The following is a 144,179-nucleotide window of genomic DNA, read 5'->3' on the forward strand; positions in this document are numbered from 1 at the left end:
GTGGTCTCAGTCCTCCAAAGAATCTCTAGTTGGTATTCTCAACACAGTTTAGTTCTCAGTTCTTAATTTTATAATTTATGTTTTGGAATTCTATAACTGTTTTCTCAATTTCTTGTTATTTTACCCATTGAAGTTATCAGGACCATTCACTGAGATTACTTGAAAATATTCACACTAGTCCTCCTAATTCTAGTAGACTTTATATAATTACTTCCAGGCCTTTCTCTAGTCTGTTGGTAGAGATTATTTCTTAAAAAGCAACAACAACAACAACAACAACAACAAAACACCTGTCAATTCCATTTCCTTAATGAAAATCCTGAAATAACCTGTGAATTGTTTTGGAATAAATTTTAAAATTTATAATTTTCTAATAGAATTTTCATTATTTAAGAGACCCAAATGAAAATAAACTATATACAAAAGGAATCTGTTACTCTAGCTGTTCAGAGGGCTAAGGGAGGAGAGGTATGGGATGCATGTTGAAATAAGGGTGGAGGGAGGTCAACACTGGTGGTGGGAATTGCCCTAATTCAGTGTCAATATGTACCTTAATTATAACTGTGAGAGACTTGTAATTCAAAGAAAGAAAAGAAAAGAAAGAAAGAAAGAAAGAAAGAAAGGAAGGAAGGAAGGAAGGAAGGAAGGAAGGAAGGAAGGAAGGAAGGAAGGAAGGAAGGAAGGAAGGAAGGAAGGAAGGAAGGAAGGAAGGAAGGAAGGAAGGAAGGAAGGAAGGAAGTGAAGGAAGAAAGAAAGGAAGGAAGGAAGTGAAGGAAGGAAGGAAGGAAGTGAAGGAAGTAAGAAAGGAAGTGAAGGAAGAAAGTGAAGGAAGGAAGTGAAGAAAGGAAGGAAGTAAAGGAAGGAAGAAGAAGGAAAGAGAAAAGAAAGAAAGAAAGAGAGAGAGAAAGAAAGAAAGAAAGAAAGAAAGAAAGAAAGAAAGAAAGAAAGAAAGAAAGGAAGAAAGAAAGAAAGAAAGAAAGAGAAAGAAAGAAAGAAAGAAAGAAAGAAAGAAAGAAAGAAAGAAAGAAAGAAAGAAAGAAAGAAAGAAAGAAAGAAAGAAGAAAGAAAGAAAGAAAGAAAGAAAGAAAGAAAGAAAGAAAGAAAGAAAGAAAGAAAGAAAGAAAGAAAGAAAGAAAGAAAGAAAGAAAGAAAGAAAGAAAGAAAGAAAGAAAAAAGAAAAAGGAAAGAGAAAGAAAGAGGAAAGAAGAAAGGAAAGAAAGAAAGAGGAAGGAAGGAAAGAAAGAAAGAAAGAAAGAAAGAAAGAAAGAAAGAAAGAAAGAAAGAAAGAAAGAAAGAAAGAAAGAAAGAAAGAAAGAAAGAAAGAAAGAAGGAAGGAAGGAAGAAAAAAGAAAGAAAGAAAAAGAAGGAAGGAAGGAAATTATAAAAAAGAATAATTTCCATGATTTGGCACCTTCTTTCATTGTAGATAGTGAGGGAAGAAGGCCCTGGCACAGTGAATTAAAAAAAAAAATCACTGTCTTCAAATAGAATAGCCCCAAGGTATGAAGGCAACTTGAGGTGCAGAAATCTATTTGAGAAGGTCATAGATACTAGAAAATCAACTGAATACCCCAAGAGGAAAGTCTTCTGCAGGAATAAAGATTACAATAAAAATATGAATATCAAAAATTCCCAACTCTTTTCTGTGAATACATCTTTGTAACAGATTATTTCTTCATAGAAAGCCCTATATAGGGGAACTTAGGAAAAACCTACAAAATAAACTTTACAAAGTCATGCAGTTTGCATTTATAATTTTGGAGGGTCATAATTTGGTGGGCTCATTCCCTCTCTTGAGAATTCACCAACATCATTGTTTCTCTATTTGAGATGTATATGTTCTCATTTACCTTTGAAAATGTTTCTTATTTTTTCCTCTCAGATTGCCTAAGTAAATATATTTTATTTTATTGTTCCTCTCCTTTTTTGAAATTCTTTTCTGAGTATCTAGATGATGATTTAGTAACCTGGGAATCTGGACAAATGCAAGGACAGACAATCTCTTTTGGCAGAGAACAATTTCTTACCCCAGGCTGAGGTTCTGCCTCCTCAAGATCTCAGGTTATAGAGATTAGTTTCTGTGCCATGAATTTCAGGTAGGAATCAGACACAGCCTGACAGCTGCCTAGATTTGTAGAGGGGATGGAAATATCCTTGAAGAATGTCTTTACCAGTCTCAACTCTTCTGGGCATTTTCTTTTGTGGCCACATGGATGGAGTAGGAGATAACTAGTACTTCCTCTCAAAAGGTTAATTAATTTTCAATAGCCACTTCATCTAGATCACTGATAACTATTAAGCACGGCTTAGAGGACTCAGGTCATTTGTAATATTTTACAAGCTAGTTAAGTCCTAATTCTTTAGAAAGACCTCTTTCCTGAACTGCAATATTCTCTTCACAGCCATTCTGTCTCCTACTTACTAATTTCTTTGCTCTACCTCACTCTAAGTGATAGTAGAATTTATTTGAATTGTCATTCCTTCTCTGAGCTCTAGACTTTTGCATACACTGGTTCCTTTCCAAGAATATTTGAGTTCCATCTTCTACCCCTATAACTTTCCTCATCCTAATCACTCTTTTTCTTACTTTACCAAACCTGTCTCTCAGAAGGTACTCAATAACAACATAAGTATATATTTTATACTTTTTCTTGTGTACTCAGATTTTACCTCTATAGAGCACTTACACAGTATACTCCATCTCACAAATTATGTGCTTATCTCATTAGATTGAGATATGTATATGCAGGTAAAATCACTATAATGTAATAGTACCTATCTCATTAGATTGAGATATGTATATACAGGTTATGTCACAATGATGTAAGAGTCTAAATACATAAATATTCAGTAGATAAAAAAACAAACCCAGAAAGCCAGATGTAGAGAAATTGAATTAAGAGTTTTTGGAGTATATTCCCAGAATAATGGAAACATATCTCTTCACTTGAAAGCTATTATGAAAATATATTTCCAAAATGGTTGTCTTTACATTACAATAAAGAAGCATTTATAATCCATATCTAACAATTGAAATCCTTTTGATATTTGTACTTGTAACCTCCACAACCTGCAAATTCGCATTAGCACAATAATTTTTTTTTCTGACTTCAAGTTAGCACATTTTTTGAAGTTTCATTTTTGTGCTTTGTCTCAAAATGTGAAGGTGACATCTAGAGGTTAGTTCTATAGTTCTATACCAAATCCTTCATATCTTACTTCATGATGTACAACAGCTCTCACTGGACTGCCCAACATTTTTGACAGATTCTTCATCTTCCCCCACTGCCCTGACTTTATAGAAATAGAGTACAAACTGCATGTTTTTCTCCTTAAAAACTCACCATCAAACTTTTCAGGCCATTAATGTGTGAGCTGTCAGAGAATATTGGTACTTTCTTGCAAGTTTCCTTTTCCTAGAAAAATGTAAGTGTCAGATTATGATAATTTCCATCAAATGCCCATAATATACAGAAAAATTAAGGGAAGATAAAAGTTTGCAAGTAGGTACGAATAAAAGAGAAAATTGCAAGCTGTTAAATTCTCTAAGACTTTCCTAACTGCTAGCATTTTGATAATGTACTTCTTGCAGACCATTAGACTCAGTTTATGTTAACTGACAAATCTCAGGTTTCTGCTGCTCTTAAAGCTAAGTGAAGTGCCTGCATGAAGAATAAAACAGTTGTCTGAGAGCCCTTGTGTTTCACAACCATAGAATTAGGGTAAGATTTCTCTACATAGTTTCAAACACAGAAGAGCATCATACTTGTGTTTATGTGTGAAGGGTATGAGGAAGAAGATAAAACAAGTTCCTAAATTTCATTCTCAGTCTGACACACTGGATTGCATTTTACCCATTTTGTTAATATTTTGTTAAAGTAATTTTTTTGGAGAGTTGCCATTCCCGGTAGCCTTTGGGTCTTATTCTTGACTCTGCTCTCAAGGATCACTCCCAATAGGACTTGATGGAACACATGGGTTGTCGGTGATGGAACCTGGGTCAGACATGTGCAAGACAAGAACCAGTGATATCTCTGCAGGTACCACAAAGAAATTTCTGTACACCAAAATGCACAGATCTCTGTATTTCTCCTTGTTGATTAATTATGAATTAGCTTTTTATTTTTAGATAGATGATTAGGTATACCTTTGAAACGATTTCTTAAAATAAATATAATTTAATGACTATATGTATCAAGTTAAAAGTCTATTTAAACTTAATGTCCTATTATTAAATCATTATATTATTAAAATAAAATAAACTGTGATATTATTAAATACAATTATACAATTATTTAATATTTAAACTTAAGAAATCTAAAATGCTAGAGTCTGATAACAGCATGATTCTTTTTCTATGCAATTGTGAATATTTATTTCAAACCTATATAAACATTTATCACAAACAACTTTTCAATATTTGCATTAAAGTATAGTGTCTAAGACCAGTGGTTAGGATTTCTCCCTCGCTCTTGGCCAACTTGTGTTTGACCTCTAGCACCCTCTATGGTCCTTTGAGTCTCACCAGGAGTGATTCTGAGTAAAGAGCCAGGAACAGCCCAACCTCATCTCTCTGGCCCTATAAATACACCAAAGTGGGCTTTTTTATGTTTTAGGAATACAATATTATTATACCATGCCTAACTCCACAGTGCTAATAATCTTTCACCCCAACCCCCACTGACTTTTGTCTGCTTTCCCTCGGTGCCCTCAGTACTGTGGTCAGAGAATATGAGTTTATTTTAATTAGATTCTATTCTTTATTATCTTGGGTTTGTGTGTGTGTGTGTGTGTGTGTGTGTGTTTTACGAGAGTAAGATTATCCCGGATCTTATTCCTCCTGTCTAATTGTATTTAGCATGATGCCCTTCAGTTCCATTTTTATTGATGAAATAAGAAAAGTTTCATCTAAATCATATTTCACTGTGTACATATGCCACATCTTATTTATCCACTCATTTGTTAGCTGACAGTTGGATTATGTTCTAGGAGCTATTATAAATAGTGCAACAGTGAACATAGAAATGTGTATGTTTTTCAGATTCATGTTGTGTTCTTCAGAAACATACCTAGTAGTTTAAGTGGTAGACCATATGTTCGTTCTATTTAAAAGTTTTGAACAATATGTTTGCTGTTTTTCAAAGATGTATACCAATTTATTTTGCCACTAAAAATAGCAAGGGTTTCGTTTTCTTCCCATATTCACCAACAATTTTAGTTTTAAGGTCATTTTATATAGGCTGTTTTATAAATATGTGGTAATACTAAATTGTACCAAATTGTACTTTGATGAAAGATAAAAATACTTTTTAGGTGCCTACTGGTCATCTGTATGTCTTATTTTGAGAAGTGATTGTTCAGTTTAAGTATGATTTCTTTTTTTTTTTTTTTTTGGGCCATACCCGGTAACGCTCAGGGGTTACTCCTGGCTATACGCTCAGAAGTCGCTCCTGGCTTGGGGGATCATATGGGACGCCGGGGGATCGAACCACGGTCCGTCTCCTAGGCTAGCGCAGGTAAGGCAGGCACCTTACCTCCAGCGCCACCGCCCGGCCCCAAGTATGATTTCTTTTTAATGTAATGTTTCTTTTATTGTTACTTGTTTTTTGTGTTTAGGCCACCTCTGGTAGAACTTAGGGAAAACATGCCAGAAATTGAATATGGGTCTCCTATATGCAAGTTATTTGAGCCATCTACCTGGTCCTGCTATATCGATAATTTTTTTTCCCTATACATAAGATTTTAAGTTTGGAATTATTGTACTTGTTTATTTTGTTTTTGTTTTCCATTTCCAGAGAGTCAAGTTCTAGGGCTGGAGCTATAGCACAGCAGTAGAGCATATGCCTTGCACACAGCTGACCTAGGATAGCCCTAGGTTCAAACCCCCAGCATCCCAGATGGTCTTCCAAGCTAGGAGCTATTTCTGAGTGCATAGCCTGAATGAGGCCCAAAATTAAAAAAAAAAAAAAAAAGTAAAGTCCCTGAGCATATTTACAAAGCAAATATTTTGGACTGTTTTCTCATGTTTTCTCAAATGTGTTACTTGGTTTGAGGTTTCACAGACATCTTTATTTTATAATGAGTTATGTTTTACTCAACATAACATCACCATTTAAGCAGATTTTTCTTTTTCTATTGTATGATGATGGTTCCTTTATTATAAGTTACATATATATGAGAATCTATTTTTGACTATCAATTTCATTCACTTATAAGCCTTTTCCTATCAAAACACCACACTGTTTTGATTACTACCACTTTATAATATCATTTATATTGGATCAGGTGAGGTGTTATCCATTCTCCAGTCAAATACACAGCACAATTTGGAATGTATTGTTGCTTCTCTCTATATCTCTTTCCTCATATCTGATATTCACTAAATAAAATTACTCATTTAAAATATAAAAGATGCATGATATAAAAGGCATGGTTCATTAAAGACATTAAGAAAAAATCCTGAATATTTTTATTTCTACTTTGGTGCTTTCAATTCAAACATAAGAATTGAGTTCCTGAATCATCATTTCCCTTTAAACCTAAAGAGATACTTCAGTATTTATTGTAGTGCATCTTTGTTGGAGGCATATCATTAGCTTCTATTTATTTTTAGTAAGCTTGAATTTATATATAATAGTTCAAAAATAATAGCAAAATGTTATTTTATATATTTAATTTTCCTACACCACAATTATTGTTGTACGTTTCTTTTTAATAGATATTATTTTAATACTAGAATACTGAATCTGAATTTTCTTTCAACACTGTAAGATTTTGACTAACTTCTGGTCATAGTTTTCTTTTTAGGTGTTAAATCAAATATTATTTCCCTGTATATACCACCCACACACACACATATTTTCCATAATTTAGGCTGTGCTCAAGATTTCTTCATTCTTTTAATTTCCATAATTTTCCATAATTTAGGCTGTGCTGAAGATTTCTTCATTCTTTGAATTTTGGTGGTGTGGACACACCTCTTCCTACTCAAGGCTTACTTCTGACTCTGAGTTCAGAAGTCATTTATATTAGAGCTCTGAGATATTGGGATAGAACCTGAAATAGCCACATGTAAGGCAAACATCTACCTACTCTCCCAAGTTTTTTTGTTTTTTTGTTTGTTTGTTTTTGTGCCACACCCTGTGATGCTAAGGAGTTACTCCTGGCTATGTGCTCAGAAATCACCCCTGGCTTGGGGAACTATATGGGATGCCAGGGAATAGAACTGCAGTGTGTCCTAGGATAGCGCCGGCAAGGCAGACGCCTTACCGCTTGAGTCACCATTCTGGCCCCTACTGTACCAAGCTTTATAAATTTTTTTCTTCACATGATTGTGATGTATACATTTAAGTTATTTGTTTGTGTATGAAGTCTACTATATAGTCTCTGAAACATATTTTTAAAAGTCTTATAGATTATGGATATTTACACATATTTAAATTTTTAGGCAGTTACGTTTTTAATATATCCTTTCATATTTTCTTTCATCTCTCTTTTGGAGTTCAAAGTATATGTGCATTAGAGAACTTAATATTCTTTCAAATATCTCTAAATTTCTGTTACTTTGTCTTTCATATTCTTTTGTGTCCTTCATAATGTTTAATTATTGTTATGTTTTAAAACTGAACTATTTTTTTGTTTTGTTTTTGGGCCACACCCATTGACATCCAAGGGTTACTCCTGGCTCTGTGCTCAGAAATCACTCCTGGCTTGGGGGACCATATGGAACACAGGCGGATCAAACTGTAGTCAGTCCTGGGTCAGTTGCATGCAAGGCAAACATCCTACTGCTGCACCACCACTCCAGCCCCCAAACTTAACTGTTTCTTATGCCTTTTTCTTTCTACTCATAGGTCTCTTTCTCAGTTAACATTTTGATTTTAATCTCTAGAATGGACTGCATTATGCACTGTTTGTGATTCTGTGTTTAAATTCTCTACATAGTTAATAAATATAAACATTGCCTTTTTCTGTACTTTGACATATTTTCGAAAAGTTTTAAATATGTGTGATAATCCAATATTGAATCTATGGATCTGAGGCTCTATTATTATCGAATGTTTTCTTTCTATTTATCCAGTTTCATAATTGTATTTTTCAGACGTAATGATCTTTATTATATTCTAGTCATACTGGATGACATATTGAGGGGATTCTCCATTCTATATTGTTCTGAGAGTACTATTGATTTTTTTCTCTAGCATTTAGTTACATTATTGGCTGTTCACCTTGATATTTGAAGACACATTATCACAGTTTATGCAGGCCTAATTTTATATTTTTCATATGTCAGGGAAAATATGATAAAATTTTTTGGGATATAGTTTTTTACTTTAAAAATATGATGTTTTAATGAAAATGAATTTATTAAGTCCTTGTTATTCATTATGACCCTAATGTCAAATGTTTGCCTTTCCTGTGTAACTAAATTCTCCATTGAGCCTTTTAAACTTCCAAATGTTCTCTCCTCTAAGAGTCTTAGATCCATCCTTAGATTTGTATTACCACCAAGGATTTGAAGAAAGTCTATTATTCAGTTATAGAGTTCCCTTCTGAGTCTCTTTACTTAATGGAGACTAATTCTTTGTTACTTAAGCAGATCCCAATTTAGTCTCTAGAAAAATTAAACCAAAAGTGTTGTAATTCTCCACTTAATATCTTGATGTGCTAAGTAACACAAAGTAACATTAAAGGGCAAAAGAAGTTACTTATATAAAGAGTCGAATTTCAGGGCCTGGAAGATGGTTCATAAGTTTGCATGCAGGAGTCCCAGGTTTGATCCTCACTTTTCCATATGGTCTCTTATATAGTACACATGTAGCAGATAAAGTGCTACATTTGGGAAGAACGCAGTGAGCCCATTCTCCCCCCAAAAGAGTTCAATCTCATTTTGGGTTATTTTTCAGTGGCTTCATTATCTTTCTTGTTTTGTTTTACTTTTGGGCCACATCCGGTGGCACTCGGAAGTTACTTCTGGTTCTGTGCTCAGTAATTACACCTGGCAAGCTCAGGGGACCATATGGGATACCAAGAATCGAACCCTGGGTAAGCCATATTCAAGACAAAATCCCTTCTTGCTTTGCTATTGTTCCAAGGGTTTCCCATTATCTTTATTTCTTTTTCATTTTTGTTTTTGTTTTGTTTTACTTTTGGTTTTGTTGTTTTGGGGGCCACACATGGTGGTACTTTGGGTTTATTCCTGACTCGGTTCAGAAATTTCTCCTGGCAGTGTTTTGGGGACAATGTGGGTTTCCAGGGCATGAATCCTAGAGGGTACCCTGCAAAGTAAATAACTTATTTGCTGAATTATCTCTCTAGCCTATTAGTTTATACTTTTTAAGCTTCGACAATTTGCAACTAAGGTTGATGAAATATTTAAAAAAACTTATTGTGGAAGTAGGGCCGGAGTGGTGGTGTGTTGTCTTAATAAAATTAAAGAGTCCTAGTGTTGGTGTGGGGAGATGGTGAGGCCTTACTGGACTCAACCCAGCTCCCGCAGCCCCTAAGGCCTGGTGGGTCTGAAGGTTGCAGGGTAAGGGCAGAGAGATTCACAAAGCAGTCTGATGAAGTTCCAGGAGTCAGCCAGCTTTATTTCACAATCACTTCTGCCATGCACACCTCCTCATGGCCTCTATACTGAGCCTTTTCCTAACAGCTACCTCTCCACTCCTACTGGGCTCTCTCGGCCTCTGTCTCCCTTTCAGCTGCTTTTACTAGACTTTCTATCTGGCTTCCAGGCTATTTGGTGATGTTACTACTGCTGCTGCTTCGATGATGCTGAATTGCTGATGCTAAATCTGATGCTGTATCTCTGGCGATGATGTCTCTCTCTCTCTCCGGATGCCTCTCAATGTGGGTATCCCTTCCTCTAACTCATCTATCCCACCTGAATTCAGAACTGCCCACACCTGGAATGGGCCGGTAGAGAAGTCTGCAGAGGAGAGAGAGAGCGGATAAGAAGGAGAGATAGAGAGAGAAGTGAAGAAGAGGTATCAGAAGAGAGAGCCATCATCATCAGAGATACACCATCGGATTCAGCATCAGCAACTCGGTATCATCAGGGAAGCAGCAGGAGGAATATCACCAGAGGGAGTTGGTCAGCCTGGAAGCCAGTTCAGAAGCCTAGAAAAAGCAGCTGAAAGAGAGACAGAGGCCGAGAGAGCCCAGTAGGAGTGGAAAAGTCACTACTAGGAAAAGGCTTAGTATGGAGGCCATGTGAGGAGGTGTACATGGCGGTAGGGACTGAAATAAAGCTGACTGACTCCTGGAACTTCATCTTGTTGAATCAAATAATTAATGATGGGGGGGCCGGCGAGGTGGCGCTGGAGGTAGGGTGTCTGCCTTGCAAGCGCTAGCCAAGGAAAGGACCACGGTTCGATCCCCCGGTGTCCCATATGGTCCCCCCAAGCCAGGGGCAATTTCTGAGCGTGTAGCCAGGAGTAACCCCTGAGCATCTAATGGGTGTGGCCCAAAAAACCAAAAAAAAAAAAAAAAAAAAAAAAAAAAATAATTAATGATGGGGCTGGATGGAGGTGGATGGCATCCCAGGCCACGTGGCTCCGCAACCCCCATCCAGCCGGCGGGTCCCAGGCCCAGGTGAATGGCGGAATTAGACTCATCCAGAGACAGGCATCAGGAAGCATCAGCTTTATTCATGCCCTATTCACCACATGTGTGGCCAATATCATAACCAATTAAGCATTCAGCCATTCTAGGCTACCCAGCATCTTAATTCCTTTCAGCCATCTTCCCTTTGACCTCCATCCTGGTCCAAGACCAAAAGAGGCAGAGACCCAAAAGCCAGCGAGAACACCACAGGGCAGACCCCCTAATCCCCTGGCTCAAGGGTTTATCTACCTATTCCAAGACCCCTCCCAGGAATGGGCGGGGTCTTGCAGGTAAGATCACACCTAATATTCAGTTGCCAAGACCCCTCCCAGAAATGGGTGTGTCTCAGATAGGTACACCTAAATCCAGGGTGGAGTTACATTTTCCCCCTTTCTGAATTATAAAGACCCTTTTGTAATTCTGACTCCACCTTTAGCCAAAGGTGGGTTAATATTTTCATGCAGCAATGTAATAAAGTGAAAATTAATATACCAGCCCTTTTCAAAAACATAACATTTCTGCAAAATATACTATACACCTGTAACAAAATTTTCTTAATGCTTTTTTTACAAAGCACTATTTCGGAACTTTCATGTTCCTATACTTTTAAACTATATTGGGGGAACTTTCTGTTCCTATTAACCTTCCCTACACACAAGTACTACAGCATAAATGCATAACATACATTTTAAAAACAGGCTAAGTACATTAAAATACACACAGTAAAACATTTTGCAATTGAAAATATTAACTAGAAAACAAAACACATTTAAATTATAAAGAAAATGACTTTTTTTTTTCAACTTTTCATACACTTTTATTTTCTCCCTTCTACCATAATAATATGATAACCAAATTTAGTCTTAACTGGAGGGTCTGTAAAGACAGGTTTATCTAGACCACTCACAGGCAAGGCAAATGCTGCTTCTTGAAATGGTCCTACCATAGAGCCTCTGGTCATCCAACCCAAGTCACCCCCTTGCCTGGCTTTATCTTCACTATACTGTGTGGCCACTTCATTGAATCGCATTCCAGACTTTAACTTTTCCATGGCTTCCATGATTCTTCCATGTTTTTCGCACAGAATGTGCCTGACCTTTACTGCATTGCCACCACCTTTGGGACCCTGAGCCTTCTTGTCAGCACTGTCACTCCCAGAAGCTCCTCCCCCTTTCCCCGCTTTCCCGGAGCAGCTTTTCCCTTTGGGGGGCATCTCCAAACCTCGCTGATGTATATTTCAATTGCTTAGTAGGCTTACTAAGAAAATGACTTAATGAAGACAAAGATGCAGGCGGTTAGAAATCAGATCTTTTAGTTGGGCTAAGCTGTATTACCTCCCTTTTTCTTTTTTTTAAACCACTAACTAACTAAAACTTATTCCATCACCAACTATGAATAAAATATATGACTACCCGCTTAGTTCCTACACCTAAAGTCCAGATGCTAGTTTGTCCCACGCTGATCTCACCACGTGGCTTCTGTAAACTTTCTGCAGGCCGGTTCGCTAGCGCCATTTCACCTTTGTGATTTGGAGGGTGGATTCCAGGCTTGCCGCTTTTCCAGAGCAGAGCAGAGCCGAGCCGCACTTCTGGGCTGATTTTTTCGCCGCCTTTTAGCTGCTGTACGGGCTTCACCGCTGCCTTTTCTCCCCTCAGGGCGGCATCTTGGAAGCTGCCGCAACACAACTTGTTTGCAGCTTTTTTCCGCAGGGCATGTGTGGATGTTGAGTTCAAACTAAAAGTTCAGTCTGAAATTTCCAAAGTCGAAATGCAAATTGAAGCCGAAGGTTATTCTCAGAAAATCAGTCCACTTTCAATACAATCATTTTTCTCCTCTGTTTCCAATTTAGACTTTTAATCAGTTTTTGAGGAGGCCGAGGTTTTTGTTTATTGTAACAAAGTTTTAGTTCTGGGCCTGGGCCTGGGCTGGAGGTGATGCAAGCTTCCACCTCCCTTGTTTCAGTTGCCCTTCTGCCCCCATAAGGGGTGTCAGCCATATTTGAAAATGGCTTCACGTGGTAGCCCAAGGTTTTGGGCTCACTGCTATTGAAAAAAGCCAAAATGAAACACATCTGACTGCTTTGTGAATCTCTCAATATCTTTTTTTGTTTGTTTCTTTGGGCCACACCCAGAGGCACTCAGGGGTTACTCTGGCTCTTTGCTCAGAAATTGCTCCTGGCAGGCTCGGAATACCGTATGGAATGCTGGGAATCGAACCAAGGTCCATTCTGAGTTGGCTGAGTGCAAGGTAAATGTCCTACCACTATGCTATCTCTCTGGCACCATTATCAATATCTTTCTTTTTTTTTTTTTTTTTTTTTTTGTGGTTTTTGGGTCACACCCGGCAGTGCTCAGGGATTATTCCTGGATCCAGGCTCAGAAATTGTTCCTGGCAGGCACAGGGGACCATATGGGACGCCGGGATTCGAACCGATGACCTCCTGCACGAAAGGCAAATGCCTTACCTCCATGCTATCTCTCCGGCCCCTATCTTTCTAACAAAATTAAAATTAAGATTTTAAAATGTATATGATTTTTAAATTTAGAATATCATTTTATAATCTGTGATTAAACTTTGTTCCTTCCTGAGGATGCATTAGATAAAGTGTCCTGACAGTGAATTATAAGATGTATAAAACTATATGTAGCAGTATCTTTGCAACAGTAAAGCCAATCATGAAATTTCCTTCCATTTTAAAATTGTGCTTGCAAAGAGGCAATAGAAAATTCTCAATTACTCAATTTTCTAAATTACTCATACCTTTTGTTTATTGTTGTTTTCCATGTTCTCCAGATATTCTCACTCTATAACTCTTAAATACTGCATTTCACCACTTCTTCAAGGTTTAACATTTTTAAATTTATTCCTCTGACTCCAGGTGCCTTCCCTAAGAATTCCATTTAGGTAAAAAATATACTTAAAGCATATTCATTACACATTACTACACATTATTATTGTAGAACAAACAGGCATTAAAATACTATTTTGTTGGAAAGAATCATCATCACATGACTTCATCTTTCGCCAACTTTGGTGGTGGGAATTCCCCTGATCCAATATCAATATGTACCTAAAATATTACTGTGAAAGATATGTAATCCACTTTGGTAAAAATAAAAGTTATTATTAAAGAAAAAAAGAATGTAATAGTAGATAAAGATTTCTATTAACCCATAATTTAGAAAACTAGTATTACAGAATTCTATCAAGACAGAGCCATTGAGTCTCTTATTTTCCTGATTAAAAAATAACAATGAGTCTAATGCTGTTGGCCATCAATGCATCTTCTTTGAGAAGTGTCTAGTGTCGTTGGTCTCATCTTGAGCTTCTTCATGCTCAGAGCTTAATCCCGACTCAGTAGTATCTTAGTGCTTATAGTTCTTTGATCACATATAGTGCTTTAGATGGAACTTGGATTGGGTGCATGCTAGGTAACTCCTTAAAATATATTTTTTAGGGGGAATTCACTTATCAGTGCTCAAAGATTACTCTTGACTGTGCTCAGTGGTTACTTCTGGAGGTTCTTAGAGGACCATACATGGTGCCTGGCATTGATCCTAATCCATCCACGTAAAAGGCAAGCTCTTTAGCACCTATAAAATCTCTCCAGTTAAGTGGGCAAAATACCTGATAAAAATGCATTTGATAATATTTCCAGCCACATAATTTAAATGTAAGTAAAAGTTTAAGACTCGAGTCATGAAATTACAAAGTCATAAAATTTTGAGATTTAACTGACATCATCGAGTTAAGAACACTGACACTTGCTAGCAATGAAGTTACCATTTCCTGTGCTTCATTTTCACTAAATAAACCTATTAGACACACAGGGATCTATATCCTGTGCCTGCCAATATGTTATCTCTAATGAAGTGTTGATTTCTTTATGACTCCAGTGAAGATTAAATTAATTAACATGTAAAAGCAGCACTATGCCTTGTCATAAGAGCACAGTAGCAGATAGCTGAAAAGCTGAGAACTGGGGTCATCATTAAGAATGGTTGCTTTTGGTTGTGGGGGAGGAGTGAGGAGGGGGAAAAAAAAAGAATGGTTGCTTTTGCAAATTTGTTTTTCTTTTTTTTTATAATTTTTATTTTAATTGTAGTGGCTTACATATAGTTGACAATAATATTTTAGGTACATATTAACATAAAATCAGGGGAATTTCTATCACCAAATTGTCCTCCCTCCACCTCTGTACCCTTTCTTCTTCTCATATCCTCTTCCCATACCCCTGGGGCTGTTAGAATAAGTGGTCCCCTTTGTGCCTAGCTTACTACTTAGTAGTCTTCCACCTATTAGGTCTTGGTACCTCCCTATCCACCCCCACCAATTGGGAGGCGTGACTAGATAGTTCAAGTGATGCGGTTTTGTTTGAAGAAGAGAAAAGTAATAACCTGGAGAAAAAAAAGAAAGAAGAATCAGATACTCCGGAAATGGGCGGAGTCCTTCTAGAGGCTTTCATCTTTGGTTTGAGAGACTAAGGGGAAAAAGAAGGTGAAACACCACAACAGTACATAAAGAACTGTCAAATAAAACATCCAGTGAGCATTCCAAAAAACAAACAAACAAAACAAAACAAAACAAAACAAAACAAAACAACAAGGGTAAGCACCATATAAAAGCCATGGTATTGAGATAAAAAAATGTGGCAGAGCACATAAGAAAAGAAAATAAATAAATAAATATAAATGGAGACATCCACTTAAATAGCCAAACCACAACAATGAAATCAACAAAAAATAGATAAGTAAATAATAATAAAAAATTGTCTTGTGCTTTTTTTTCCCCTCCTGCAGATGCACAGTAAATATTGGGGTCATTCAAGATAATACCTTAATTTAGGACTTGAAGCACGTGATCACCCAGACCACCGAAGCAGCAACTGTGGCCTATAGACTTATACTACAGGCCCTACTCATCTAACACATTCAAACAAATTAGCATTCCCTCGCTCATTTGTCTACTCTTCTCACTACTGTTTTTTTCTTTTTCTTTTTTCTTTTTCTCTCCTTTTCTTTTTAATTTATTTTCTCTTTTCTTTCCTGCCCCTTCCATATACTTTCCCCCTTTTTTTTAATATAATTTTTATTTTGATCATAGTGGCTTACATATTGTTGACAATAATATTTTAGGTACATATTTACATAAAATCAGGGGGGATTCCCATCTCCAAATTGTCCTCCCTACCCATCCGTTTTTGTCCTACCTCCCATTTCCTCTTCCCTCACCCCCAGGGCGGCTAGAATATGTGGTCCCCTCTGTATCTAACCTACTACTTAGTAGTCTTGCATCAGTTTGGTCTTGATGCCTCCCTTGTTTCCCCCTCTAAGTGGGGGCAGGGCTAGCTAGTTCAAGTTGTGTGGTTTTGTCTGAAAAAGAGAAAATAAATAAACTGGTGTAAGAGTCTAATACCCCGAAAATGGGCAGAATCCTTCTAGAGGTTCTCATCATCGATTTGGGAAATGAATGAGAAAAAGAAGGTGAAACACTCCACCAGTACCAAAAGAAGTGTCAAATATCCAGTGAGGACTCCGGCTATATCGATAAGCACCACAAATAACAGATTAAAAAACAAAACAAACAAAAACAAACAAACAAACAAAACACGCCGTGGTCTTGAAATAAGAAACATGGCGTAGCACAAAACGAAAGAAGAGAAAGGAAGAGAGAAAAAAAAAAGAAAATAAATAAGAATAATTGGGGACAACAATTTCAATAATCACATCCAAACAGAGAAATCGACCAAAATAGCTAGGTAAATGAAAATAATAATAACAATAATAAATGAAGGTAAGATATATATATATAAATATCCAAGGTTTTGTGATTTTTGTATTTTTGTTTTTTTCCCTCCTGCCCTGGCACAGTAAATATTGGGGTCATTCGAAAAGGAATTCACTTGCCCTATGCAATATGGGGTTTCTCCGTCCTTGGAGTATAATGTCATGGGATCAGCTCTAGTCTTTGCTCAGGATCATTACTCTCCCGGTGGTGTTTTTTTTTTTTTTGTTGTTGTTGTTGTTTTGTTTTGTTTTGGTGTGTGGAAGACTTCTGCTCTGTCCAGGGTGATACAATCAGAGCTCTGTGTTTAGAGGTCTCAGTATCTGTACAGATCCTGAGGTGGGACTTATGGTGAAGTCAGTCTTTGTGAATCTAGAGGTTCTGTTACCTCAGTGCCATTTTAATCCATCTTCTGTGGTTGGTGATCTTGGTCTTTGCATTGAACCTAGGATGGCATCCAGGATAGCGTCTTTCTTTGTGCTTCCAGAAGCCCCTTTCTGTTACAATTGTCTCTGCCAGACCTTTGGACCTGGGGATTATGCTTATTGTGGAGGTCTTAGCTCAAACCCTAGACTAGGGCTTTTTTATTGGTCCCAAGATGTATACAGTCTGGTCGTGGTTCTAGCAGCCAGTCATCTGTAAATCACGATCTTGGCTTTTGGACCTACCAAAGGGTGCCATGTCTTCTGGTTTTGTCTTGTCGTTAGCTGGTAAGGTAGGCTAAACTGCTCTAAGGTCAAGTTGTTCACATTTTCCTCATTGTCGGGATATCATGTTAGAGCTGGCCCTTATTGTTGACCCTGCAGTATTAAGGCTGTCCCAGATGGAGTTTGTTTCTTGCAGCTGTTGTGAAGAGCTGTGCCGTTTCTATGTCTGGGATTCAGGGTTCAAGGCTGGATGAATGGTATCTAATCACCTGAGGTCTAAGTTGATTCCACATGACATATTTTCAAGGTAGGAGATATCCCTGTATTGTAAACATCTATGAGTTCCTATCTCTAGTAGATAAGAGCTCTTTTTTTTTTTGTATATAAGATTTCCCCTTTATTTAGTGTGCCTTTGCATGGGGAAGTGGTGCTCCATTATATTGTCGGTGTATTTGGGGTGGACAGAGTGGGTAACAGAAATAGGTCGCATACCCAAAAACGATTAAAAAAAAAAAGGAAATAAAAGTGTATGTGCCCACAAATGTATATGTAGGACAAACATTTAAAAAAATAAATTAATTAAAAAAAAAAGAAATAAAATGAGTTAGCGAAGTTTTTAAAGGACCAAATTGGTGCAAAAGACTACTTTACATTTGGGGGAGAACAGGTAAAGAGGTGGTGTATTACAGGTCTTATGCCTATGTTGGAAGTACAGTTTTTCCCGTTGTCTTTTGGATTTTTCTTGTGGTGTGTGGGTTCCCAGGCATCTTCCAATCACACCCCCTTTTACCCCTTTGAAAATTCAACTATCCCTTCACCCCGCAATCCTTTTACCCCTTTGAAAATTCAACTATCCCTTCACCCCGCAATCCCATCCAGATTCCCCACATTAAAACTCTTCAACCTCAGTTCCTATTCCATTAGGCTTCAAGAATGACCTCCTACCCCAGCGAACCCGTACCCAGCACCAAAGCCAAGGGACAACCAGTCAAACCCACACCTCACCCCCTACAAGAAAAGGCAACCAACTCCCCTGCTGACTCATGCTGCGAGGTCCTCCTTACCAAGCCTTCCTGACGTGGACTGTTACTTGAAACCGGACTTAGCTCTACAAGTATCCCCCAAGGCATGAACTCTTCTCAAGTCCTCCCTGCTACAAATCTTTTGCCAATCTCAAGGTCAGATTGGGAGATGAAAAGGCGACCAGCGGGGGCCGGGCGGTGGCGCTGGAGGTAAGGTGCCTGCCTTGCCTGCGCTAGCCTAGGACGGACCGCGGTTCGATCCAGGAGCGACTTCTGAGCGCATAACCAGGAGTAACCCCTGAGCGTCACCGGGTGTGGCCCAAAAACCAAAAAAAAAAAAAAAAGAAAAGGCGACCAGGAACCCACACACCACAAGAAAATCTCAAAAGACAATGGGGAAACCTATACTACCATCATAAGTATAAGAACTGTATTACACATTACACTACCTCTTTACCTGCTTTTCCCCCAAATGCAAGATACTTTCTTGCATCACCTTGTTCCTTTAATTAATTTTTACTTCATTTCTTAAAAATCTTTCTTCTTGTCATATATATATATATATATATATATATGTCATAAAAATATGACATATTTTTTATTTCTTTATTTTTTGGGGTGTGTGACCTGTTTTTGATTTCTTCTCTCTCCACCCTCAAATGCACCAGCAAAATAATGTAGCACCATTTCTCCCTGTAAAGGCACACTAAAAAAAGGGGAAATCTTACGTATGAAAATGAGCTCTTATTTATTAGGGATAAGAACTCATACTTATTTACAATACAGGGGTATCTCCCACTTTGAAAATATGCCACGTGGACCCAACTTAGACCCCAGGTGATTATACACCAACTGTCCAGCCTTGAACCTTGGACCACAGACATAGAATTGACACAGTTCTTTACAACAGCCACAGGAAACAAATCCCAACCAGGACATCCTTAATCGTGCTCGGACACCAACAAGTGCCTGCCCTAACATGATACCCTGACAACGAGGAAAATGGGAACAACTTGACCTAACAGCAAGTTATCCTACCTCACCAGCTAATGATAAGACAAAATCAGAAGACTTGTCACCCTTTGGTCTATCCAAATGCCAAGATCGTGATTTATAGATGACTGGCTGACAGAACCATGGCCAGATTTATGTATCTTGGGACCAATAAAAAGCCCTAGTCTAGGGTGTGAGCTACGACCTGCATAACAACTATGATCCCTAGATCCAGAGGTCTGTCTGAGACTATTGCAATGGAAGAGGACCTCTAAAAACATAAAGGAAGACGCTATCCCAGGCCCCTTCCTAGAATCAGCGCAAAGACCAGGATCGCCAAACACAGAAGACGGATTAAAATGACACTGAGGGAACAGAACTTCTAGATCCACAAAGAAAGACATATCATAATTTCAACTCCTTGACTCGTGCAGATACCGAGACCTCTAGATACAGAGGTCTGATGTTATCACCAGGATGGAGCAGAAGTCTTCCATACACCACAAAAGCACCAAGGGGAGAGTAAATGAACCTGAAAGGAGTCTATAGTTAACCCCATGACAATATACTTCAAGGGTGGAAAAACCCTGTATCTCTTAGGCAAATTTGTTTTTCATATAGAATTATAGAAATTTGGAGGTGGAGAGTTACTTATAAAATATTGTCTAAGGTGTTATAAGTTTAGGCTTTTCTTCTTAAAATATTGCTATTCAGGTTCTTCCATTTCAAGTTTCTGTACTCATACTCTCTGCCTCATCAAAATAAAGTAATGCTATATTTATGGGTATCTTGTCTGCATTCCTGGTTCCATAAAGAAGGAAGAAAAGCATAAAGGTTTGAATCAGGTTCTAGTGAAACTGATCTCTTCTTATCAGTAAAGGAAACCACTCAGACAATAAGTTCATCACTTCTGACCCAGAAATTTATCATATTATTATTATTACCTGGTGGAATGTGATCAGAGGAAAGAGATGATATGTGTCAGTGATAATAAAAATTATTTTTAAACAGGATACTTAGAAGTAACTTTATGCTGCACATTCTTATTAAAATTTCTAATATTTTTAGGACCAGTGAGAGAACACAGAAGTTAAGGTGCTTCTTTGTATGTGGATGATGCTGATTTTTGTCTCCAAATATGTATGTATGGGACTGAGGAGCATTAGTAGTCACCCCTGAGCATGGAGTAATAATTTCTGAGTATTCCCAGGTGATCATTTCCACCCCCTCTACAAAAAAGAAAAAAAAAACACAATCCCCCCAAACACACATAACTCATAACTTTAAACAAAAATTATTCCAAATTAGTTAAAACTAAAAGTTTGGCTCATGCGTGGCACACATCTAAGGGCCTAAAACAGCAAAGCAGGTTGGCCAAGAGTTGGCAGAAGTTTTGGGCCCCCTTGAACACTGTTTGGGAGTTCCCCAAATAAATGTTTACATTTTTCGTACATTCCTCTATTATAGTACCATCCTATACATTTATGTACATATATAGATTTATCCCTACAGAAAAAGCAAAATGAAGAAAGCCTATTAATTGTGGCTGGTATTTCAAAATTATCTGGAACCTGAACATACTGATGTATTTCTCTAATTTTGGTGGGGAGTTTGGTTTTTTGGGCAACACACACACCAGGAGTTACTCCTGGTTCTGCTCCCGGAAATCGCACCTGGCAGACTCAGACTCAGTGGACCATATGGGATGCTAGGGATCAAACCTGAGTCGGTCCCAGGTTTGCTGTGTGCAAGGCAAATGCTCTACCCTCTGTGTTATCACATCAGCCCCAGACTCTGATATATTTCAGTCTTTTTTTTTTTTTGTGATAAAGTAGGAGGGTTATTTTTTTTATTTGTGTGATGAAAAAAAAATCTATGGAGACCATTCTTTTGCACCGCATGTGAATATTTCTTTTTTATAATAAATATTGGAAAATAAGGTAACATTTGTACATACTCTCAATTGATTTTTTTTTTTTTTTACTGACTTTCCTTCTGTCCTAGATACCCAATTCAAGGACAAAGGCCTGAGGAATTTTACAGCTGAACACTGAGTAAGTGTTAGAAAAGATTATACAATGCAGTCTCTTACACTGAATTTTAATGACTTGTTAAAAACAAATAATTTCTTTCTAAAGAAAGATTAAAAAGTAGACAATTACACACTGAAGACAACTAGATCTTTAAAATAAACAAACTAAAGGGAGGAGATATGTCTCCTCAATAATTTAATGAAATATTAGGCAATGCTGGGTGGTAACCATTCTTAACATATTAGTGAATCAACTAAGCACATTGTATATGTTATTTTATATAATATCAGATATAAATAGTATAATAATACAGAAGAGTTTAATTTAATTTGGTAGGGTGGGCACACATGGTGGAATTCTGGAGCTTTGAACTTTGTACTAAGGAGTGATTCTCTGTGGTGCTCAAGTGACCATGTGTGCTCAAGGATTTTAAATAAGAGCATGATTGCAGGTACATGAAAGACAAGTGCCTTTTTTTTAATTAAATAATATCTTTATTTAAGCACCATGATTACAAACATGATTGTAGTTAGGTTTCTGTAATAAAGAGAACAACCTCCTTCACCAGTGCAGCTTTCTCATCACCAATGTCCCCCATCTCCCTCCATCATCCCCTCTGACTGTATTCGAGATAGGCATTCTACTTCTCATTGACATTTTTATGATAGTTGTCAATGTAGTTATTTCTTTAACTGCACTCACCACTCTTTGTGGTGAACTTCAGATTGTGAGCTGGTCCTTCCGGCCCTTCCAACCTTTAACTCTATTGTCTCTGGGCCTTATTACAGTAATGTCTTTATTTTTCTTAAAACCCATAGATAAGTGAGACTATTCTGTGCGTCTTTTTCTCCCTTTGACTTGTTTCACTCAGCATAATAGTTTTCGTGTCCATCCATGTATAGGAAAATTATATGACTTCATCTCTCCTGATGGCTGCATAATATTTCATTGTGTAGATGTACTACAGTTTCTTTAGCCATTCATCGGTTGAAGGGTATCTAGGTTATTTACAGAGACAATTGCTTTATTTCTTGTACTATCTCTTCAATCCTAATAAAACTGGGTTTTTTAAAAAATTTAAACACTAAGGCTATTTTCAGCTCTTGAGAAGCTCAGGCTTTTTTTTAGATATGTATCTTTTTCTCTTTGTCTCTCCTCATATTTTTCTAAATTTCTTTCTAAGAAAAATATTTTACTTTGCACAGAATATATAAGTATGTAAAAATATATGTAATATATAATATACATGTATATATATAAAATGTATAACAACTAAAGGGTAACTACCAAACTAGACACAACTTCTGCTTATTTGAAATAAAAATCTAAATTAAACAGGCAAATGCCCAGATGTCACACGACGTGAATTCTTATGTTTCTACAGAAGATAGTCATTTAAAGTACTTCAAAAGATATTCTATATAGTTATTTAATAACTTAAAAAAATCACATAAGATGGTAAACTAATTATAATGGATCAAGTGAGAAATTAATGCCCAAACTAGTCAATGTAATATTTTAATTTGGCTGACTTTTATAAGTTAGAGAAAACTTCTAACCTATTGGAAATTTCCATTCTTGTTCAGAATTTCACACATAGCAAGCAAGTTTCACAGTTTCTTTCTTGATAATCATAGTAGATTATAAATTACTATTGTTATGGAGAATATGTTCATGTATATGTTAAATTAATGAGCAGACAACTCTCCTAAATATGCAGCAAAATTCACTGACTAGCAAAAACTTCAGAAGAGTCAGAAACTATGGAATTAAAACAAAGGTCCCTAAACTCATTTAAATTCATTGCTGGTTTTCAACTTTTAGACAAATACTGGTCTCTCTTAAATAGACACTCTTTATAAAGGAATATTTATTGTTGTTCAGGTTAAAACAGGACAGGAACAAGGACAATTTGGCCTAGATATCATGCAAGATTAATCTCATAAAACTTGACTTGTGATATTTTTACTTGGATTTATTTGAGATCAAAGAATTTACTTTCTAAATAAAGAGATATGGATAGTGGCAGCATTATATAAAACCGAAACTAGTTAGTATTCTGAATTCTCCCACATACTAGACCCAATATTATGTTTCTTATATAAAATAACATTTTTAAGTTGTTGAAGTATCTGTAATATGTGCAATATTCTTTAGTATTTACAAGCCCAAATAAATTCAACTTTCCTTTTAGAAAGCAATTTTAAGTAAATTTCTGATGAAGAAATAAACAAGCCCATACTAATCTACATTTAAAAAGTAAAATAAATTTTTAATACTTCAGAGAAGATGGGGCATAAATGACTGCACTGCAAGTAGGCATTTGCCTTGCATGTAGTGAATCCTGGTTCATTCCCCTCTCAAGTTCAATACCTGGCACCCATATGGTTCTCCAAGTCTGCTAGGAATGATTTTTAGTACAGATCTATAAGCAACTCCTGAGTGCCACTGGGTGGGAGCCTCCTCCCTCCTAAAAAAAAAAACAACAAAAAAAACAAACAAACAAACAAAAAAAAACCTTCAGAAAAGATCTATTTAAAATGATGTTTTCATTTGCTTACACATAATGGATAAAGTATTATGATGAGTGAAATTAATCAGAGGGATAGACAGAGTGATAGCACTTACTTTTGGGATATATTAAAAAAATAGTATGGTAATAATACCCAAAGACAATAGAGAGGATTTATAGGAAGCTTGTCACAAAGTGTGTGTTGTGTGGGGGTAGGGTTGGGGTTGTAGTATGAGGAGAGCCACTCCACTATGACAATGAGTAGTTGTAAATTGTAGTTGTAAACTATCACTCTGTCTGAGGATTGAGTGATGAAAAGATTTGCATGGCACCCATTCATTAACAGTACTGCAAATTACATTGCCTAACAGGTTAAAAAAGAAAGAAGAAGGAGGGAGGTGTCATGGAACTGGAGACATTGGTGGTGGGAAATAAAGTGCACTGGTGAAGGGATGGATGTTCAAACACTGTATTACTGAAACGCAGTCATGAACAACGTCGTACTGTGTGTCTCATGGTGATTCAATTACGTTTATTAAAAAATGTTTTCAGGGCCCGGAGAGATAGCAGAGCGGCGTTTGCCTTGCAAGCAGCCGATCCAGGACCAAAGGTGGTTGGTTCGAATCCCGGTGTCCCATATGGTCCCCCGTGCCTGCCAGGAGCTGTTTCTGAGCAGAGAGCCATGAGTAACCCCTGAGCACTGCCGGGTGTGGCCCAAAAACCAAAAAAAAAAAAATGTTTTCAGCATATGAAACCAAAAATTACTAAAGTGAACACAATGGGATATATCAATTGATTCAACTTTATGCGTTATGTTTTAGTGGCTATGGTAAGAGGAATTGAATTTCCTTCATTCCTTAAAATATAAATGCTATTTATATTTATATAAATATATATTTATATATATGCAGGATATATATTTATATATTTATTTATATATATATTATTTATTTATTATTATTTATTTATTTATAGATATATATTTATATATATGCAGGATTTGGAGCTGTTGAAAGCTGTAAAATTTATAATTGAAAAAAATGGTCCAATTCAAAAATGAAAAAAAAAACAATAACAGGCTACTATCAAAACTTCTAATATCAAACATAAACTTCTATTCATTAAAAAGTCCTATTATAATTAACATATAAACAAGGACCTAAGATATATTTCCACTTAATGTAAAGTCTATAAAAATGTAGTGACTTCTTTTAAATTTGAACTTAAAATCAGCAATAGTTTTCTCAAATTATGCATACATTAGACTAGAATCAAAATGCCCATCTCCAATGATTTAAACTATTTAATTATATCTTTAAATGGAATTTAAGCATAATAAAAAATGACAACACATATTGCATTCTATTTTACTAACTAGGTATTATATTATGGCCAAAGAATTAATAATAAAAGAGGTTCTTAACTTTTCATCATTCATCCTAAAAATATCTGACTACATATTGAAAGAATGGTTTGTGTAGTAAATCATAGTTACCTTTCTTCATTTTCCATCTAACCCTAGACTGTAGCAACATGGGAAGATTATTTTTTTTATCTAAACAACTTTATTACATACATGATTGTGTTTGGGTTACAGTCATGTAAAGAAAACCACCCATCACCAGTGCAAAATTCCCGTCACCCAATGTCCCAAATCTCCCTCCTCCCCACCCAACCCCTGCCTGTACTCTAGACAGGCTTTCTATTTCCCTCGTACATTCTCATTATTAGGATAGTTCAAAACGTAGTTATTTCTCTAACTAAACTCATCCCTGTTTGTGTTGAGCTTCATGAGGTGAGCTGTAACATCCAGCTCTTTTCCTTTCGTGTCTGAAAGTTGCAAGAATGTCTTTCATTTTTTCTTAAAACCCATAGATGAGTGAGACCATCTGCGTCTTTCTCTCTTTCTCTCTGACTTTTTTCACTCAGCATAATAGATTCCATGTACATCCATGTATAGGAAAATTTCATGATTTCATCTCTCCTGACAGCTGCATAATATTCCATTGTGTTTATGTACCACAGTTTCTTTAGCCCTTCATCTGTTGAAGGGTATCTTGGCTGTATCCAGAGTCTTGCTATAGTAATTAGTGCTGCAATGAATATAGGTGTAAGGAAGGGAATTTTGTATTGTATTTTTGTGTTCCTCAGGTATATTCCTAGGAGTGGTATAGCTGGGTCGTATGGGAGCTCGATTTCCAGTTTTTGGAGGAATCTCCATATCGCTTTCCAAAAAGGTTGAACTAGACGGCATTCCCAGCAGCAGTAAATAAGAGTTCCTTTCTCTCCACATACCCGCCAACACTGCTTGTTCTCATTTTTTGGGATGTGTGCCAATCTCTAGGGTGTGAGGTGGTACCTCATAGTTGTTTTTGATTTGCATCTCCCTGATGATTAGTGATGTGGAGCATTTTTTCATGTGTCTTTTGGACATTTGTATTTCTTCTTTGTCAAAGTGTCTGTCCATTTCTTCTCCACATTTTCTGATGTAAAGTACATTTTTTTCTTCTAAATTTCTGTCAGTGCTTTGTATATTTTGGAGATTAGCCCCTCTTCTGATAGGTATTGGGTGAATAGTTTCTCCCACTCAGTGGGGGGCTCTTGTATCCTGGGCGCTATTTCTTTTGAGGTGCAGAAGCTTCTCAGCTTAATATATTCCCATCTGTTTATCTCTGCTTTCACTTGCTTGGAGAGTGCAGTTTCCTTTTTGAAGATGCCTTTAGTTTCAATGTCCTGGAGTGTTTTACCTACGTGTTGTTCTATGTATCTTATGGTTTTGGGTCTGATATCGAGGTCTTTCATCCATTTGTATTTAACCTTTGTACATGATGTTAGCTGGGGGTCTAAGTTCAATTATTTGCAAGTGGCTAGCCAGTTGTGCCAACACCACTTGTTGAAGAGGCTTTCTTTGCTCCATTTAGGATTTCTTGCTCCTTTATCAAAAATTAGGTGATTGTATGTCTGGGGAACATTCTCTGAGTATTCAAACCTGAATACTGATCTGAGGGCCTGTCTTTATTCCAATACCATGCTATTTTGATAACTATTGCTTTGTAGTACAGTTTAAAGATGGGGAAAGTAATTTCTCCCATATTCTTTTTCCCAATGATTGCTTTAGCTATTCTAGGGTGTTTATAGTTCCATATGAATTTCAAAAGTGCCTGATGCACTTCTTTGAAGAATGTCATAGGTATCTTTAACAGGGATCCACAAACTTTTTCAACAGGGGACCAGTTCACTGTCCCTCAACCATTGGAGGGTCTGACTATAGTAAAAACAAAACTTATGAATGAACTCTTATGCACACTGCATATGCCTTATTTTGCAATGAAGAAACAAAACAGATACAAATACAATATGTGGCCCGTGGGCCATAGTTTGAGGAACACTGCTTTAGAGGGATGACATTAAATATGTACAATGCTTTGGGGAGTATTGCCATTTTAATGATGTTAATCCTGCCAATCCACGAGCAGGGTATGTGCTTCCATTTCCACATGTCCTCTTATTTCTTGGAGCAGTGTTTTATAGTTTTCTTTGTATAGGTCCTTCACATTTTTAGTCAAGTTGATTCCAAGATATTTGAGTTTGTGTGGCACTATTTGGAATGGGGTTATTTTCTTAATGTCCATTTCTTCCTTATTACTATTGGTGTATAGAAAGGCCATTGATTTTTGTGTGTTAATTTTGTAGTCTGCCACCTTGCTAAATGAGTCTATTGTTTCTAGAAGCTTTTTGGTAGAGTCTTTAGGGTTTTCTAAGTAGAGTATCATGTCATCTGTAAACAGTGAGAGCTTGACTTCTTCCTTTCCTATCTGGATTCCCTTGATATCTTTTTCTTGCCTAATCGCTATAGCAAGTACTTCCAGTGCTATGTTGAATAGGAGTGGTGAGAGAGGACAGCCTTGTCTTGTGCCAGAATTTAGAGGGAAGGCTTTTAGTTTTTCTCCATTGAGGATAATATTTGCCACTGGCTTGTGGTAGATGGCCTTAACTATATTGAGAAAGGTTCCTTCCATTCCCATCTTGCTGAGAGTTTTGATCAAGAATAGGTGTTGGACCTTATCAAATGCTTTCTCTGCATCTATTGATATGATCATGTGGTTTTTATTTTTCTTGTTATTGATGTTGTGTATTATGTTGATAGATTTACGGATGTTAAACCAGCCTTGCATTCCTGGGATGAAACCTACTTGATCATAGTGGATGATCTTCTTAATGAGGCATTGAATCCTATTTGCCAGGATTTTGTTGAGGATCTTTGCATCTGTATTTATCAGTGATATTGGTCTGTAATTTTCTTTTTTGGTAGCATCTCTGTCTGGTTTAGGTATCAAGATGATGTTGGCTTCATGAAAGCTATTTGAAAGTGTTCCTGTTTTTTCAATTTCATGAAAGAGTCTTGACAGGATTGGTAGAAGTTCCTCTTGAAAAGTTTGAAAGAATTCATTAGTAAATCCATCTGGGCCTGGACTTTAGTTTTTGGCCAGACATTTGATTACTGTCTTAATTTCCTCAATAGTGATGGGTGTGTTTAGATATGCTACATCCTCTTCATTCAATCATGGAAGATTATAAGAGTCCAAAAATTTATCCATTTCTTCCAGGTTTTCATTTTTAGTGGTATAGACTTTCTCAAATTAGTTTCTGATTACCCTTTGGATCTCTACCATATCAGTAGTGATCTCTCCTTTTTCATTCCTAATACAAGTTATCAAGTTTCTCTCTCTCTCTCTTTCTTTGTTAGATTTGCCAGTGGTCTATCAATCTTGTTTATTTTTTCAAAGAACCAACTTCTGCTTTCGTTAATCTTTTGGATTGTTTTTCGGGTTTCCACTTCATTAGTTTCTGCTTCCAGGTTTGTTATTTCCTTCTGTCTCCCTATTTTTGGGTCCTTTTGTTGAGTACTTTCTAATTCTATGAGCTGCATCATTAAGCTATTCAGGTATGCCCCTTCTTCTTTCCCGATGTGTGCTTGCAAAGCTATAAATTTTCCTCTCAGTACTGCTTTTGCTGTGTCCCATTGGTTCTGATAGTTTGTGTCTTCATTGTCCTTTGTTTTTAGGATGGTTTTGATTTCCTCTTTGATTTCATCTCAGACCCACTGGTTATTCAGTATTAGGCTGTTTAACTTCCAGGTATTGAAGTGGGTTTTGTGTGTGTGTGTGTGTGTGTGTGTGTGTGTGTGTGTGTGTGTCCGTCCCTTTGTAGTTTACATATAATTTATAATTTCAGGGCCTTGTGCTCAGCGAAGGTAGCCTGAAAAATTTTTATCCTCTTGTTATTATGGAGGTATGTTTTATGTGCTAGCATGTAGTCTAACCTGGGAATGTCCCATGTACATTAGAGAAGAATGTGTATCCAGGCTTCTGTGGGTGGAGTGTCCTGTATATATCTACTAGGCCTCTTTCTTCCATTTCTCTTTTCAGGTCTAGTATATTCTTGTTGGGTTTCAGTCTGTTGACCTGTCAATTGTTAACAATGCCGTGTTTAGGTTTCCCACAATTATTGTGTTGTTATTGATATTATTTTTCAGATTTGTCAACAATTTTATTAAATATTTTGCTGGCCCCTCATTTGGTGCATATATGTTTAGGAGAGTGATTTCTTCCTGCTGTACATATCCCTTGATTAATACAAAATGTCCATCTTTGTCCCTTACAACTTTCCTAAGTATAAACTTTGCATCATCTGATATTAGTATGGCCACTCCAGCTTTTTTATGAGTATTGTTTGCTTGGATGATTTTACTCTGGCCTTTGATTTTGAGTCTAAGTTTGTTCTGACTATTCTGCTGCGTTTCTTGTAGGCAGCAGAAGGTTGGATTGAGTTTTTTGATCTATTTAGCCACTCTGTGTCTCTTAACTTGTGCATTTAGTCCATTGACTTTGAGAGAAAGAATTGTCCTGGGAGTTAGTGCCACATTTATATCGAGGTTTGGTGTGCCTGTTGGTCAGTCTTGTCTTAAAGTAGGCCGTTCAGTTTTTCTTTTAAGAATGGTTTTGAATCTGTAAAGTTTCTGAGCTGTTATTTGTCTGTGAAACCATGTATTGTTCCTTCAAACCTGAAAGTGAGTTTTGCTGGGTGCAGTATTCTAGGCGAAGCATTTATTTCATTGAGTTTTGTCACTATGTTCCACCACTGCCTTCTGGCCTTGAGTGTTTCTGGTGATAGGTCTGCAGTAAATCTCAAGTAAATCTCTCATGTTCCCTTGAATGTAATTTCTCTTTTCGATCTTGTTGCTTTCAGAATTTTGTCTCTATCTGTGGGATTCCATCATTGTGACTAGGATGTGTCTTGGGGTGTTTTTTCTGGGGTCTCTTTTAGTTGGTACTCTTTGTGCTTGCAGGATTTGATTGCATTTATTCTTTAGCTCTGGTAATTTCTCTTTAATGATGTTTTTGACCCTTGATTCTTTCTAGAGATTTTCTTCCTGGGTCTCTGGGACTCCAATGATTCTTAAGTTGTTTCTGTTGAGCTTATAGACTTCTATTTTCATCTGTTCCCATTCTTTGAGTAATTTTTCCATTGTTTGATCATTTGCTTTAAGGCTTTTTTCCAATTTCTTCTGCTGTATGGAATTGTTATTCATCTCATCTTCCAGTGTACTAATTCTATCCTCAGCTGCTATTAACCCATGGGAAAGCTCAACCATGTTTTTCTTCAATTCATCTACTGAGGTTTTCAGACCTGATATTTGACCTGAAATTTCAGTTTGGAGTTTTCTGATTTCTATCTTCATATTCTCTTGATTCTTATTAGTGTTCTCTTCTATACTTTCTTTGAGTTCTTTGAACATCTTCCATATTGCGACTCTAAATTCCTTATCTGAGAGATTGACTAGTTGGTTGGTCATGTTCAAGTCATCAGAGTTGCCATCGTCATTCTCTATGTCTGGCGTTGGCCTGCGTTGTTTCCCCATTGTCACATTAGTATTGTGGGTTTTTCTACATGCTGTGGTTGTATTCATTGGGTAAATGATGTGCACGGCTGGGAAGTGGAGTGGCCGTGCTCCTCTGGCTCCACCCTTTCTGGGCTTGTAAGCTCACTTCCAGGGAAGGTTCCAGGGAAGTCGAGCCATCCGCAGATGAGCCACACACAGGATGAAATCAGGCCGAAAATGGAGTACAGCACAGAAGACAGGCAGATAGGGGTGCTGGCATCTGAGTTTCAGCAGAGTTCATGGGAAGATTATTAAATTAAAAAAAATAAAATAGACACCCACATCCAAACTATTAATATTCTGGTTTTACCTGGAATTTTGGCATGAACATACTTTTTTTAGAGAGTAATCTATATTCACTTTTGATTTTCTAGCTCATATCATAATACTCTGATCAGCACCAAGGCACAATAAAGTTTGCTTGTTGAATAAATGCTTAGATAGTGCAATGGGATTAGACTTCTAATGTTCTTTTGTCCCATAACAATAAAATTAAGAATCATCTTAAACATTCTTTAGAAACAAAATCTTTGAAGAGTACATGATTTGGGAGATTAGTAACTTAATCAGCATTCTAGACATTATGTTTGCTCCCACTTTTCTAAACAGAATATTTTGGCATAAATGTTCTCAATTTCTCATAGTTCATAAAACAAACAAAAACTGCCAGAATAATTAATAGTTTTTTTCATTTTTGATCCATGTCATTAAATCATTTTAGAAAAAGTTAAACTCTAAACAATATAGGAAATAATTTTTAAATTTTAAGTCTGGGGTAAATTCAAGCACAAGGACAAAAGAGCATAATTTTTTCCACTTATATTGAAGTACCTCTTTTACAGTTTCTCATGACCCTCTAGCTTAGAGTTAGCCCTACTCTAATTTATTAGTCTCTTTACCAATTTAAATCAGACTACTAACCACACAGATGGAATCTGATTTGTGAGATCTTTCTACAAGTAGAAAAAATTAAATCTATTATTACTTCAAGGTTGGAGAAGGATATAAGAAAATACAGGCAGATCAATATTGCCAAACTGGATTCTAGAGAAGTAATCATAAACTATATTCTAGCATGTTATTATTTGTCATCCATAATTTTCCATATAAGATATCATCTACTTTCTAAATAAAATGCCAGGAATTTAAAAAGTATTAATGATCACATTTTGTTTGCCTGAGCAAGTGTTCAAGCCACTACAATTGAAATTAATAGTGAAAACAAAAATCTCTTAGATGAGGAAGCTCAGTAATTAATTTTCCTCTTTCTGGGATAACCAAAATCCAGACAATTTATCTCTAGACAATCTAGAAATTGTCTGCAAGTTTCTCTTTTGGAAACAAATCAAATGTCAAAGAGGTATTCTCATTTCAGAATTGGAAAGGAATCCAATGTGGGAACTGTGAAAGGTCAGCAATATTTATAGACTAATGATAATATTTTTGGTTTCTACTGCTTTTCTCTGTTGGATTTATTTTGTTTACACAAATAGTGTAACTATTTAGTTTTCCATAATTTTTCCCACTTTCTATCAAGACTACTCATTATTAAATTAAATATATATACACAAATATATGTGTATATATATATATACAGATAGAAACTCTACTTATGGTCAGTCATTCAATAACTATATATAAGTGTCTAAAGGAAAAATTGAAACTGAGATTTACTAAATCAAAGATATGTGGAAATTGGGAGAGATTAATTTTTGGGATTGCACACCCAGCAAGGGTTTCTCTTTATTGTGCTCAGGATAGCATCTGTGATGCCTAACCAAACAAGAGCTGGCTCCATAGAAGGTAAGAACCTTAACTCTTTTTAACTCTTTTTAATGCGAAGGAGGGTTTTTAAGAGAATGTCTGGCTTATAGGTTTTCAATCTGAATATCATAACTAGTAGAAGAAAATTTGAAAGGAGAAATGAGTAACGTGGTGTTATTAAACTATCAATATTTCAAGAAGCTTAAAAGAGTATACAATAGTCATAAGATATGAGCAGATTTCTTGTTTTGTTTAGAGGTAGATTCATTAATTTTGACAGCACTTTTTAAACTCTAGTTATATTCATCAGACCCAAAGCTCTTCAAAATAAATGAAATAAATGAGTGACATATTCTTACTTAAAGGTGAAATTTCAGTTATAACCTTTTCATGTTTGAAAACAGATATCTGTTGCATATCTAAGTCCAAAGAAGTGAAGAAACTTCCTTGGAATAAATGTACTATTTTAAAAGCATTTGATACCAGACCTCTTACTTTATTCCCAAAATATTAGGCATGAGATAGAAAAGCACCCCCAGTTCTACAGACCTTCAAGACAAGGAAGGGCAGGCACCCTTGTTTCTGGAACTCTCAATGTACCTCTATCTCACATCTGTATTTCAAACCTTGCACGATCCTCTTATTAGTTTCTAATGGCTCTTAAGATTTTATACAAAACTGGATAATGCATTTTATCATTATTCTTTGTTTACATCTCTACTATAAAGTCAGGTACAAAAAGGTCAGATAGTCTATTCCAAAGTAAATCCTACCAAATATTATGAAAAAGAACTTATCCTATGCTTCTAAAAAATAATGATTAGTGAATTGCTTATTAAATATGGAAATTTTCTGAGTAGTAGTTATATCCAGTTTCATTCACATGTTAATTTTGTGACTCAAGTAAAAAAAAAACTTGAGACTTTTATGTCTGTTTTGAAAAAACCTCCATAAAAATAAAAAGTGACTTTTTATTTTTAATTCTACTACAGTTCCAGAGTTGTTTTCAGATTAGTAAAATAAATAAAAACACATTTGGTCACTCCTTCTCAGTGCTTGCATTCTATTTTCGAATCTTTCCTTTAGTCAATATCTATCAATCTCACACATGATTGATATTTATTGTAGTTACTTTAATTTCTTAGACCTTTCACAGAATGAGATTTTGAAAAACTAGGATTTGAGTTATAAATTAAGCCTGATAATCATATTCTGAGAGGATTTTTGGTCAGTTAGTCAGGGATAGTCACCCTAATCCTTTCCCACTTTGGAAATGGCTTCACTAGATTGGATCTAAAATAATCAGCTGTGTATAGCTTTTTCTTTGTACAACTTGGATGTTTTAGATTTAGCGAAGCAAAAGGACAATTCAATTTCTTTCTGTTTTTAAGAATACAGCAACAAAGATGATCAAAATCTGTTACCAAAAAATATCTATTCTATTTTTCTGTGTCAAATTCTAATACTTCTACATATAAACTGATGTTAATTATATATTCATAATAACACAAAGATTTTCTTCCAGACAGAATTTAACTCTACAAAGCCCTAGGCCTTAACCCACAAAACTGAAGGTTTTCCAAGTGATGTTCAACATCTCAGTAGTTCTTGGTAGAGAAATTTTTCTGGTAGAAAGTCAATATTACAACTATAGATATCAATGTTACTTAATATAAATGACATAAAATTTACCTTTACTCAATATTGAGATAAACCACCTGTTTCTTCTAACTATAAGATCAAATAACTTGTTCTTTAGTAAGAGCAACTGTAAGTTCGCATTTTTTTTTTATATAAAACTAGTTTTTATTCAAAATGTATCAGTCCTTTATGGGGCTGGAGCAGTGGTGCAGCAGTAGGGCATTTGCCTTGCTCTATTTCTAAAGGTTTATGTTCCATGGTTGCCTTTTATTGTAAGTCATCCTAAGTCCATTTTGTATTTAAAATATTCTGAATACAACATGCAGATAAATGAATTGGTTTTAACCTAATTTAATATTCTACTGATTATATTATACACTATTTAAACATTAATTACTATTCAGAAATATTTGTTAATTTTACCAAAATTAATGGGTAAGTTTATAATTCTAGTCTAACAGAAAACATACATAGGATTTCTAATTCAACCAAATGAAACTGCAAATGTGACTAGCTACCCTAAGCTATGGTTTTATCTAGCTCCACAAGTTATAATTTTTTATTATAAAATATTTCCTGTTACTAAACACTTGGGAAAAAGTTATTTTATATGTTGTTAAACCCAGCAAGAGATTTTAATTTTTAGAAGACTTTGCTCAATAATGGAGGACAAAACTGAATATGAAGATGTTTGCTTTTTATTTTATTTTTTTCTTTTTGGGCCACACCTGGTGACAATCAGGGGTTAATTCTGGCTATATGCTCATAAATTGCTCCTGGCTTGAGAGACCATATGAGACAATGGGGAATCAAACTGTGGGTCCATCCTGGGTCAGCCTCATGCAAGGCAAATGTCCTACTGCTTGTGCCACTGCTCCGGCTCCAGATGTCTGGCTTTTAATTTGAGATTTAATATTTAAAGAAAGCAAAAAATTACATCAAAAATGTATATTTTGAAACTTTGGAACTGTATAAGAAACATTGTGTTTTCTTTTTAAACTATAACATCTTAAGGGCTACTTCACTAATAGGTAACAACTTAAAAGTATTCCATATATATGTTCCATCTATACACATAATCAAATCAAAATTTGTAAACATTGAAAATGCCTTTCTTGGTGGTTCTAGGTTAAATTGCTAGGTAAATTCTAATAGAATATCCTGCCAAGGGAAGTTAAAGCAGAGAAAATAAAAGCAAGTTCATCTCCCCTACTGAAACCCTTACTCCATAGACAATATCAATGTGACATTGTGACTTAATTTTAAGGAAACAAAGACATTCATTAAGATGTTACTATAATCTAAAAATAGAAATCTGAACAGTTCATGTCTTGCCAAATGGCACATCTGAAGGATGAATCCCATATATGTTGATGGATAACCCTTATCACTGTAATTGATACCTAACACTTGCAACTCATCAAATGCAGCCCTGAATGGAAGGGGATCATTTATCTCCATGAAAGATGATCATCACTTTGAAATCCTAAGTGATCTTGAATTTTCTAAGCTTAACATCATAGCACTGCAGAGAGAAATAGTACATAGTGCTACTGATTCATTTCCCTATTGTTGAAATATATGTCCTCACATACCTGAGCACACTGGTAGCTAAGTGAGTTGGATATTATTTCCAAGAACTAGGAAAAGAAATAGCGTAATGCCCAGATTTTATTACTTGGCTACCTCTTCATTTCTCCTGGAATAAGAGACTTTGACACTATCGAGAGATCCTAGATGGGAGGTGGCGAGGTTATGTGAGCAGAGACACATTTTCAACGCTTTCAGTTCACCTAAAATGATGTTCCAAGAGTGTGATTTATTGTCGCCTCCAGACAACCTGGATTTCCCAATAATAGAAAAATTCACACGGTGTAACAGAAGGCATTTCTTCTTTATTGCTTTAATAGTTTTTCACAATTTCTTTAAAGCATAAAAGAATATTTCAACAAACTCATAAGGGAAGAGTCCTAATCTGTATGAGAAAATCTGGACAGGACTCCAAAATTGTGGACACTTGAAAACCTCCAGAAAATACAGTGAAAGAGGTCCCAGAGAGACCAGATTTATGAAAAAAAGTTAACATCAAAATACAGGCTAAATAATCATGTAAGAAATAATTGTAAGCTAATAAACTCAAAATAGTATTACATAGGTACAGTATTATAAAAATTTCAGAAGTGGGATAAAAATGAGACTTTAAATCAAAATTACTACAAATAGAAAATGAAATTATCAGGCCCAGAGATATAGCATAGTGGCGTTTGCCTTGCAAGCAGCCTATTTAGGACCAAAGGTGGTTGGTTCGAATCCCGGTGCCCCATATGGTCCCCCGTGCCTGCCAGGAGCTATTTCTGAGCAGACAGCCAGGAGTAACCCCTGAGCACCGCTGGGTGTGGCCCAAAAACCAAAAACTTAAAAAAAAAAATGAAATAATCAAAGAATTCTCTGCTAAAATTTTTCTCATACTGAACAATTATAAACAAGTTGCATCATTGTGTACTAAAATTTTAAATAAGGTGACAAAATTAAATTGTATCAATGTATTTATTTCATAACACACTATTAAAATTATATATATATCTTCACACAGTTTTAGTGAAAAGTGTTGAAAATAATATTGTTAAAAGTAGTTTACCTCTGGAATACATGTTAAGAGCAAGCATTTGCTCAGTTTTACTACATTTTTTGGTTCAAAATAATTTGTTAAATGTTGCTTCAAATTTTTACAAATACAATTTCTAAAAATTTTTTCCTGAATAAAAATTTGAACTGAGTAGTCAAAATTCAAAATGTTTGAAATATTTAGAGGAATCTAGTTTATCCCCCTATAAACATGATGGAGAATTTCAAGAAAGTCCAAGAGAACTGACTAGATTGAGAGCACAAATAATGACGCACTCATGCTTTGACTTTGCAAATAGGAAGGCAGAGGCAGTTGTGAAGAAATGCATAGAAAAATGATGTTGGCTAGTTCTTAGGACTTGTAATTATGCATGACACAGAATTCACACTGTTTTAAATGCAGGGCAGTCAGTGCCTTATTGTATACTGTCTGGAGCCTGAGGTATGCTTTTTGGGTAGATAGGGTTGTACTCGATTTCTTCCATCCACATCAAGTTTTCTACATCCATTCAGGATCAACTCCTGCTGTATAATTTGATTATGGGTAAAAAGAAACAATATACAGCATCTTGCCAAGGGAAGCAGAGTTAATGGAAGGGGGCAGAGAGTTTGCAGTGTTTTCATTGTTGTACCTACATAAAAGAATAATGAGCTAAAACAGATGTTTTTATAAGACATGCATTCCCTTCCTTCTATGCTACACTGTAAAAGTTACAAAGGACAATCTTGTAGTGTTTAAAATAATGGATTATTTCAGAGATGAGAAGCTGAGAAAGTGGCTGTACACAAAACTAATTTCTAAAATTTATGCAAGTTTAAATATCACTTGAAAATTCTGCTTACATTGACACTAACAGTTCAGGGAACTATACTAAAGGGAATTACCATCTTGTTGCTGCCATAATAGACATTCCTCATTAGGATAAGGTGCATATAGCGTCATGGATAAAAACTAAGTGTACTTGTTTAACAAAAAGCTAAAAAACAAAACTAATGCCAATGTACAGATTTATAGGAACAAACTATCACTGGAAAAATTTCACATGGTCTTTATTAACTTGAAGACAGCACATGTTGCTAAGGTGGAACTGCTGCCTATAATACTCTGCCCTAAACTCTGGAGAACGTCCTAAAGAGAACTGGATCTCTGACTAGCATACTGCAGATACTGAAATTATACAGGTGTGGGATTCTTAACATTTCTCTGAAAATACTTTGAAGATTTTACAGCTTCTTCTCCTGTCTCCATTACAGCATTAGTATCTTTCCCTGTCTAAAAGTGGGGCAGATGGACAAGTATCTGGAAAGTGCTGCTGGGTGTAGCTCTCAAACAAAAAAACAAAATTTACATTTCATTGGGTGTGGGGTGGGTAGAAAGATCATACAGTGAATAGAGTGCTTGCCTTGCATGTGCCACTGGGTTTGATCCTCAGCATCCCATATGATCCCCCAGAACCACCATGAGTCATTTCTAAGTAGAGAGCCGGGAATAAAACCTGAGACTGGCCAGGTGACCATTCCCCCTCCAAAACCCAACAAAATAAAATAAATCAGATAACTTTTTAAAATTTATCATTCACTCATTTTGTCAACCATTTCAAGGAATATATTTTAGTAGATAATCTTGACAAAAAGACAGCAAAACAAAATGCCGTATATCAACAATCAAAAGCTGAGAAATTTGGGGCTGGAACAATAGTACAGCCTTAGGCCATTTGCCTTGCATGTAGCGAACATAGGACAGAGCCTGGTTCAATTCCCTGCATCCCATATGGTTCCCTGAGCCAGAAGTAAACATTGAGCGACACCAGGTCTGAGCCCCCCACCCCAAAAAAGCTGAGAAATTTAAGCTAAGGGAATTTTATACCCCAAAACACATGCTCACATCATCATCATTTTTTAGTTGCTCCTGCAAAAAAACAAACAAACAAACAAACAAAAAAAAAACAGTTCCGTAAAGAAGCTCAACAAAGGTTAGTGAATGGCAGAGAAATCAAAGACTGATCACTGAACAAGCAATATAAAAGCCATTTTCAATTACAGAGTAACAAAAATGTTTTGCAGTTAGGAATACACAGAACAAATAAATAAAAAAAAAGCAACCTAGTTTTTTTTTTTTCTATCTATAGAAGTCAAGATAGTAGTTTAAGCAAAATTAACAATTTTTATTACTATGGTTTGTTTTGAGAGCCACACCCAGCAATGCTTACAACTTAGTCCTGGCTTTATGCTCAGGAATTTGTCCTAGAGGTGCTGAGGTATGATCGATCATACAGGGTATAGGAGATCAAACCTAGGTCAGTTACTTACAAGGTAAGTGTTTACCTGCTATACCAGCACTCAAGAAAAAAAACTAAGACGGTGTATATTTTCAAAAATATATAAACAGGGGCTGGAGCAGTAGCACAGGAGTAAGGCATTTTTATTTGCCTTGCACGAGGCTGACCCAGGACAGACAACGCCCATATGGTCCCCTAAACCAGGAGCAATTTCTGAGTGCAGAGCCAGGCGTAACCCCTGAAGGTCAGTCAACAGGTGTGGCCCTAAAACCAAAACAACAAGAACAACAACAACAAACATTAAGAATATGAAGCTCACCACAAAAAGTATAGAGAGCAGTTAGGGAAAGGGAAATAACTACACTAACAACTATCATGATTATCTTAATGAGTGAGAGAAGTAAAATGCCTGTCTTGAAAACAGGCAGGGATTGGGAAGGAGGGAGGGAGCCACTGGTGGTGGGAATGTTACACTGGTAAAGGGGGGTATTCTTTTTATGACTGAAATCCAATTACAATCATGTTTGTAATCATGGTACTTAAATATTTTATATAAAAAGAATTAAAACAAAACCTCAAATTGTGGTATTTACAATTCTGTTCATCTTATCATGCATACACCATTCTACTATCATAGCCATCACCAGACAGCCCACTTGCCTCCATCAGAGTCTCAAGGACCCTTCCTAGTCATCTCTCTTCCAATATGAGCTTAGTTCTATAGACAAAAATCTCTATTACCAATGACTTTGGCCACTTGTTGTTCCATTGCTATTTCTTTATATACAACATATGAGAGATATTAAAAATATTATTGTATATGAAATAAATTTGTGCCTTTATAGGGGCAGGCTGGATGGTGGGTGAAAATGAAAAATTGGCAAGGAGGGTAATTCACTTTGGGTGGGATTCATGTTGGAACATTTAATGCCTGTAACAACTATACTATGAACAACTTGGTAAGTCAAAGTGTTATAATAAAAATAATAAATTAAAAAAAGATCAAAGTAAATTAAGTAATGAAGTTGTAGGATGTAAATGAGGCCAAATCCATATTGTATATCAATTGTGTAATAAATTTATTGTTTCCTAAAACTACAGTGACTTATATATACAAAGCTGAATGACAATAAGTATTAAATAACATCATCTGCAATTGTAGTGTCAAAAATCTGATAGCAAATTTGCTGTTCGGTTCCACTTGTGACGTTATATGACTTGATGAAACACTCTAACCATGGATATCCATCTATAAATCAAAGAGAAAATCTTATTTAGTCATTAAATTAAAGCGAATAACTGAAATATGCACTTTAAGCATAGGTTAGAATGATAAAATAACAATATATATTGAAATATACATAAAACCATTTAGTAAACTTAATGTATATGTTTACAATACACAATTGGCTTCTCTTCTTTTTCAGCAAGTCTGACATTTTACATTCCTACCATCTTCGGCTGCAAAGAAATACAACCTGAAATTTAAATTAGTTCAACTGTCAAACTAGAGGTACAAACTATGATGTTAGTAAAATCAACAGCTGTAAATATTTCTAAACTTAGGTTAAGGCAATGCTTCTGAAATTGTGGGGTGCACCCCTTAAGGGGGGCATGAGGCTCCGTGAAGGGGGATGTGTTGACCTCGGCAAACACGATCTTAACAAGCTAAGCCCCGTGTTTATGTCTCTGTATGTTTTTGTAGCTGAGAGTTGCTGTGTCCTGCTTCAAACCCTGCTTTGAAAAGCTATGCATTGCAAAACATGCTCATTGTAGCCATTAATCCAGACATCACCTCTGATTAAAAAATCAGCTCAAATTATTTTATATATTTTTGTTTTGCAGGTTAAAGTTTTTTTTTTTAATTAAGATACTATTTACATCATGCGGGGAACACAAAAAATGTTTTCTTCTTCCTAGGGGGGCATGACAGAAAATTATTTTCCAGTTTGGAAAACAATATAGTATTACAAAATTGTATATAGTATTCTATACTAACACAGATAGGGATTTTTTACATAGCTGGTAGAACTATAAGTAAAATATTCCCCCCCCCCAATTTTTTTCATGGTTTAATACCAGGAGGTTAGAGAGCTAGTACAGGAGTTAAGGTTCTTGCTATTCAGGCAGGATATCCCAGTTTGATCCCCGGCACTGCATATAAACCATCGTAACAACTAGACATGATACTTTCTGGAGTAAGCTTTGAACATTTTTGAGTGTGGACCGAAACCACAAAAATTCTACCAGGTCTCTCCTTTTTTGATATTGCCATTTTATTTCCAGAAATCTATCCAAGACAATGCAAACAACTTACAAAATGAAAACTCCTAACATGTAAAAGCTCAAAAGTAAAACTTTGCAGATGTACAAAACCTATCATTTTGGAATTGCTATATAGACCTTAATTACCAAGAGAAAATAAAGCTTGACTAAAAATAACCTATGAAGCAGCTTAGTCTGCAACTGATAAAATCTGCTCTAGGTATAAAAAAAGCTGCTAGAAAAGTCAACTTTTGGGGAGTGGAAGGAGTAGTGGAGTTGGTGGTGGCATGGATATAATTACAAGTCCTAAGAACTGGCCAACATCTCTTTACTGTCCATTTGTTCACACGGCATAAGAGAAGGCATTTCTTCTTTCTTGCATTAATATTTTTTCACAATTTCTTTAAAGCATGAAAGAATATTTCAACAAAGTCTATTAGGGTGAATGGGATAAAATCCAGGTTGGGCTGCATGGGAGGAAAGCAACTTACCCCACTATCTTTCCTGCTCTAAATAAATTTATTTTTAAAGGTTTTACATCTGTAAGATTGAACATGAACAAAAATAATGGTCACAAAATAAAAAGCCAGTGGAAGAAGTGTACTCCACATACTCTGACCTGCAGATCTGATTGAGGAATGAGATGCTATAGAGAACCAGAAAGATGGGGCTGGAGCTATATACAGTAGATCAGGTGAATGCTTTATATGTTATCAACCCAATGATCCTTGGAGTTTCACCAGGAACGATCCCTGAGCAGAGTTAGGACTAAGCCCTAAGGACAGCTGGAAATGAGCCACAAATAAAACATAAAGGCATCCCAGTTGGAAAAATTTCAATTAAAACTTTTAAGTGCACAAATACAGGATCAAATATTTTAATTAAACTTTCTTTTTATTATACAACTAAAATATTTTTACTTCAAAAATTATAATTTATTCCTTTTTTTGCCTTCATTCATTACTTAATCATTTATTTGAATTCAGAATTCAATTAGATGTATGCTATTTTAAGAAAAAGAATGAATGGGATTATTTAATTGGATTACATACCAATTTTTCTTCCTGGGGGACAAAACATATCCATGATCATATCCATACTTTGCTGAAGGTCATCACTGGTTAGAATTTCTGAGGCTGGAATCTGGAAGAACTTCTCCTTAAAAGCATATTGGAAAGAGTAATATTACCAATTATTTTTAAAGCTATGTCAAATATAAGTGCATTTTATCACTTAATTAAAATAAATTGTTTCATTCTACCAAGACTATATATATTGAAAAAACAGTGGGATGTATGGGTTTTTCTTTTGTTTGTTTGTTTGTTTTGTTTTTGGGTCATTCCTGGCAGTGCCCAGGGGTTACTCCTGGCTCTATGCTAAGAAATCGCTCCTGGCAGACTCGGGGGACCATATGGATGCCAGGAATCAAACCACTGTCCTTCTGCATGCAAGGCAAATGCCTTACCTCCATGCTATTTCTCCGGCCCCATGATGAATGTTTTATGTCTAAAATTGTAGAATCTGTGATGTGGTGGTGGACCACATGCTTTGCATATATAAGGCCCTGGGTTGGATTTTCATCATGGGACAAAGCAAATGAATAAAAAATATCAAAAAAACTTATATTTATCTAAAAACTGCTTTACAAACTTAATTTAAAATGATAAGAACTGAATATATTCTTATATAGACTAACTCCAGAGTTGGCAATCTTTATGTCTCCTCTAAAAATTAACTTAATAGCCTGATATTGACTGGAAATCTTATTTAGAACATAAACACTAATTAATACCTGTTTAAGGTATTACATATATACAATCTGTTACATATGGTGAAAGTATAATAAAATATGTAGAGAAAGTAATATTTTATATATAAAGTAATCTTTTAAAATAAAATCAGAGAAGAGAACTTGTTATTAAGAATAAGATTAAAAAAAACAAAAAAAATGGGACGGGGCGGTGGCGCTGGAGGTAAGGTGCCTGCCTTGCCTGCGCTAGCCTAGGACGGACCGCGGTTCGATCCCCCGGCGTCCCATATGGTCCCCCAAGAAGCCAGGAGCAACTTCTGAGCGCATAGCCAGGAGTAACCCCTGAGCGTCACAGGGTGTGGCCCCAAAAAAAAAAAACAAAACAAAAACAAAAAAAAAACAAAAAAATAATAAGATAAAAATGCATCAACAGTACTATTTTCTACCTATACAATGTAATTTGTCACCCTTTTACAACAAAAGTTATAAAATAAAACATATTTGTAAAACAAAATATAATATTTATATATGTATATATTATATGCACACATGCTTACCAAAAATAAAATAAAGTAGAATTTTTTGACTTAATAATGAAACCAATAAATAGAAAATAGTAAGGCCTACTATTTTCTGTATACAGGAAAGAATATGGTTAAGGTTAGAAGAGAACATGTAACATATATTTACTTCATTTTTCTCCTTTTCTAGATCATATGTAATTGGACAAAGGGATTTTTCCTGATAAATCATTTCTGTATCCTCAAAATAGAAAATACGTGACACACAGCAGATAATACTCAATATTTAATAAATTGGTAAATGCAATTTTCAAGCAGGAGAAATTCTTTCCTCTCAATCTTTCCCCCAGATTCGTTTCTAAAATATATAGTAAAAATTAATTTTTCTTCAGAGAAGTTGGATTCTGGAGGTAATCTCCAAAGCATATAATGTCCTGCCTGTTAGAAGCACATTCTCCCTTGTTTGTTTTACTAGACAGTCTAAAGAAAATGTTTTTGTGGTGAATGCTTGGGCCACAGAGTATTAGCTGTAGATCAAATTTAGCCACATGGGTTAATAATCTTGACTATATGACAGAAGCCCCAAATAAACTCTGGGCATAAAATAGGTTTCACTGCACTTTCCTGGTTGGCAACACTCCATTTCACTGCCTGAAAAATAAATCTGTCTATTCTAACAGAGGAAGTAGACAACTGGAAGCTCCATATGGAAAGTTTGAAAATTTTCTGGATTTTGCCCTCTGAACCTCCTCTGGATGTTTGCGTTAAATATTCTTAAATTAAAAAAAAATTCTTAAATGACAATAAAAATTAGCAGTGAGTAGAGAAACTTTCAACAAGATCCATGAGTTTTTCTAGTGAGTAATCGAAACTATGGATAGTTTAAAGAATTTAAAGAACTTCTGAGTTTTTGGCCACTATAAAAGAATCCCTAAATATGATATTGGCAGACATGGGAACAATTTGTGAATAGATACCAGGTTTCATAGAATTACCTCCTTACTAAGATAATTTAGTCATGCTAAAGTTAAAGCTTGGTGAACTGCTGATAATATTTAAGTGATATTATTATTTAAAGCATAAAAAGGTTTTTTTCCGGGGGCCGGGCGGTGGCGTTAAAGGTAAGGTGCCTGCCTTGCCTGCGCTGGCCTTGGACGGACCGCGGTTCGATCCCCCGGTGTCCCATATGGTCCCCCAAGCCAGGAGCAACTTCTGAGCACATAGCCAGGAGTAACCCCTGAGCGTTACCGGGTGTGGCCCAAAAACAAAAAAAAAAAAAAAAAAAAAAAAAGGTTTTTTTTCTCAAATTCTTATTCCTTACATTTCACTACTTGGATATTAAGATTTACAATGTTATAGCATAGATTATTTAAGTTTATGCACTTATATTTTATTTATTCCAATTTATATTAAATCTTCTTAGTAATAAGGTTGATCTGAAAAAAATTAAAAAAAAATTAAATGTATTTTAGTTAAAAATATCTTTATCACTTTTTGTTACTTACAGAATCCATGAGATGTGCTTCTAGTACTCCAGTCCCATCATCAAGAGTAAATGTCAACACAAACACATATTGGAGGGGTATAATACCCAGTACTAATGAAGAAAGAAAGAAATCAAATCCTATCTATCTTCTATTCTTTAGTATCAAATTAAAGTTTGTTATATGCAAGTATATACCTATCAAATCAGTTCAGTAATACAACTCAATATATTAAAAAATATTTTTTTCTCTCTATTACTAAGTTCACTTAGCAAGGTTCATTTTGAAATATTACATAAAGCCTATACAAAGAACACAGACTAAGGAGCAAATACTTTTACAGAGTCAATAATACTCTATCTTTAAGTTGATACCTAGACAGAATCTATGAAAAATAATTTATGAAATAAGAACTCAAAATATGCTAAGCTCATAAAAGACAAATTTTCAAACTGATGTGTAAGGGAGATAACTCAAAGAGTTAGTCAGAGTGCATGCACTATATGAGGGATTGGCACCCAGAATTGCATAGTCCCCTGAGAACTATCACCAAGAGATCCCTAAGGAGCAGGTTTATTGAAGTCTCTGAATACTGCAGTATATGTTCTCTAAACCAAAAATACAAAATATTAACAACAAAATACCTATTGTGTTCTAAAAATTATAGAATGCAGTTCAATGTATGATTTTATATATATTATATTTCATATATACCACAACATTTGAACATGTATGTAATTTCTATGTGTATATATGTGTTTTGGAAGGGTGGATTGAAGTCACAAATGGTAAACTTCAGGGTTTACATCTTGCTCTGTAGGATCCTGTGTAGTGCTTGCACAAACATAGATGATGCTGGGGATAAAACTGGTACTAGCCGTAAGAGTTTAAGTTTGCCAGACCTTTCAGGCCCCCAAATCTATGATTCTCTTGCTCCTCTTTGTATAAGAGGAGTAACTTATATGTTATAACTTATAACTTATATAAGTTATAATTTATATTTTAAGAGATACATCTGGTTGAATAAAACAAAATATTAGAATCAGATTTTATAATTAGGTAAGGCCAGAAATTACATAATACTAAATCATGAATACTTCTAGGTTAAAATAAACTTGAGCTGTATTTAGAAAAGAAAGGCAATCCATATGTTTATAAAATGGAATAATATTATCCATCTTTGAAATTCATATTTAAGGAAGATTGATTTTTAAGAGGACAGAAAAGAATAAATTACATTTTATAAAATTTCTAAGTAAATTTTATATGTAATTTAAGTTTTATATGCTGATATTTTATTTATGTGAAAATCATATTTAAGGACTAATTTTTAAGATGATAGAAAAAAGAATAAATTATAACAGCATATATAAATTGTTAATTTAGGGGAACTATTTTTTGGGGATTTAAATGATATCAGTGGGCAATAACAGTGAACTAAATCTAAAAAAGTGCTTGCATAAATCAGGGCTAGAGCGGTGGCACAAGTGGTACGGCGTCTACCCTGTATGTGCTAGCCTAGGATGACTGTGGTTTGATCCCTGATGTCCCATATGGTCCCCCAAACCAGGAGCAATTTCTGACTGCATAGCCAGGAGTAACCCCTGAGTGTCACTAGGTGTGACCCTAAAACCAAAACCAAAACCAAAAAAAAAAAAACAAAACATTTTTGCATAAATCATACTAAGAACACAAACAATAAAATAATTTCATCAGTAAGTGGTAAGAGAGACCAAGTTTGATAAGCAAGAAACAATGATAAAAGTAACCAGGATTCACCAGAGCACAGAAAAAAAAAAAAAGAAGATAACATTAAAGGTATGTTGGATGAAATGAGAAAATAAATAAAACCAAATATATAAATAAACAAGACGATGAAATGTCAGGGCAATTTTGGAAAATGAAGGTTCTCTATAAATTCTAAACTGCTTAGACTACAAATAAAGCACTATTCCCAAGGATGAGTGCCAATTTTTTTTTCGTTTTTTTTTTTAATTTATTTTTTGAATGCCAATTTTTTAAGAAGAATATTGAAAAGTGGAATATTTACTAAGGAGGAGAAACAAAGCTGTAAAGTTGTGGGGAAGTACCAAAGTAAGGGGGTGAGGATTAGGGCATGGGGAAAAAAAGGTTCAGTAAAAGCTCCAATGGTTTTCCAAAGTACAAGGTCTACCTCTTTACTGTTCAGTATTGCCTATAAATGAAAAGGATAGAAAGCCTCACAATATGATGAACGCTCTTTCACTAAAAAAAGATTCCTCTAAAACTCTTTATAATCCCAAAATACTATAAAATTACAAGAAATTATAGAACCTGAATTTATGATTAACCTCAAAACAAATTTTCTATGTTTTGATTAAGATATTGCCATATACATGAAAGTAAGTTCTGATTGATTTAACACTTATCTTTGTATTTCTATTACAATCACTGAATAATTTTGTGAAAGAAAATTCAAACATTAACTAAGTAGAACTCTGGTTCTACTATATCCATATTTACTTAAATATAACTGGTATAATAACATTTTTATAGAGGTAAAATGCAAAAAAAATTACTTAACCTTCTGCTACAGAAGAAGGAATCCAAGACATTTTATCAACAATGGAATTTAGATTCTGTATAGGCCTCAAATTGGAACACTGTTTGCACCTGAAAGTAGCAAAAATGGTGTTACAATTTTGATAATTCATTATCATAAATCATTTCTTTTATTTTTGCTACTCATACAACACAACCATATTAAATAAAATATATCTGTAATATAATATATACATTACAAATGTAATTATAAAAATGTTTTTGAGAATAGCATAAATATAACAAGAATAACATTATTTATCATATTTGCTTGTTTGTCATTTTGGGCCATACCCAGAAGTATTCATGGGTTACTTCTAGTTCTACTTTTAGAGATCACTACAGGTGCAGCTGAGGGTAGTGGGAACATATGTAGTGCCAGGATCAAACCTAGGCTGTACCGATTTCAAGGTAAGTATCTTACCAACTGTACTACCTGCCTGGCTTTTTTTTTTTTTTTAAGTATTTTTTTTTTTCTTTTTTTGGATTTTGGGTCACACCCAGCAGTGCTCAGGGGATACTCCTGGCTCTACACTCAGAAATCACTCCTTGCAGGCTCAGGGGACCATATGGGATGCCGGGATTTGAACCATCGACCTTCTGCATGCAAGGCAAATGCCTTACCTCCATGCTAACTCTGCGGCCCCAAGTATTTTTTTTTTCAAATAACTCGAAATTGAAAATAAGAATTGCTTCAAGGTTCAGGTTAATTTATTTATTTTTATTTAAGAAGAAAAGGAAGGAAGGAGGCAATAAAGAGAAAGAAAGAGAGAAAGAAAGAAAGAAAGAGAAAGAAAGAAGAAAGAAAGAAAGAAAGAAAGAAAGAAAGAAAGAAAGAAAGAAAGAAAGAAAGAAAGAAAGAAAGAAAGAAAGAAAGAAAGAAAGAAAAAAGAAAAAGAAGAAAGAAAAGAAAACAGAAAGTTAAAAACAATAATTACTTAAGAACTCTTGGCTTTTAGAAAAATAATAATCAAAGACTAAATTTCATAAGACCCTTATAAAAACATTTTTCTTTTTAAAGAAATTAGTACTAACAGGTTTGGGCTAATAAAAACTAATAATTTTTGAGTAAATATACATTCAGTAAGCACATATTTAGACTTTCCAATATAATTATTCACTGTAGCATAAACTGATTTAAAACTACACAATATAATTAAATTGCATATTATTTATTGTAAGTATTTATTTTAGGTACAGCAGATATAACAAGTAATTCAGTTTTATTTTACATAATTATATGTTTAGGAGGTATTATTAATAAAATATATCACAGAAAAATATAAAGACACTTAGAAGGCTCATGTGGTCTTCTATTTTACTCACATCTGGGGAATAATAGGCTACCTATATTAAGTGTTATACTCTTTCACCTCCAAATCCATTGAAGAAAACTATTTTTAAATAGAATGAGATAATTAAGTGAAGATTTTAATAGTCTAGGCTGATATTAATTTTATATATTAATAAAGGAGTATATAGACTAAAGGTGATGAATAAAAACTAAGTAGATTTATTTCTTTCAAAGTAATTCAGGCAGTAAAAAGGGAAAATTAAGAATGGTTTAATAAATCAATCTAAAATAGACTAGAGAAAAATATGGTATATAGTTCAGTGAAAAGTAATACATGGCAAACATAGAAATAAAAATAAAGTTGGGGCCTGAGCGATAGCACAATGTTAGGGCATTTGCCTGACACACGACTGATCTAGGAAGGACCTGGTTTGATCCCCAGCATCTCATATTGTCCCACTAGCCAGTAGCAATTTCTGAGTGCATAGCCAGGAGTAACTCCTGGGTGTCACCGGGTATGCCTCCCCCAAAAGAAATAAAAATAAAGTGCATCATGATCAGTACTTTAAATTGATCTTTTACAAAAACAATAAAAACCTATTTATAAACATTTAATTATATCTATTAAATGTGAATATAAAAGAAACATGAAAAGATTGGAAATTATATATTAAGATACCAAGCTGTTATCAACTAAGCAAAAATTTTTTCTGTGTAATAGATGTAAAACCCTGGTGTAGTATAGCAATTATAATACTAAAAGAGGAAAAAAAACATTAAAGAAAAAAATATAAATTTACTTTGTAAGGATGAACAGAACATGAAATATGGAAGATTAAATACTGAACTTAAATAAACAAGAAAAAAAGCTCTGAGATATATAAAGCAAACAGAATGAAAGGTCACAAGTACACATTTATAGAGGGTATCAGTCACACTATGAAATGAGCAAAAATGATTAAATTTTTGGTTACAACAAATTTGTCTAGGACATAACTAGATAGTGTTAAGACTATTATGTCCTGAACAAATTTATCTAAAACAAACAGAAATAAAACGACAAATAAAACTCCACAATAATGCAATGAACAATCTGAATAAATATAAAAATTCAGAAAACAAAACTACACAAATCTCTAAGAATCATTACAAGACACATCATGATGTTGGGCTGTACAGTGATCTAAGTAAAATATAAACAAAGATGAACACCTAAACTGTGAGTGGATTTTTAAATATGCAGCTAAATAATTTATTAGCCAAAGGAAAAATAATGGAAATTATAAAATGTTTAGAAATAAAGAAAAAATACTACACATCAAATCTTACATTAAAGGATATAAGGATGTAATTATCTTGGGGAAACAAAAGATTCACATTACTATTAAAGAGAATTTTCCTTAAAAAGGAAAGTTTAAAAATGTAAGAGAAAAAAAACTAAGAAAAGAAAAATAGTAAAGTATCAGGGAAACAGCTCTAAGGGCTGGATAGCATGCATGGTTTTATTTGGGGAACTGTTTGTACCCCAAACACTAATGGGAGTAGTCCTGGTGACACCAGCACTGCATGGCCTGAGGAATGAACCCACTGGTCCTTACACAATGCCTGAAGGCTTGGATAAGCCCCAATTCCCTTGGAGTATTGCTTGGGAGACTGGCATGCCTCTCTCTCAAAGAAAAGAAATACTTTCCTTAGAAATTTTCAGTATTGAAATAATCCAAAGCTGTAACTCCAGTAATCAAATTTGTAAAAATCTTGTTCCAAAAATCATTTTGGGAGAAAACAGATGAGAGGATACTTGTTTTGCATTGAGCCAATACAGGTTCAGTCTCTGTTGCTAAACCCAGATGGTCTCCATTGTGCACTCAGCATCACAAGGCATTGCTCACAAAGACACCACCATTTTTAATAATTATGTACTAATATTAAAAAATCTACTAACATAAATACAGCAATTAAAATGTATAGTACAGACTAGAGTCCTATAATGTATGTAAATTGATAAAAGATTTATATTTAATATAGAAAATTTATAATATGTCAGAAAACACACGTGTGTGCAGAAACACACAAAACCAGAGACTCATTTTCTAAAATATGGTAAAATATGTGAATTTTTTAGCATAGAAAACGAAATAGTCAAAATCATTCTGGTGCTTTATATTTACTAATCATCTATTCCCATAACTGGAGTAACAATGTTTAGAATTAGAAATTAAATATTTTAAACACTATGGATAGTACATAAAATATAGCAAACACTAGAAAATATCAATATTCCAATATTCCAATACAATACTTTTTCTCCAAAGCAGAAAGCTTGTACAATGTACAATAGGAATTCAGCAGGACAAACCAGTCTTGTGTGGCCAGAATAGATAACCTAAGGCATTGGCTAGCCCCTGAGCCCAAAGAAATATCAGTTTCCTATCAGGCATACATTCCAGGAAGCTTGTAACATCCTTGAAACTTCACTAACCCTGAGGTGTTCCTGTGCTTCTTATGTAAAGATGGCATGTAAAGCTTACCTCTGTAATGCAGGCTGTTCCATCCTGCTCTCTCTCGACCCCCTGTAAAATCATGCTTAAAAAGAGCCTGTACCTATCAATAAACCGGAGCCCTGACAAACCTCGTTTTGATTGGCCCCCTTCTTTCTCCCCATTCTCTATACAGGACAATACATTGCAGTAGTTATTTTCAAATTTCTTTGCATGATAATTCACAGTAAGAAATAAACTTAATATCATCATCCAATATATATATAGAAATACTGAAATAAACTTATATCATGATCCAGTATATCCAGTATATCATGCACAACTGAAATATTTAGGTAAGAACACTAACTTATCGATGTAAAACTATTTTTTAAACATTTTGTTTTAAACCACTTTACATCAGACCATATGGGACGCCGGGGGATCGAACCGCGGGCAATCTTTCCTTGGCTAGCACTTGCAAGGCAGATATCTTACCTCTAGCGCCACCTTGCAGGCCCCCACCTCTACTTTCTAATGTATTCTGATAACCTTCCAAATTCTCAGTAAAAACTAAACTATTTTTGCAGTGTAAAATTCTATAATTCAGTTACTAACTTTTATTATGATGAAGTTCTAGAATAGTTCTAAAATTATTCTGACATGGTATTTTACTCCAAAAATTGCAAGAGGTGGAAACATACCCATAGTGATGTATTTTCCCTTGTATAAGAAACGGTGCTGAAAGGTTGAGAACTTCTAGATCTTTATTGCCAGATGTCACTGGAATTACACTATGAAAATTATTTGAGAGTCTGCAGATTTCACTAAATGTGCCACCTGGTAACAGAAAAGCAATAAACCAAATTTTATGCAGCACATATAGAATACAGGTAAAATGAAGCATCCTTTATAATCAATTTAATACATTATATCAGAGAGATTATTCTGAAGAATAATAATCTAAATTTAGAATCCCACACTACAAGTAAAGAAAATCTAATGTGCTAAAATGCTGACCAGCAAAATAAAAGATTTGTGGAAATTGGAGATAGTTCAGTGGGCATAGAAATCATGTTTAATCTCTGGCATTATAGAAGGTTCCCTGAGCTTTGCTAGGAATGTTCCCATAGTATGGAGTAAGACACAAGATCTGAGCATTTCTGTATGTGGTCCAATGGCCAAAACAACCAAAAACTCAAGTATTCTGCATGCATAGTTTTAAAGCTGCATACATGTCATAACCTAGAACTCAGAATCTATTCCAGAGAATGCTATTTGGACTATTAAATTAACTTCACAAACCACCCAAGAGTGTAGTAAATGACCAGTACCGAGCTCCTAACATTCTCCTCAAAAGATATCAAATAACACTCCAATGGTTTGGCAAGCTTCCCTATAATCATTTCCATTTGTTTATCCAGCACTGAACTGGCACATGAGTTTGGGTAGTTGTTTAAACTTTTGGCATATCAGTTTCAGTTTCTTATTTAAAAAAGAAAAGTTAAAATAATGTACTCCATAAGATGCTTATAAAGCTAAAAGGACTTAATATTTGTAAACCAATCAGAGGAGTGGATAACAATTTTTGCTATGGATGCTACTGTCATTGTTATATATTTGCTTTGAGATCTCTTTTAAAATAAAGCCTGATAAAATACAGCACTTTATCTTGTTCCCTGCACTATACTTATTGCCTAAGTGAGTAGCTGGCACACAGTAGGAACTCAATAATGTGCTAAATGAGTGAGTTGGTGCCAGTGAAAATGATTTTAAAATGCATCTGTGTTATAAATCCACAGAGATACACAACATAGGTATAAGGAAAAAATATTGACATTTGTTATTATATAAATGGAATCTGAAAAAATTTTAGTACATAAAATGTCAGAAGAAGAAAGACAAATATCTGGTGATTTTACTTAGGTGAAATAAAAGAATAAAAGCAAATGAATAGACAAAATAAAACAAAAGCAAATCCTTTGAATGAAACCATACAATTCATTGACACTCCAGCAGAGTATTGGAATTAAGGTGCTTGTCTTACCATGGCCAACTCTGGTTAGATCCTTGACACCATAAATGGTCCCATGAGTACCACCAAAGCTCACCTCTGAGCACAGAGCCATGAATACCCCCTATGAGCCTGGGTCACCCATGAGCATAGAGTCAAGAATAGTCCCTGATTAATACCTTCCTTCTTCCCCCATTGAAAAGCTGCTTACCAAAGTACTAAGTGTGCAGGACTGACTGTTGTCATAACAAAAGAAATTAATAATAAGAGTTTATGGTATATTACAAACATATTAAATAAGAGATGGTCATAAATGGGAAATCAATGCTTATTCATATAATTTATATATACTTAAACTTTATTCTAAAATTTTAGACTACTATTATAAATTAGTTAGTAATCAAATGATCAGAATCCAATAAACTTCAATTATTTTATAAAATAAAACTAAATATTTCTCTAATAAAACTAGAAATGTTTTCCTTGGATTATAAGATACTGTTAAAGAAAGAAAAATCTCATGAAAAATAAAAACCATATGCTACATTTTAAAATTAGAAAGGAAATATATAAATGGCTCAAAATGTCATTTTAAAACATGTTAGCTTTACTTGTTTAAGGTTTTAATAGAACAAACTTTTTGTTTTATTTTTATGAAACAACAGTGACATCTAGAGGCCAGAGAATTGCAACTGTAAACAGAAAGTTATCTCTTCATTATTACTTTGTTCAAAAATCAATTTGGATCTGTTAAAGTTGTAGGGAGTTTTTTAGTAAGATGAATAAACACAAATGCTTGACTTTAATATGCAGTTTCAAAATGCAATTCAGAAAAATGTATATGTTACATATATCATTTGAATGCATTTGTTATATGTAACAATCTACTTAATGATATTGAATGAATAATTTTTGACTTTTTATGTCAAGGTTACTCCTAAAGTATATGTTACTATAGCTAAGTAAAAAATATCAACAAAGCTCTCGCTAGCCTAAAACGGACCATGGTTGGATTCCCCAGCATCCCATATGGTCCCCCAAGCGAGGAGCGATTTCTGAGCACATAGCCAGGAGTAGCCCCTGAGCGTCACCGGGTGTGGCCCAAAAGCCCCCCCCCCCACCAAAAAAAATCAACAAAATCTGTATTTTTTTTTAATATGGAACACTTCACGAATTTGCATGTCATCCTTGCGCAGGGGCCATGTTAATCTTCTCTGCATCGTTCCAATTTTAGTATATGTGCTGCCAAAGTGAGCACCAAATCTGTACTCTAATATAACAGTAATCTAAAATTAAGGCTCTTTATGTCTATATGCTCCCTTGAACATGTATCTGACTTGCTTGTCTCTGTGTTTCTTTCCTTGTTTTGTGTTTTCATTCTGGGATAAGCCCTCTTTCTTGAACACATACATTCTTATCTCTCCTCTAGCATCAAAGTAAGTTTCATTCATTAAAAGCTACCTCTGGGGCAGGTGATGAATAAAAACTAAGTAACAAATTTATTTCATTCAGAGCAGTTCAGGAAGTAAAAAGGGAAATTAAGAATAATTTAATAAATCAATCCAAAAGAGGACTAGAGAAAAATATGGTATATAGTTCAGTAAAAAGTAATAGGTGGTAAACATAGAAATAAAAATAAAGTTGGGGCTGAAGCAATGGCGCAGTGGCAGGGCGCTTGCCCTGTATGCAGCTTGCCCAGGAAGGACCACGGTTCGATTCCTGGCATCCCTTATGATCCCCCAAAGTCAGGGGCGATTTCTGAGCGCATAGCCAGTAGTAACTCCTGAGTGTCACCAGGTGTCGCCCAAAAACCAAATTAAATAAATAAAATAAAAGCTACCTCCACTTTATCAGGTGGTTATTGGGTAAATAGTTTCTCCCATTCCTTGGGTAGTCTTTTACATTACTCAAATTTTCCTTTGAGACACAGATTCTTCATAGTTTTAGGATCTTAAGTGTGTTTCACCCTTGAAGATGCATTAGCTTCAATGCCATATAGAGTTCTGCCTATGTTTTCCTCTATAGTTTTATAAAACCATAAGGTTTCTAAGAAATTTTATGGCTTCAGGTCTATATCAAGGTCTTTAATCCTTTTGATTTGACTTTTGTGCCTGGTATTAAAGAAAGGTCTGAGTTCACTTTCTTACAGGTAGTTGACCAGATTTTCAGCACCATTTGCCTAAGATATTCAAGCCTTTGGTAAAGCTTAACAAGAAAAATACATCTAATTCTATCTCAAAATGAGGACAGATCAACAGAAACTTCATTAAAGAAGAAATGTAGATGCCATAGGCACATGAAAAAATGTTCCACATCATTAATCACCTGGGAGGTGCAAATCAAAACAACAAAGAGATACCACTGCATACCACAGAGTCATACATCAAACAAACAAAAATAACCAGTGCTGAAATTGATTCAGGGAGAAAGAGACTTTCATTTACCACTGATGAGAATACCAACTCCAGCCCTTTTGGAAAACAATATTGATATTCCTCACAATAATAGAAAATGAGCTTCCATTTGACCCAGTAATATCTAGGGATATACCCTAGGAATTCTAAATCACCATGTCTTTACATTCTTATGTTTACTGTAACACTATTTACAATAGCTAGATCTAGAAACAACCCAAGTCCAAGAACAGATGGATGAATAAAGAAACTGTGGCACATCTATACATATCTATACAACAAAATACTAAATACAAAAGCTGTTAGGAAAAATGAAGTCATGAAATTTGCTTATATATGGATGGAATGGAGAGTATTTTGCTAAGCAAAATAAGTTAAAAGGAGAGATTTAAACATAGAATGGTCTCACTCATTTGTGGCATATAAAATTATAGTATAGTAATTATATTCAGATAATAATTGATATATGATATTAATACTCCAGTAACAATTACAAATCAAAGTGTCTAACAGACAAAAAGGAAGAGAGAGAGAAGAAAAGTGTCTGCCACAGGTAGTGAGGGTGGGCAGGAGGTAAACTGGGGGAACACTGTTGGCAGAAAATGCACATTGGTGAAGGCTGTTGTGCATTGTCTGAACTAAAACTCAATCATGACTAACTTTGTAACTATGTCATCTTATGGTGATTCAATTAATAAATATTTATATAAAAAAACCCTGCCTGGCATGTAAAAAAAAAAACCAAACAGAAAACAATATTATGTTCCCATAACAAAACAAAAATTAAAAACAATAGAACCAAAGAGAAACTTAAAAATCCTACCTTCTATCAAAATTAGGCAGTCATTTGACAGTGGGAGAATACCATTGTTCTTCACAAAATGAACAACTACTGTTCGTTCTTGATCTTTAGTAGTCCAGATTTTTGAATCATACAATGGTAGATTTTGTAGTTTGGAATCTGGTGTTTTAGTTGTACCTTCTTGCAAAATAATATCCAAATTATCCTCATCTGGAACTTCTTGCCTAAATTAAACAAAAAAATTGATAAAAGCTTGTAAATTTCATCAACCTTTCTGAGATAATTTTCTTAAAAAAACACACAAATAGATGGCATTTTTTTTGGTTTGACCAAGATATAATTATATTTTAATCTCAACTACCATATTATTTTATTTTTGGAGGCTTCTGGACCATACTTAGTCCTAACTATGTGTGGGGGTTTGTTCCTGAAATATTTAAGGTAACATGTGGTATCAGGGATTGGATTGGGGTCACCAGCATGCAAGGCAAATGTCTTCAGCCCACAACTATTACCTTAAATTCAAATGGGTGGAAAAGAATCTTCCATTTTCTTAGAAAATTCAATAATAAGAATTTTCTATAGACAGTATATATGTAAGTGTGGATGTAAAAGATCTATTGATGTATGCAAAGTATATACATAAACTATATATATGCATACAGAACTTCTGCAGATGTACATATATATTTAAACATGGTAGCAATATACATAAACGTGGTACTAGAAAAATAGTCTATGAAACCAAATACACAAATATTTGCATATTTGGTCCATTACCTACATTTACTAAACATTTAAATAAAAGAAAGGTAAACGGAGTACCAGAGAAGAATAAGAATAATTTTTAGTATAATTCTCAACAATAGGCATTCTCAATTACTAATAGCAATTCAATGTTTACTGTAATAAATTATTAAAAAGAAATATTTCCAAGACACAGAGAGATAAAACAATAAAGAGGGCATTTGCTTTGCTAGCTGCTTAGTCTAAGTTGGTCCCCAATACCCTAAATGGTTTTCTGAAATCCTTCAGGAGTGATCCCTGCAGAACCAGGAATAAGTCCTGAGCAATTAGATATATAAATAAATAAGATAAAATAAAATAAAACAAAACAAAATAAAATCGACAAAACAAAAAATAAAATAAATAAAAACAAAATAAACCAAAACCAACAAAATATTTTCATTACCATGTAGTGACATTAGAAAATTTAACTAATCAAAGTTCTTGTCTATAAAAAATTAGTTAATGATTCACAATGATTCATTTTAGATATTTTTGAAGACAAATAAGAAATTCCACATATTTTCAATTAGTTTTTGCTTATCTTCAGAGATAGTACATTTCAGATCTGAAAATAGCAACTGCATTAATTTCTATTACTAAAAAACAACACCAATCAGGGTGTAATTTAAGAGTCTGTATTTTTCCCTTAAAAATTAGCATTCCTTTAAAATCTAATACATAGTCACAACACTGTCAGAAATTAAAAATGCACATAAAATTATAATATGATTTATCAAGAAATGAAAACTTCTATTTATTATAAAATATACTTACAGTGAATGACATTTAGAACAATAAAGCTTAACAGATTGAAAGAGTCTTCTGGGCTTATATGACCTTAATTTTGCTCGTATACGATATTGCTGTGGTGCTTTTTGTTTTAAGATAGCACATAGTGGGGTTTTCTCCAAATGTTGATGCTCTGTAAGAACTACAACAAATTTACAGATTTAAGATTCAGATTCATGACATGGATTCTGTTAACTAAATATATACACAAAAATAAATGAGTTAACGTTGTACTCTCAACTCCATAAGGATAAAGACTGTCTTTATTTCTTAATATAAGGCACACTGTAAGTGGTCAAGAAATAGCTACAAAACAGTGGGCTGAATAACTAGGCAAGAAAGATGGTACTTCAGTGAATTTACAAAAAGTATTTTACATAGAAATAATGGTAATTTCTTGCTAAATTTAATGAAAGCATAAAACTATTTGACCAGGTACTAAAATTATTATCTGAGAAACATTTAAAAGCATTACTAATTTATTGATACTTTAATCACCTATTGATCAGCAGAGTTCTAGTTAGTACTTCTTTTTTTTGGCTTTTCGGGCCACACCTGTTTGATGCTCAGGGGTTACTCCTGGCTAAGCGCTCAGAAATTGCCCCTGGCTTGGGAGAACCATATGGGACGCCAGGGGATAGAACCGCAGTCCTTCCTTGGCTAGCGCTTGCAAGGCAGACACCTTACCTCTAGCGCCACCTCACCGGCCCCAGTACTTCTTCTTTTTTTTTTTTTTTGGTTTTTGGGTCACACACAGCAGTGCTCAGGGGTTACTCCTGGCTCTATGCTCAGAAATTGGTCCTGGCTATGGGGACCACAAGGAAAGCTGGGATTCGAACCACTGTCCTGCATGCAAGGCAAACACTCTACCTTCCATGCTATCTCTCCGGCTCCTAGTTAGTACTTCTTAGATAAGAACGAAATGTTAAAATATTTGCTGTGCAGTCTCAACTCCCTGGTGTTTCAAGTTACTGACTACTTATCCACCAGAGAAAGAATCATTGACTATGGGTGAAAAATTTCAGTCTAAGAATTAATCTAATATAGAGTAGGAAGAGGTGTTGAAGAGATCAGTGTCATATGCCAAAATTAAAAATTAAGAAGCATTCAGATAACTGTCTCGAAAACAAAATGGGTCCTTTCAGACAATTTGTCAGATAAAACAAATAATACTGGTAGTTCAAGAATAAATAATGTCTTTTGTCTGTTTGTTTATAGCCTTTAATTTAAAGCAACAATCTTTTGTTTCTCTCTCTCTCTCTTGCTGTGCTCCATTTTTTCCACACTTCCTCTCTTCATCTCATGCATGCATTCCAGATATTCAAGAACAGGTCTCACATATGAAAGGCACATGCTCTAGTGCTGAGCCTATATCCCCAAGTTTTCTTTTCTTTTTTTTCTATCTGTATATCTAGGATAGAATTAATAGTGCAGCTTATAGGATATTTGCATTTGACACAGATTTGAATCCTTGGCAAAACATATGACCCTTATGCACAGTTCTGGGGATAAGTCCTGAGAACCAACAGATGTTGTTAAAAAAAAAACAGTAAATAAGTGAATAAATGAAGTAAAAAATGAATCTGCATCTATTTTTGTATTTATCTGTAAAACATGAGTATATACTTATACCTACAATTCTAATACAATAAAATAAGGTCCTAACCTTCTCTCATGCCACATTCAGATGTCTTTTTTTCCAATGAGAAACTCACATTTTTACAACAGTGTATTGTTTAGCTTTAGTAGACTAGTGCTAAAAAACCATACTTTCCTCAAAAATTAAAAACAAAACAAAATAAAACAAAGGAAAAAACTCATGCCTTGCTACAGTAACAGAAAGAGGGAATCCAAAATATTTATCAACATTACTAACATAAAGTTGAAGATTGGGGACATAGCTTTGCTTATGAACATTATATTCACATTGGTAAATGCACAGTATAAACTGAAAAGAAAAAAGTGATACCATATCAAGATATCATATGCTTTCAAACTAAAAATAAGACCCACCACATTGTTAAATGGTATGTGTTGCATACATAGTCAGTGTAAAGTACAAATCTGTATAGTTTTTACTTTATTTCAATTAGAAAGAAGTAGATGGAAATAAAGTTAATATAAACATACGTGCTCTCACTAGCACATGAAAATGACTTAGCTGAGAAGTATGAAACTTACAATTCTAGTGTCTATAATTTTTTTATTTTATAAATTAATATAATCTTACTGGTAGCTGACAACTGCTGACACCTTTCAACTTCATAGAGTGAAACGGATCCAGAACCTAAAAGAGAGAGAAAAAAAAGAATTACCCAGTTTTGAAACTAAAAATTCAGTGTGGCACTGGAAACTATAAAACATTATTGAGGAAAACAAAAAGTCAAATTTCCAATATCCATAAACTGGGAGATTCAATATTATTATGATATAAATTTCCCCAAATTAATGCACAGATTCACTATACTTCTAATTAAAACGTCAGAAGCTTAGCATAGAAAAACACAAGTCAACTCTACTATGTAAGTAGAAATGCAACGAATCTAGAATATTACATAAAAAATTATATAAGAAAAAGTTGCAGAAATTAAAAGTGATCTCTAGTTACTATAATGTTATGACAACACAAGAGCCAAACAGAGAGACAGTCCAGCAGGGAATGTGCTTGCTTTACCCACTGCTAAACTGGCTTCAATTCCTGACACTGCATATGTCTCCTGCCCGAAGCAGGGTAAGAGTGTTTAATGGGCAACAAGCCAGGAATAAAATCTGAACACTGACCAAGTGGTTCTAAATCGACCCAAATCTCATAAATAAATTACTTTAATCCAGTACATAATATATTGCATATATATAGTATATATATATATACTATATATAATGCATAATATATTGCTTCATTAATTAGAACCAATAATATATCTATGGCAAAAAGGAAACTGGGGGGCCCGGAGAGATAGCACAGCGGCGTTTGCCTTGCAAGCAGCCGGTCCAGGACCAAAGGTGGTTGGTTCGAATCCCGGTGTCCCATATGGTCCCCCGTGCCTGCCAGGAGCTATTTCTGAGCAAACAGCCAGGAGTAACCCCTGAGCACCGCCAGGTATGGCCCAAAAACCAAAAAAAAAAAAAAAAAAAAAAAAACCCCAAAAAAACAAAAAAGAAAAAAAATGGAAACTGGGATATGGGAGCTAAGGAGGGAGTGGTAAGTGGAATGAGGCCTTTGTGATTATGATAATACTCAAAATTTCTATACAGGCTCATATTCAAAATTAATAAAATGAAAAAACTAAAGTTACCCATTACATTGAATATAATAAACTGTAGTTCATAAATTAAGTGTTTCTGTGTACTTATTCTGCAACTAATACATCAAACAGATAACACAACAAAGAAAATGATAAATGGAGGATTTAATGGGTATATTAATGTTCACTTCAAATGTTTTCCCTTTTTAGTTGTTTCTGTCATGTTGAAAAAATATAGACTGTGGGAGAAATAAAGATGTAAATAAAAATAAACAACTACACTTATTGAATGAGTTGGTAAACACCATAAGATAGATTCTTAGTTTGGCAAATAATCAGTAAAATTAGTATTAAGTTTACTAATACTTTCTAAAATGAACATATAGACTTAAAAAGATTGATATTTCATAATTACTTTAATTGGCACTCAATTTGGATATAGCATGTTCATAATTTATTTTATGTGGCATTTTATATATTTTGTAAGAATTCCAGTCCCCTGCCAAATCTTGAATGGAATGTTAAACTGACAAAATACAACTAAAACAAAGCTGTTTAATAGCTATAAATTTACATAAAGTATAAACTATGACAAAATCCTAAAATGGTCAATAATAGGGACCAGAGTGATAGCATTGTGATAGGGTGTTTGCCTTGTAAACGGCAGATCCAGGACAGACCTGGTTCAATACCCAGCATCTCATATGGTCCCCCTAGTCAGGAGCAATCATAGCCCCTGAGCAGCACTGGATGTGCCTCCCCACAAATGGTCAATGATTAAAAATATACATGAGCAAATATGTGATAATATAGTCTTACACAATAGAAGTTATAACAAGCCCGCCATACTAAGTAGGATAAGAACAGACAGTTGAAAGCCAGAGAAAACAGAGCTGATAATTATCTCTTCAAATTACCAAGTACTCTAGGAAAATTACCAAAATATTACCTGCCAAACTAACAAATTGTGAGTTGAAGTGGATGGGTGAGTATGTGTACATAGAATAAATATAATAAATCTTCAATGAGGGTGCAAGGAAAGAATATTCTCATTTCAATTATAAACCCTAAAATATTTGGCTGCATTAATTAAACTAACAAATATATTTATTTGGATGCAGAAAGACCACTCTTTTGGAACTTTTTTTAGAGAAATAAAGCATAAAAATACAATTGTTAAAGGATACATAATAAAGTATTATTTTTTGTAAGACTAAAAACTTAGAAACTGAATGGCTTAAGTATTATAGTATATACTATTTTATAATTATATTTTAAAAATGATATAAAATATTATGGGATTATTAGTGATGAGTTTGAACTACACAGATTTATTTAGAAAGGGGCTTGTGGGGCCGGGTAGGTGGCGCTGGAGGTAAGGTGTCTGCCTTGCAAGCGCTAGCCAAGGAAGGACCGCGGTTCGATCCCCCGGCGTCCCATATGGTCCCCCCAAGCCAGGGGCGATTTCTGAGCACATAGCCAGGAGTAACCCCTGAGCGTCAAACGGGTGTGGCCCAAAAACCAAAAAAAAAAAAAAAAAAAAAAAAAAAAAGAAAGGGGCTTGTATAGGTAAAGAAAGTAATTGGTATAATGATTTCATTTTGTAAACATTTTAGAGAGAAAAAAAATCTGTTTATTTATAGAGAGCCATAAATGCCTACTTCTAAAATAACATAAAGGTACTGAAGGAATCATGTTAAACTTATCATTAACCTCAGAGACTTGGTGCAAAGGCATGGAAAAACTATCATATTAGATAGTATGGTGCATATTGCTTTTGCAACTTGAAAACAATTCAAATACCCTTTTATTAGAAAAATATTCAAATAGCATAATTACAAATTACAGCCTGTAAATGGCTGTCAAATGAAGTAAATTGGCTATCTAATGACTTTTCTAGTAATCATAGTTCAGGCTAAAATGACAAATAATTATCAGAAAATGGGGAGAAATTTAAAGCAATGAGAATGAGAAAATATAATTACTACGAAAAAAAAATCAAATAGCTCTGCTTGAATAAGATAGTATTGGGGACAGTTAAAAGCTAAGCAATCCTGGGTAAATTGTATGACCCTCTTCATTCAAAGCTCAGTATTAATTTATAAAAGAGGGAAAATATCAGCCTCACAAGTACACTGTTAAGATGAAATAATGCATGTAGGTTTTTACTAAAAGACTACTAATAAATGTGTTATTTTAAAGTTTATCATTATAATAAGGCCAGATTAAAAAGTAATGACATGTTTATTTAAATCACTGTACTGAAGAAATTAACAGAAGTAGAAAAAAATGCCTTGAAGATTTTTAAAAATAGTTTTGAACAGTTACCTATTCAGGTAAACAATAACATAAACATACAATCAATTCTTGAACAATCGTGAAACTATATTCTTAACTGATTCAGAAAAATATGAGCCAGGAAATTTCTGAAATATAGAGTAGTTGGGTTGTTTAAAATAAAATATCAAAAACTTGTACTTTTAGAGAACTAGTAAGGAAAATATTGGGAGCCATACCAGGTTGTGCTTCTTCTGTTGAGCTCTGAGATCACTCATGGCCCTGCTCAGGGAACCATAATCAGTGCCAGAGATTGAACCTTGGTCAGCTATGGAATCATCACCATATACAGTACAGTATTTACATGCTATATTCTTTCTGGCCTAGTAATGACTTACAATGAAAAATATGTATGTATGTATGTATATATATAAATATATATATATATTTATATATATACACACACACAAACATAAGGAAGAGTACTACAAATATTACAAGTCAAGTAATTTCATCATCCTCATTCACTCTGGTATAAAGATGATAACTTAAACATTTTTTTCTTTAATTTTTACACCCACATCTGATGGTGCTTATGGCTTATTCCTGGCTCTGTACTCAGGAATTAGTCTTGGCAGGGGTACTATATGGGGTAATGAGAATAGAAGTGAGGTCAGCTATGTGCAAGGTAAGCTCCCTGCCCACTATACTAAATTTTCAACCCCAATAATGTTTATTTTTACAAAGGACATAGAAAATAATTTTGGTAGTTATTTCACAATGAATAAAGACTTAATTTAAAAAGGGGGTGATATGAAATTATTTTAAAAGAAGATAATAGGAAGATCATTTTACTTAGTAGAAATTAAAATGTCAATGTTAAAAATTTAACGTACTTGAAATAGTAGGAAAGCTGTCCTCCTGTTCTGGTTGACAGACACCATCTGAACACTGATTGGCTGTTAAATATGCAGATTCTAAAACCCTGAAATTAAAGGATATGTTATCAAAGTGCATAACACAATAAAGTTAGAATTTAGCACTATGCATAGAAACCAAGTGCATTTTAAACTAAGTAAAAAAATTCTATATGCATGTACTTCTTTTACAAATTTTATCAAGTAAACCTACTTTAGAAAAGCCATATATTTGGGGGCTGGAGTGATAGCAAGTGGATAGGAAATTTGCCTTGCATGCAGCCAACCCGGGATCAGTATCCCATGTAGTCCCCTGAGCCTGCCAAGAGTGGTTTCTAAGTGCAAAGCCAGGACTATTGCCCAAGCACAGCCAAGTGTGGACCAACCTCCCCAAATACAAGTCATAATTTTTCATGGCAGGAATAAGTGAATTTAAAATTTCAGATATGTATTTTTTTTTCAAAATTTAGCTATGCTCTAGAGACAAATCTTTGTTGCTTTATTTAAAGAGCTTAAAAATGATAGAAGACAAAGGATAGAAATTATATGTCACTAATACAAACTAAAAAAAAAAAAGCCTAACTGAAGTCTTCTTTAGCACTTTAATGCACAATTGTGTGATAAATTTCATTCTGTTCATCTATTTTAAAATAATAAATATTTGCAAAGAAGACAATGAGAATCAGGTATGAGAAATCCATCAGATTTCCCCACTTTCCGCCTTAAGACATCAGGATTTAGAAATCAGCTTCATACCACCTGAATTACAATTTCCAAGTATGTATATAATCTGCTTACTTTTTTAGTTCATCCACATCAGAGTTACTTTCTGGCAGGACTCTGATTCCTCGACCATAACTGGTTCCTCCATGGAGATGAAATTCTAGTGCTAAAAATGTTGCCTGGTTCTCCAAATTTGCTGATTGAAGCTTGGTATGGAGGCTATAGATTCTAAGGAAGCTTCCAACCTGTAATTAGATAAATTGTTATTTGGAAAATGGTGATAACAGAAAACTTAAGAGAATTTGCTTAGTTAAATAGGCTATTAGTATGACAAACTGTTATTTCCAGAAATTCCTTCTGGAGGCAGCATTGCATTTTCTTTAAGCTTGCTAGATACATTTAAAAATGTGTGAGATAACCTCTTACTACAAATACTGCTTTGTCTTCCAGTAATGTGCTAAGTTTCAAAAAATAAAAAGGAAAAATGCATGTGCAAATATTAAAACCATGTCTTAAAATTATTTAAAAAAATTTTAATACATAAAGCAAAGCAAGTACTAATATAAAGAAACCCTTTTAAAAGAACTTTATATACTTTAAAAACATAAATGTACTTTAAAAAATGGTTAGTATTCCCAGGTAAATTGAACAATTTACTAAACTATATATGTCTGAAATAAACAACAGCTCTGGGACACTGAAGGCCAAACACAACTAAGACTACTACATATGTTTGTAATTATTTTTAAAAACTGTATCAGGGTAAGACAGAAGATTAAAAATATACTGCTTTAACTTTAGAAAAATTTTTGAAATGTTAGTGTATTTATGTGCATGTGTGTAGGTGTATAAGGCTTAGAGAATAGAATAACACTTAAAAAGTTGGATTTAGAGAAAACATACCAGCACTTAAGCTTAAATTTAATCTTAAGTTATATTTAAACTTTAAAATATACTATAATTGCCATGATGTCTACTCATTAAAAATATATTCTCCCATTCCTACACAACAAATGTGTTCCATATATTCAGTACAGCATTGTGATGTTAAATGATTATCATTGAGAACTGATGATTCAATTTTATCAATTACTCTTATTAATTAATTTTTATAAAATGGTGTTCAATTTCCCCTTAACAGATGTAGAATCAATGTAAATTACACAAATACATACAACTACATTACTTATCCTTAGAAAAAATAATGTATTACATGGCAGATAAGTAATATAATGTCCTGCAATCCAATCCCTAAGAGAAAAATACTGATAACATTTTCTTAATTTTGTGTGCTCACAGCTCCCTCTGGTGGGTGACACAAAACACACAAATGAGATCAACAAAAACCAAACCAAACCAAACCAAACCAAACCAAAAAACAGAACAGTGTTATACCACAGCTTTGTTCATTCACTAGGTTAATACTATGTACTTTGTCCTTCAAAAGTCACTATTCTTGGTGCATAGAGATTAGACTAAAAGGGAATTTGATAAGCAATATAAACAGAAAGAATATATTCAAAAAGTTAAAAGAATCTAAAATGTAAATCTTTAGAATTGCTTTAACTCATTATTTTAAAAATAATCAATGTCGGGGCCAGAGAGATAGCACAGCAGCTTTTGCCTTGCAAGCAGCTGACCCAGGATCTAAGGTGGTTGGTTTGAATCCCGGTGTCCCATATTGTGCCCTGTGCCTGCCAGGAGCTATTTCTGAGCATATACCCAGGAGTAACCCCTGAGCACCACTTGGTGTGGCCCCAAAACCAAAAAAAAAATCAATGTCAATAAATTATATATAAAAGCATCAAAATATATATTCCATGATCAATTTTCTGACAAGCTGGTTTATATATGTATGTGAATACATAAAGAACAAGAAAGTGTAGTTATCAATTTCCTGAACTGCTTTCATTTTTTTGTTTGTTTTTGGGCCACACCCAGTGACTCTCAGGGGTTACTCCTGGTTATGCACTTAGAAATCACTCCTGGCTTGGGGGGACCATATGGGACACCAGGGGATTGAACCATGGCCTGTTCTAGGTCAGCTGCATGCAAGGAAAACTCATCTTATCACTGCAACACTGCTCTGGCCCCTCCTGAACTGTTTTTAATATAATTTTCAAATTTGACTTCATGTGAGTTGAAAATGTGTTATTGCAAGAATATTTTTTTCCAAAGAAAAAGTGGCCAGAAAAACTTGTAATCAAAATTCAAATCTTAAATAATTGGAATTCACCTGCTTTTTCTTCCTATAAGCATGAAGCATAATTCAAAAGGTAACATGGTGACTATTTGTAATAATGAAAATCATTTCCTATAGTTTTTTTTTTTTATGAAAATAGCTCTGGAAAAAACAGTAAATACAAAGACAGGCCCCACCTACCCAACTCTGTAAACCCAGGCTTATTAGGAATAGTGTTTTTTCATTTGTTAAATGGAATGATAAAAAATATTTTCTCGATGAAATGGTATTAAATATATGAGGTGCTTAACACTGTTACTATTTTTATCATTATCAATAGTAGTATACTTTGAAAATAAAATATATTAAAAATGAGACAAATCCTTATAATACTATTAAATGTAATATCCTAACAATGTACATTTATTGAAAAATAAATATTCTTCAAAATCAATGATGGGTCTAGTTAACTATAAAATATAAATATAAACAAAAATAGTATATGAATTAGAAAGTAGTTTATAAGTATTCTTTATAAGTTTTTTATATATTAGAGTTTGACAAACTGACAAAGATTGTCACTAAGTCTACAAATAGTTATATCCTTTATCATAACTTTATGTAAAACAAAGTCTCTTTCAAAGTAAAAATTTTAACTTATTAATATGTACTAAGAAAAATTCTGGGCCAGACCCAGCACTGCTAAGAGTTTACTCCTGTCTCTGCACTACGGGGTTATACCTGGCAGAGTTCCCGGAGGAAAGAGGAACTGGGAATACCACAATCTAGGGTGCAGAGATTAACAGTGGTAGGCCACATACAAAGTAAGCTGCTTGCCTACTGTACTTTCAGGAACCTAAAAGTGTGTAGTTTTAAGATATGGAGGAAATATATAATTTTTAAAAGTTGTTTGAACCAGTATGTTCTATTTTCTAACAATCTAAAATAAAAATTTTATAAACCAAAAATGAAAACAAATTTTAAAATTAATTTCTACATTTTGAATATTACTATAAGTTGTTTCCCCATTTCCAAAAGTACAAAATTATAATACAAGTAGCATGAAATCACCTTGAGAGACTTTGCCACTTGAACATGATTATCATAGACTACAATGTCTACGGTAAGATTCTGCAGCTGTTGGATATGACTTAAGTCACCAAGAAGAACATTGTCTTGTATTAATACTCTCCAAGATGGGAAGGGTGTCTTCGTGCCATCCCAAACCTGCCAAAAAGAGGATACAGTACAATTTAATCTACTGTCAAACTGTTGAGATTTAATAGTTTCATATGCTGTTGGTTCAACAATAGAATTAATTGCATTCCCAAATCTATGCTAAACTTTAAATATGATGGCTAGTTTTTATGAAATGTGCAATAACTATGTTATATGGAGAAGGGAAAGAAAAATATGACATGAAGAAAAATCTAGAAAAAGTATAAACACTATAAAATTTTCTTTTGTTTCTATATACAATTGTGTGCTTTGTTTCTTTAAGAAATGGCAAATTCTGCTTTTCATTTCTTTTTTTTTTTTTTTTTTTTTTTTGTGGTTTTTGGGTCACACCCGGCAGTGCTCAGGGGTTATTCCTGGCTCCAGGCTCAGAAATTGCTCCTGGCAGGCACGGGGGACCATATGGGGCTCCGGGATTTGAACCGATGACCTCCTGCATGAAAGGCCTTACCTCCATGCTATCTCTCCGGCCCCCCTGCTTTTCATTTCTAAGCACTGTACCAAATAATTAAATGAAGCATCATGGTTTTATTTAAAAAAATTACTTTAAAAAAAGAAAAGAAAAGAGAGGAAAACAGGTTCAAGAAAGAACTTGATCTTATTTAGAATAGAAAGAGCTTTGATTCTTCTAAAGCACAATTTTCAGTGCTTTCACGTATGCACTCAAATTTATTAAACTCTCCCTCCCCCCTTTACTACTCTCTTGGGTTGTTTCAAACATGTGGTATTTTAAATAATTTAGTAATTTTCATTGATGACAGAATTAAAGGAAGATTACCATAATTACTATGAAGTAAAATTACTGAAGACCAGCACAAGGACACTTTCTGGCCTTCTCTGTGCCCCCCCCCAAAAACAGGATAAATTGCTCCTGAGAGAAAGTTTCCTTCCTGCCATATAAAGAGGCATCTTTTTCGCCTTAATGAAAAAGCTGAGGGTGCTAAAAATGTGACACACACAAGATTCATTACTTCTTCTAACCATTTTATTGTCAATTCTGTCTAAAAAGTGGATGCTTTGGTCACTTTTCCAAGTCCCATATAGCTAAGTGAGTCCCATAGGGTACTAGAGCAGTACAACATTAACTTGGCTTTCTTCTCTTTTAATAGTTTGAATCAAATTAATTATTAGACCAATCAAAAAACCTAAAGGTAGACAAAGGGGTAAGACACTTTCCCTTCAATTAAGAGATTTATCATGACTTTTGTCTTTATTTCTGCTTTCTTGAGACACCTAGTGATGCTCAGGGCTTCTGTCTGGCTCTAAACTCAGGAATCACTTCTGGTGGTGCTCAGGGGACGGTATATATACACATACCTATATATATATATATATATATATATAGGTATATATACACATACCTATATATATATATATATATATATATATATATATATATATATATAGGTATATACTAGGTATAACCTGGGTCAGTGACATTTAAGAAAACACTAACTCCTGTACCATCTCTCTGTCCCCAACTTTTACTCCACTTTGTTATGATTCCAAAAGTCTTAAAAAGTATGATATTTGTTTACAAAGATGCTATGAATATAAATAAAATTATGAGTGCTGAAGAAAAAAAGATAAGTTCAATTGCTACTTAAGCTACCCTGAGAATTACAAAAAGGATGGGAACATGAACACAGAATGAATAATGTCCTACTTCATCCTTTAGACATGAGCAAGCCTGCATGTACTGGGTACAGCGATAAGCTTTCAAGCAATAAATTAAGCTATGCAAGGGTTATAAAAGGGAATGACAAAAGATGTTAATAGGAGTTGTAAATGTCTCTGCAATGGAAATGTCAGAAGTTTGGCTGGTCAAGAATAACTATGCCATATGAAAACACTCCACTTCTATAAGGAAGGTGTTTGCCAATGTCAGATTATAAAGGAAGCAATGGATCATGCTGATGACAGTGCTGATTCATATAAACAATTATGAGTATGTGTCACCAGGCTCTCTAAATTATGCAAAGCACCAAGACAATCCCTTTGGGAGCCATAATAATATTATATGTGACAAAAAGTTTCCCTACTTGGTATTTGTTATTTCATTTAGAGCAAACTGTTTTTTTGTGACTCCAAGACAACTTTCTAGCTAATGTATGAGTCTCTAGGGGAAAGTTTCCCAGGGCAGACTGTTGCTATAATTACTTTCCTGCTTCAGTTTTAACTGCTTAAAAGTTAATTAACAAAAAGTAACATTTGAAATTTCATAACAAAGCTTAATCTGAGACATTTGTATATTATATGAATAGGACTAAATGATTTTCCAGACAGGTAATAATTAATATTTAATAATCTTTCTTTGCCAATTAAAATATTATTTATTCCTATGTATTAGATTGTTATATAAAAGATTGTTTCCAAGGTTCCTAGTGTTTCTTAGTTATCAATCTACTAAAGTTTTAATATTCTCTTGTAAAGAAAGTCCCATTTAGTAATCTGCCTCATATTTTCTTGTTTTAGCTCTGACCACTTAACTTCTCTAAACATTCAGAATTATAGTCAATTAAAAATATGTTTGGCCAAAGACAGTGCAAAGGGCTACAGTACGCATTTCGCTTACAGGCGCCAAAGTATAATCCCTGGCACCACAAGGTTTCTTGTAATCCCTTCTAGCTTGACCATGACCCAAGCTCTGAGCCAGGAGCAGTAAATACATTTCAACACTATTTTTTTTTTACTTTTTTTACTTTATGACAAGAAACTATTCATCCATTTAAAGGGTGATAACAAAATGCTTCATAACCAGAGATATACCTTCACTCTCTGTTTCTTTTTCACATTTTTCCTCAATAAATATCCAAGCCAAAGTCAATGACAATAGAATCAAGAGACCTAAACTTTAACAATCTAAACTTACATTTCATTAAAGGAAATGACAGGAGGATGGCTATAATTCTGTTAATTTTTTTTTATAAATAATCTGCACTTTGTTAACATTTAATACTCAATATGTTGTGAAGAAGACGACAATATATTTCCTGAAATGAAACCATTTCAAAATTCTGAAAATAAACTGTTGGGTTATATTATTATTTTAATTCAATGGGACTATTTGACTATTTGATAGTATTTGTGTGTGTATGTGTGTGTGTGTGTGTGTGTGTGTGTGTGTGTGTGTGTGTGTGTGTGTGTGTGATTTTTGGGCCACACCAGGTGACCCTCAGGGGTTACTCCTGGCCTATGCACTCAGAAATCACTCCTAGCTTGGGGAACATATGGGACACTGGAAATGGAACTGAGGTCCATCCTGGATTAGCCGTGTGAAAGGAAAATGCCCTACCTCTGCATTATCACTCTGAACCCACATAGTATTTAAATTATGTTTTCATATTTGTGAATAAAACTGGGATGTATATCCTATTTTGGGGAGATAATTATTTGCTTTGTTCTAATTCAACTTGAGGCACCTCAACTCAGAGCTATTTTTGTATGCTTAATTTATTAATTTAAAAATACAAATAAGATTTAAACATACAAAAAGAACAAAAAGGGAGGGATGTATCTCAGTAACAGAGCACTTGTCTAGTATAGTTGATATCCTGCATTCAATCCCTGGTATATCTTAAGTTTTGACTTTCATGCTTGCCAGCATAAAAGCTGAATATAGAAATAGGAGAGATAGTACAGCAAGTAGGGCACTTGCGCAGTCCACTTGGCTCAGTCACCAGCACCACATACAGTCTCACTAGTAGTGAATCCTGAACACAAAGCCAAAAGTAATTCCTGAACACAATAAGAGTAGCTCAAGACAAGCAAAAGTTCCTAGAACACTTTCCGATACTAAATTCCCCATAAGTAAATCTGTCTATCATTCCTAATTCAAAAGATATTTTTTAATTTTTAAAAATCACAATAACCAGGCTTCTTGAATTTATCAATTGTAACTTAAAAAAAAAATAAAACTTTCTGCTATATAAAACAAATCCTACAAACTATGTTGTTGAAAAATAAGGGCTTTCAAGAATAGCTAGGTTTTGTTTATAAAACTGAATATCACTGACTTCCTTATAAGAAGAGGATAACCTAGGCTACAAGACACAAAGGACAGAAAGCCATTTGAAAATGGTAAGAACACTAGGGGCTGGAGAGACAGTATAGCAGTGAAGGTTCTTGACTTGCATACAGCCAACCAAATTTATTGTTGGCATCCATATGGTCCCTTGAACATACCAAGAATGATTTCTGAGTGGAAAATCAGGAGCAACTACCTGAGCACCGCAAGATGTGGCCAGACAAACAAACAAACAAACAAAAACAAGAAAGCGGTGAAAATAAACATGGTCTGGCCTGGTGTTCCAGGCTTGGCAAAGAAATATCAAAAACTAGCACAAATTAAAGAGACTAGGAAGACTAAGAGAGCTTGATCACTCCTTGATTTTGAACTTAGGGCCTCCACATCTGTGTGAAAATGCACTTTTTTATTATTTGAAGCTATCCCGTTTGACAAATTTGTTACCAGTATTTCTAGAAAACTAATACAAGATCCTTCAGGGTAAGATATGAAATATATGAAGAGTAAGTTTAGAAAACAACTAAACAGTAGTGTACATACTATTAGATGTAAACAAATATATTGTGCTTTTAATGTAAATACTCAGCATGTCTACTGAATTATTAAAATAATTGTACACAGGGGCTTGAGCGATCACACAGCGTTAAAGCATTTGCCTTCTATGCAGCCAAGCTGGAACAGACCCAGGTTCAATTTCAGGCATCCACATGGTCCGCCAACTCTGCCAGGAGCAATTTCTGAGCACAGTGTCAGGAGTAACCCAAGTGCCACCAGGTGTGGCCCCAAAACAAAAACAAACAAACAAACAAAAACCCAACAAAACTGTACACAGCTTTTAATAAGTCTACAATAAATGGACATAAATAAATGGACCAGTCTCCAAAATGGCAAATATCATATCCAGGTTGAGGTATATTCTTTATTCCTGGATAAAGTGACCTCACTAAAAGTTATATCTGGTTTCTTTTGTTTCTAAGAATTTACTTCTGGTGTAATAAAAAAATAAAATAAAATAAGATCACTCAAAATTTGGCCCCTAGATATAGTGAATAAAATTGCTACATATCCTTTTCAATATAGGTATGTATTATATGTATCCTTCATACATACCCTTTATATATTTTTCAGTGTATATAATACATGTTTATAATTAAAGCTTATATACAATTATAAGTACTACTATGAAATGGATAAATAAACCACTAAGTAGCATATCATGAGCATCTATTTCAGTGTGTATAATTATGATAATTTTATAGTTATAGTGCTCTACAATCATAAATACTTTACATAATTTGCTTCTGATACTAATTTTTCCTAAATATGTTACTATGAGATACATTTTAATATTCTTTTTTTTTTTTTGGTTTTTGGGCCACACCCGTTTGATGCTCAGGGGTTACTCCTGGCTATGTGCTCAGAAATCGCCCCTGTCTTGGGGGGACCATATGGGACGCCGGGGGATCGAACCGCGGTCCGTTCCTTGGCTAACGCTTGTAAGGCAGACACCTTACCTCTAGCGCCACCTTCCCGGCCCCTAATATTCTTTATAGTAAATTTATTTTTCCCATATTTAAATTACTTAAATAAATTTATGAAACTAGAATAGCTTAATCAAGGAGAAATTGCTCTAAAAATTCTTACTAATGTAATTTCTTACATTTGCTTATGAATGTTGCATTGTTAGATAACATCTACCATAATTCTCCTCTCAGGTGTTGGAATAGGTATAGAAAATGGGATGCAGAGACACATTTTTATTGACTTACAGAGAAACTCTAGATTTAGCCAGGTCAGCAAAAATGGTGGCACATTTTTATCCCAGAATTTTCTAGAACATAGTAGTCAAAAGAGTTCACTTAAACCTAAATACCTTTAGAAGAAATGAAGCTCCATCCACTTCGGCTTTGCCCAGGAGTTGACAAGTTAGGTCAAAATACTGCATTGGCTGAACATCACATAATTTTACAAATGCCAAAGAAGGTGAAATATTAATAGATGCCCAAACACGTAATGCTTCCACCATTTTGTGGTCCTCAGTAGTGAAGTTAAAATACTTGCTTGAAGTGCGGGGTCTGACAGGAGCACCCAAAGTCCCCTCGAAAGTCAAAGATGCAAAGCCAGCACTGGTTATAGCTTGAGTCTCATTTTTATATACTTGGACCTAAGGAAATGGGCAGAAAATAAAATAAAATAAAATCAAGAAAATAGACAGCAAATGCAAAACCTAGTTCTGAAAAAAAAAAAGAGAGACCATAAAATCTTGTTAGTAGAATAATAAGGACACAATGTTCTTTTTTTTTTTTTTAAGATTTGCTTGTAGGTCACACAAAGTGGTGCTCAGGACATACTCCTAGCTCAGGGCTCACTCTTGGTGGGCTCAGAAGACCAGATGGGTGGGATTCTAGGGACTGACCTCCAGATTGGTTCTATACAAGGCAAAACTACCCACTCCAGTCCTAACTTTACATAAAATGTATTACTAATTTTTAAAGATCTAAATGATAGATTCCTTAATTCTCTAAAACTTGGATTTTACAGTTCTTGTAAACTAAGGTATACGTACAAAAGGTAAAATGTTAAGATACTTATGAATGCTCTAAGAAAAATTAGAACACTTAAAACATATGACTTAGAAGAATACAATGTAGCTGAGGCAAAATAATATATGCTATCATAAGAACTTTGGCTTTCAGAATTAGATAATGTGCATTTAAATTGGTCATTTCATTATAATCAAAAGGCAGCCAAGGTCTCCCACCTTAAGAAGCAATATTCTCACTTTTTAAATCTCATATAATAAACCAAGTGTTATTCACAAACTTGTTTCACTTCATTTGAGCTTACTGTTTATTGGGAATTCCTATTCTGCAGTTCTACTTTCAAATTATTTGTGTCTTCATTTCTTAAAAGTAGCATATTTGGGTCACAACTTCTATGGTCTATTTTTCTCATTGCTATCGAGTGTTTATCTGTGAAGCTCTATTCAAATCTACTGTCTTGTTTAATACCCGTGTATTTTTACTTTTAAAAATATTTATTGTTTTGTCATTATTTTTAACTTAACAGCATTCCACTTATTTTTGTTTAGCTTTAAATTAATCATCAATATCTGAGTCTATTTGGACTCAATGGCATACAAAGAAAAAATATTCACATTTCCCTCTTTTCCATATTATTTTTATAAAATATGCACAAAGTATGATAATCTAAGGCATTAAACTTTCAGTGCTCTAATTTTATTGAATTATACCATTTCAGTAATGTAATTCAGCTACATGCAAAGTTAAGTACTAAGGCCTTTTATTTTATTTTATTTTATTTTTTTGTTTTTGGGTCACACCCAGTGACGCTCAGGGGTTACTCCTGGCTATGGCTCAAAATTCGCTCCTGGCTCGGGGGACCATCTGGGGAGCCAGAGGATCAAACCGTGCTCTGTCCTAAATCAGCCATGTGCAAGACAAATGCCTTACTGCTGTGCCACGGTCCCAGACCTTTTATATATATATATATAACTTACATTCATCCAAGTCTGCATGAAAAACTTTTAAACTTTTAAAACAATCTTATATATATAAGATAGAATCAATTGTTTTGGATCTAAACATGGAATATTTTTCTGTAAAAGGGGAGTAGTCTATTAAAATGAAGACATTTTCTTTTCCTTTTTTTTTTTTTCTTCAGTTTTTGGGCCACACCTAGAGACACTAAGGCAGGGGTCTCAAATTCAATTTACCTGGGGGCCGCAGGAGGCAAAGTCGGGGTGATCCTTGAGTGCAAAGTCAATAGTAAGCCTGGAACATTGGGGGGTATGACCCAAACAACTAAAACAAAACAAAACAAAACAAAGATTCCTGTAGGGCAGGGCCACAAAATGTTGTACAGACTCCTGCAGACTCCTGCACTAACGGGTTACACATGACTCTGTATTCAGAAATCACTCCTGGCAGTCTCAGGGAACCATATGGGATACAGGGAAATCGAGCCTAGGTCTGTCCCAGTTTAACCACGTGCAAGGCAAATGCCCTACTGCTGTGCTATTGCTTTGACCCATGAAGACATTTTCAGTAATAAATTATCATGAAGTTTGATATTACTTAAATTTCCTCTTATCTCTTTATATACATATGTCATAGTCTAATAAAACAATCTATGTAATCAGTGCTTAATAATTTCAGCAAAAAGCATAAAGCTCACTTAAATCAAATATAAGTTTAAGAGTATGATTTATACCTTTAGCCTGTGAAAGCGAACAATGTCTCCATTTTTATAAACTACTGGAAGGGCTTCATATTTTCGACTAAAAAGCAGGCAAGTTAACTTGACATTTGTCTGGTCCACAATTGTTATAACTGAGCAATAATCTGTAAAACAAAAATCCTTTAATTGACTTTTAGTACTGACCAAAATGAAAAAACAAATGTTGAGTTGAAAACATTGTGTAAGTTTTCTTCCTTCATCAAACTTAGTTTCTAAAAACAGGTTCATAAGAGATATTTTCTTTGACTCTCAAAGAGCAATGCTAATTTTTTAATAGGTCTGTTCTACAGCATTTATATAAAGTTTGGTAAAATTAAATAAATAAAATCTTAACAGAAACTGGAAGATAAGTGTTACTTAGTTCAAAGTTTAGAATCATGAAGCAGAGAAGCTTTGCCAAGTAAAATATAATTTAAAAGTAAGCATAATTAAAACCAGAGTGCAAATGAAAGACTAAAAGTTACTTGGAGCAAATGTGATAAAGAGCAATATACAGCATAGAGTTAATAGAAAATAGGCTATCCTTTTATTTTCCCTAAGTAGACATTTTAGTCCCTCCTCCCAAGCTATCAATATTTATTGATTAGTCACCTTTCTGCCCCATGCCTAATTCAGTGTTGGTCAGAGAGGTGCAAAATCAATATCAATGAAGTTCTATAGAAAAGGCAGTGATCTGTGATCTGGAAATCTGAGTTTCAGGTTCAGCACAACTATTAAATTTAATTTATCCATGCTGACAGCTTCCAGCATGCGGAGCCTATGTTTCTGATTTCTGAAAAATTGTTTCATTGTTCTTTTTGCCCTAAGAAAATGCCAGCATCCCCCCAAAATAAGCTGGCTGACTGAAAAGACTCCTGGGAATCATGCAGGATCAGTAACTGCGGATATTTATAGGATAAATCACTAGTGCATTTGTACAGAGACTCATCTTTTTTCAAACAAAAATAAGACATAATGTCAATAGCTTTCTAAACTCTAAGTTAGAAGCCATGGTTTACATACACATTTGGCAAAACCTCAGCTATATGCATGTGCTCCCTCAAATCCCCAATAGGCTACACAGTTCTCCTTTCTCTTTACTTTTTCATTGTGAAAAAGCATCATAAAAGGTGTGTAGGGATAGATATGTGTGCATGTGTATGTAAATGGTGACATAAATCTCATTCATGTGTTTCATCTGAGTGATCCCTTGTGTTTTTTGAGTATACTGTGTACTCCATTTCTACAACATCAAATACTAAGTCCCTGTTCCTTAGATTTCATTTTCTTTAAGTAAGTGCTGCATTGAAAGTTAGAATGTGAAAAAAAAAGTTAGAATGTGTTTTTACTACAAACATACATAGTAATGTATTTTATTTATATACACTATTTACAGTTTTTAGCAGTGATGTGGGTATAGGGAATATTATGCAAAAGTAGACCACTGATACTAATTATAGACAAACAATCAGGAATGCAGAGTTAAAACAAACCCATCCAGAATTTTAATCTCTTCAGTAATTTCCTCTATTACTGGACAATGTTGATATTTGTTCTGGTGTATTTTGACAGCAGTAAGTTCTACTTATTATTGGTTCTTCCCCCTTACCAGTTCAATGTTATAGATAAATGAGGATGTTGGAAGAGGATATAAATTCAAATATGTATAATAAATTGCTTGAAAAGAAAATTTTAGTAAACTAAATACCCACACTTGGAGACATAAATTGAGAACTTCAGTTAACATCACCATATACAGTATTCAAGTGGATCCACAGTCAATTAATTAAAAAATATATTAAGAATTAAAGTTAACCTGATTGTTTCACAAAAACCTTTTAGAGGTGATAATGTAAAAATATGCATCGTGAATTTCAAGAGCAGGATACAGTTTGCAAAATTTCCCACTTTTTAAAAGATATTTCACAGGACTGCTGTTTCTCCCACTTTGCTAAAGGCTTCTTTGGATCAGATATGGAAATTATTTTAAAAGACTACACTAAAAATGTTGGGTGTCTTAATTCCTTACTGTTAAAGATCAAAGATTTCATTATTTAGGGCATTTACTTTAGTAATTCTTGCCTCGTATTAGTTGGAAATATACTGCTTGACTTCCTGTCTTTCATTTTTCTTTGTGGATAAAGGTACAGAAAAAAAGAGGTCTGAGCAACAGTACAGTGAGTATGGTGTTTGCCTTGCACACAGTAGACTTCAGTTCAATCCCTGGTATCCCATATAGAATCCCACTCCTTCCAGGAATTATCCTTGAGCACAGAGTCAGTGTAAAACCAAAGACTGTTAGGTATAGGCCCCGCCCCACCAAAAAGAGTACAAAAGAATCAAGAATGTTGTAACTACATATAAGAATATAATCAGAGTCCTCAATAAAAAATTTTAAACTATGTAACATTTATACATGCATCATTTTTTAGTTTAATATGTGTGCTTTGTAAGAGAAAACATGAGTCCATAGACAAGATAACAGTATCATTAAAAATTTTCTAATTGTTTGTCTCAAGTACAATACAGACACATCAGTATAAATAAAAAAACTAAGTAACTTTATGTTTCTTTCAGTAGGTATTTGAATCATGACATACAGTTTTATACCAGGTTATCATTTTAACAAATAGTGACTTGGCAAACTGCTAAAATTAATTAGACTGGTTCTAGGGAGTGAATCCTACCAAGAAAAAAAAATACATGAGTTACTTTTTAATAATGGCTTTATTCAATATTAAATCTATTCATTTTCCCCAAGTTTCATTTTTCATTCATTCTAAACTGAAGATAAAATGAACTTGTGAAATTAGAGACATTAAGAACTTCATATTTTAATAATGAAGTTAAAAGTCTTTAAAAAGTAGTCTACTATTATATACCCTTCTTGTTTAACATTGACAAGGAAGATGAGAGCTGAAAAACACACAAATCAGTATATTTATTTAAACCTAAAAAGAACATAATCCTTAAATCAGATGATATTAAAACTGCTCATGAAATACTGATTTTAACTGCAATGCTATGATAAAACTTCATATTTAAACTGTTGACGAAGTGACTAGTTAAGACTAAGGTAATACTTTATATATCAATATAAATCTATAAAAGACAACAAGCAACATATCAGGTCTAATTATAATCTTGTATGATACACCCAATTTTCTCAGTATGGTTAAGTATAAGCTGCCTTGGAACCTAACACAAGATAAAGTTACTATTCCATCTAAGTAAGATCTTTAATCAAATTCATGAATGGCATATAAAATCCTTCCATTGAAGTGTTTCACCTTTTCTCATCTTTTATTAGACTGGTTTTAAACTATTTAATATTTCAGCAACACCTTTCAATTTATATTTAATAAGATAGCAATACTAACTGAATAGAAATACTCAGTAGTGGGCCAGAGAGACAGCACAGTGGTAGGGCGTTTGCTTTGCAAGCAGCTGCCCCAGGACCAAAGGTGGTTCAAATCCCGGCATCCCATATGGTCCCCAGTGCCTACCAGGAGCGATTTCTGAGCAGAGAGACAGGAGTAACCCCTGAGTGCCGCTGGGTGTGGGCCAAAAAACAAACAAATGAAAAAGAAATAGTAGTAGCTTAATACTGAAATACTCAAGTAAGCCATAAAAGCAAATTACTGAATCAAACCAATAGTATAAACACAATCTTGTTTTAGAAAACAAAGTATTACATATCACAAGTAACTAAAGTTCCTGTTATATTGGTATAAGGTTACACAATTTCTCCTTATTTTTATTATATTGCAAAAAATCATGTTAAAGGTAAGACAGAAATATCATAAATATGTACACACACACACACATATAAATTGGTAGGTATCCTATGAGCATGAAAAATTGTAACTGAGTTGTATCTATAGTTTTACTAAATTCTGATCAGGCATAGTCATAGACAGGATGTTCAAATGTATAAAATTATACTTAAGAGATAACATGCTGGAGCCGAAGCAATAGCGCAGTGGTAGGGCATTTGCCTTACACACAGCTGACCCAGAACAAACCTGGGTTTGATCCCTGGCATCCTATATGGTTCCCCAAGCCAGGAGTGAATTCTGAGCACATAGCCAGGAGTATCCCGAGCGTCACTGGGTGTGGCCCAAACACTCCTCCCCCAAAAGATAACACATGTTGTATTATATATATAACACAAAAGAAAGATATAAAGAGAAAGCAAAGTATTGGCTCCCTAAGACTGAGAATGGGAATAAGGGAAAACTTCAAACAGTATGGGAATCTTCTGACATGATACTGCTAATTCATGCCTCTCCTTCCCATAAAATATAAAATTCTACCCTCTGACAAATAAGCAGTAATTCAACTAAATGCCAACATATGGCATTTTGTGGTACTGTATTGTCTGCTAGTTTTTCTGTCAAAAGTTACATATATTTAGGGGCGAGAGATATAGTGCAGCGGTAGGGCATTTGTCTATGCGACTGACCCAAGACGAACCTCGGGTCGATCCCCAGCGTCCCATATAGTCCCTCCCAAGCCAGGAGCGATTTCTGAAGTAATCCCTGAGTATTACCGGGTGTGGGCCAACAAGCAAAAAAAAAAAAAAAAAAAAAAAAATGACATATATTTAAAAAACTATCACTTTACAAAAGGAAATTGTTACACATATTCAATCATTCAGTTCTAAAATTTGATAAAAGCCCTAACCATGAAAAAGATCAGAGGCTATAAGCTTATCATTATAAATTATTATAGCAGTAGAGTAATTAACAAATTGCTTTTAGCTATTTTCATACTACAAAGCAACTACTTTTGTGACAGAAATTAAATGGACTATAAAAAGCTTAGAATATTAACTCTCAGGGCCAGAGAGATAGCACAGTGGCGTTTGCCTTTCAAGCAGCTGATTCAGGACCTAAGGTGGTTGGTTCGAATCCCGGCGTCCCATATGGTCCCCGGTGCCTGCCAGGAGACATTTCTGAGCAGATAGCCAGGAGGAGTAACCGCAGAGCATTGCCCTGCCAGGAGACATTTCTGAGCAGATAGCCAGGAGGAGTAACCGCTGAGCATTGCCCGGTGGCCCAGAAAAAAAAAACAATTAACTCTCTGGTTGGTTGTTTAAGAATGAATATCCAGGGGCTGGGAAGGTGGCGCTAGAGGTAAGGTGTCTGCCTTGCAAGCGCTAGCATAGGACGAACCGCGGTTCGATCACCCGGCATCCCATATGGTCCCCCAAAGCCAGAGGCGATTTCTGAGCGCATAGCCAGGAGTAACCCCTGAGCATCAAATGGGTGTGGCCCAAAAACAAAAACAAAAAATTATTAAAAAAAAAAAAGAATGAACATCCAACAACTGACCATATCAACCAGGGACATACAAGAAAGCTATTGTAAAAAAATAATAGTACAACACTAGTGTAATGTAATATGTTATATATAATAATATAATATTATAATAATCTGAAGGAGGAAAACAAATAAGGAATCATATAACACCCTGTCAACAATGCTTATCAGTTTTCAAATAAATCCATTATGAACATATAGAGAATTGAAATCAGTATAGGAGGAAATAATACTATTTAAAATAATTCAACAAATACATTTAAAGAAAAATATTTATAGAAATTTAAAAAAAATTTCAAAATAACAACTTTTTTCGTAGATATATATCTTAGAGAAAAAATAGCATATGTCTACACAGAAATATACAGATAGCAGTAGTTGAAGTTCTGGGGGACTCTAGTAGTAATGATGGAAAGAAGTTAAACATCAGATTTGGAAGAGAGAAACCTGCACATGACAGAGAGAAAAATCCCTACATATACCTAAAATGTTTGGTTTTTATTTTTTATATTGCCTTATCAAATATTTATAACACTAAAGAACTTCAAAAGTATAGTTTTATACCTCAGTATAATCTATCCATTAATCCACATGGCAGTATAAATTGGTCAGAAATAAAAAAAAACATACAAATACATTCTACAGTACAGATGATCTTGGTAGACTAAATGAAAGTAAAACCACAAAGGAGAGACATTGTATAATTTTAGTTATATAATTGATGATGAAAATGGAATCTATAAATAGAAAGTAGATTAGTGGATGCCTAGGGTTGAGAAACTTTGGTAGGGTATAATAACTTGCTATAATTAAGAGGTATAGGCTTTTTTCCTCTGAGAACATAAAAATGTTCTATAATTGATTCTACTGAAAGAAGCACAACCCACACATATATAGTAAAAGTTGTTCTACAGAATACCTTAAATGGGCAAATTATGTGTTAATTACTTTTAAATAAAGGTAAAAAATCAGTTCTGAGTTAAACAGCTCCTTAAAAGCACTAAATCTAAGTATTGGAGTTTAAGTCACATGCAATTACTAACTTTTAGAGGCTAATAATCTTTTTATATATATTGAGTTACTTCTTTCCACTAAAAATATTCCAATATATTCATATCCACAACCAAAATATTCTTAACTTTGAAAAAATTTCTACAATTGCTATTTAGGTTATAAACCTAAGGCTATTTCCCACTTCAGATTTATTTTGCTGGTTATAAGATTCATAAAATTAGTGAAGTACAGTTCCTTAATAACAATACCTGAAAAGGAGTGCTACATGAGCATAAAATGATGTATTGGCATTCTGCTAATATCACACTGTTTTAAATTATATTTATGAACATTTTTGGAAGCTGGCTTTTGAAATAGAAAGATTCATGTTTCTATTATAAAAGCTTCACAACTTTTACTATTCCCAAAATCTAGAATATTGTTATCTTCTTTCTCATTTACTAAATTTAACTTATTCCTAAAAGATTCAGTTGAAATGCTTTCTCAAACCTCATTATTTCTATTCTCACTCCAAAATCACTCTTTCTGTCCCTTTATACTATATAAGCTCACTTACATAAGTAATTGATTACATTTTGATGATCTATATCTATAAAGTGAAAGTCTAGTGTTTTATCTAGATTAATAATTGCTAATAACTGATTTTCAGTTGACTTTTTTTGTTTCAAAAATCATTTTATACGCTAGAAAATACGGTAACTAATAGAAAGCAAGAAAGGAGGAGATTTAGCTCACCTTTCCAAATCCTTAAGGGATAAATGATCCTCTGATGACTTCCATTTCTAAAGATCAGATCACTCACCTAGACAAACTATAATGACTCTGTAGTTCTTGCAAAATGAAAAACTCCATGCCTACTCAATTATAAACTCTACCCTACATAATATATTCATCATTCAACTTTAAAATAGATAATAAAAAACATGAAATGCCTTACTGATAAAAATTTTATCTTACATGGTCAGCCACAAAAATCAATAGTACTAGTTTTACAAATTGGGAAAAGAATGGGGCTGGAGTGGTGATACGAGTGGTAGGATGTTTTCCTTGCACACACTAACCTAGGATGGACCACAATTCAATCCCCCAGAATCACATATGGTCCCTCAAGCCAGGAGCGATTTCTGAGTCACTGGGTGTGCCCCCCCTCCTCAAACAAACAAAACCAAATTGGGAAAAGACTAAAAGAAAAATGAAATTATATTGAGACTATATCTTAATACCTGGCATGCAGAAAATACTTCATAGGTATATGCTAAATGAACATGAGTGGATTCAAAAAAAAAAAGCTAAATACTTACGTTGTTTTAAATTACATATATTAAACCAAGAATGCTACTGTGGTTTTGATATTAAGAGAATATTAAACTGAGTATAAACATATTGTACATTGTTTTTAATTATATCGAAAGGGATAGGACATTAAATGCTAATATTATGTGCTTATGAATATTATAAAAATATATGTGGATTCTTCTAGAATAAATTCTAGTTAACACATTCTCATAATTTGCAAATAAACTGAAATTTCCAAAGCTCATCAATATTAAAAAACAAGTAGAATAACTAAGTATTATATATAAATTTATACGATGCTGGTAGTTTTACTTTTTTTGTCAAATTCTATATAAGCCTGGATCTTATGCAGTACCAATGAGTCACTAATTATCAAATTAATACATGAATTTTCAACTTTCTTTATGTGAGATAGTTGGGAGTCTGTCATACTTAATCCAATCAAATTAAGAGATAAGTAATATAGCCATTTAATAAAAAGCAGTTATTAATAATATACAAAACTATTCAATTAAAAACATGCCATTAAAAATCAATGCAAGTCATTCTCGTCCATGAAACTTTTTCTATACAGTAAAAAACTTCATTCAAGACTTAACTAGAATGTTTTCATCAAAAAAAAAAAAAGCAAAAAAAAAAAAAACACAAAACAAAAACAAAAAGCAAGGGCTCTAATACACTATACCTATTCCAAGAAAACTTAAAATGAATAAAAGGTATTCTCAGTAGGGCAATGTTTTGGGTAGCATTCTAAGACGTATATTTACAGTGTGCAGCAAGAGGCCAGTACAGGAGTTCTTTAAAGATTACTAATGATTATAAACATTGTATATAAAAATACTGAGGCATCCTAAACTGCTCTAGCTTACCTTGAGGTAAGTTAGGCAACCATGGGTGTTGAGCACTCAAACTTGGGAAACTTTTAAGGTAGGGGTCTTCAAACTATGGCCCGCAGGTCACATGCGGCTCGCAGAGGAGTCTGATCCGGCCCACCAGCAGTGAGCGCTGTTTGGTTGTCAAGGTACCTGCTAGCATATACACTCAGTGTCACCGTTTCTCAGGGATGACGTCAACCACCTCCGCCCACGGCATGTTGTGTGCTGGGAGGGTGGGCATGAGGGCGGTGTTGAGAGGGACACTGATGTGCCCTTGCGCCTGGCGCTTGGCGCGTGCGTTACTGATGACGTCACTGGAGGGCACTGGACGCCACGTGGCGAAGAGTACCACATGTGAGTGACTATATGATGTAAAAAGGTGTCTGCTCCACCCCCAGGCAACGTGGTGTCTGTGTGCTGTGCCTGCCTGTCAGTGAGGTTTTCCTCCACTCCCTCTACTGCCAAAGGTCAGTCAAAAGTGCCATAGAAATAAATTTTTGCCAAATGGGGGGTTCTGCCAGATTGGGCTGTGGGTGACTCATATGAAAATTCCCCTTTGGGGGTGGTGAGGCGTTCAGTGCTGAAATCAAAGTTAGGGGTGGGCGGTGGTTGGGAGGTTAGGGGTTCGGTGCTGAATTGCCCATGTGAAAAATTAGGGGTTTGATGCTGAAGCATTTTAAAGGGGTTACATTGAAAATTTTATATGCATTTTGCAATTCCTTTTCAGTGTTCACATGCTGATTCTGAACATATCAATTTGGGCATTATATAGGGAGATATAACCGAACTATCAGGGACTGAGCTGGTCTGCTTAGAAAAGCCTGCAAGGGGAAAGTGTTCACATCAGGGACTAATGGGGTTTCATAAAATGTGTGTATATATACACACATATTTATATTTCACTAATATCAGTTTGGAACCCCTAGGAAACAATGATGTCAAGAAAAAGAAAAATTGATGGCGAGTGTAGAATAGTCAAAGAACAGTGGACTTAGAATTACTTTTTTATGCGGTACAAAGAAAAAGCTGTGTGTCTGATATGCCAGAATATAGTTGCTGTGTTCAAAGAATACAATTTGCGACGCCACTATCAAAATCAACATAAAGATAAATATGATTGTTTGGTTGGAGAAGTAAGAAAAGGTAAAATATTACAACTGAAACATACACTGACTCAGCAGAATACTTTTGTGAAGCAGAAACAGTTAAATACTTCCTCACTGCGGGCAAGTTTTCAAGTTGCCAAGCTAATAACACGCAATGGCAAACCATTTGTGAAGAATTTGTTAAAGAATGCCTTATTTCTGTTGCCAAAGAGATGTGTCCAAAGAAGGCCAATTTATTTAGTATAGTGAGCCTTTCAGGAGTTACAATGACACGAAGGATTGAAGAAATGGGAGAAAATTTGCTGCACCATTTGCAAAACTCTGCAAAGAAACTTTGCTATTTTTCCTTGGCACTTGACGAAAGCAATGATGTTCGTGATTCTGCCCAACTTCTCATTTATATGCGTGGGACAAATGAGTATTTTGAAGTCACAGAAGAGCTTGCTGCACTGCAAAGTATCAAAGGTACAACCACAGGAGTGGATATATTTGAAAAGTTTTGCCAAACTGTAAATGGTTTGGAGCTGGACTGGGTTAAACTAGTCAGTGAAACAACTGATGGAGCTCCTAGCATGGTGGGATCTAAGAGAGAAGTAATTGCTCACATTACACAAGAGATGGACAAACATAACCATCCTCATTCAATTGCCATATACTGCCTCATCCACCAACAAGCACTGTGTTGTAAATCACTGACGTGGGACTCTGTTATGAAAATTGTGGTATCTTGTGTTAATTACATTAGAACTCAGGCACTAAACCACAGACAATTTCAGAAATTTCTATCTGAGGTAAATGTTGCCCATGAAGATGTTCTGTACCACACAGAAGTCCGTTGGCTGAGTAGAGGGAGAGTTTTGAAACGTTTCTATGACTTACTTCCGCAGATTACAGCTTTTCTACTTTCAAAACACCAAGAAGTACCAGAGCTCAATGATGCAGAATGGAAATGGCACCTTGCCTTTCTGACAGCTATAATAGAGCTACTCAACAGTTTCAATCTGCAACTTCAAGGCAAGGGGAAGCTCATCTGTGATATTGCATCGCATGTGAAAGCATTTGAAGTAAAATTAGGCCTTCTCATCAAACAAGTACAGGAGGAAAATTTCAGTCATCTCCCAACAACTCAAAACCTGTCAGCAGACAAACCATTCGTTGCATTCCCAAAGGAAACATGTCTGGCTTCACTAGAATTGTTGCAAAAGGAGTTTCAATTTAGATTCAAAGAGCTTCATCTCCATGAACAGGACATACAGCTTTTTCGTAACCCATTTTCTGTTGAGATTGAAAATGTCCTTACAATTTACCAAATGGAATTGGCTGAACTGCAGAATTGCGACTCTCTGAAAGACGCATTTAAGTCAAGTAACCTTTTGAATTTCTATGCATCTCTCCCCTCTGAGACATATCCAAATATCAGGAACCATGCACTCAAAATGGTAACCATCTTTGGTAGCACTTATGCCTGTGAACAGACTTTTTCAAGAATGAAACATCTGAAATCTCCAACCAGATCAAGATTAACTGATGCCCACTTACATCACTTGTTACAGCTGGCAAGTGACAAATATGGAACCAGACATTGACCATCTCATTAGCCAAAAGCAGGCCCACAGTTCCCATTGAAATACTGGTGCATAATCTGTTTATTTATAAATGGTTTTCATTTTATTTATATAAGATATGTGCAGTGTGAGTAGGAATTAGTAGCTCATATAGTCCGGATCTCCAGCTCTCTAAGGGACTGTAATCCAGCCCCACTTTAAAAAGTTTAAAGACCCCTGTTTCAAGGCCTCTAAAATTTGTGAAAGAAAGGAACAAAACAGCAAAATATGATAAGAATATTCTGCCAATACTTTTCCTTCCTCTGATCTTAAATATCAGGAGAATACACATAAATTATTTATCCTTCTGATTGTTCAGAGTGAACAGTATTATATTAGTCAAGGAAAAATATACTGCTTACTATTAGGGGCCAGAGTGATAGCACAGAAGACAGGGCATTTACCTTGCATGTGGCCGACACAGGTTTGATCCCAACATCCCATATAGTCCCGTAAGAATGCTAAGAGTGATTTCTGAGCTTATAGACAGGAATAACTGCTGAGCGCCACTGGGTGTGGCACCCCAAAACCAAAAATAAAATACAATAATTGCACAGTATTGATAAATCTAAAATTTTTATAATCAACATAAAGTTATTATATAATAAGAACATACAACAAAGAAAAATGTTTCAGGGCCAGAGTGGTGGCACATTGGCAAGTAGTCTGTCTGCCTTGCCCACTCTAGCCTAAGGTGGATCGCTGTTCGATCCCCCAGTGTCCCATATGGTCCCCCAAGCCAGACGTGATTTCTGATCCTATAGCCAGGAGTAACCCCTGAGCATCGACAGGTGTGGCCCAAAAAAGAAAAAAGAAAAAGAAAAACACTTCAATTTAGTTATTACTTAAAATCTGATCAAAGCTGAAATTAAGACTTTTAATGTAAAAATATGGGGGATAGAGGCACAGCCAGTGATTACTTCTGAAAGAGCCCAGGTTTTATCCCAACATCCCATATAGTCCCACAAGAATGCCAGAAGTGATTTCTAAGCTTATAGACATGGGGTGCTGGGGAAAAACATGGTCTACAGCACTATATTTGCAGGCCCTAAAATTAGACTTCTTTAAATGTAAGATTTTAGAATATATGATTTATGTCGTCCATAAAAGAAAACAAAAAACACTCACTAATACTATCTAATCAGCTTCCCAATCAATTAATGGATCCATTAATTTCTTTGTAATATATAATTGCTTAATCACAAACTGTACTGAGAAAAGTAGCAAAAGTAGGCATCTCTGTCATGTTCCTATCTTAGAGAAAAGTTTTTAAATTTTGATATTTAATTTGCCAGTTTTGAGATTTTCATATATTAAAACTTGATCATTTTGCAATGATTCCCTTCTATTCCTTGCTTGTTTATAATCATAAAAAATACAGAACTTGGTCAAATGTTGTATCTTCATTTGAAATGATTATGCAATATCTGTAATTTTATTAATATAATTTCACATGTTAAACCTTTCTACCTCAGCATAAACCATTTATCATCATAGTGATGCTACTTTTGAAGTGATGCTCAATTCAGTTTACTGTATTCTATATAGTTTTATATTCATGTCATCAAGGATATAAAACCTGTAGTTGTAGTTTGTATTTGTCTGGTTTTAATTTTTGGATTTATAGATTAGCCTTAAAATGATTTGGGGGCGGGCTGGAGAGATAGCATGGACTTAAGGTGCTTGCCTTTCATGCAGAAGGTCATTGGTTCCAATCCCGGCATCCCATATGGTCCCCTGAGCCTGTCAGGAGCAATTTCTGAGCGTGGAGCCAGGAGTAACCCCTGAGCACTGCTGAGTGTGACCCCCCAAAAAAAATTGGTTTGGGGGTATTTTCCTCCTCTTCATTTATTTCTGCTCTAATATATATGATATTTTCTATGACTGATTTATAATATTATCATACCTTGATCATAAAACATACTTTATATAATTTCAACTTTTTAAATTTGTCAAAAATTTTTTTCATATCTACTGTATCTCAGAGTACTGCCACCATAATTTAAGAAAAGTTAAAGTCAGAAGGTCTGATGAGTGCCACCAGGTGTAGCCCCCCCCAAATAAAAATAATTACATAATTATAATAATTATATTATATAACATATACTATATATTATATTACATATACTGTATTTTACGGCATATAAGACAATGGGGCATATAAGATGACCCCCTACTTTTCCTGTTAAAATATAGGGTTTGGGCTATATTCTCCATATGAGACTACCACTCTTAATGCACACCAAATGAAAATTAATAAAAGTGAGAGAAAAAGAGTAGAATCCTCAAAGGTTATATTATTAATAAAGCTAGACTTTGGAGTGCCAACAAACAATTTAAATTTGTCATTTGTAGTGAGTGACTGTGATTTTTAATTGTGATCTACATTGAGAGCAGAGAGAAGGGACTCCTCCAAGAGCAGCTAATTGGGGTGCAGTGATTAATAGGACAACTAGAGGGAGATAGAGCGCCTTCTCTGTGTCCCATAAAAGCTGAACAGAGGACTGAGCACCATAAAGCCACATACTCGGTGGCTGGAAGAGATGCCGTGCTGGGTAATTCAGCTTTCAGTCCTGAAAGATTAATCAGGACAAGCAGAGGACTGAGCACTGGAAAGCCACATGCCAGTGATAACACCTGGCAGGCTAGATGGGATGCAGCAGTAAGAGGGAGGCAGATCATTCATCCCTGAAGCTGGAATAAGTTTCAGCATGCTGTATACTGGTACATAAGATGACCCCCAACTTTTAAGAAGGTTTTCATGGGTTAAAAAGTCATCTTATACATAGAAAAATGCAGTATATATATAGTATATATACATGGTATAAATATATTTATTTTATATTTATATATATTATATATACATATGTGTGTGTATATGTGTGTGTGTGTGTGTGCATATGTATATATGCAGAAGGTTCAGAAAAGACCTCAAAAATAGGACACTTCCTTGTAAAGTGAGGGTAGAATTTATCAAACTTAGCAATAGTTGCAAACAAACAATAGTTGCAAACATTTATTTGGCCTAATAAGAATCTCCCTGCTGCTGTGCTAAGTATGTATTTGGTTGACCATTTAACTCTAGATGACAAAATTAGCACACAGAAATATGGCCTTGATTAAATACCACTTTACATGAAAAAATTAGCATCAAGAGAATCATAAAAATAACTTTTTAATTCTCAAAGTAAAGTTAGTCTTTTTAAAGATGTTCTATATTTTTAAACAGTCTGCTTGCTCAGATAAAAGGAGCCCTTCATAGAACATCTGACAAACTTGCTAATTTTTTAATTTATACTAGAATTGACACCCTGAGTCCAGCCTTAGGAGTAAAAAACTTTGAGAAGTTAAAATTTGTCCTTGGATACCAGAGAAGCCTCTGACTTAACTCCCCTCTCTTTTTATTGGACCTTATTTTTCAGAAGATTTGCAACCCACACTAATGGCCTGTGAATTGTCCTCTTGTATTGAGGCCTGTGGTATTGTGTAGAAACTTATAGATCAAACAGTATGTCATGATATGCTTGTTGCTACCAAATAAAATTATTTTAACCTTGCAGGAAAGCAAATATAGGTAGTTTCTCAGATGTAAAATTCGTTATCAAATGCATCCCTGTAGATCAGGGGTCTCAAACTCAATTTACCTGGGGGCTGCAGGAGGCAAAGTCGGGGTGATCCTTGAGTGCAAAGTCAGTAGTAAGCCTTGAACATTGGGGGTGTGTGACCCAAACAACTAAAACAAAACAAAACAAAAAAAGATTCCTCTAGGGCAGGGCCACAAAATGTTGTATGGAGGCCTGCAAATGGCCCACGGGCTGCAAATGGCCCGCGGGCTGCAAGTTTGAGACCCCTGCTGTAGATTCAATAAACACATACAATTATGATTCACCACAAAAACTGAGTGTGTCTCGTCATTCGCCAAGCCCTGCACCCACTTTCCTGGAGATCCAAAAAACTCCCTGAAGAGTCCAGACAAAGAGGACATGGCATTGGAGAATGTTCAAAATACAGCTCTTTAGTGGAATGTCTTTACATCATTCCACTCAATGTCCACTATGTCAATTTGTTCTCTAACATTGATAAGTCTTCTTTTGGACATACTGTTTGTTCTATCAGTATCAAAAGTCTGTATTTTTGAGGGTCAGAAAGCACAGAGGTTAAGTGCTTGTTTTGCATGTAGCCAACCCATATTGTATCTCGAGTACTATACATGGGCCTCCTGGATACCACCAGGAATGACCCTTGAGATGTCTACTCATTGGCCAGCTCTACAGACTCATTTTATTCTCAAAGAAGATATAAACCAAGAAATGAAAAATCACAGCTGAAAGCTGGGGCACTCTCAGGAAGGGGGGCAGGCCAAGTCCCCACTCTGACATCAAAGCCTTTACAGCTGCACCCACAACCCACAACTGTCACCATGCCAATGGGCCAACTTCATCAATTTAGGTCCGATCTCCAGTTAGGGACTGAAGTTTCCACGACTTTGGTAAAATGAGTATGGGTACTCGCCCTACCTGTTCATATTCTGGAAACCCTGGCAGACATAACCAAGGCCTAGAGCCAATGCCTTATCAGCCACTGAACTTAGAATACCTGTATGTGCCACTGCATACATGGGTACATGACAATTCCAGTCAATACTGACACAAAATCAGATGTCAAAATAACATAGAAGCTCCCTAAGTTTTATAAACAAAACTACTAACACTATGATCAACCAGCAACAAAAAGCTTAATAAACCTTCAGAAAACGAATAACCTCAATGCAAGACATGTTAATTTCCACAGCTATTTTTTGATGTACATTTTTTGTTTGTTTGATTTTTGGTCAGAACCTGTGGTGCTCAAAGGTTATTCCTGGAAATTAGTCTGGGTAGGCTCAGGGGATCATACAGAATGCCAGGGATTGAACTAGGGTCAGCTATGTGCAAAGCAAACACCCTACCTGCTGTGCTATTTCTCCAGTCCCATTTATTTTTTAATAATTCCATTACTACTTAGTTGTAAGCAAGAAATACAAAATAAACTATTTTATGCCAGTCAAGGGGGCAGGTCTGGGGGTGGATGGGAATCTAAAATGGTGAAAGAATTTTACACTGGTAGTTAGACTGGTGTTGAAACATGGAATGGCAGAAACAAAGTATTAAGAGTACTATATAAACCAGTGTTTAAATAAATTAATAAATTATAAAAAGAAGTAATCCTTGAGTAGATCCAGGAGTAAACCTGAGTATAGCCCTAAACAAAGAAAAAGGAGATAGTAATAATAATAAAATTAAATTGAAAAATATGACATTTATGTTGCTACTTATTTCTTCTAATTCCTAAATGTTTACTCTGCCTAATAGATATAGCAATGCTGGGTGCATATACACTTTGCTTAGAGATGGTGTGTGCATATACAATTACTATACCTTCCTGGTGAGTCAATCCTTTTAAATTATAAAATTCCCATCTTTGTATCCCGTTTTTGACTTAAACAATATTTTGTATTGCATCGATATGCACAGGCTTTTATCCCTGATTATCCTTTGATTCCATCCTTTTATTTTCAGTCTATCCTTGAATCTAATATAATTCTTTGGTAAATAGCATATAGTTGGATCTTGGATTTAAATCTAATCAACTATTATATCCTTTGACTTGAGTGTTTTATCCCTTAACATTTAGAGTAATTATTAAAGCATTTATTAATGTCTTTGGGATCTTTTTTATACTTGTTTTTTTTTTGGGGGGGATTCACACTTGGCAGCACTCAGGGGTTACTCCTGGCTCTCTGCTCAGAAATTGACCCCAGCAGGCTCAGGGGACCATATGGGATGCCAGAATTCGAACCACCATGGTTCTGCGTCTAAGGCAAATGCCTTACCGCTGTGCTATCTCTCCAGCCTTCTGTGCTATCTCTCTGGCCCCCAATACTTTTTTAAAAATATTTTTGCCCCTACATTTCTCTCTTCATGTTTTTGACTCAATGATATCTTACTGATTCTTTGTAACAACACATTTATATTTGTCATTTCATTTTGTGCATTTCAACATGTATTTTTTTGTGTGTTTAGAACAGTTTCCTCAAAACATCCCACTGTTATAGTAACCAATAGTTTATATAAAATGGAGAATATTAATTTTGAATTAACCATATATTTAATGAAGACTCAACTTTTGTTTTATCATATGTTTATTGGGGTAACAACTTCTGACTCTGCTCAAGAATCATTTCTGGCAGTGCTCAGCGGGCAATATGTGGTGCTACAGATTTACTCTGGGTTGGTGCCAGGCAAAGCAATTACCCAATCAACTGTTATTGTTCAAGCCCAAAACAGTCTGATTTTGATTACAAAACGATATATTTTAAAACTTCTCTTCTTCATACTTTGCAGATATGACAAGTTACATCTTTTTTATATAGCAACTCATTATAAGTTTATAAGTAAAAGTGCATTTAACTTACATTAACCCCATGCCATATTTATATTACAATAGTATTCTTTATTTGTTATTACACTAAACTTTTTTCACTAATTTCATATTTTCATATACTGTCATATTGCTTTTAGTACCCAGTTCATTTAATATTCTAAACAGCATTTAAATGATTAAAAATGAATGTATCATGTGATGATTATTAAATCATAACTGAGTTTCTAAGATATAAGGAAATAAAGAATCTGTGTTCTTGTAACCAAAACAGTTGTAGTTCAATAAAATCTCAAAAAATGTTTATACATACCAGTTCCTTTGCTCAAATATGGAGGCTTAAAGAATTTCACAACACCATAGACATTCACAATCATACCACCCTTCAGCTTATTCAGGGGTGTATATACATAATGTGTTGATGGTACCTAAGAAACATAATAAAATGTGAGTATCTAAAAAAAAAAAACCCCACCATATTTACATATCATAACCATGTAATTATCAGATGTACAAAACTTCAAATCCATCTGTATACATTTCTTCCTTTTACACGTCTATATGTCTAGCCTTTTAAAAAAAGAGAGAAAATGTTCAAGTTACAAGAGTTAATATTTTAAACAATTGAGGTTTTTTTTTGAATAATCTTATTGTGAATATTAATATATACACAATACAAAGAAATGCAGTAAAAATTTTTGTTTCTAGCTTTAATCATAATTACTATGACTTCAAATTTTAGGGTGTAAATTTTGCTTTTTCTTAAAAATCTGAAAATATTTTACTTAGGCCTAATAAAGAAAGGTTTTATATAAGTATAAGGTCATTGATAATGATTATTAGAGAAACATTCTGAATAATGCATAATTTTTAAAATGAAAGTACAATTTTCAAAAGAATATATCTTCATATTAGTTAAACTATAGGATTCAATTTCCCCATCATTACCACATACCAAAACTTGAAAATAATCACAGCTTACAATTCTGAGCAATAAAATTAAAATAAAAATGGGGCAGATAGTACAGTGAGTATAACATGTGTCTTGCAAAGTGCCAACTCAGGTTCAATTCCTAGCATCACCTACAGTAACCTAAGCACATTTTTCCCGGAGCACAGAAAAAATAAAACTTTATATTTAAATTAGAGTAGGAAATTTAATTGTATTTTTCAACAAAGTTGGTCCTTCATACAAAAGGGTAAGCAAGGCATAGCGAACTCTTCAGATTCAAATATTAAAAATCTTGTAGTTCATCAATAATAAAAGAACAATGATTATAATTTGAAATAAAAAGATAAAAGAAAATGTGTATTAATGAACAAAGTTAATGCACTCAACATATTAGTTTTAATTTGGGGGCATATCCAACAGTGCTCAGGGCTATTTTCAGAAATCATACAGTACTAGGGATTAAACCCTAGCCTCTAGCAAGCAAAACACATATCCTAGTTCTTTGAACTATATTGTCATCCCCAATATACTATCTGAACAAGTGTTTTCTCAGGGAACAGAATGAATGGAAGGCAAAGCTCAGTGGAAAACAAAGCAAAACTCAACCATTATAGGCACATATAATCATCATATTCACCTATACTATTTCAAAATATAAAATAAGTCAAGGATATATATGCATGAGTTAGGGCTGAGAAGGGATTGAGAATAATAGTTGGGAATGGTCACTCTTGAAAAGAACAATGCTGAATGGAAGTAAAATAATATGATAAAAGGCAGAAAGAGAAGGAAAGTCTCTGCCACAGAGGTGAGGGACTTGGGAAAAATTAAGGGAAACTGGGAAAACTGGTGGTAGGAAATGAACATTGGTGTGTATATTGTATGAGTGAACACTGTCAACAACTATAAACAGCTTTTTTTAACTCTGCATCTCAAGGTGATTTAATAAAACAATTTTAAATATATGCATACATGTACATATACATATATATGCCTATTATACAACATTCTATTAAAATGAATACAAACTTACCAAAGACATAGATTCTGTTGAAAAATCTCTTACAGCCTTAACATATACCTGAAAAAAGACTTATTTGTATAAAAATGACTTCCAACATAATGAAAGACTTTTAACTGCAGTAAAACTATGCCCATAAATGTATTATGTTCAAATTCATTATAACAGTATAAAGTTGCAACTTATAACAAAAGCATTATGTATAAAGTTGTCTAAGCTAAACTTTTATCTCACTCATTAATTTTAATAGCACTAGACCACCCTTAGGCCAGGTCTGGAATATCAGGTAAGTCTTTAAAATTTAATAATAACTATCACTTGTTTTCAAATTTAAAATACTCAATTAAAATAATTGTCGAACTAAATCATCTGTAGATTTAGAGAAATACTATTTCTATTTCTATACTATAACTTGAGCTCACTAAAAGCAGTTATTGACTAAAAGTTATGCACATACATAAACAGTTGATAAGTCCTCAAACGCTCTCAAAAATAAGTCCTTTTCTCCATCACTGCTTGTAGATGATCCTGACAAAACGATGAAACTAGTCACTGCAATGGTATCCTATAAGCAGAAAAAATAATTTAATAATTTTTATTATAAAATGAATTTTAATCACTTTAATGATCAAAATAGATATCATTCTGAATGTCATATAGACCGTTATGCTATTAAAAAAAAAGACAACACTGTTGGTAGAAAGGCCCTCATTTATTGTCACTGTGTAAGATTTGTAACTCACTTTGGCCACAATAAAAATAAAAATAAATAAATAAATAAATTTAAAAAAGACTCATCTATAAAATGAAAAATTTGCTTGCCTAAATTTAATTTTTTTAAATATAAAACTGAGACTGAGATCACCTTCTCTAAAAATGTACTCACAATGCCATAGATAAGCAGAATGCCCAACTTAATGAACCAGAAAAATAGTAAACCATTCAGAAAAAATTTTTTTGTTGTTTTTGGACAACACTAGGAGGTGGTCATGGCTATTCCAGGCTCTGCACTGGATAATTTTGAACTACAGGGCTATATGGAGTTCTGTGAATCGAGCTTAGGTCAGCACATGCAAAGTAGATTCTTGATCTTCCATAGTTCTCACTTAAAAATGTTTACACATTTAGTAGGACTTAAAAAGTCACTGCTTATCTCAATTTATCTGATTATAGCTTCATGAATAACACAAATGAAAAAGAAATGGCAATGATCCCAAAGTAGTAAGAAAAAAATTAAATAAAACTAAATCACAGAGATGAGATAACACTGAAAAAGATATGTACTTAATACAGAAAAGTGGGGCTGGGGAGGTGGCGCTAGAGGTAAGGTATCTGACTTGCAAGTGTTAGCCAAGGAAGGACCGCAGTTTGATCCCCAGGCGTCCCATATGGTCCCCCCAAGCCAGGGGCAATTTCTGAGCATTTAGCCAGGAGTAACCCCTGAGCATCAAATGGGTGTGGCCCGAAAAACTAAAAAAAAAGCCACAATTTTACAAAGCTAATATGTGTGCATATAATCAGGTTGTGGAACATAAATAATTTTTATATAATACATTTATATATTAATTCATATAAAATTATAGGGGATATAAGTTAATGTTATATGATTAATGGTTTAGTTTTATGTAAATATATACATTTCCATTTAGATATTAGTAAAAACAAAATGTTTTTTTCTACTTTTGTCTATAACAATCACTAGAAGCCATTCTTTTTCTCATCTTTCTTTAATTTTTATTCATTTTTTAAATATTAAAATATATACTCAAATTATATCTTAGCAAAACACATATATATGTATTTATAAGTAAATTTTATTACATTAAAAAGCGTTTCATAAATAAATTTTATTATATTAATTCTATAATTTTACTAAAAACTTAAAATAAAAATTCCTGAGAAAATTTTAGGCAGCTTATTTTTCTTCATATACTTTCACTCTCAGGATCAAATCCAAGTCCTCCCTTATATATGCAAAACAGCACTACAAATAAATACAAGTTACACCTAAAACAACTACAACAACAAAACTTTAGCAAATGGATGTCGTTGGCATTATTTTACTTTCCCTAATGTCTTCAATGTCCTGAAAACTTTAAGAGCAACAGCATTAGATGACAAACCTCTGGTCTTTGTTTACACAATTGAGATTACTAAACAGCACAGAGCAGGATGTGGTGGAAGAAGACGACTAGAAGGGACTGTGGTAAAGGATCTTGGACACTTTGGTGAAGGTGCAGTGACTTTGTACATCAAAACTATAAATGTTACCATTATAATAAACATTTTGACTAGAGCTGTAATAAAATTAAAAATAGGTCTTTTGAGAGTCTTGAGGCTATGTATTATGTGATATCCACCTGCATATCCCAAAAAAAAGGCCTGTAATGATTTTTTGCCAGGGGTCAACAACACTTACCAAATAAATTGACAATGTATAAACTGAAGTACAAATCTAAACAAGTGGGGAAAACCATGCTTAGGCTTCATTTCCAGGCAAAAATGCCTTTACATTATTTAACTACAGAAATGAAAAAAATGTGAAGAGGCAATACTCCTTTATATAAGCACTGAAAGACTGAGGTGAACAAATGATTGAACATGCATTGTCCTAAATTCTAAATTCCAGTGACCACAGACTTCAGATCTGAGTATATTTTGAGATATATAAATAAACATAACAGGTGTTTATCTCTGTCTGCTGAAAAAGCAAGCAGCCTGAGAAGAATATTTTGTTATTAAAAGTGATAAGGTTTTATCAATATCTGAATATTAATATTATAGAAGTGAAACACATTTAATAGAACTGAAACTTACAAATTTACTCAGCTTACTCAGATATCAGAAAATCAGTTATTTTCTTTTTTTTTCTGTCTGTACATCCTGTCATAATAATTTCAAAGAAGTCCTTGTCACTGAACAATTTCCTACCTAGTTTAGTCAGCAAGAGTATTTATTTCTACCATAGAACAGATGCAAGGGGCAATGAGTAAAATCAACTCAGGTTTTTTAACATAATGTTCTTGAGGGCTAAGAGATAAAGCTCAACAAGCTGGATGCATGTTCTCCATGCAGGAAGTCCGGGTTCAATCCTGATGAGTGACCAAATGCTTGCTCACTACCAGAAACAAAACCTGAGCACAGAGCAGTCTCTGAATACTGCTGGGTATGGCCAACAAAAACAAACAAAACATGTTCTTTAAAAATTAACAATGAACATTAGCAAACATGGTTTTAACATGCTAGTATCTCCTGAAGAACACAACTGCTACAAATAAATAGATATAGACAAAAATGTGAACAAAATCAGTATTAGTTACTAATTTTTACAGATATTAAAACTCATTTTTGAACACGTGTCTTACTTGCTTGTCTCAGATTTTATGCTTTTCCCACTATGGAGAAGTCTATATTCTCTCTTGAACAAGAACTTCCTCTCTCTCCCCTCAAGTCTAAGTAAGTTTCAGTAAAAACTATCTTTTGTCACAAAAAAACCCCTAAAAATTCTTGAGTCATTACAGTCAATAGAAGAAAAGACACAGAAAATATAATATAGTAAACTCAATTAAAACCTCATAAAACTGACTTCACCTCAGTAATTTTTATTATTTCTGAATAACAGTAATAATAATTAATATAATGAACTAATCAATGTATAATTATATTTATAATAATTTCTGAATAATTTTTACTACTTATACTGACCACATGAATCTTATTAGGCTATCATATTTCATTTTCCATTTTTGATTTGGGGGCCACACTGATGGTGCTGGAGGACAAAGATATGAGGTACTGCGGACAGAAGCCATACCTCCTAAAATCAAAGTATGTGATCAGGCCTATCAGTGTCTCTCCAGTGCAGTTATTATTTTAAAACAAGCTGGAGAAATAGTAGAGTGGGTAAGGTGTTACCTCACATGTGGTTAGCACAAGTTCAATCCCAGCATCCCAAGATCCACCAGGAGTGATCCCTGATAATAGACACAGAGGTAAACCCTGACTACAGCTGGGTATGGCCCTAAACAAAAATTAAAAAAAAAAAAAAAACCCACCACCCACTGTTAAAGAGGGAAATGGTAGTTAGAGAATCATTAGATCTGATAGCACTGGCGTAGAATAAAGAATGACAAAAAGAAACACATATATCTAATTAACCAAAATTCAAAGTTATGCTTCGCTTATAGAACTACATTGGTCTCTGAAGCAATGCCAGGGATGACTCTGGGTACCAAATAAGGAGTAACTTTAGAGTACTACCAAGTATAGTGTCAAAACACAAAAATACATATATATTGTCCTAAAAAAACTATTTTTGATGCTGAAGAGTTAGTCTAAGGGTGAAAATGCATGCCAGGCATGAGGGTGAATTCAGTTTCATTCTAGACACTGCATGCATATGGTCTCTGAGAACCATCATGGGTGACTCTGAACATCTCCATCTGTGGCACCTAAACAAAAGAAAAAAATCTTGTGTTGGGGACAGTATGAAGATTAAATTACTTGTCTTTAATGTAGTACAACCCAGTTCAAACACCAGAAATAGTTTTTCCCCAAAACCCATTGGAAGTGACACAGACAACAAAGTTTGAAGTACAGCCTGATCACTACTGGTTCTAAACCACCTCATACCTTATAAAAAAGACTTAAAAGAATAAAAAATATTTTTGATGACTATATGTTCATAATAAAACAAATATAAAAATGTAGTGAATTCTGTCCTCTTAGCCTACTCCTACACTACTAAAAGCCCTTTAAGGACTCCTATATTCTATATACTTATCTTCATCTACAAAATTCTAATCTTTTCACAAAAATTAAGGCTTCCATTTCACTATCACTTACAGACTATATAGTTTATTCCTGATCATACATTTAGATAGCATTGCCCCCGCCAAAGGAATCTGAAGCAAGTTTTAACATCTTACTAGTCAAAAAAATCCTACTAGTCAAAAGAAAGAAAAAGAAAATCTAATGACATTAGCTAGTTGAACAGAAATATATTATAATTTCCTAGGGTTGGAGCGATAGTACACAAGTGGGGTGTTTGCCTTGCACGCAGCCAACCTGAGTCTAATCCCTGGAATCCCATATGTTCCCGAAAGCCTGCCAGGAGTTATTTCTAGGCACATTATATAGCACAGAGTCAGGAGTAACCCTGAGCACTCTGGGTGTGGCTCAAACCCAAAAAATCCCATAAAAAATATATGTGCATATGTATATATATATACTATAATTTCTTGACCGAAGTGCTCAAATCTATAAAAAAATATTAAGTGTACTTCTTACAGAGTGTTTATCTAAAATAAAAATTAATTTATTTTATTTTGATAAAGCATAACCTTTTAGTTCACATATATTTTATTGTATATAATCATGAAAACAAATTTATTTCAATGTATCCTGGCAGCATGTGATCATGTACACCCATACACCCACATACTAATGAACAAGGAAGCTCTTAATAGCATTTGAATATTTTACTGGGAGGACAAGGAGCCAAAGAAAAATGCGTGTTCTAATTTACATTCACATGAAATAAGACATTCCACAGATTTCTTTTTATTACCTTCATCTTAGGGTATTCAAACAGTTTTCTATTTCAAACAGAAAACAGATATATTTTCTTTAAAATTAAGTTTTTCCTATTAACATGATTAGTAGTCTCTACATTATTTATATTCAATAAATTCTGACTCGAAGATTTCTCAAGAATATCCTTTAAAAATATCATTTCAGTTTTTAAATATTAAATTCTAGTTAATTCGGAAATCTCATTAAAATAATTCTAAACTATACTGAAACAGTCATCTTCAAAGACAAGAATAGGAATAAAAGGTACCTCAAAAATTAAACACAGCAGTGAAAAATAGTTAATATAAATCTAGATATGAATTATAGTTTATTGATTTCTACCCAATCAAAACAGCCTCACAGAGTAGATTGAGTGTATCTATAGGTGTGTATGTTCATTGTGAGTACATGAAAATGCTTTCTATACTTTATTTCCTAGTCTGCTTTGAAAAAGACTAAGATAACTTTTTTATTTAATGATACTGCTTCTTAGAATTTTGCTTTGTCATATAAATAATATTAAAACTATTATTTCAATAAAAGTTTTAAAACTGTATCTAGAATCACTCTACTTATGATTCTAAAAAACTGCTCCAGCCGTTTTTTTTAGATACTGCATGGCAAAGTATCTTTAAAGAAAAAAAAAAAAAGAAACTTAAATTTTGAGGATATTTATGAAACAATGCCAAAAATTATTAAGACTGATAATAAAAATAAGAATCATAAGGTCAAAAAAATAAAAACTTCCAGCAGCATGAGTGCACATCTTTCCAATTTTAAAAAATTTATTTACATAAGGTACTGTGATTCACAAAGTTGTTCAAACAACTCATCAGTTCTATGTTGAGTTCACCAATGTTTTATTAGTATTTACAGATCCATTATAGTTTTTGACTTATTGTAAATTTTCCATGTGGATATTTCTTTCCTGTCTCTTCCTGACAGAATAAATGAACTAACAAATAACTAAAGAAATATGGAGAATAGAATACTATTTGATTATATGAAGAAACAAACTATTTTAATAACACAATGAAAATATTTAATGTATGCATATATACTAATAAAATATATAATAAGCAAAGTCTCTTACACATGTGAATATGATGACCTTAATTATTTTAAAATGTTTTATTAATATTTAGGTAGTAAATGACTATACATATAGACAGTTTGTTATTTTTGGAAGGGGGATTTGTTTTGGAGTCCACAGACGGTTATGCACAGGGCTTACCCCGGCCGTGAGCTGAGAGAACAATCCTGGCATACTTGGGGTACCGTACATAGTGGAATCTTAGTGAAGATTTAACATTCATTTTTAACATGAATATGACTCAGGTATAATGCACTTTTTTTTAGTTTATAAGAATTACTTTAAATTATGTGAGCACTAATATATGTGCTTTTTCAAAATGCTACATACTAAAAATGTAAATGAAATGAGGAAAAACTGTTCCTTCATGTCAGAAATCTTTTTTATATAAAAAAAATAAATTTCAATACCCTTCAGAGTACTTCAATCCTAAAGCTGCTGTGTAAGGCACTCTTTATGAGGGCTAAGTGGGTAACAGAGGCAACTTCTGGCCGTGCTCAGAGACTACTCCCACCTCAGAGCCAGGAGAAAGCTCCCAAGGACAGTGCTCAGAGAGCCATGTAATATTGAGGAACAGAATCAGACCTCTTTGTTTCGTTTTGTTTTGTTTTGGGGCCACACCCGGTAATGCTCAGGGGTTACTCCTGGCTATGTGCTCAGAAGTTGCTCCTGGCTTGGGGGACCATATGGGACACCGGGGGATCGAACCGCGGTCCGTCCAAGGTTAGCGCAGGCAAGGCAGGCACCTTACCTTTAGCGCCACTGCCTGGCCCAGAATCAGACCTCTTGCAGCGGAGTATGCAATATAGCTTACTGAGCTCTTTGTCTAGACACTAAAAGTTACTTATCACTTCTCATATTCCTGAAAATAAACATTTTATTTCAAAAGATCTGCAAGACATATGTGGCAGGATGAATCTATATCTAAAATAATAAAAATTATCTTACCCCTTCATAGAAAACTTTTGCACAGTTCTCTGCTAATTTTCCCAAAAATATTACACTGATGGTGTTAGTCTCTGTATTTGAATTTCCTTCTTCTATAGAGAAAAGGACACATACTCATTAGATTTAACAGGTTTATATGCACAGAAAAAAATGACAAGTAAAAAACTATACTTGCTTCAAAATTTAATTACGATTTTGAAAATTTACAATGCTAATAATTTACTTTTCAGCCTACTACAATACAAAATTAATATATGGAATGCTACTTAGGATTAAGACTAAGCTAGCTATTTCAAGTTTCTCAAGAATATAATTTACAAATTTCTGCAAACATCACATTGACATTCTGCTATTTATTTCTCTATGCTTACAATGAATAGAAGTCTATTGAGGCTATATTCAATTTTTATAGTATATAAAATCACTCTCCAAATATTTTATTTTAATGAACTTCCAGCAGTCTACAATTTTCTAAGTACATTAAGTTTTAATCTAACAAGTGTGAACTCCCCCCCCCCATTTAGTATCAGTATATAGAAGAGCATTTGAATATAGTTAAGACAGTTATGTGTGAGTTTGACAGTAAAACATAGCTGGAAAACAAAAATGCATATTCTCAAGTAACCCGATTTGAATATTCCAAGCTTTAGGAAGAATTTCATTAACTGTTCTTTCTCAGTGTGCATCTTTTTTCACCATTTATAGGAGGTCATATGCTAAGATTCAATCATCATTTGAGAAAAATTTCACTCATAGCAGCTTTCAAACATTCAAATACCAAAAACAAACAAACAAATAAAACGACATAAAAAGGGACCCCATGCCTGGAATCATATTATACTTCCATATTTTGCAGTCTTCTTTAAGGGACTCAGAACATCTGAATCTGCTACTCTATCAAGTTTAACGCACTGACCAATTAAACTAAGTAAACCCACCTATCATCTCCTCCCACTTACACTGTTGATACAACTCCTCAAAATAAGTATACATACAAATTGAAGCAGTAATTCTCCTCAAGCTATTAGTAATTAAAATGTGACATACTTCCTTAATATCCTAAATGAACCGATGTTTTTTATTCAGCCATGATTGAGTAACATAACTGGTTGTATTTTCCAGTCTTAGAACAGAAAATTCAAAAGGGGATATTATAGAAAACAAGGAGAAAAAAATAAAGAAAATAATAGCCTGACATTAGACAACCAAAGAAAGAGGAAAGTTATCTCCTTAAGAAGAAAAGCAAAGACGACTAGAAAATAGGTCAGTGAGATAGAGCTTATGATTACATGTAGGATACTAGAGTCTGATCCCTGGCACTGCATAGCCCCAAACAATTGCTGGGAGCAATCCCTAAGTACTGAGAGTAACCCTGAACACTGCCAAGAGGGGCTCAATTTAAAAAAGAAATGTTAACTATATGAAGAGAAAAATTCAAAAAAAAATTTTTTTTGAATGTAAGACCAAATTAGTAGTTACCAGAAAGTAAGGAGTCAAAGTTATAGGCACATTACTGTATGATGAAGGATAGAATTGGGAGTTTTGGTGATGAAGTATTTTGGAACAATGCACAATGGAAACAACTATAAAGTTATGTTTTACTAGCAAAAAACCCCAAATAACAATTTTCAATATTTTTTATTAGAGCACTGTAACTCACAGTGATTCATAGCTAAATTTTAGACATAGAAAATTCCAACACTAGTGCCACCACGGGTAACAACTTCCTTTCTCCAACACCCAGCCTGCCTCCTTAACAAGCATATTTTTAAGTTTTGTGCTCTCAGTATTGTTGGCTCTGTGGTTTAGATATATAATTATACCACACTTCTATAACACTAGTCTGCCTCAATTCTCCTCATCCCTGCCTGTTATATTCCATCTGCCTCTTATTGAATCCACCTTGGATTCTTGTCCTCTTCTCCCTCCATCTCCATTTCTATCCTTCCTTGTCCTCTTCATTTCCATAATTCAGGGTCAAGAATAATCTAATATCCTACATTGAAATCTTGCATTTCCTCAACTTGTTATTCTACATATAATTGTAAAGTGAGAAATTTGTAATCTGTCCTTCTTGCTTATTTCACATAACATGATTTTCTCCAAATCAGCCAAGTTGCAGTGAATTGCATGATTTCATCTTTTTTTCAGCTTCATCTTATTCTACTAAACATATATAACTCACCTTATTATCTACTCATCTATCATTGGTTATCTAGGTTTGATTCTATCCTAGTTAATGTCCTAAGTGCTACAACAAATAGTGGTACAACAACATATGTTCTTTAATTTTTTTTGCCAAGGTGGTGCTCAAGGTCTAACTGGCTCTATGTTCAAGAACCACTTCTGGCAGTGCCTGAGGGAATGTATAGAGTGGAAGGGATAGTCTGGCTCAGACACATGCAAGGCAAATGCTTTATTTATTATAATATTAATACAGTCCAAACATATGGTCTTTTGAATTATGCTTTTATTTCTTGAGAATAGACACCAAGAAGTATAACTGCTTGTTATATGTCAATGCTATTCTTATTTTTCTAAGAAATCTCCATTTTGTTTTCTATAGGAGCTACACCAAACAAATAGATAAGAGTTTGTTTTGTGCTACACAGATTAATTCCAGTTCTGTCTGGGCTTGTTTTGGGGGTACATCCATCAGTGTTTAGAGATTATTCCCGAATCTCTATACTAGTGGGAAAAAGTGGGATGGCTAGGATGAAACTCAGGTTGGCCAAGTGCAAGACAAATGCCTTTGTCTTACCCTCTGCACTACCATTCTGTCACTCCTCTCCACCTCCTCTTTTTGATATGTGATATCCTCACTAGAGTGAGATGATATCGCATTGTTATCTTGATTTGGATTTCCCTGATAGAAAGGGATGAGCATATATTCATGCACTTACTGGCCATTCATCTGTCTTATTTAGAGTACTGTCTTCATTTCTCCCCCATATTTTATAAGGTTTTTGATTTTTTTTATTGTTTTTGCAGTTGTCAATTTGTTGCTGTTTATTTTTCTTGAATATTAAACATTTATTTGATGTATTTTAGCGAATGTTTCTTTTGCCATGCAGAAAACTCTTTAATTTGATGTAGTTCCATTCATTTACTTTTGTTTCTGCTTCTGCCAATGAAATCACATAGTATATCTATCACCTTTGAGGCCCAAGTCTTGGAAGGTTCTGCCTATATTTCTTCACTATATATTGGACTCTAGTCTATTTTAAAGGCTTAATCCACTTCAATGGATTAAATGTCTGTCTTGAATACAGGTGGTGGGAAGAAGGGAGATTGGGGGCATTGGTGATCAGACTGATGCACTGGTGATGGGGATGTTCCTTTTATGACTGAAACCCAAATACAATCATGTTTGTAATCAAGTTGCTTAAATAAAGATATTATTAAAAAAAATATCCACTTTAAATTGACTTTTGTTTTAAGGCATGAGATATGGATTCACCTAAACTTTTTCACAAAGAGTTTTTTCAGAATAAAACATTTTTTAAAAAAGTTTGCTAAACTACTTAGATCGCATCAGTGAAGCCAGAAGTAGAGAAATCAGTTAGTTGTTAAATTCTTATAATAATATAAGTATTAATTTAAACTTATTTAAACTAAATTAGAAACTAATGAGAAAGGGAAAATATACTGAGAAGAATTAGTGAGAAGATAAACATTTTCTTCTCTTGATTTTTATACTATACTATATCATTATTACTACAAATAAATTTCAGCAAACTAGATAAAGAGCTCAATGAACTAAGTATACGTTTTGCACGCAGAAGGCAAAATAATGCCTGGTATAGAGCTAAAAATAACCCTAGACACATATGAGTGTGACCACCTACCCCATCCCACCCCCCCCCCAAAAAAAAAAACACCTTTCTACCTTGTTGTTCCAAAAAAGTAAAAAAAAAAAAAAAAATCTGTGCTTCTACATATAAAGTTAACCAATTTGGGAGGTTGTAGACACAGTATAGTGGCAGAGCACAGGACGTTTGTCTTGCACATAGCCAACCAAGATAACCCCTGGCATGCAGTATGGTCTGGAGCCCTGGTAGGAGTGACCACAAAGCACAACTACCCAAAGTGCACCAAAACAAAACACAAACAAACAAAAAAACTGTTACCCAATTTTAGTTCAATGCAATAATTTAAAACACTCAAGTACATACCTTGCAATTTAATCTTCAATGTTGCTAGCTTATTCCCTTCATAAGTTAAAGAAGATATAAGTGAAAGTTTTCCCTGAAATAAGAAGGAAAGTTATATAAACAAGTCAAAAGATTATAATATAATATAAACAAATAAGGTAATTTTAAAAGCAATTTTTCTTTTCAAAAAACTGAGTATGGTGTTAAGCTCACTTTTAAGACATGAAAGTGATTTTTATAAAGAAGAAAAACAGAGTCAATTGTCTTCTTATACACTAATAATGTTAGAGAAGAAATGGACATAAAAATTACATTTACATTAGTGACATAAAAACTCAAATATCTTGGAGTCAACTAAAGAAGTGAAGGACATATACAAAGAAAACTATAAACACTTCTTCAAGAAATAAGTGAGTACACTAAAAAATGGAAACACATACACATACCAGGCTCATGGAGGACCCTCGGAAATGGAAACACATACCCTGCTCAAGGATTGGCAGGATTAACATCATTAAAATGGCAATACTCCCCAAAGCATTATACAGATTCAATGTAATCCTTCTAAAGATACCCATGACATTCCTCAAAGAAGTGGATCAAACACTTTTGACATTCATTTGGAACAATAAACACCCACGAATAGCTAAAGCAATCTTTGGGAAAAGGAATATGGCAGGCATTACTTTCCCCAATTTTAAATTGTATTACAAAACAATAATTATAAAAAATAATATGGTATTGAAATAAAGACAGATCCTCATATCAGTGGAATAGACTTGAGTATTCAGAGAATGTTCCCCAGACATACAATCAACTAATCTTTGATAAAGGGGCAAGAAATCCAAAATGGAACAAGGGAAGTTTTTTCAACTAGTGGTGTTGGCACAACTGGTTAGCCACTAGCAAAAAAGCAAACTCAGACCCCCATCTAACAGCATGCACAAAGATCAAATCCAAGTGTATTAAAGACCTTAATATCAGGCCTGAAACCATAAGGTAAATAGAACAATACATAGGTAAAAAAAACTCCATGACATTGCAACCAAGGCATCTTCAAGGAGGAAATTAGCATTCTCCAAACAAGTGGAATCAGAAATAAATAGATGGAAATATATTAAGCTGAGAAGCTTCTGCATCATCTCAAAGGAAATAGTGCCTAGGATACAAAAGCCATTCACAGAATGGGAGAAACTATTCACCCAATACCCATCAGATAAGGAGCTAATATCCAAAATATACAAGATACTAACAGAATTTAACAACAACAAACAAACAACAACAAAAACCATCTAATTCCATCAAAAAATGGGGAGAAGAAATGAACAGACACTTCCTCAAAGAAAAAATACAAATGCCCAAAAGACAAAAAAAAAAAATGCTCCACATCACTAATCATCAGGAAGATGCAAATCAAAACAACGATGAGGCACCATCTCACACCAAAGAGATTGGCACACATCACAAAGACCAAGAACAATCAGTAATGGCAGGTATGTGGAGAGAAAAAGGAACTGTCGTTCACTGCTGGTGGGAATGCCATCTAGTCCAGTCTTTATGGAAAACGATATGGAGATTCCTCAAAAAACTGAAAATTGAACTCCCATATGATTCAGCTATTCCACTCCTAGAGAAATACCCTAGGAACATAAAAATGCAATTAGAAAATCCCTTCCTCATGCCTTTATTCATTGCAGCGCTATTTACAATAGCCAGATTCTGGAAACAACCAAGATGCCCTTCAACAGATGAATGGCTAAAGAAAATGTGGTACATATACACACTGGAATATCATGCAGCTGTTAAGAGAGATGAAGTCATGAAATTTTCCTATAATTGGATGTATATGGAATCTATTATGCTGAGTGAAATAAGTCAGAGAGAGAGAGAGACAAACACAGAATAGTCTCACTATTCTATGGGTTTTAAGAAAAATTAAGGACATTATTGTAATAATCCCCAGACAATAGAGATGAGAGCCAGAAGGACCAGCTCACAATATGAAGCTCACCACAAAGAGTATGGTGCAGTTAAGGAAATAACTACACTAGCAACTATCATGACAATCTTAATGAGTGAGAGAAGTAGAATACCTGTATCAAATACAGGCAGGGGTTGTGGGAGGAGGGTGATGGGGGGGCACTGGTGGTGGGAATGTTTCACTGATGAAGGGGGAGTTCTTTTTGTGATTGAAATCTAACTAAAATCATGTTTATTATCACGGTGTTTAAATGAAGATATTATTAAAAAAATAGAAAAAGAAAACTGAGTACTGTGTTAAACTCACTTTTTTTTATTGCTTTTTCGGCCACAACTGCTGATCCTCAAAGTTTATTCCTGGCTATACACTCAGAAATGGCTACTGGCTTGGGAGACCATATGGGATGCCAGGAATCAAACCACAGTCCGTCCTACGCTAGCATGTGCAAGGCAGACATATTACCACTTGCACCACCACTCAGGCCCTAAACTCACTTTTAAGACATGAAAGTCATTTTTGTAAAAAAGAAAAACAGAGATCAAAAAAATTTCTTACATTTATAATTTATTTAATATTTAACATTAGCTAAATTTCATCAATTCCTTATAAAGATAAGTTAGTTCTGTTTCTTTTAACCTATAATAATTTTTCTATAAAAAAATGATGAAGTCTTCAGGAAGAAGCAATTATACAGAAGATAGGACACTTGTCTTGAACAGGGTCACCCCAGATTTGATCCACAGGATCTAATATAGTCCTCTGACCTGCCAGGAGTGATAGCAGAGCACAGTGCCAGGCATACATGCTAAGCAATGCTGGGTATGGCTCCAAAACAAAAACAGAAATAAAATAGAAAAAAAAGATGGAAGTTGAAGAAAAGAAAGTCACTTAAAGACTGTACACAGAAAAAAATTAAAATCTACTATCAAAAACAAAAAGGGGCAAAATTAAGAACAATATGATGGGGCTGGTGAGGTGGCGCTAGAGGTAAGGTGTCTGCCTTGCAAGTGCTAGCCAAGGAAGGACCCTGGTTCGATCCCCGAGAATCCCATATGGTCCCCCCAAGCCAGGGGCAATTTCTGAGCACTTAGCCAGGAGTAACCCCTGAGCATCAAACAGGTGTGGCCAAAACAAACAAACAAAAAACAAAACAACAACAAAAAAAGAACAATATGCATGAATCAGTGAAATAATCAATTGTCTGCTTATGGTTAATTATATTTAAGTTAAATTTTTAGAGAAATTAATTTCTGAAATTTCTTCTAGCTATAAGAGAATACAGGGGCCAGAGTGGTGGTGCAGGGTGTGAGGCGTCTGCCTTGCACGTGCTAGCCTAGGGTGGACTGCAGTTAGATCCCCTGGCATCCTATATGGTCCCCCAAGTCAGGATCGATTTCTGAGTGCATATCCAGGAGTGTCACCAGATGTGGCTCATAAACCAAAAAAAGAATATATATCTTTTCCTATAAAATTACAGAATAGTTTCTATAATTTCTCTGGATATAAAGTATTTAGTATAAATAGTTCCTAAAATTCCTTCTGGCTTTCTACACATAAATATAATTTCAGTTTTTCCTTTTTGGGACAACAACCAGTAATACTCAGGAGTTTTTCCTGGCTCTGCACTAAGGAGTTATTTCTGGTGAGCTCAGGGATTAAATCTGGGTTTAGCTGCATGTCAGACATGCACTTTATTGCTATACTATTACTCCAGCCCCATGAGTATAATTTCTAAACAAAAATTAAATTCATATACTGCCTACCTTTCACAGATTTGATATAGGCAACTAAAATAACTGTAATTATACATTAATTTTAAATATAACATAGAAATCAGAACAAATATACATGGATATGACAGATGCATAAAAATTCCATCAAAAATAAAGGACAGTGGGATTGAAAGATGGTTCAGTTGGCTTGAGCACATGGTGTGCATGTAGATCCCCCAGATTTGACACTTATCACCACAAGAATTCCCTGATAATAGTCAAAATGACCCAAGAGCAGCAGCAGCTTCCAAACACAAAGCTGGGCATTGTCCCAAACCCCTATAATGAAGAGAATATAGATTAAGAGAGGCCTGCAATAGTGTTGTGATTAGGGGCCGACCTAGCTTGTGCCTACCCTGGGGTCTATCCTTAGCACAATGCCATCACAAGCATGGCTTGATATTCTCCTATACAGTGAGTTTGGAGAATGATAGTGGTGTGTATTGCACGCCCCTGAGCACCACTTAAACAAAATAAATCCCAAATAATTAAAACAACAACAAAGCACAAACTACTAACAATAAATAGAAGAACAAATTAATTAAATAAGAGGTTAGTAAACGTTAATTTCTATTGTTATTTTGCTGTCTGCCTCATTCTCATCATTCCCTGACTTGATTTCAGCAAGTACAATCAATTCCCACTTATACTACTGTGATTATTCAACTAAATATCCTTTCTCTCATTTTGCATTTTCAATAAATGATTTACCAAGAAGGCATAACTTTGACTCAAACAGAATTCTAAATTCAGTGGCTAAAATATGTTAAATGTTCCCACTGTTTAGTTTCTCAAAACACATGGTAACTGCTTTAACTAAAATGAAGTTATATTTCAGTCACCCTATATGTTACAGTTCCACTGTGAGGATGCAGATTGTTCGAACCAAAAACTGTCCTAAATATTCACATAACACAATGTTTGTTTTTTGTTTGTTTGTTTATTTGTTTTTGGGTCACTCCAGGCAGCGCTCTGGGGATATTCCTGGGTGTGTGTTCAGAAATCGCTCCAGGAATGCTGGGGCGGACCATCTGGAATGCCTGAATTTGAACGCGTACCTGTTCTGAATTGGCTCCATGCAAAGGCAAACCATCTACCAATGGGTTATCTCTCTGGCCCCTCACATATCACAATGTTTATGCCACACCAGTCAAATCCCACAACCATTTCACCAGCAAACTTACTTATTGGTCTTTATATGTCCAAAACGCATTTTGGTAAGACTTCAGAAAAGAATTCAACAACTGTTTGCTTAAGAATTAATAATAGCATCAAAATACTCCTATCTTAAATGTTCTAGAGGTAAAAAAAAAAAAAATTCCTAAAACAATTCAGAAACACAAAGGCACATTAAAGCATTCTTTGAGGAATACAAAATATGAAATTCTTACCTGGATGTATTTCTGATCATAATCAGTACCTGGCTGCAGGGCTCTGAAATCTATTTTGTGTAATTTACTTAGAAGTTTCATATCGGGCACCCCATTGACTTCTTTTATTAGTTCAAGAGGCATTATCTGAAGTGCTTCACGAAGTTAGTCTAACCAAATTTACTTAGGGAAGTAGGCAATTTGCTCCTGAAAACACAAACATAAAAATGTAGTCAATTCGGGCCAGAGAGATAGCATGGATGTAAGGTGTTTGCCTTGCATGCAGAAAGGATGGTGGTTCCCCGGAGCCTGCCAAGAGTGATTTCTGAGTGCAGAGCCAGGAGTAACCCCTGAAAGCTGCCGGGTGTGAACCCCCCCCCCAAAAAAAAAAAAACCAACAACAACAAAAAATGTAGTAAATAATTTGCTTAATTTTTCTTTCAATTTAGTGTTCATAGTTTGGCGATTGAGTAGAAAGTGGATCAATCCAATTTTAGTACAAATATAAAAACAGGCATTCTCCTAAAGAATTCAGCTCTTTTCCCTTTAATTTTATATTTAAAAAATACTATGACAATTTAAAAATATTTTAAAAATTTAAAAAATACTATGATCAATGATCATAGAATAATCATCTAGAACAAGGGTCCTCAAACTTTTTAAACAGGGGGCCAGTTCACTGTCCTTCAGACTGTTGGAGGGCCAGATGACAGTAAAAACAAAAATTATGAACAAATTTCTATGCACACTGCATATATCTTATTTAGAAGTGAAGAAACAAAATGGGAATAAATACAATATGTGGCCCGCAGGCTGTAGTTTGAGAATAATGATTATTCTTGTTTTAATAATAATTTTGATTGTGACCAATGAGTGAATAACAGGGCCATTCCCTGTGCCACCAGGGTTGTCCTCCCACCACCACTTTTCCCAGCATGTGATCACTGATCAACAATGACAATGATCACTCTGGACAATAACCTGGTGTTGAAAAGGGATAAATTATTAACAATAGTGCAAACCACTGTGTCAAAAAGGAAAGGGGGGGGAGCGGATGAGTGGGTAGGGAACATTAGTAAAGGGAAAACTGCACTGGTGAAGAGTGGAGCACATTCTATGATAAAAACTCAATCATGAACAATTCTGTAATCACGATGCTTAAATAAACTAATTTTAAAAATAGAATAAATATAACCCATCAGTACAGCTTCTAACCTAAAACTTAAAATATTCTAAGACCATTTTAAGATTTGTGAAAACCACATCCACTACTGCCTTTACCACTCTGCTTGACACAAACTCTGGGGAATAGGAGGTGGGAGAGTTGGGGCAGGGATTTTGCTTATCAAATATGTACAAAAACTGTGCACCAAAATCAGCATTCTTCCAAAATATAGATCGTCTAAACCCTCCAACAGCAAAGCAACAGAAACAAAATGCCAACCTGTTCTCAGAAGGTTCAATCTTATTTCTCAAAACTCTTAACCTGGGACACCAAGCAGTGTCTTACAAGGATCACTCAAACGGACTTGTCTCAAGCATGTCAATCAGATGTGGAAAACAGGCCGGTGACGATCAAGACAAGCATGAAGGATTTCTCCACAAGGACCACACCTACATTTCCTTTCAACTTAAACCAATGTCTCTCTCCACCATGAAAACTCACGTGCGGATCCACACGAGAAACTCAAAGCCTACTTAGAAATGCACTTAGCCGCGCTCTGGAAACAAACCAGGAAGCGTCTGGACTTTGGACGGCGCGCGCCTGACGTCAACACGCGCACGACGGCGGCACAGAGCCCGCGCATGCGCACACCGAGCCGACAATTAACAAACCAGCTCGGGTCGCTCGCTGAGTGAATGAAAGTATTGCGTGAAGTCATCCGAGCTTTAAAAAAAAAGTGCCTTAGGGAATCGGAGCGGTGGTGCAAGGCGTAAGGCGCGCTAGCCTAGGACGGACCGCGGTTTGATCCCCCGGCGTCCCATATGTTCCCCAAGCCAGGAGCGATTTCTCGGTGTGGCCCAAAAAACAATAAATAAATAAATAAATAAATAAATAAATAAATAAATAAATAAATAAATAAATAAATAAATAAATGAAGATAGATATCTAGATAGATAGGTGATAGATAGATAGATAGATAGATAGATAGATAGATAGATAGATAGATAGATAGATAGATAGATAGATAGATAGATAGATAGATAGATAGATAGATAGATAGATAGATAGATAGATAGATAGATAAAGATGTGCCTTGGAAGCTTCCGGATGAAAGGAGATGCTTAAGCCCAGGAAAATGAACTCATGGAAACTTGACATCCTTCCCTCTAACTCCGCCCCCGTCGATTTCCTTTATTCTCCAGCTGCAGGAAATTGATGACCTCAGAATCCAGCGGTGTCTATTTTTTGTAATGATCATAAAGCTTCTACTGAAGCCAGTTTGGAATTCAGATTTCTTTAGCACACTGGAGATTCCCAAGGGTCCTTGTTTCGTCCCCCTCTGAGGCACCATCCAAATGTGATTGGCACATATAGTGTGAACCACTGTATGGATTAATCGAGCTGTGATTTTGTAAAATAGTTAATCAGATATTCTTTAGTTCAAATTTTACTGCTTTCTCCTATAATCCACCGTTCTGTTTCAATAACAAGCACCACAATGCAAAACCATAATGTCATAGGTAAAGAAGTTACTTCTTTTTTTTTTTTTCTTTTTTCTTTTTCTTTTTTTTTTTTTTTTTCTGACTATTGAAACGATCTGGCTTGCCTGAGAGCTACAACCTGAAGAGTGACTGTGAAGTATTGGGTCCTCAGTACAATGGATTTCTGAACATCTGTGGTAACTTTAGGGCTGTCAGGCAGTAATCATGGGACTTTGCAGGTGATTTTACCAAGACTCATTTCTTCTCTGCTCTCTTTAGGTTTTTGCTTTAATTTGTAATCAACCAGAGCAGTCTTGCTGCATGTTGAGCTTAGCAAGGAGCAGTGCAATTCAATAAGGGTAAGGCAGGGGTCCTTAGCCATATTGGTGTTTGTTTGCTGTTTTTTGTGGGGGAGATTGTTTTGGCTTTTCCCCCGCTTTGATTAGATCCTTTTTCAGTGTCTTTTCTTTAATGCGTTAGGTGACTAATGACCTGAAGCAACTGAGGAAGCATGGTCATACTTCAAATCTGGCACCCACACTCTTTCCTTTCTCATCCTTGTGAAGATGTACTTTAATTCCATCACTACGTGCGGGAGCCAGACCAATCCAGCATCTCATTAAAGGCACCCAGCTTTTCATAAAGATGAGCAATCTTGCCATGTAGTAGGGCTGGAGCTTACAGTTCCCAGCTAGCAAACCAAAACTCCCAAACACATACTTAACCAATCCTCAGATTAAGTTTAGTAAGGGCTCTTGGCATATCGCAGGGCCTAAATATTTATTAAATGAGAAAATGCTCAGGAAAAAAGATTTATCTTCTTCTTCTCTGTCTTTCCCATAACCATGTCACCCTAACACTCATCACATGGACACTTTTGGCTTAGCCAACATCATTGAAGTTAATCTTGTTGCTAAGTCAGAATAACATTTTAGGCTTTCTTAATTATTTAACTCATTAAACTTGCCCTTTCAAAGAAGTTTATGTTTTGCTAGCAGCTTTTATTTTACTACATCTTCTACTAATGTATCACAAATCATAAATAAAAGAACTAAATTTCTGGTACTTCTCAACTGATTAACTCCTATTAACTTGTTCAAGTTACTTTATGGGGGAGATAGCAATGATGAAAATCAAACCCAGGCCTACATTTAGGCAAGATATGTATGCTCAACTGCTAGATGAGCTTGTTTGCTATATTGCTAAGAGACATCTCAAAACTGCCATTAATTTTTAATAATAACAAATTTATTTTGATGTAAAAATTTAAGCTACCCAATAATTTAAATATTCAATTTTGTATTAATGGCAGTCATTAAAACATTCCTGTTGTACTAGTGTAGCTTCCTGAAACCTATTGCTCTCATGTTATAATCCTTCATTATGACAATACTTCTATAATTTCCTGAAATTTCTTTGCATGGATACCTGCATTAAATTGATTGAAATTTATTTTTTGTAATTTAATGAAATTTACTACTAATAAGTATCTCAATCAACTTATGCAATTTTATTTCAATACAACATAAACTTTTATATAGTTGGAGTTAAATTAAGATTACAAATTTGTAGAAAAATCATTTTATATTTATATAATGTTATACAAGTGCATATTAAGAAGATTAAATAATTTTAAAAACATTATATTGGGCAGGAAAGATTGAGAGAAACACTAGTGCCTATTGAAAAGCTTTCTCCTGTGTGCATAACTTTTTAACATGTATTAACTTTTGTTGTTGTCAGATATATTTCAGTAACATGTTTTTTGTTTGTTTGTTTGTTTTTGTGTTTGTATTTGTTTTTAGGTCACACCTGGCAGCATTCTGGCTTATGCTCAGAAATCGCTCCTGGCAAGCTCGGGACCATATGGGATGCCGGGATTCGAGCTACTGTCCTGCATGCAAGGCAAATGCCCTACCTCTATGCTATCTCTATGCCCACCTGGTAGCATGTTATTTTGAGAGAAATTGTAAGGAATATCTAGAAACAAAATTGAGTATAAAAACAAATAAATATAATTGAGAATGTTTCAAGATAGTCATGGACTAAGCAGGAAGGGATTAAATTTCATTAGGAAGAGAAATGAATCATTCTGTATGCCCTATGACTCCATAGGTATCTCATCTTCTGTTAGAGACATCCTTATGGTAGGTATATTGGTGTTGTTTTGGAGCCATACCCAGTAGTAGTTAATTCTTACTTTTGACACTGTGCTCAGGGATCACTCCTGGCAATGCTCAGGGGATTATAAGTAATTCTAGGTTTTAAACTGGGGTTTGGCTGCATGCAAGGCAAACACCTAACTCCTAAAAACTTTTAAAAATATATTTTTACTGGAAATAGAATAGAAAAAGTACTATCTCTTTTACTTAAGATAGATATTATAACAATTATTAGTTTTGGTTAAATTAAACCAAAATGTTATATGCTGAGGTTATAATATAAATAAATAAATCTGCATTCCCAATCTATTAGAAATTTTAAAATAGCAAAAGGCTCACTAAGAGTTGTAGGTGACTATATAAGTGGGAATAGTATTATTTCTTTGCAGAGATGGGGAAAAGAGACAGAAGTTAAGGAGAAATTAAAAAAATTTCAGAATATATACAATTCATGGAAGAAGTTTTATTTTTATGTACTGCTATTCGCATTTCTCTATTCCAAAAGTATATTATTGACTTTATAGATAGGTATTTAGTTTATCCTCAGATTATACATATATGACTTAGTCAAGGAGATAAAAAATGAGAGGGAAATATTGCTATAATAAAGGGTAGATTAGTTAGCGTTTTAACATTTTACAAGTATGAGTTTATGTGATAAGTTGAGAGTTCTTTCTAAATTTCTTACACCATGAAAATATGTACATATTGATATATTCATATTAACACCCTTATATAAAACATGTTTTTTGTTCTAATCATAAAACTAGAAAAATATGCTTTGAAAAGACAATGGCCTAGTTCCAAAAAGCTGGAAAGCTCAGAAACACATAATGATTTGTTAGCCTAAGATTTTTCTTTTTCTTTCACTCTTCGTTTGAGTCATCAAAAGTAGGAATAGTTTTGAATGCTATATGAAGAAAACTTTTAAAAAATGCCAGATTGAGATAGCATGGAGGTACGGTGTTTGCCTTGCATGCAGAAGGATGGTGGTTCAAATCCCAGCATACCATATTGTCCCCCAAGCCTGCCAGGAGCAATTTCTGAGCACAGAGCCAGATTGATTAAAAGACACATTTTTATTTTATTATTGTGGTTTTTTTGTGGGGGCCACACCCAGTGACGCTCAGGGGTTACTCCTGGCTATGCATGTATAAATCACTCCTGGCTTGGGGACCATATGGGACATGGGGGGGGTTGAACCCCACCACCCCACTACCGCTGCACCATAGCTCCAGTGCCTATAAGTTCACTTTTTTAGAAATTCTGGCAATTTTACTAATTGAGAAACATTTACTTTAACCTCTGTTTGACCTCTAGCACCACATGTTCCTTTAAACACTACCAAGAGAAACCCCTTAATCACAGATCTGGGAGTAGACTCTGCAAACCATAAGTGTGTCCCAAATCCCAGTGGAAATAATATATATAATATAAATAAAATATAATATAAATTTTATATATATATGTATATAAAAGCTTTATGGGTAACAACCGGCAGTGCTCAGGGGCTACTCCAGGCTCTGCACTCAGATATTGCTCTCGGTAGGCATGGGGGACCATACAGGATGCTGGAATTCAAACCCAGATCTGTCCTGGCAAGTGCCCCATACTAGGCATATTTAACAGAACTCATGTTGTTATATCTTTCTTCAATTAGTTTAAATAGGACCCACATGAATTTACTTGATACCTTTTTACAGAAAAGTTAGTTTTATAGAATATTCTTGATGAATATTGATGGTGTTTTATTTATTTTTAACTTTCATATAAAGAAATAAGATTTTCTCTGATTTAATGGTAGTTTACCTTTCCTACTCATAACTTTCCCCAAATATTTTTGTATATTGTTAAGATGATAGGAGATCTGTGACTACATTAGAGAGTGAAAGATGATCTACATTTACCCTGCATTTATCTAGTATAATATAGAAGAAAATTAGTTTAAGATAAATTTTCTATTATTAGAAAAAATTAAAAATTGCCATATACTCATGTTTCAAAAATTTCAGTTTTCTTATAGTGCATTTAACCCTGAAATGGTGTCAATCAGGCACAGCCACAGAAATACAAGACAGAGAAAATTATTTGCCTTCCTTACTTATTTTCTTATTCAGATAGTAAAAATGATCCCAAATCCATAGGCATGCTTACCAGTCTGTAGGTTTATTCAAATGAGATGATAAAAATTGGGGACCAGAGCTGTGGCACACGTGGTAAGGCATCTGTCTGTATCACTCACGCTAACCTAGAACAGACTGTGGTTCAATCCCCTGGCATCCCAAGTGGTCCACCAAGTCAAGAGCAATTTGAGTGCAGAGCCACGAGTAATCCTTGAGTGTCAACCAGGTATGGTCCAAAAACCAAAAATACAATAAAATAAGATGGTAAAAATTAAATGTATTTATTTTGCCCTTTATATCTTATAGCCAAAAGTCTTTTTAATGTACTTCAATTAACATGTTAATTCTAATCATATTAGAAAATGAATCTAAAATTTTGTTTCTAGGTACACCTTCTATTATAGTCAGTATTATCCCCAACAGAAATGACATTTAAAATCTCAATTAAAAGTTGTTATAATTTATACCAAACCATTTATTTCCCCATTAGAAAACTTCATTGTCATACTGGATAGATAGTTCATGGTCTTATCTTTGCATGTAGGAAGCATGGATTGGATCTCTAGCACCACATTTTCCCTTAAACACTGCCAAGAGCAATCCCTTAATCACAAATCAGGGAGTGGACTCTAAGAACTACAAAGAGTGGCCAAATCCCAGGGGAAACAAAAAAGGCATACTGTACTTTGCAGCAGTTAGTAAATCATGAATACACATATTATCCATTAAAAGGCTTGGAGAGATAAATCAGTATTATGGGGACTACTGGGAGAGATTTTACTCACTGTACATGAAACAGGAAAAATCAAAACCCTTCTTTCTGGTATCAAGTGAAGAATAATGTATATAAGTTATTCCAATACTCAATAAAAAGTGTAAACCAGTCAGAATGACCAATAGAATCCAAAATTAATTTCAAGCAATCTGTGTGAATAAAAAGATCATTTAATCATCATTCAGTCTTTTTAGCAATATCTCAGAGACAAGAGAGATGTGGACTGTAAAATGCACCTCATGACATGAAGCTCACCACATAGAGTGATGAGTGTAGTTAGATAAATAACTACACTGAGAACTATCATAACAATGTGAATGAATAAGGGAAGTAGAAAGCCTGTCTCAAGTACAGGTGTGGGTGGGGAGGGAGATCTGGGAAATTGGTGGTGGGAATCTTGCACCGGTGAAGGGGAGTGTTCTTTATATGACTGTAATCATACAACTACAATCATATTTGTAATCACGGTGTTTAAATAAAGATAATTTTAAAAAAAAACATCATTCAGTCTTGACTGGTAGAGTTAAGCTCTTTAGTCAACTACTTAGTAATCTTACTTAACTGGAAAATTTCTAATCATACAAGTTAGAAAATTTCCTTGTTTTGTCATTTAAAATTTTTATTTTTCTTTCAAAGACAGAGTTCTTCCATATAAATACCAGGGGATTTTATATCCTTCAATATCTTCAACAGTACTTATCTATTTGACAATAGCTGATACTGGATAGGAAAACAACAACAAAAGCTACTTCAAAGGCTTCTGATTTAGCTTTTATTTCTTTATGAAAATTATAATTTTTAGTTGACTTCTGTTGTATTATTTATTAATTATAAAATCTTAGTGTGGTGGAAGGATGGTGAGGCCTTTCTTGGTCCATCTGGCGCCAACAGCCCCTACGGCCTGGTAGGTCTGTAGGTGTCAGGGTAATGGCAAGGAAATGACCCACAGCAGTCAGATGAAGTTTCAGGAGTCATCCAGCTTTATTACAAGGATGTAACTGCCAGGTGCATATCTCACAATGCTTCTAAGGTAAGCAGCTTCTCTGCACCAACCTGTGTCTCCTCTACCTGCTGCATCTTCCTTCCTGATGCTTCTCTATTTATTTATTTATTTATTTATTTATTTATTTATTTATTTGGGTTTTTTTATGGGGTCACTCCCAGCATCGCTCAGGGATTACTCCTGGTTCTATGCTCAGAAATCGCTCCTGGCAGGCTCAAGGGACCATATGGGATGCTGGGATTCAAACCACCAATCTTCTGCAAGAAAGGCAAACGCCTTACTTCCATGCTATCTCTCCGGCCCTCTGATACTTCTCTCTTACCCCTTCCCGGAGGCCACTTTAATTACTAACCACAGACCCCTCTCAGTTGTGGGAGAGTCTCCCTTTCCAGGTGAGATGGGCAGGAAGGGGATAACAGACTTCACTTTCGTCCAACTAATCACCATATAATTTAAATGTGTCATTAGTGGGGGCCAGAGCGGTAGGGCGTTTACTTTGCATGCACCTGACCCTGGACAGACCTCGGTTTGATCCCCGGTGTCCCATATAGTCCTCGAAGCCAGGAGTGATTTCTGAGCAAATAGCCAGAAAAACCCTGGGCATCACCTGGTGTGGCCCAAAACCAAACAAATAAAAAAAGTTCCATTAGTGGATTGACTTTCCTGTTATTCCAAATGCAGTTCCATAGTTTCCCAACCTATAATTTTAGTTTTAGATTTTTAAATATAAATAATCTATTTCTCATGAACTCCAGATGAGTTTTTCAATGACATACAAAAAATATCCAATTGAATCTTTCAAATTTGTCTTTAATTTTCAAAACCCAATAGGCCAAAAGAGAATTTTCACTCTTAAAACAGGCTGTTGTTTCCTTATGTCCATTCTTATACTTCTATATAAAATTTCCTATATGTAATTACCAGAGTGATTCTTTTCAAAAGTAGAAAATATTCCACCCTGTTTATAATATTTTTCAAATTCTCAAGTTACTGAAAAAAAATCAGGCATCTTATCAGCTCCATCTTGGTGGTTAAAATTCTCTCGTTTTTGTTGCACTGACGAACCTTTCTAATTATTTTTAATAACCTAAGTTCATAACATGAAATGCTCTTCCACATATAACTAAGAAACTTATACTTCAGTCAGGCTTTTGCTGAAAAGTCCCTCATCAGTGATATCTAATCATTTACTCTTTTACTAACATACCTTTGTTTTAAAACAAGTAGGTAGCTATATATTGACAATGACATATGACAATGTTCCAGATTTCCCAAATCTTATGATCTAATCTTAGATTTTTCACTTTTGTTCAAGACATTTAACTACTCTTAATATTCTTTGGTGTGTAATAAATTAATTAAAGTTCCTTTACTCTATGAGCTAAATAGACTCTATTTGAAGTCATCACCATGTCTCATTATTTTTCTTCATTTTGGTTTTGGGCCATATCCTAAGAGCTATGAAGAGTCTTGATTCCTATTAGATTACTCCAGCCTTAGAATCTTCCTTTTTGTACAAGTGCTACTGTTATTTTCATTTGTAAGAGACTTGTGAAGAAATTACTAGGTTTTTTCCATTGCTGGGAATTGAACATGAAAGGAATATGCTTTATTACTGAGTTATAATTTGAGCTCATCTGTGGAACTTGAGCTCCTCTGTGTCTTAGTCTGCAGAATACCACATTCCACAGTCTGATGAGGAATACAACCCTTTAAAATGCCAATATATGGAACCAGAGAGATCATATAGTGGGTGGTCATTTGCTTTGCAGACCACTGGTATTGATTGTTAGCACCCCATCTAATAGCCAAATTCTCGCCAGCAGATATTCTCAAGCAAGAGAGACAATAATAAAGCCTATGCTTACAATAAAAAAATAAATGGCCATGCACATATATAATTCAAAATTAATAGTCAGACACTGATATTCAAATTCTAAAATATCTTTTATTAATTATTCACATAATTGGAGGAATTCACCAAGAAGAGAAAATGGAGGAAAGTCTCATTGTATACCACCATTCAAATGATGTGCCTGAGAGAGTTAAGAAGCAAATATGAAATGGTATGCTTTAAACACAGAATCAACACAGTCAAAAAGATGGGAAAGTGCCCAAAATAAAGAATTATTTAGATGAGTGCATGTGGAATAGCTGGACAGAGACCTCTCTTTCCCTGAACATCAGTTGTGTTTGCCCTCAGAGCAAACTAGTAAGGGTGAATGCTTGCATCACTGAAGCCAGACATTATCAGATAAAAATTGCTGGCAAACTCTACTGCTTTTTGCTCCCACAATCTCTGGAGGCCAGATCTGATGTCAGATCATGCATCTATAGCCCAGCAAAGAGAAATCATGGACTAAAAATATTAGGAGTGAGAAAATATTGATAAATCTTGGAGGAGATAATATTTTCTCAACGTTTTTCACTAAATACAATCCAACAAGCTATTAATCTGATAATTTTAACAAAAACATTACTTTAAAATGAATATGCTTAACATCTTCAGAGTGATTCAGATATTATAAAATATAAAAAAATAAAGAGACCTATTATGAATATAGACTAATATAATAATTCAGTATAGAATGATTGGTGTAAGAATTTATGGCAACAAAGTTTAAGTTAAAATGAATAATATTTTAGGGGAAAATACTAAAATAGCTCTGAAGTATAGAAACTAAAATCAGTAAAAATATAACATAAATAAAATGAGAAAGCAAATATTAGGGAGGTCTGGAAATTTACCCCTTCCCATGGCTTTTTATTGGATAGGTTGAATAATCAAGTTAATAACAGATCTTTTAGTCGGGGAAGCAATTTAATTACATATGTGTTGGGAATCTACATAGAAATGAGCATTTTAAAGCCAATGAGATTAAATAAAAATATATATTCAGAGCAAAATAACAGGAAAAGAGCCAATGGCCTTCAGGAGAGAAGAAAGAGGTTCAGGTTATAAGATAAGGGAGATGGATGACAAACATTAGATATTCTGAAATGAGTTGTTTGTCCTACATCTAGACCATTTTCTGAAATAGAAAGGTTTTTTTCTGGTAAAAGCCTGAATCTGGTAAAAAGAAAAAAAAAGAAAAGAAAACATGTTTATTCTTCTAATTAGTTCATGAAAAAATCAAGTAATTTTTGTTGTTTGTTTGATTTTTGGTAATCCTTGGAGCCTCATTTGACCTCAGTTAGAATTCATCTACAGGTCAAATGACTTAAATGCGAAGCTTATTCATTTTGCACACAACATTTAAAATTGAAAAAAAATAATTTTTCTCATTTTTATATCACAAAACAAAAATGTTGTGCCTATTTCCCTTCTCATCAAAGCTAAAATGGGTTCTCTTGGATTTAGTAATTTACAAGCAAAGAAAAAGCAAATTACTAGCTGCAGGCTTATAGTTTAGATGGTTTTTTATTTCTCTGCCAATGCATAATTCTATACTAATATCGCATTTTCGTTTTATGGTAGGTGAATTTGATGTTATTGTTATTACTTATAAAATCTTAGGTAACAGTAAAATGAATTTTATGTTTATATTCAAAAATAATTTTCATCAGTTCTAGAAGGTTTTTATTTAAAATATTAGTAGGTAAATAGCAAAGTCCAAGAAATAAAATGTGATTTAATTAGTAGTATAACTTAATCTGAGCATTATTATTATGAAATAAAACTGAAAATACTTAAACGTTTTGAAATGAATACTTTATTAGGCTAAAGAAAATTCATGCTTCTCTTGGTATTGAATTGTTCCAGATTTCCTGGCTTTATATGGTTGATACTAATGTACTAATTTTTAACAATAAAACTATCTCTGCAACTCCTAAAGCTCTTTAGTTAATGTGTAACTGAAATACTATATAGAAAAGCATACCAATATCTATACTGAGAAGACTTTAACCTACACTCTAGTGTTTATATACAAAATTCAAGTAAAATTTAAAATAAATTATTTAAAATTTAAATATATATTTTAATTAAGAATCATCTAATCTAATTTCAGTTCTTTTATTTTATTTTATTTTATTTTTGGTTTTTAGGTCACACCTGGCAGCACTCAGGGGCTACTCCTGGCTCTATGTTCAGGAATTGCCCCTGGTAGGCACAGGGGACATATGGGATGCCGGGATTCAAACCACAGTCCATCTGGATGCAAGGCAAATGCCTTACCTCCATGCTATCTCTCTGGCCCCTAATTTCAGTTCTTATATTAAGAAATTATTTCCTAATGATGGTCAATATCTTGTGCACATAGACATGACTCTCTATGGAAAATGTGTATTTAACATGACATAAACTTATACATTGCAAATATACTTAACATTTAATTTATTCTTGTTTAAAATACTAAAGACTATCGGTACTAATTGTTAATTGTTTACATTAAAATTTATTTCAAATTTTTTTTAATTATAGAGACTTTCCAGAGGAGCTTATTATTTACAGGAACCACAAAGCCATTCCAAATAATTCTCAGGAGTTCCTACCAAGTCCTATCTTGGGACACATCTTGTACCCTAATTTTAAAATATTATTGTCTAGAACTTAAATCTTCATTTTTGAATTATCTACTATGTTAAACTGGCATTCTAGTTTTTAGTTATTATTTGTTTTTTCACAAATATAAAAAATGCACAGTCATTCATATCTTTTAACAGAAAATTCTGAGACAGGTTTTTATTCCTGTAATTTTAGGGAAGAAGAAATTCTTTTTAAATTGAGAATTTTGGGGGGCGGAGCCATGATGCAGCGGTACAGCATTTGCCTTGCAAGTGGCTGATCTAGGACTGACTTTGGTTCATTCCAGGAGGCAAGCCAGAGTGATTTCTAAGCGTATAGTCAGAAGTAACCCTTGAGTGTCACCAGGTGTGACCCAAAAACAAAAATAACAACAACAAACCCCAAAAAATAAATAAAATAAAATTGAGAGTTTTGAATATTATGCATTCTTAATGAAAATCTGTTATATTTCTTTTGTGGCACTATTGATGCCCAATAATAAACTAAACATTCCAAAGAAAACTTAAGTAATGGGTGATAAGAAATGAGCTATAAAAAATAAACTAAAAATAAAAATTTTACACTTTTTTTCTAAATGTGAAGAGACAGTTTCTACCTTGAAAAAAGTTTGTTTAAAGCAAGAGGACCAATCCATTGTGTGATGTTTGCCACAAATAGTGGAACAGTGGAACAGTGCAGTTAGGGCAGAGAAGAGACCAGTATGACAATGATAGTTGTAACTGATCAGTCTGGACAATAACTGGGATGTTCCATGCTTTTCCTATAAATTGTCAAGTAATTGCAAATTGTCATGATGCAGATAAGAATGTCATTTACAATGTTAATGTATAGAGAGGAAGAGTAGGTGTGTCATTGGATTCCATCTGGGATTCTACTGGTTTGACAGATGTACAGAACATCCTGAGATCTGATGCCAGATGTTGCCTGACAGTGAGAACCTTTGTGAGATCACATCCTTCAAATTTATTTCAAAGGGTGCCTTTTCTTAAAAATTATTTTTAAAAAGTTTTAGTAAATATTGTAAGTTACCAAGTTATTCATGCTTGAATTTCTGGAGTATAACACCAGTCCCTTCATTAGTGTCTACTTATGATCCTTCCCCACCCCTCAGTGTCAGGTTTCTTATTCTTTGCAACCAATTTTCATGGTCATTGTTTCTACTGTTTTGGGACATTAGTTATTCCCCTAATATTTGTTCTTTATATTCTACAGATGAGAGCATGTTTGTCCCTCTATCTCTGACTAATTTCAGTGACCATGATACTTTCTAGATATATCATATAACAGCAAATTGTATGACTTTATCTTTTATGACTGAATGGTATTGCATTATGCATATGTCATAGTTTCTTTATCCATCTGTTATGGGTCACTTGGATCCCCCCCCACATTTTGTCTATTGTGAATAGTGCTGTAATGAACATAAAAGTACAAATGTCTTTTCTGCACTGTAATTTTGGGCCCTTTGAGTATATTCCAAGTAGTGGAATTATTTGGTCTTACGGAAGCTCAAATCCTAGTTATTTGAGGAATGTTTATATAGTTTACGAAATTATTAGACCAGTCGATATTCTAACCAGAGGTGAATGAAGGTCCCTCAAAGGAATCATTAGGCAGAATTTCTTCTTGCTAATATAGTGATAATATAAAGTACATCAGCTAATTTGATGAGAAATGATAGTCTACTTTATTAAATTATACAAATATATTCTAATGATTTAATGTTAATTTTAACTAAGAAATATATAAATAAAAATACAAGATATTGACCAAATATTTGGGCACCATTGCCCAGCCAAATTGACACACAGAATTAACCATTATTGATGTCACATCAATTCAATGAGCACAGTTTGCATTTTCAACAAATTGTGTTGTAAAACTAGGGGCCGGGCGGTGGCGCTGGAGGTAAGGTGCCTGCCTTACCTGCGCTAGCCTAGGAGACGGACCGCGGTTCGATCCCCCGGCGTCCCATATGGTCCCCCAAGCCAGGAGCGACTTCTGAGCGCATAGCCAGGAGTAACCCCTGAGCGTTACCGGGTGTGGCCCAAAAACCAAAAAAAAAAAAAAAAAAAAAAAAAAACTAAATAATAAATAAAGTTTTATTCCATTCATTATAAAATAAATTCAAAGTAGACCATAGACCTAAATCATAAGCTGAATCAACATGATCACTAGAATAAAACATAGGATTGAAGAGGTAATTCTATTATTATAGATAAAGCAATGACTTATTAACTCTGACACTAAAACATGTCAGAAGAAACAAATAGTTAAATTAGACTACATGAAAGACAAATTCTTTGGGGGCCACAGGTTGTGGGCAACACCTGGGTGCATTAAGTGATTTTCTGGCTCTGTGTTCAGAGATCACACATGGTAGTGCTTGAAAAAACCATATGAATTGGTGGTGTTGGATCTGGTATACAAGGTAACTAGCTTACTATTTTTCTGGTCCCAAGTCAATCTGGAGGGAGGTTTTAGGATGCACTAGGATGTATTCAGTAATTAAACATGGTTCTGTGCTCAGTGATTAGTTCTACTCATGCTCAGAGGGCCATATATAATGCTGGGGACTGAAAGTATTTGGCCGCTTGAAAATAAATGTTTTACTTTCAGGTCCAATGAAAAAATGCTGGTATCATAAAGCTATAAATGACATAATTTTATTTATATAAGAATAGGCAAATCCATGCAGACAGAAAGTATAATAGTGAATTTTTAAAGGGACGAGGATGAAGTCAGGATCAAATTTGAAAGGGGATAGACTTCTATTTTGGGATTATAAAACTTTCTAAATGTAAAATTGTGACAGAGCTGTCAGTATGTTAAGCAAGCTGATTGTATGACTTAAATTAACTATCCACATCTTTTTTTGTAGGGTGGCACACCCGGTGAAACTCAGGGGTTACTCCTCTCTAAGGGCTCAGAAATCGCTCCTGGCTTGGGGGACCAAATGGGACACTGGGGAATCAAACCATGGTCCGTCCTAAGCTTGCTTGCGAGCACACGGCAGATGCCTTAAGGCCTGCGTCACCGCTTGGGCCCCAGCTGTCCATATCTTAATAAATATGCTTAAAAATGTTCTTGGTGGGCCCAGAGAGATAGCACAGCGGTGTTTGCCTTGCAAGCAGCCGATCCAGGACCAAAGGTGGTTGGTTCGAATCCCGGTGTCCCGTATGGTCCCCCGTGCCTGCCAGGAGCTATTTCTGAGCAGACAACCAGGAGTAACCCCTGAGCACCGCTGGGTGTGGCCCAAAAACCAAAAAAAAAAAAAAAAAATGTTTTTGGTGTAATGTTCCTCATGATATATCCAGGCAAAGTCAGTGAAAATCATAAAGAATTGTTTTCATAAACAGTACTGCCCCAAATAATAACTAATATATTAGTGCTCTAAAAGATATAAATGTTCTACAAGTATAAAAGTATTGGCAAAGAAATAACCACCCAAGATTTAACAGATATAAGGAAGGAAAATAATAAAACAAAAACCAAAATTAATATAATTAAAACCATACACTAATTGAAAATTGAAAATGTAAGAACATATTCAGGTACTCAGAAATAGCAAGTAAGTTGATGTTCAGAGCTTCACTCAGCACTTTTTGAAATTCCATTAAAAAGCTGATCCTTGAAGGTAAGGCAGATAGTACATTGAGTAGAGAGTTTGCCTTGAACATGGACAACACAGGATAAATCTCTGGCATCATGCATGGTTCCCTGAAACAAAAATAATTAAATAACTTAGGAGCAAGGAAAACAGGGATTAAATAAATCTGAGAAACAAGCATTGAACTGGTTGACTGCTGACTCCTCTCAGAATGTAGCCAAGTAACCTTAAACATATGAAAGGAGGAAGAATGTTCACGTAAAATAGAAGAGAGAAATGTATATATGCATTTATGTATATACATTTATATTCGTATAATAAATGAAAGACAGCATCTGAAATAACAATGATTAACATTTTCTCAATTTGAGAAAAACTTTTACAGTTTTGGAATTAAATAGTTTTCAACCAATTAAAATAGAAATTATATCATGTTTATGATATCTTTGTACAAATTCTGGACTTTTGAGGTAATAAGAAAAATTAATGATAATAAGAGGAGCAGCAGAAGAGTGAGGGAGAGAATAACTACACAAAATAATATCTGGATCAAAATATGTATAGATAAAACATAAAATTAAATAGAAATCTTAAAATACTTATATATATATATCCATATATATCACACCATGATAGATAGTTCTTCAAAAGTTAAGGGAATATTTCAGAGAAATGTTTTGTTGTATATAATTTTTTTTTTTTTTTAGTTTTTCAGCCACACCCGCTGAAGCTCAGGGATTACTCCTGGCTATGTACTCAGAAATTAGTGCTGGCTTGGAGGACCATATGGGGTGCCGGGGGATCAAAGCAAGGTCTTTCTTAGGCTAGTGTGTGCAAGGCAGATGCCTTACCACTTGTGCCACTGCTCCTGTTGTATATAAATTTTATTTCTATAAATAATCTATTATTTTAGCTTTCACTTATTCATTTATTTAAAAAATGATAATTATTTTCAAAAGATAGAATCTATATTTGTATCTACTAGAATATGGATGGATGATTAAAAAGGATATGATTAAATATGTGTGATTTTAGGTTAAAATTAATTAAATATCTAGTTTTTTAAAAAATAAGCCTTTATTGCTATTATACTTTATTATATGCATAAATAACTTATTAAAAATGAAGAATGTAGGGGCTGGGGTGATGGTGCAGTGGTAGGGTGCTTGTTTTGCATGCAGCTAACCCAGGACGGACCATGGGTGTCCCATATGTTCCCCAAGCCAGGCATGATTTCTGAGCCGCATTGCAGGAGTATCTCCTGAGAGTCACAAAATGTGGCCCAAAAATAAAAAAGAGGACTATAAACCTATTGGAATATATTAAATTTTATGCATTCTATACATACCATACATATAAGGAAATAATGTATAACTTCTAATAACTTAATAGGATAAAAATTTAATAGAATCTGGTTAATCCCATGACAAATATGAAGAAGAAATAAAGGACATCAACACACCAAGTAATGTGGCAGAAATAAGATGGGTACCCTAGAACACAATAAAGAAAAATATAATAAACCTCACAAAAGATGAGATATTTTAAAAGTGCATTAGAAATTTTCAGTGATAGGCTCTTTTGAAGGAATACTGAAAACATCATGACATAGTACATTTCCAAGTTAAGAGAAGAAAAGTTATGTAATTGAAAAATATTAAATGGTTATTACTATATAACTTTGGGTGAAAATTTAAGACAAAAACACTAATAAAGTTAAAGAGAATCATTTTAAATTAAGTAAGAAAATTACTCGCAAAGAAGATGTAGTAAAATATGATGCAGAAATACATATTTTTCTATTACAGCCATGTAATTCTCAAAAGGGTTAGAACTAAATTAGTCCTACTTGAACAAACTTTTTATTTTGACATGACTCCTTGAAAGTTTAGAACATATTTTTTTCTCTAAGCGTTCCAATATTGATTTTATTCAACCCGTTTCTGCCTCCCACTTAGCTTTTATTTGGTTCATTTTATATTGAATTAGATGGTAAAACTCACAGGGATTTTGCTTTTATAGTTTGTAAGTACCAAGTATCCTTAAAACTATCATAAATAAAAAAATAATTATCTTGGGATGAACATAAAACTGTCAACCTTTCAAACAAAAGTGAGTTACTGTCCTCTCTTTAACTATACCTTAGAGATGCAATCTTTTAAAATTTTGGAAACTCTTTCAAGTATACTATTTAAGTTAAAAAAGAAAATAAAGAATGCCTTATCTATTTTGGGTGAGGAACCATTTGATTTACATATTTTTAACTTTCAGGCAAACTGGGATAGTTGATATCCAAACTAATACTCTTTGTAGAAACATAAAGCAGAAAGGGAATGAGACATTACAGAGTGAGGGTTGGCTATATGCCTAATATGAGTCTAGTTAGGACTCAATGCTCTGCACACATGGCCTCCTGTGCATCTCTAAGTATTGAACTAGAGACCCCTAAACACTGCTTAGTGTAACCCTGAAAGTCCCCCAGCAGTGATAAGGTGGCCTGGGTAATCTCAGGCACTGCTAGGCTAAATCAGCACTGCATCCTGAGATCCTTGCATTACACTATTGGCACAGGTGGCTGAGACTTGATGGTAGAGCTCCAAGACAACCTAATAATCAGTTGAAAGACTCCTTACCCTCAAAAAGAATAATAACAAAACCTGAAAGTATTAAATTTTTGACCGTTTTTTGATCAGTGTTTCTATAACTGCTGTAGTGTTGAGTTTTGGGGTGTTGCATTGGAATTCACACTAAGCAATGCTGGGGTTTGGGAACTTATTATCCCAGGTCCTATCATATCTCTTAGTAAAAATTTTAGTTAAGAAAATGTTTTAGCAAAGAATCAAAGTTTTGTATTTATAATGGCAAACATTGACAAATGTCTTCTATTTCTATTATTGATGAAGAACAAATCAACATTTTTGTAGCCTACTATCTCTGATTTGATTAACTGTGGTATATTTTATTGAAGTAAAAATGTGCAAATGGATGAAAAAATGGCTTTTTCTTTAAATTATTCTTATTAATATATTTTTGAAATTTTTATTAAGTATTCAAGAAAAGATTATGATTACCTCCATATACCATGTACATATCAAAATTAAAGAAAAGGAATCATCAAACTAGACACTTATTATAAAAAAATTACAAAGGAAGCATTTCATTTTGTATCTGCTTTTATTGAACAGTTATTTTCCTTAATAAAATTAGGGTAACATTGACAATGAGATTTATGAGAAAATATAGAAGTAAATTACAACATATTTCCATAAGCACATAATGTAATAGTTTCAATTTTTTGACTTTTAATGAAAGATATGTCCTATATTTAAGAACTTTTGAAATTAAATTTGGTGGGGTGGGAGGGGTTGGATCATATTTGATTAAGCTTGAGGGTGGTTCTCCAGACTCAGGACCAGGATTAGTTGCATGAAGGCAAGGACCTTACACCCTGTGCTTGACAGTAAAATTTCCCACAAGGTCAAGATGTTCTAGGAATCTAATATTTTCTCAAAAATGTTTACATATGTATTATTATGTGTCTGCAGTGCTGAAAAAAACAACAGTACATAACACAACATATAAAGGACTTAAATTCTATTAGAAATCAAAAGAAGGCAATTCCTAGTAGGAGAAATAGTTGCATATCACTCATGCACGTTCTTATATTTGGAACCGCAAATAGTCTGAGAACTTCCAGTAATGACTCTCTGAGTTAGGAGTGATTTTCTGAGCACAGAGACAAACGTAAGCCCTGAATCCCACTGGTTGTGGTCATAATCAAACAAAAAATATATATCTTTAAGTAAAGCACAATTTTATATAAAATTATTATGACGACAAGAAATTAATAAACTGTATATATTGTATAACTTTCTTTTCCTTTTTTCCGGGTGTGTGAAATATAAAGATTTAAAAAAGGAAGTAAGGAATGAATATCAAGCCAGAAAGCCATGCCTCTATAACTTTCAACTTAACACAAAAGAATTAATGCAGGTTAAAACAAAACAAAAAAAAATCAAAACAATCAAAGAAATAAAAAAGTAATGGATCTGGAGGGAGATGAAGTGATTTAAGAAAAACGAAGAGTTTCTGAGCAATAGGACAGTGGGTAAGGTGCTTGCCTTGCAGAGCTGACTTGGGTTCGATCCTCCATAAGGTCCCTTGAGCCTACCAGAAGTGATTCCTGAGTGTAGAGCCAGAAGAAATAAGTCTGAGTACTGCTGAGTGTAGCTCCAAAACAAAACAAAAGAGAAAAGAAAATTCAAAAAGGAAAGGAAACACACAGACACACACACACACACACACACACACACAGACACACACACACACACACACACACACACACACACACACACACACACACAAAGCAAAAATGTAGGTAGGCAACTTTGGCGTTAACAGGGTGAAAGCAATGATACATAATTGTTTTCAAATAGGGGGATAAAGCAGCATCAGATAAGATCAAGTTTTTAAATAAATGCACAGCCGGCCATTTGGAGCCAGCCAATGAACATGGAGACCAAATCCTGGTTTTATACGAATGGTAGAAACAATAAGCCTAAGAAACTTTTACTAAATACCTGCTCTGTAATTATGGTATAGTTCTGAACTTTCTTAACTCTTGTTGAGCCCAATTCTCTGCCATTTCTTCTCAGCACACTTATGATCTGTTCCAATAACTGAATATTCTGAGTTAGAGGGCATAGTTCATACATGAAAATTTACATTCTTGTTGTCCGTCCATAAATGCCCACTTTAAAGACGAGGTATGCAGAGAAAGAACAGTTTTTCATACTATCTCTTGGGAAGTCAACTTTTACCATACCTGGAATTTTTCTTAAGCAAACTTTTTTTTTTGTAAAATATATTATATGATATAAAAACAACTTCAAAATTATTATAGTCCAAAGTATTTTAGTCTTAACCTTTACTTTAAGAAGAAAAGTACCTTTACAATGAAGAAACAAAGTTGTCTAAATAAAAGTGTTAAGTGATTTACAAACTCCCTTATATTTGTAATACTGTTATTTTCCTCTTATTAATGTCTTAATTTACAGGTTAGTTTGGGAATTAATTTAAATATTTATCATTTTATTCATACATCAATATACTTTAAGTTGTCATTTTTTAAAGGAGCTGAAGATTTGTTTAGGATATCTTTGGCACATAAAAATGCTTTCCTTTCACTTAATTTTACAATAATTAGTTCAACACCATCTTTTTCTTGGTCATATTTATCTAAGAACTCCAGAAAAGTGAACACTAACAGATTGTTTACTTTCATCAAAAATTGTCACTTGTGATTGATTTATATTCAGGTAGAATTCTTTAAACTGTATGTTAAAATATCCAGTACTTGTACACAGACTTGTAAATACCAGCTGTTGATAAGTTTAGAAAAAATATAATATTTTGTTAGAGAACTACTTCATAAATAAGGAGTTTTTATTTTGCAACCTTTTATGTGTCTTCAGGGGTATTGCATTTTGACTTCCTAAATGAAGAAAGATGATAAGCTAAGATTTTCTTCAATACAAACCTAAAATTAATATTAGTACCTTTTCACTAAACATTTAGCATTATAAATAATTTCTCTGGAAATTTATTTATATGATACTTCAAAATCACATGTAATTAGATAATCAGTGACATGACAGTTTCTAGCCATTTAATTTTAAAAGTTGAGACAGCTTAAAAATGAATGTAACAAGCATGCAAAAAAAATTCTATACTAAGCAATTATGTGTGGGATGTTTTTAAATGCATAAGGTTATTTTTGTGAGGCAACTTTACCTCCAAGTTCTGAAAAATTATTATTGCATCTGTCTATGTAAAATTATTCCTATTTGAAAATATCAAAAATTTCTATACTTGGTAAGAATATTTTTCCCAAATGTGTCTTAATTTTCTCAAAATATTTGGATAAAGACATTTGTCAAGAAATAAGCAGACATGACTACTAAGACAACTAATTTTTTGATCCAGAGAGGAATGAAGTTTGATAATCTGCCATCCACACTTTTTTTTTGTGTTTGGAGGTTTATAGCTCCTCTTGCTTCATATAAATGTGTTCTTAGAATTGGCTTTATGTAAAGGGAGTAAGAAGTCTCCTAAGTGTACACGATTTCAAGGTTTTATTACTGGTTTATCCTTAAATCCCAGGGACAAGAGGAACTGTCATTTGTGACTTAACTGGATAATGAGGTTAACAAAGGTGGAGTTTGGGGGTGGTAAGGAACTTTCAAGAAACAGCTAAGAAGGCAGGTTAAGTATGAGTTTAGAATTTCAAATCAGCTCTGGCTTATTTTTATTTTGAAAGGGAAGATGGACTATAACTAACAGAGTTAAGGTTCTAAACAGGGTAAAATGCATGTGAGTTTGTACAATGTCTCTGAGTTACAAATGGTTTTATTTTTAATTAATGCCTAACTTATATCAATTTAACAAGCTTTCCATTACATTTCCATTACTTAGTGTTGAAGTCTTTAGTATCAATGTCATAAAATATAATATATTATCTTTAAAATATAACGAAGAGTTTTAATCTAAATTATTTATCATGTCTTTTTTGTTATGTTATTTTACTACTAAATCAGATTGGAAAGAGAAAATTTAAGATATTATTAGAAAATATTACCAATGTCCTATAATTCATGTTTTTGTTATTAATGAGTATAAAACATGGTAATACATATATGTATGTTTGTGATCCAGAATTTATGTGATTCAGAATTTATGAATATGTAAGCTTATATTTATTTATAGATTTTATGAAATATAAACAGATCACATATTTTTAGAAAACAATGAAAGTATTATATTTTAAGTATAGTCATAAAGTAATTTTTATAATTTAAAAGACAAAATTCCAGTTCAATATTTAAATTTAATATATTTAAAATATTACATTTTAATCTGATTTAAATTGGTTGAATATCTTAATTCATGATCAATTGTTTCTAACTTGTCTTGATTCTATTTAGTTTATTTTACTGTATTTATACTACTGGGATAAAATCCAGGGTTTCACACATATAAGGCATGGCTTTTACTACTGAGCTTAATCCCTGGGTTTATCATCACCAGTGCCCACTCAGGGGCACTAAAATGTAGCTGCCCAGAACTACGGCTGAAGAGGCGGGGGATGGGGGAGAGAGAGAGAGAGAGAGAGAGAGAGAGAGAGAGAGAGAGAGAGAGAGAGAGAGAGAGAGAGAGAGAGAGAGAGAGAGAGAGAATGTATCTCAAAGTATCTTTATTCCCAGTTTCATTCATACATTTTTTAGTCACTTAATCTCTTATCTCACACATTTATCAAAGATACTTTTTTCTTTGCCATTTTATGATCTTAGTGCCTTTATCACAAATTAGCTATAAATATGTAAAATAACTTAATTCTGGGTTCTCAATTATATTCCACTTATCTGTATTTTGTATTGAATCTAACACAATTTACACGATTTTATTTTTCTCACTGTAGGTTTGTAGTATTTGAAGTCAGAGAGCTCAATATCTCTTTTTTTCTTTTGTTTCAGTAATGCTTTTATTATAGTTCCATATAGATTTTAGTAACATTTGTTCTTTATCTTTGATAAAATATTGGGACTTGATAGGGATTTCATCAAATTTATATAATATTTTGTATACACTCAAAATAAAATATTAGTCATCAGAAACTATGAATTCTTGTCTTTTATTACAATAGAGGTGAAACTGAAGTGGCTATGCTAAGTGAAAAAGTTAGGGGAAAAATCTAATATTGGGTACGGAGAAGTGGCGCTAGAGGTAAGGATTCTCTGCCTTGCAAGTGTTAGTCTAGGACCGACTGTGGTTCAATCCTCCAGCAACCCTTATGGTTCCCCCCCAAGCCAGGGGTGATTTCTGAGCGCATAGCCAGGAGTAATCCCTGAGCGTCAAAAGGGTGTGCCCCCCAAAAAAGAACATAAAAAAATCTAATAGTAGTAGAGTTACTCTTACATATAATATAGCAAAGAAAGGGGACAAACAATCCAAACTGAAACAAATACCTGGACTCTACCTTAAACCAACGTTACTAGAAGGGGAGTAGAGATGCTCAATGACATATAATAGGATATTGTATTTTGATGTTTGGGGTGGTGGCATAACTTATTTTACAGAGATGCAAAATTGAACTCCTAGAACATATATAGTTTTTTTTAAACTTAATAAAATTAAATAAATTTCTAACAGGGAAGACTACACATTTCTGGGTCTGGACTTCCATTTGTGCTGAGTGGACATTGTAAAGTTGAGGACCAGCCTTAGACTTCCTGCATACAAAGATTGTATTGACCCACTGAGATGTCTCCTATTCCCCTTCCTTAAAATGCTGACATAAAATTTATTTTAAATTATTTTTTCTCTGTCATTAACCATGATCCAACTAATATAATCAACCCTAAATTCTCATTTTCTAGTTTTAATGATTATTTAATAGTAATAACAAATTAATTATTCAATAGGAAACTTTTCATTTTTAATAGGCACATGGCTACTTTTCCATTACACTATTAGAATTAAAATTTTAAAACTTACATAAACACTAAATGGTAAACTACAGTAATTTTTAAGTGCTTATAAATTTAGATATAAATGATAATACAGGTTCTTAAAATTCAAAACTATAGTAAAAGTGATTTGAAACTTAAATCAAAATTGTAGAAACATTTACATTACTTTTTCTTTAGGTTAGGAAGTGTTTGATAGCCACTAATTCTGAACAAGAAGGGTCGTGAACTGAGACCAACAGTATAGACTGTGTTAGAAGTTAGTTTCAGCAGTACTCTGTGTTCTTTCCTATTTAATTTCTAGTTACTTCCTTTAATTTTATTCAGATAGGAGATATTTTTGTGCCCTCCTTTAATTATTCATAATTATTTTACATGAAGCATTGTCTATTTTTAATTTGCTTTCAAATTTATGAGCTAATGAAATAATACAATTTGACATTTGGAGTAATAATATTTACAATGTTCAATTTAATCAGTATTAATTAATGTTTTCTTTATATTTTAAGATATAAACTTTAAACTTTCTGGGGAGTCTCCTTTCAGCATATATCTTTTATAACTTCATTGAGTCTATAATGTTTAATTTGTAACCCTTCCTTTTTTCATAAGCAGTTGATTTTGGTAAGTATCTTATAACTTAGTCTTCTAAATTGAGTTTCATGAAAGGATAATTTTTCCTTAATACTTAAAAAAAATCCTCTTGCTTCTAAAACAGCATTTTATTATACTTTCTTTTTATTTATAATATAGTAAAGCAAGTATTTATCAAATAAAACATACATATGTTAATCCTATTAATGTGAAAATATTTGCATTATAAAATATGGAACAAATATTATAATATACATAGGTATTAAGATTTAAATAAAATTTCTTTGTTGGAAAACAACAACGGGGAAAGTCACAATTTCCTTGCCTAATCAGAAAATTTAAGAATTTTGGAAACCATGCCCACACACAGTCACTATGTCTGTACTCAGCCAGCTCCATATGTTCCTAAAAAACTTATAAAGCAAGCCATAAAAAATCATGTGTTCACCCACTATGCAGCAAAAAGCTGATAATTTTGGGAGGAGAGAGTGGGCCAAGTCCTTACCAAAATCACGCCTACTGCACCCATCACCCACAATTACTCTTTGTTCTGCTTCATCACTCCTCTACACCTCTCTGTAGAGACAGACACCAATTTAATAAAAAGTTTAGGTATGCCAGTAATTGAACTGATATCACCAGCATTATTTGCGAGTTTAGGCAGTAGGTAGAGAGGTGTCTTCAAGAATTGTCTTGAGGGAGGCATAACAGAGTATATCCAGTGATAAAGTATGTCCAGTGATAAACAATCACGAGTACTCTGATAACAGGGACAAAGCATAGAAGGTAGTCTAAGGGTCATGTAAGTTCTGGAGGCCAAATGTCATCTGAAGAAATTGAAGTAGCAGTAGGAGAGGGGTTGGTTAATGTCTTGATGAACCATAAATTTGCATCAACTGAATGAGGGAGCAACTTGATACCAGAGACAGATACAGTGATAGAGAAAGGCAAGACTAATCCTGAAACCTGGGTTGTACTGCCAGATCCTAAATTTCCTTTATTTCTGCCTCACAACTAAGTTTCAACCTTGAATAACTTGCCTGGATGCCTATAGAAAGTGGAGTCTAAAAACCATTAGCTGTCTGCAGTGAAATTGCAGAGAAAGATACAGATTAAATTTTCTAGCTGAGGTGGTTCTTGGAGTGATCACTTAAACCCGTCTCTTCATAAAACACTAATTTTACTAGGCTTATTTAGAAGATGGTAACTGCTGAGAGCCTCTGGTGAGAGCTGAATTCATGTTGTATGACAATGTCAGTTTAATGATGTTATTTCAAATCAGTGAGTACAAAGATACTTTTCCTTTCACTACATAGAAAAATTCATAATGTTATTAAAAACACCCTGCAGTCATTGCAAAGTAATGTTTTTCATTTTAGTCTAGCATCTAAACTCCACATAGAAATGAAAGTATCTAATAGTTATTTCGATGCCACATGCATCCAACTTTTAATTGTCAGAATTCATAGTACAGCCAATTTAATGTTTTGCCCAGAGACTATTTGAATTTCCCTAATACAATAAAAAGTATGATGCCACTGGGAATGAATACATGATGCTCTAATAAAGCATCAGTAAAATATACATGATAAGGAGAATATTTCAGAAACTCTCTTCTGAGTGGAAAGTAGATATGTAAGAGAAGATTTCAGAGGATATTTTTTTTGCATGTAACTAAAATAGAAAACCAACTTCTGGGTGGGGTGGATATAAAAAAAAAGAAAACCAACTTCTATAAACCCCACCTGAGATATTTTTTTCTTTTTCTTATAATAAAGGACATTTAGCTTATATAATATAAAGGACATACAAAGCATTTGACTGCAACTATAGTCCTGGTTCAAATACCTACAAACACAAGTAGGACCTGAGAGCACCAAAGAATTAGGTATGTCCCTTATTATCTTGTTGTGGCCACAAAATAAAAAAAAAAAGGCATTTAAATATAACATCTTTGATATTGGAGAGAGAAGAACCCTGAACAAATAGACAGACGTAGCCTCTGTGTACTATTGATTGTGGTTAAAAAAAACCTAAATAAACAAGAATATAAATAAAAAGTATATCTATGATTTCCTAAATACTTCGAACTTATTTATATTATCTAAAACATTTAAAAAGAAATGTCATCTTTTTTGTGTATGAACATCCATGATTTGATTTTGTTGCTTTCAACATTTTGTCTGTTTTCAGTTTTTGTCATTTTTAGCAGTGTGTCTTGAAGGATTCTTGTTTGAGTCTATTTTCACTTGGGCCCTTTAGACATTTTGTATTTCATTGACTATTCTTCAACTCTGATAAAGTCTTTTTAGTGGTTTATTTAACTATTGCTTATTTATTGAATTTGTCTTCTTGTTCTTCACAGACTCTGGTGTTTCTTATCCTGTTTGTTTTGAGCTTGTCCTATAACTTTCTGGTTCATTTCTTTTAAGTCTTTTTTACACCTTTTATTTTGTTCTGGCATTTTTATCTATCTCATGTTAGAACAATTTCATCTTCTATTTCCACTGCTGTTATTCTTGTACTCAGAACTTCTACTGAGTTTTATATCACCTTCCATGCTCTTAATTTCTGCTTCATAGTTTTCTTGTTGGCTCTTATACATTCTTGTGCTTTGCTGACTCCCTGTGTCATCATTCAATTAAACTTATTAAACATCTTTACCATGAATGTCACTAAAGTCTTAGAATTTACAGAGCTGGTTAGTGTCAGTTGAGCCTTCCATGTTATTATTTCTCACATTGAAGTTGGGTGGCTTCTACATGTTTTTATCATTAGTTGTCAGGGTTCCTGTTATGCTAAAGATAAAACTTGTACTTAGCTCCCTAGAAGACACTGAGGTATTAGGCTGAAATAGTAGTGAATCTGAGCCTTAAAAGTTACATATAAATTTTTGAAGTCAACAGTGTAGAAAGAGATATTCCAGGAAAGAATCTGTCAGTGAGGACAAAGAATGAGTAAACATAGACAATTGATGGTGATATACTATGGATAAAATGTAGAAAGCAGACAGACTGGAGAATTGTGTAACTAAAATCCACAAAGTACATGAAATGCAAAAAATAAAGCAATATAGTTAAAAATAATAATGTACAGAGACTGTAGTTATTCCCATGACAGTATACTTCAAGGGAGAAACCCTGTATTTCTTGGGCCAAGTGAATTTATTTTCTAATTTCCTCAATATTTAATGTGCCTACGCAAAAGAAAATAAAGCACAATTTAATTTTTGTTATTGTTGTTGTTAGTTATTTTTGTTTTGTTTTTGTCTGTCTTTTTGTGATTTGTTTTTTTTTTTTTGTTTTTTGTTTGTTTGTTTGTTTTGACCACACCCAGCGATGCTCAGGGGTTACTCCTGGCTGTCTGCTCAGAAATAGCTCCTGGCAGGCACAGGGGACCATATGGGACACCGGGATTCGAACCAACCACCTTTGGTCCTGGATCAGCTGCTTGCAAGGCAAACGCCACTGTGCTATCTCTCCGGGCCCGATTTGTTTTGTTTTTATCTCGGGACCATGGTTATTGTTTGGTTGTTGTCTTTATTGCTGTGGTGCTTTTCAGGTTTTTTTGTTTGTTGATATATATTTTTTGTATTGTGTTATATTTTTCTTTCTTTTTCCCTTTCTTCTCTTACATTGATATTTATAGCCTCTAGAAGGACTCCTCCCTGTTTTTTTTGTTTTTTTTTTTGCTTGTTTGATTTTTGTCCCCTCCCCACTTTTTTCTTCTTTCTTTCCTACAGAACCACATAACTTGAACCATCTTGTTCTGTCTCACAGATTGGAAGAGAAATAATGGAGGGTACCAAGACCAAACCGTCGGTATGAACATCGAGTAGAAATAAAAAATGATTAAACTTAAACAACAAATCCAAAGCCATTGACAACAGAATAGCTATTCAATCTACAACAAGTTACACACGGAGGGGACCACTTATAAGAGCAGCCTGGGAGCAAAAAAGGGAGATATGGGATGCATGCTGGGTACAGGGGTGAAGGGAGTACAGCATTGGTGGTGAGAATGCCCCTGATTAAATGCCACTATCTACCTAAAACATTACTGTGAAAAATTACTGTGGTCAAAATAAAAATTATTAAAAAACTAATAAAATACAAACAACATTTTTTTACTTAAATCCTATCCAGTATATGTCTACTATACAAGTTCTTGATCTTATTACCCAGATGATAAATTGTAGATTTTGCTTTACTTTAATAAAATTTTCCCAATTTTATTTTTTAAACTGTCTTTTTCTTCAAATTAAAATTTGACTTGTGATATTGGAACTCTTGAACTACAGTGGCTGTCATGAATTCCATATCAAGTTTTAAACATATATTTGAATTTTATTAGTATTTGTTTGAAATCCTGATGAAAAGAAGTTTAACTTGTGGTTAAATTTTTATGTTAATAATATCACTGATTTTATAATGTTAAATGCTTCCAAAGTAATATGACTTTCGTTAATCTGAGTTGTAAAAGCATGACATATACAGACTTCATCCAAAGATGTGGGGTAATTTAGTTATATAATAACTAAATCAGCATATATTCCTCTATCCATAATTTCTTCCTCCAAAGGAGTTTTGACAATTTGTCAAACATTTCTTATGAAGAGTTATCATATGACTGACTTCATCAAAATCACTGTCAGTTCATACCTATTCAAGCTTGAAACAGAATCCGTGTTTCTGATTTGTTTCCAGTACTGTGAAAAAGAATCACCCAACTCATTACATCCTGAGAGGTAACATGGTCTAATATATCGAGTAATAAAGTTAGAGCATATAAGTAATATTTTCTTTCAAAATAATAGTTTCAAATCATTTTAGA

General features: G+C 34.2%; 2 protein-coding genes and 1 non-coding gene across 3 annotated transcripts; all 3 read right to left on the minus strand.

Moving 5' to 3' along the window:
• Nucleotides 1-11,398: 11,398 nt before the first annotated feature.
• On the minus strand, nt 11,399-11,841 carry LOC126005424 (peptidyl-prolyl cis-trans isomerase NIMA-interacting 4). The gene has a single exon (XM_049771070.1). It carries the CDS (start codon nt 11,819-11,821, stop codon nt 11,426-11,428), a length of 396 nt encoding a protein of 131 aa, XP_049627027.1. The 5' UTR covers nt 11,822-11,841; the 3' UTR covers nt 11,399-11,425.
• A 28,065-nt stretch (nt 11,842-39,906) lies between these two features.
• Nucleotides 39,907-115,015, minus strand: POT1 (protection of telomeres 1). The gene is made up of 20 exons (XM_049771061.1): nt 114,825-115,015; nt 113,402-113,587; nt 108,279-108,351; nt 104,104-104,195; nt 96,946-97,053; nt 96,501-96,548; nt 94,829-94,943; nt 76,871-77,001; nt 74,511-74,801; nt 68,446-68,601; nt 65,268-65,437; nt 64,449-64,537; nt 60,261-60,317; nt 58,016-58,172; nt 56,474-56,676; nt 51,927-52,062; nt 47,435-47,523; nt 44,893-44,984; nt 42,169-42,274; nt 39,907-40,100 (listed from the first exon to the last, which is right to left on the minus strand). Exons 2-20 carry the CDS (start codon nt 113,522-113,524, stop codon nt 39,988-39,990), a joined length of 2,349 nt encoding a protein of 782 aa, XP_049627018.1. The 5' UTR covers nt 113,525-113,587; nt 114,825-115,015; the 3' UTR covers nt 39,907-39,987.
• On the minus strand, nt 54,388-54,494 carry LOC126026435 (U6 spliceosomal RNA). Its single transcript, XR_007501711.1, has one exon. It is a non-coding gene; the product is annotated as a U6 spliceosomal RNA (small nuclear RNA).
• Nucleotides 115,016-144,179: the final 29,164 nt, after the last annotated feature.

The sequence above is a fragment of the Suncus etruscus genome, chromosome 1 (genome assembly GCF_024139225.1).
Source record: "Suncus etruscus isolate mSunEtr1 chromosome 1, mSunEtr1.pri.cur, whole genome shotgun sequence".
Lineage (NCBI taxonomy): Eukaryota > Metazoa > Chordata > Mammalia > Eulipotyphla > Soricidae > Suncus > Suncus etruscus.

Coding starts and splice junctions, on each gene's coding strand:
- LOC126005424 (XM_049771070.1), bottom strand. CDS start 11,821: ATGCCCCCCAAAGGGAAAAGCTGCTCCGGGAAAGCGGGGAAAGGGGGA.
- POT1 (XM_049771061.1), bottom strand. CDS start 113,524: ATGCCTCTTGAACTAATAAAAGAAGTCAATGGGGTGCCCGATATGAAA. Junction 97,054..104,103: donor CAAAAGTTTTCTATGAAGGG/GTAAGATAATTT, acceptor TTCTGCTTATAG/GATACCATTGCAGTGACTAG. Junction 60,318..64,448: donor CAGCTTTCCTACTATTTCAA/GTACGTTAAATT, acceptor TCTCTCTTTTAG/GTTCTGGATCCGTTTCACTC.